This window comes from Phytophthora cinnamomi, assembly GCF_018691715.1.
Source record: "Phytophthora cinnamomi strain GKB4 chromosome Unknown Contig114, whole genome shotgun sequence".
NCBI classification, from domain to species: domain Eukaryota; phylum Oomycota; class Peronosporomycetes; order Peronosporales; family Peronosporaceae; genus Phytophthora; species Phytophthora cinnamomi.
Window position 1 is genome coordinate 204,648 of NW_027151047.1, and position 135,448 is coordinate 340,095.

Consider the following 135,448-nt stretch of genomic DNA (forward strand, 5'->3'; position numbering starts at 1 on the left):
GCGTGATCAGGGCCGCAGTCGAGTCGTCGCCACGCGTTCCGCCAGTCTTCATTGGGGTTGCTGGTACCGCTGAACGTGATCCTTCCGCCATTCTTCTTCTCGTCTTCTTTTTCTTCTTCATCTTCTTCGCTTCTTCTCTTGGTTGCTGCTAGTAAAGTCGATCGACCTGCCGTTGCACGAAACACAGAAGGTCACACCAATCCCGGGTCGCGGCACCAGTTGTCGTGTAGGAACACGCGCTAAATTATATATGGCACACTTTCCCCACCAACAACACCCACCGAGTCACCGAAGACTCAATGGGCTTGTTAGGGTTAGAACCTGAAGGCCCAGGAACTTGCCCTTGCACCGGGTTGATGTTTCCCCTGTGTACCGAGCTTCCGCTAGTCGACCGACGGAAGACTCAGCGTCACTAGCCACGAGCAAAGGCTAGCACGCTCTCACACACAAAATATACCTCGCAGGCCCTCAGAAGGAAGGGTCCCGGTCTTTTACGGCGTGATACGAGGGTGCCGGAGCTATACTCCGGCGGGAATAAATAAATGGAGTGCGCTCTCGCTCCACCAGTTCCTGGCGACGACTCGTCGCTACCTATACACCGGCCACTAACTCTTGGCCCTGCCAGGGATGAACACACGCTACACTAGTAGATGTGCCCACCGACAGTCATAATCCTACCTACCAGGTTTACCTTGAGCTGCAGGTCGTTCACTGCAGGCACCGGTGTCGCCCTTGCGTGGTTGGGAGGAAAAGCTGTTCTGTTATTGTTGCCCGAAGGCTTATCTTGTCTTCTCTTAAGTTTCCTATCGATCAATACAAATATCAAGTATAAACGCGTCCGTTTTGGACCGCCAGTTGTAACTCACGACTCTTCGGCGCTTTCTCTGCGACGTGGCGGCGTTACTGAAACGCCACCGACGACTGGGGACAGGCGCCGATGACTCATAGGTTCGGATATTGCCAGTAGGTTCGCACCGTACTTAGCGAGCTGCAACCGCCCACGCTTGACTTGAGATCTTCGACGAGTCATCGTCACCGGCCTATTTAGGCCAATCAGCGATCGGGGAGTTTAGTCCAATGACTGGCGATGGGTTGTGACTTGCCAGTTAGCGCCGGCGCCTCGAGTCTTCTTCGCCCCTCGTCCCGCCTTTGGGTTTTGGCTTCGGCTTCATTTCCCGATACCACACTCGGCCGTGACGACTTCGACACGTCCAGTCGAGATTGAGCTCGGCGACGCTCGGCTGAGGCGACTTCGACACGTCTTGACGAGTTGGAACTCAGCGACGCGAGGCTCCACCACGCTCCAGCCGACGTGGAACTCGGCGACGCTCGGCCGAGACGACTTCGACACGTCCAGGCAAGATTCGACTGGGTGGGGCTCGGCTCAGCCACGCTCCAGCCGACGTTGAACGCAGCATCGGAGCGAGTCGGCGCCACTTCAACAAGGTTCATGAACTTCCGTTCGTTCATTACGGACTCTCTGTTTCTCAGCGAAATCGACTTCCTCGGCTGGCACTTCGCCTGCATCGGGTACGCCATGCTTTCACTCCATGCTTCTCGACTCAATCTCCACTCAACTCCATTTCGGAATCATGCAATCATATAATCATACAGTCGACGCAGTATCGTTCGTCGTCTCGACTCGGCCTGCTGTCTTCACCGAGTCGGCGGATCATCATTTGGTACAATAGCTTTAGTTCACATCCGACACTTGCACCAATTGCAGACGGATTTCACGTGTCTTCTATTGCAGACAATCGAATGGCAAAGTGCCCCACGAGGTGTCTGACAACAGTTCCCAATTCGGGCTTTTCCCACTCGATGCCCTCATCGCTCTAAGTAATAGGGGCGGACGGTCCCCTGGAGCAACGTCTTGAATGTCGTCGTCTGCATCATCACCGAACCCGGCTGCGAAGTTGCGCTGGGCGGGACGCGATATACACACGTACCCAACCAGCGGCGAGATCTCACCGACTCCACTAAGCAACTCGGCGATCAACTTCGCCTTGCCGAACTTGGCTTTTGCATCACCACCATCACTTCCTCGGTCTTCGCCATTGTCCCCGCCTAACGGGACAGTGCCGATCACTTCCATCGTTATGTCAATGCTCGTCTCATCAGCTGAGTTCGTCCTCGCGAGAGGCAAACCTCCAGCCGTCGCTGTGCTGGCCCAACTTGGCGGCGACCTTCCCTCGACAATCCTGCTCGGTTCTCGAAACTTGGTTTACTTGGCACCAGCGAATTCAAGCACACCCTGCTCCCGGGTCGCGGTACCAGTTGTGATGCTGTAGCACGCACAAAATCGTCAAATGTGGATACTAGCACAAACCACAACAATAGCCGAGCTAGTCGGCTCTTGTTGGCCTGCGCTGAGTTGCCCCAAGCGGTTTGGCCCTTCCGGGACAGAAGTGGCTCGCCTCCACCGAGACCAAGTACCCCAAGCCAGTCAGATCGCGGAAGTCAGCTGAGCTACCTGCCTCCGGGTAAAGAAATCCTGTGCCCTCCACCAAAGGATGGACGGCAGCGCGCGAGCGCTTTTACAGGTCGCCGGGGCAGAAGCAACCCGACTTGAGGAGTAACGGCACCCGGGCTGTCCGGCGTACCGGGTCGCCGACCTGGCGAGACTTGTTAGTTTCGCGCTTGGCGAGAATTGCCCAACCCGGGCCAACTTATATCTTGGCGCTGCCAGTCGAGTACCCTCCAAGCTATGACTCTCGGGTACCGACGGCAGGCATAATCCAACCCGTGCAGGGACTTACCGGAAAGTGTGCACGTGATATGGGCCTAGAAAACTTTGCTCTGGTTGTTCTTAAGTCTTCCGGGCGCCCTGAAAGGGCGCCTTCACTATTCCTAAGGTCCTATACAAATATCAAGTGAAATGGAGTGGTTTCGGATCTCGGCCGACCCTGCACCCTCGCTACAACGACTCGAACTCGGCGTTGCCAGATAAGCTGTCCGGATAACCCGGCGAGCTCCACGGGGAGGTCGGCTGAGTGCTGCTGGGCTCGCCGGGCTCTCGCTTGGTCCTCTTGTGTAGTCTCTGGTCGTGTCCCGCTTCGTCTGGGCGGCCGGCGGCCCTATTTAGCCGAGCTCAATACCTGGAAACTGCCTAGGACTCGGCTGAGCGCCTCCTAGCGCTCCCTGCGCTCGTGCTGCAGTACATCTGTCTGCCCCTTGCGTGGCGCCACCCGTCCTTGGTCTCCGGCGGTCTTGGATCCTCGTCAGTGGGCCGCAGTGCACCCGTGAAGCCTGCGAGCTCGGCGGACTGGCGCAGTGTATCTATCCAGCCGAGTAGTACCGTCGATCCTGCTTTTTGGCTGTCTTGGTACCTTGTTCCACTTGGGTGCTTCGCAAAACTGATGTTTCCTACACCACGCGGCGGAGCGACTACGCGGGGACTGAGATAGGCTCAAGTCTTCAGTGCAGTTGCTGGATTTCGCTCATTTTGGAGCGTGGTGCGCAGGCGTCCCTGGGTGCAGAGCGAGAACCCAGACTACGGACAGGCTCAAACCGAGCCAATATTTTTGGGGCCACTCTAGGTGTGAGGGGCGAGTGAAGACCTATGGAAGCGGCTATCAGCTGGAGCCGCCGGAGGAAGTGAAGAAGCTACAGATACCAGGTCCAAGGTCTCGGAAGAGGTGTACAAGTTACGTGTGGAGTGTCGTGTTTGTATTGAAGAAAACCCGGGGTAGATTGGGTTAGACACGTGCGAGCTGAGACCTGTTGAGTGGGGGGCAGGTTTCGTTTGGAGAGTACTGGAGACATCTGAAGTGGGAACAAGGTTGCTGTGGCTGGCTGACGTCTGGGCCCAAAGCGTAGCCCTAGGAAGAACCGTCAAGGGGATCGCAAGGGAGGTGCACACGCCGCGCCTGACCAAGGACCGGAGCTGGGAAGTTTCATCCGAGCCGTTGTTGGGCTCAACTGAGGTATTCCAGCTGAGACCCCAAGACTCTGAGTCTTCTGTGCTCTAGTCCGACGTTCGGCGGTCTACGTTTATTCAAGGTTCGATCTGGAAAGCCGGGAATTGGCCCGCACCCCGCCACAAGGCTTTGGTAGTTTTGCCTTCCCACCACGTATGTTCGCGGAAAAGACGTCTCTGCCTCAACCGCAGCCACTCGCATCAGCTTTCGGAAGAGCCGGCGATCGCACCAGTACGCTCCCCAGACGAAGACGCTGGGGGTTCGTCTACTGCGGCGGATCTGACTTGACACCCAGAATTCACTACACAGCCCCCAAAGCCTTGATCCGCCCCCTAGCAGGGTTGCTGCCAATTGCCAACAACGGCACTCAGGTCGTTGCCTGGCCGCTGCCAGTCTTGGCTATCGTCCGTTGCGTCAGCGCTGAGCGAATTGTTGCTCCCCACTGTGGTCGCGTGCCCGGTTGGCACCAGCGGTTTGCGAACGGGTCCTCGGGCTCACACGTTGATCCGTAGCTTGTAACCCCACGCGTCTTGAGGAGGGGAGACACCTTGGTGTGCTTCGTCTTCGGTCACGAGCTACACGAGGTATCACCTCAGAGGCAGTCGCGGCGAGTCGTAGTTCAGGTCCAGGTCTGCTTGCGGCGCAGATGCAGCCGAAACACCCTCGTCGGACGTCCGAACGTCGTCCAACGAGTCGTGCTGCAGTCGATTGCGTCGCCGAGGCGGAAGATAGGAAGGTGGTATATACGATCGGGTAATCTGCGACGTCTGCGTCACCACTAAGTCCAATGCGACAGCAGGTCAATAAGCATTCCGTCTACTCTTGCAGCTTCGCCGTATTTTTTAAGCAGGATAATAAAGTTCTTCAGTAGTTATTCAGTAACTGCACTATCGGTGTCATTGCTGATGCTTTGATGATCGATCCTTTTGTAATGGGCACGGTCACGTTTATAACAAACGAGGTCAACGAATCTTCACTCCAACTACGCCGCACACGGCCCCTAGTATCTCACTTTATCTATTGCCATCGACGCAAACGGTAAGGCCAAGCGGACGAACAGTACGTTCCGATACGTGACTCTAGTATGTCTGGTCAGGGTAATGGAGCACGCGGTCTCGGGCAAGGAGGTGCCACGCGCCATCGCAAAATTCTCCGAGATAACATCCAAGGTATTACGGGACCAGCGATACGTCGGCTCGCCCGCCGTGCTGGTATCATAAGAATCTCTGGTCTTGTCTACCACGAGACACGTGCTGTTTTACGAGTATTTCTGGATAATGTCATTCGAGATGCTGTCGTTTACACGGAGTATGGGCATCGTAAGACAGTCACGAGCACGGATGTTCTGTATGCGTTGAGGCGACAGGGGTGCTTTCTATATGGGTTCTAGGCAACGCCCCAGCACCCGACGGCACCGAAGTGCTGAGAAATACAGTTTTACTACTCATAGAAAAAAATGAGAAAATAAAGCCAAAATTGGTAGCTCAATTGATAAATTCACTATGCGATAAAGTCTATGCAACTATGATACGGCTGTTGCGCACATTCATTAACTGAGTTGGTAAATTATATGGGTTTCACTATACATTGTATATTTTCCTCTCTTTCTTCCCCCTTTCATTCATTTTTAGCTGTTACATGAATGAATGAAAATGAACGAAATGTTTTATTCAGCTGTCCAAAATCAGCACAAATGAAATGCTTAACAACTAAATTGCCATTTCGCCAAATCGACCTAATTCTTTCTGAAAAAATGCTACTTCTTAACACCAAGACAGCGGTTTGAAATCAAGTTTAACAATAAGTTTTGTGCGCAGCTCCAGGCTTACTTCCTCATTTCGCGGCCACGATGAAGACGTTCGTGCTGCAAGATGGCCCGAACGCGAGCTGGGACAAGGCGCAAGAAGCACGCGCTAAGAAGAGCACTTTGATTGATCAGGTTCGACGCCACGCATGTCCAGAACTGTAGCGGGAATCGCTAGATACCATTGATCTCAAAGCTGCAGAAGCCAGGATCAAGCGGAAATAGCTCTACAGGCTTTGTGACGATGTCGTCAAGGATGTTATCGATGTTGTTCTCGCGACGATAGATGTTGACGATGGAAATTTCAAATGTAAATGTGCAGATGCCCCCCTTACTCGATTGATTCAGCCGTTTGATTCTGGAGATGACAGCTCGGACAAATTAATGAGTGAGGTAAACTCAGTCGGAATCGATGGCAGGACGGAGCGCACAGTCATGTTCATGGAATCCATTTTGGCTAGTACGAGGAGTTTGTAGTCCAGTTTGAGAATACTGTATAGTGAAGGCCAAATACGCGGCAGGTGGCATCGAAGGGTGGAAGTAATATAAAATAGCAGCTTCCAGAACCAACGAGATGCAGTGTAGGATAGTCATTGTTCAATTTGCCGCGTAACCCACCACAACCCGCCACGGGGCTAGCCACAGCTCTCCGCGGTGGCCGTCGGCGATAATACACTCTTTCCGCTCTGACGAGCGTGGACCCCACACCTGACAAGATCACAACCGGCATGAGCTGCGATGGAAACGTACTTTTACCTGGAAGCTGCTATTTTATATTACTTCCACCCTTCGATGCCACCTGCCGCGTATTTGGCCTTCACTATACAGTATTCTCAAACTGGACTACAAACTCCTCGTACTAGCCAAAATGGATTCCATGAACATGACTGTGCGCTCCGTCCTGCCATCGATTCCGACTGAGTTTACCTCACTCATTAATTTGTCCGAGCTGTCATCTCCAGAATCAAACGGCTGAATCGATCGAGTAAGGAGGACATCTGCACATTGACATTTGAAATTTCGTAACCGAATCTTACAGGAAGAAAGCACATTTGCAAGCTGAGAGCGCATCTTAACGTTAAGAAAACTGCAATTCTTGATTTCGTCAAACCGTTTCATTTGTGAGGTACGGTATTCAAAACGAATGAAATATACGTAATAATGAGACCAGAAGGAAAAGTCCAAAGCTCGGAAAAACTGTCCTAACGAGCTGTGTATGCCCCTGGGCGCGCCCGCCCGGGCGAGCATTTTCCTTCAGTTCTTCAGCTGTTCAAAGCGGGTCACATGAATTGAATTGAATGTGAAATACGTAGTGAAACCAAAAAAATTGAGTTCGGACAAGATCAGGATCACAGTCCTAACGAACTGTGTACACCCCCAAGCGATACCTGGTGCGTGGGTAGGCAGTACATGTACCGGTAATACGTTGCTCATACCGGTACGAGCCTACAGCAACACCAGCTGGTCCCCATCTTCATCGTCTCGAGGTGGACGCAGGCTGTTGCTCGATCGCAGACAGTATCAACCGCCAGTTCTCTTTGTCAGCACAGGTAAATGGCGGTAGACTCGCTAAAACCACTCACCGGCATTTCTATCTCCACGCCTGCAGAGGCAATCGGCGCCAGTTCGGACCCCTTGGTCACGTTTAGTCACTCCTGTAGCCGGCAGTGAGGTGAGAGCGCTAGCTAACAATAGGACGAATCGGTTCTGAGCATACATGTACAATTTGTTTACGATCCTCGCAATCGCAATCACTCCCCTACCTGCGGCCGCCTCACGCCATCCACGATTCCCGACTTTCGCTCATCGCCACGTGATATTTCAGAACGAAAACCGCCGCCTCGGACGCAAGTCGACGCACCCGTCAACACACCCAACCAATTGCAGCCCGATGAGCCGCTACCCACTCGCCCCAAGACCACTGAACGACGGCCTCGTGGGCCTTGTGTTGCCCCGCGCGCCCTCGGGCCGACACCACAGCGACGACGTCGAAATGGCGGTACCCTTTCAAGTCGCTGTAGCCCCGTACAGAGCTGACCCGGGGACCGCAGCAAGTCCTCGCGACGAAATTAGAGCGACGGGTGACGCCACCAACGCCCTCCTCGCGCTAACCGGAGATAGGTTACAACCGTTTCTGTGTGACGAAGCTATGAAGGCCCCGATGTTGCAAGTATCATCCAATGTGACACCATCGAGCTCTGCGAAGACGATGGACATGCACAAGCGCAAACGCTTCGACGACATCAAGTCCCGCCGCCGAGAGCAGTGCAGAGCCAATCAAGCACGGTACCGAGACAAGCAGCGCAACGCACAGGTGCAGCTGGAGAAGAACGTCGGGCAACTGCATCAAGAAGTCAACAACTTGAAACGCAGATATCGAGACCTGTCGTCGCGCGAGAGGAGTAGCCAAAGTCCATGGAGCATTGTGGCCGAGGTCTTCCATCTGCTCGAGAACTGCTTCCGGTCGCCGTGGCAAATGACGAGCCCAAAAGAAATGATGAATCACCCGCAGACTAGATTGATCCTGGCTGTGTTGGAGAGGGCGTTCGCGCACGATGTTGCCATGGGTGATCTGCGCGGCGTGGACGCGCTGATGGAGCAGCTGCGACTGCACTCGCAGTGCTTCGGCGACCCTCAGCTGCAATTGAAGCGCATCGAGTCCGTGTCTGCTGGAGTGATGGCTGCGCTAGTGGAGCTTAGTGTGACCGTGACGGAGTTGACACTAAAGCACATATTCCCGAATCTGGACGGGAAACACGGTGGGGCTAACGGCGGCGGCTTGTACGAGCGGTTTCTGGACCAGCGACTGAAGTGCCACGGTTCGATGACGTTTCTCTTCGATGAAAACAGTGAGCGTGTTGTGCGTCTGGAGACCAAGATTGATCTGCTGAGTCCCTTGCTCCGGGTGGTTGGAAACCTGAAGGACGCTGTGAATGTGCTCGACAAGGCTCGGATTTCGTCGGAGTACGTTATCGGTGACCTCACAGACTGAGAGATAGTGGTAGTGATCGTTTCCTATCTTTATGTTTATAATGATCATCAGCTTCCGCGTTATTTTCATCAACGGTGTGTAGAGTTGTAGCGAGTCCTTTGTCATCTTGTGGCATTCATATTTTCCACAAATAATTTCGCGCGTTTGGATAACCTCGCACTATGACTAGCAGCATGTTCTTTGTTGGAGAAGCGCGTGACATGTTTGAAGCTTTCAAATTGGTCGAAAATGGGTTGGAAGATGCTGGGTTTAACCTAACTTGTAACACAAGGCTTGTATCATTTCGCCATGCCATTCAAGCTGTATGGTTGGCCAAATTTTTGCATCATGGATAGCGCGGTGCACGAGCGACGAACCTGAGGCATAAGCAGATTTCTCTATTGTGCAACTGGTCATCAAGTTACTGGCTTACTTTGAATTGAGTGGGTCATACTCAGTCGTAGTTTACGCTTACAGCGATTATGCCTCATGAGGATTCACTGGCTCGATCCCTCACTCTCTTTCTCTCACAACTCAAACTCACAACTCGAGTCGCCATCGACACGTAACAGGCTCCAGCATCAAGGCAAAAAGTGCTCTTTGCTCGATGGAAAATCTCTACAGAAACCACGCAATTCGATTCCACCGATATGGCGGAGAAAGGTTGGGTGATGATCTCGTTATGAGTGTTCTTCCACGTGCTCCGGAAGCCCGGCATCGTATCGAAAGCGTGACGATCAGCAGATTGTCGAACGATACTTTCCTCAACTCAAACTCGGAAGGTTCGCCGGATGCCAACATGGCCAGCTCCATCCTCTCACCAATAGACTTCATCGTGCTCGACAAAGCAACTATGAAACCGAGTCTTTGTAGCCTAAGTGGAAAGATAGACGTCTATCAGAGAAAGCACGCAAGTCGAACGAAGCTGCGGCAGGCCGACAAGAAGGCGACGTCAGAGCTGAAAGAGATCCGACGCCGTGAGCAATGCAGAACCAACCAAGCTCGATACCGCAATAGACAGCGCACTCGCCAACTACAACTCGAGCAGTGCGTGCAGCAACTACAAGAAGAAATCGATCGCTTGAAGCAAGGGATCGAGTGCTCCCAAGCGGGTGGTAGGCCCAAGTGCAGTCCTTGGTCTGTCGTGGCTGAGGTGTCCCGCCTACTTGATGAAAACTTTTTCTCCCCATGGCGAATGGTTCACGGGGCAGATATGGAGAACTACGCAACGTTCCGACAAGACTATGTCTCGTCGGGTGAGGCCGTGGGAGACTTTCCTCGATTGGAGGATCTGGTGCTCCAGGTTTGGCACTGGTCATCGCACTTTGGGGACCCGAAGCTCCAACTGGAGCGAATCGAATCGACGGCTTCTGACGTCATCACTGCCGCCGCGACGCTCAGCGTGACCGTGACAGAGCTCACACTGCGTAACGCGTTCCCGAACCTGTCACAGCCTACAGACCGAGGTAGCCACGATACTTTTTCAGCAGTTGGTGTCCAGCTTCTTGGTCAGAGGCTGCATCTCAGCTGCTTGATGAAGTTGCTATTGGACGAGGAGACTGGCCGCATTGTGCGGTTGGAAAACACCGTCGATTTTGTCGACCCTCTGCTACGAGTGCTAGGCAATCCAGAGGACGTCGCTATTGCCCTGCACGGTCCAGGAATTACGGTGGCTGCTTCGGTGAATGGCCCCCAATGCCCGTAGCAACGGCAATAGATTTCGTTTGAGAGCTGTTTGGCTGCACAACGCGAAGGCCTACCGAAGGATGTACATGTAAAACGACGATTTGTCCTCGAGTCTACGCGCTTTCGTACCTTTTGCTCCTTCCTTGACCAACCGTCAACAGTTTACGGTACGTGGACGCATCAGTGACGTGGAACAGATGAGCGCACACGACCAAGCGGTCGTAATCGACTCGCCTGACAAGCTGTTTTGTGGCTCACTAGAAGAAAACGGGGAGATGAGGTTGGGCGAAGTGCGGTACAGCACGCTGCAGCGTATTCCAAGGCTGACGAGGTGGGCCACAGCCCGACGAGATATATACCCTACTGCGCAGGCGCTATCCCCTCGTCTACTTTGTCTGCGTGGCCGTGTTTAGTCACGTTCAGGCAGAGAGAGCCTGCGCAACTAATTCCTGATGTGATCTGCCTCAGCGCCATGTGTTCGCCCCACTTGATTGTGGTTTGCGATGGAAGGGCATCGTCTCGTAATCGTCCCGTACTGCAGGCTGCCTCTCCATCGACTCCACGAGGCCAGGAAAGGAGCCCCACCCACTACTGAATCCGCACTCGCCATGGCAGGTCTACTCGGAACCCCAACCGTCAGCTTCAGCGAAAACGTGCTCCCCCGTCTCCACCTCGGGGAACGCGAAGCTAGTTTTCGCAAAACCTCGTTCCCGATGATCCATGCGGCGCGCATGACTGATGCACCCATGAAAACTGCCCTCCCCCCTAATACAGCGAGATATGAAAACAACAACGTGGTTAATAACGCGGTCGGCAAGGAGGGGGCACCCAAATACTACAACTCTGCGATCCGTCGACAGCAGTGCCGCGTGAACCAGGCGCGCTACCGCAACAAGCAACGGGAAGCGCAGGTGCAGCTGGAGAAGAATGTAGAGCAACTGCACCACGAAGTCAACAACTTGAAACGCAGATATCGAGACCTGTCGTCGCGCGAGAGGAGCAGCCAGAGCCCATGGAGCATCGTGGCCGAGGTCTTCCATCTGCTCGAGAACTGCTTCCGATCGCCGTGGCAAATGACGAGCCCAAAAGAAATGATGAATCACCCGCAGACTAGATTGATCCTGGCTGTGTTGGAGAGGGCGTTCGCGCACGATGTTGCCATGGGTGATCTGCGCGGCGTGGACGCGCTGATGGAGCAGCTGCGACTGCACTCGCAGTGCTTCGGCGACCCTCAGCTGCAATTGAAGCGCATCGAGTCCGTGTCTGCTGGAGCGATGACCGCCCACGCGAAGCTGAGTGTGACCGTGACAGAGCTCACACTGAAACACATCTTCCCGCACCTCATGAATGATGCTATCAGCGACACGAAGGAGCAGGGAAAGTTGCTGCGCGATCGTCTTCTGGGCCAGCGTCTCCAGCTTAGCTGCGCGATGAACTTTCTCTTCGACGACTTGACCTGCCGCGTCGTTCGTTTAGAGACCTGGATCGACTTAGCGACGGCGCTCTTCCGAGTATTTGGGAATCTAGAGGACGTATCACTTGCACTTGAGCACGCAAGGATCACTTCCGAATGCACCATTGATGCTTGAATACTCCAGTTCCTACTACTACTCAGTACACTATCGTATTCTTTCAAAGAAGCAACGAATTTGACAAGATGGTGATCTGATATGGGGAGTTTACTTATTTGTCTGCAGCTACATTCGTATGCGTGTACTAGAAAGATCTAGTTTATTGTCATCAAGGCCCTCGAGGGAGTCCAAGTTGCGGATTTGGTCGGCTTCGCTTCCAGTGATTGACCCATAGCTCTCGTCCTGCAGGTCGGGATCGCTTTGCTCACGCAACGCTCCGACCAATCGGTTAAAACTCGCCTTGAAACTCATTCCATTGGCCATGAAGTGGAATAGCTCGCTTCGCACGAGTGAGTAGCGCTTGTCCAGTCCTGGTTCCAGGTCGTTCAGCACCACAGGGAAGATAGGTCGGCACTTGTCTTCTGCAAACGCCAGCTGATCGCGCACCAGCTCGTTGCCTATGGTCTGTCTCGACACGAGCACCACGAAGCACGAGCAGCGCAGAATCGACTCTTGAGCTACTTGGATGCGATTGTAGAAATCCTGACCACTGACACTTCGATCACTGTAGCAGGCAACACCTGCGTCTGCAAGTTGAGACGCAAGCTGTTCCACAAAGGCCGGGTGTTTGTCTCCGTGTGAGAGGAATACAAATCGGCGCTCTTGAAGGTTATATGGACTGACAGGAGAACTACTTGTGGTTGGGTCCCATTGACCCTCCGGAACTTGAGAAAGCCGAGCAACACCCAAGGTTTGGAGCATCGTCCCTCGACTACTCGATCCAGTTCCCCCGTCGGCGTTGTCATTGTTGAGGTCGCGAGTGCTAGCAACGTTCTTCTGCCTTGAAAAATAGCGATGTTTCTCCACCTCGTCACGGACACCGTCCAGCAGCAGATAGAACTGAGACCGATACCTGCTCTCATCGTACTCGAACTCAACACGACCTTCATCGTTGCGAATATCCACGATCGCCGGCTCGAACGGAATAATCTGCCGAGTGTACAGATACACCTGCAAGTTCTCGTCCACGATGGCCCCCTCCGTCGACACAGCCAAGATGGGTGTTCCCACCTGCTTGGCCAGCGCCAGTTCCTTCAGACACCACTCCGACGACGCGTAGTCCTCCGTCAGAATACATAGCACCACGGACGCGTTCGTGATGCCTCGAGCGATCTCCTCACGCCACACAGCACCTCCGCCGATACCGCTCGGGTCCATCAGGTCGAGCCACGTCGTCACATTGGCCTCCTCGAGTGTCTGGCGCAGCTTGCGAGCGAACTCGAGGTGCGAGTGCGTGTAGCTGATCATCACGTCTCGCTGGCCGGCTGCGCGCTTGAGCTCGAACAACAACCGTGTCGACGCCGTGCAGTCCAGCGGACGCAGACCTTCATTGTTCATGCGCATGAGGTCACCTCCGGACGACAGAGCAGCCAGAGCTGATGTTTCGTTCTCTTGTCGGACAGCCAGGTGCAGCGCCGTGTCGCCCGTAGTGGGTAGTTGGTATCTGATGTCGCCTCCAGCAGCCGTGAGCTCACTGAAGAGCTCGGGAGAGGCATCTAACGCAGACGCAGCACACATGAGCGGCGTCATGAACTCGCCATCCGCCAGGTTGGGGTCCGCGTTGGCAGCGAGCAGTGCTCGAACCACGTCGAGCTTGTTGAGCTTGGCCGCCCAGTGCAGCGGCGACCGACCTCGGACGTCCTGGAAGTTTGGGTCGGCCCCTCCCTTCAGCAACGCGTCCACAGCCTCCTTGGATCCACTGATGGCAGCCCAATGCAAAGGTGTACGTCGATTGAGTCCGATGTAGCCCATTTCGCCCAAGCAATCCACGTCTGTCTTGCGTGATAGATACTTACGCACCGCGGGGACGTCATTGCGAGCCGCTGCCAAATGGAACGGTGTTAGGGCAACGTCTCCTCCCCATTCTTCGAGCTCTTGTGCGACAGCGTAGTTCCCACGGAGATAAGCCAGTTGTAAAGGTGTCATCGTGTTCATGAATCCTGGATCGGGGATCACGAGCGGGTCAGCGCCGTGGACAAGTAATTCTCTTGCAATTTCTGCGTGCTCTGCTAGAAAAAGCGGAGGCACGCGGTTGGATCGAGAAGATGAGCAAGCTAGAGTCCCGGGTGGAGTGCCTCGCTCAAGTAGCCAACGAACAGTTTCAATTTGACCCGTAGAAACGGCACAGTGTAGCGGGGTGATTAATGTTGTACCGAATATCGAGACATCTGCGTCTTCCACGCTGTTACTCGGTCGCTTGACAAAGATCCTTGCGAAGTACCAGAAAAGACTTCCGGTCGAAAAGTGCACCCTGTTATACTTGTCCAGAGTCGTCATATCAAAGCCGTATTCCTCCAGCAGCTCCAGCGCTTTGATGTTACCGTGGTAAGCTGCTACGTGCACAGGATTCCTGCGAGACTTTGCGAAAAACTTCAATCGAATCTTAGGAGCCGCGTACACTTTGCGTGGAAACCCATGCTCGCTGTTCGTCAGTCCTCTGTCTCTGGCGTGGTCGAGAATCTCTCGCATTTCTTGTAGATCACCCCGGCGAGTAGCGTAGTAGAGGCGCGTTCGAATGACGGTGATGATCTTGTCTGAGTTGGGATTTCCGTTCAAGTCGATTCTGTGTTTGCGAACATCTCCGGTTTGGTCGCTCTCCGTGAAAGCGCCTAGCTGCATTTTGATGTGCTCACGATAGCGAGCGAAATAGTAGAGCACCACAAACAATCCGACGTAGCACACGGCGCCTCCAAGCGTGAATAGATGCATTTCGTAGCTGTCACACGCATAAATTGCGCCGGTGAACAGCACGCGAAGGAAGTATACAACCAAGGCTGCGTCGTACACGAGAGCCATCACCGCCAAAATCTCACACAACTGGAAAACAAGTCGGCGCCTGATCTTGGGCACACTGGAGTGATTGCGTTCTCCCTCCTCGAGGTCTGCACCTGTCCGCAGTTCGAGCTCATCGCGCTTGAACGGCTCAAACGTCCGCAGCCCAGACCCCGGCAGCAGCAGTAGCACAGCAACTGGCAGCATGTGATAAATCAGGCCCGAGAAGACCACCACCATCCTGCAGTGGCCGTAGTTGTCCGGGTTCCTCTCTTTAAAATCAGCGAGCCACAGTGTGATCTTGACGTTGTACACTGTCACCCCCCAGGCCAGTGCGATGCTCAGCAGCAAGCCCGAAAACATTAGGCGTCGAGCGAAGAAGGAGTTGTTGAGGAACCGGGGCCAGAGCCAGAATCGAGGCACCCGAGAGATTTTGCCGCGTAGTTCGCGGATGTTGGCGTAGTGTCGATGTCGAATCCCCCAAAACGTCGACGGCGGGGAACGAGCCGACGAGTTGAGGTTGGTCTGGGAGGCCGAACTGGAAGCTGGAGATCTGGCGGTTGCATGGCTGGCGGAAGTCAGCAGCGGGCTCCGCAGTGTGCGTTGGGAGTCGAAGTCTTCGCGGGGAGCCCCGTGGCCGATGGGGGGCCGTCTCCTTTGGTTGGTGAACTCGACGACGTCCGAGTTGGCGGTGGCGATGTCATCGGGCATTTCTCGAAGAGACGGGTGAGCAAGGACGCGGCCAGGGGCTGCCTGTTCACAGGTGCGGAGGCTTGAGCTGAGGACGACGGCCACCATAGGGAGGCAGGCATCCGGTTCGGCTTGCACAATTCAGCAACGGTGATTACTGTGAAGCGGAGACACTGAGGATTATGCACTGGTGTTGGCTCGGCTTTGTTGGCCACAAGGCACGCGCAGTACAGTAACCAGCCATACAGTACGGTAGCTTGCGCGGTGGCAGCGCTCTCTGCTTTGCACTCCTTAGTTTTTCTGATGACGATTGGGGCCGCAGCTACATGTGTGCTTTGGCTCCTTGGTTCGGTACAGTATAACGTGGCTGCCTCAACGATTTCGAATTGTGCGAGCGCCCTGAAGTTGATCTGAGCTGAGCTGGTGGGCTGTAAACTACGCCTGTGGATGTGTGAAGAGCTTCCAACGTGGACTGCATATTCAATTCCAACCGCACAATCACCGTAACTCCATAAACCTGCCACATGGTGGTGGGCTTGGTAATCGTGACGAAGCTAGCTACACGTACGTCCAACTAGGTTGTCAGCAACCACGCTATCTGGCCTGGATGACGCGCATCGCCGGTCACCATCAACATTGCCTTGTCTGCTACACCAAATTGAGAGATTTTCCCAGCTCAACCGCTAAATTCAAAACGAGAAAAATGATTTGCTGTCCTTTTATCGCTTTTCGAAGGCTGAACCCGTGACAATAGAGGTTCCAAGTAGTTAGGAATACACACTATACGTGTATATAGCGGTTATTAGGTGTCATTAACACCAAATCATAGAGGTTTTCCCGCAATTTGATCCAGAAATGGTACTGTGCATGTAAGTGCCGCGTAATGCCTCAGGGTTACGCCCAAGTGCTCGCTTGGTAGCTGTGGCCATCACACAACGACATTTTCCAGCTCGATGGCAAGTCAATTCGCATTCCTCCCCAGTACCCCGCGGGATCGTTTCGAACGCGCCCACGCACGACTGAGCGACGGTGTAATCGGCCACGTCCTCCCGCGCCGTCCTGTAGAAAGTCGATACTTCAGTAGCGATGAATCCCCAAACTACCCACCCAAACAAGACGAAGGCCTCTCTTATGGGGAAGGTAGGCCGGTCACCGAGCTCGTTGGAGACTCGTACATGTCCGCGCCCGACCAACCTTCAAACTCCACAGTGTTGGCGGCTACCAAAGCGGCGCTATGGGAGCTAAAATCCGAGTATGGAGCAAGTCGTCGAAGCTACCAACACATCAAGGACAAGAACACGCGCGTCGAGATAAGGAAGGTCATCCGACGCGAACAGTGCCGCACCAACCAGGCGCGCTACCGCAACAGACAACGCGTTCATCAAAACCAGCTCCAGCAAAAGGTGCAGCACTTGCGAGAAGAGCTGCAGAGTCTTCGGCTCAAGCGGCAGCGATTGCGCTTCAGCGAGAAGACCAACCGCAGTCCGTGGGCTATCGCGAGCGAAGTCTTCCGCCTGCTCGAGTGCAGCTTCCGGTCGCCGTGGCACATGACGAGTGTCGACGAGATGATGAAGGACGCCGAGACGCGGCAGAGCCTGAGTGTGCTGCAGAAGTCGTTCACACACGACGTGGCCATGGGCAACTTGAGCGGCATGGACGCGCTGCTGGATCAACTTCGCCGATACTCGCTGTACTTCGGCGAGCCGCATATTCAGTTGAAGCGCGTGGAATCCGTGGTTCCTGGCGTGCTGATGGCCTCAGCTCGACTGAGTGTGACGGTGTCGGAGTTCACACTTCGCTGTGTCTTCCCGCATCTGGAGAAGCCTGTAAGTAGTCATGACGATGATGAGTACCGAGCGGTGCGTGAGAAGCTGCTTGGTCAGCGCTTGGACTGCAACTGCGAGCTGGTCTTCCTGATGGACGAAGAGAGTGGTCGTGTGGAGCGCCTGGAGACGAGCGTTAACTTGATGAAGTCGTTGTTTGACGTGCTGAAAAGGGTGGAAGGCGTGGTGGACGTGCTTGGGCAGGCGCAGCTCACCCCGGAGTGTGTTGTTGGACGGGCGGGTGCTGATGTGAAGTAAGTTTCATCAATTGTACACGCATTTTGATTCAAAAGTGTTGAAATCCTACGATATTGCATCCCAATCAATAATGTCGTAACTTGCTACAACTGCAGGTCATTCCGCGACGTAATATATATCGAGGTGGACTCATCGCTGCGTCCCTTATGATGTTTGGCTTTGATAGGACCACTAAATTCACTTGTCCAAAGTTCACTTGAATGGAGGTGTCAATGCCGTGAAGGTAAGCTGTGTTGGTACTAATGGGTAAAATTTGATGAGGGATGCGACTGTATCTGCCTGCGGCGCGGAGCTGCATAAGCAACACACAACAGGGTGAACCAACCAAACATTCATCTCAGGTAGCATCAACACGTTTGAGATTACCGCACCTCCCTCTTTGCTTGGAGAGAGAGAATTTTCACGCTGAGGCCACAACGAAAATCCTAAGTCCGATGGCAAGACAATTCCGGCTCCTCCTCAACACCCCGATCGACCACTTTGAGCGCGTCCACGCGGAGTTGAGCGATGATGTGATCAGCCACGTTCTTCCACGCAGACCAACACAAAGTTGCGACTTCAGTCCTCCTGCCAATCTACTCACAGTTGACGAAGACTTCAACTGCAGAGAAGGCAGGCCGCTCGAGACGCCATCCCAAAACGATACGTTGGTAATCGCTGGCGTAAAACCCTCGAACAGATCGGGAAACACCGAAAATTCATTTCGTGAACCCTCGACGACATCTGAAGTGTCAACAACTGAAGCAGTAAGGCCAGAGCCTAGAGTCGAGTATCTAACCAGTCGTCGCGACCTTCGTCACATAAAGAACAAGACTCAACGCATGGAGATGAAAAAGACCATCCGACGCGAACAGTGCCGCACCAACCAGGCGCGCTACCGCAACAGACAACGCGTTCATCAAAACCAGCTCCAGCAAAAGGTGCAGCACTTGCGAGAAGAGCTGCAGAGTCTTCGGCTCAAGCGGCAGCGATTGCGCTTCAGTGAGAAGACCAACCGCAGTCCGTGGGCTATCGCGAGCGAAGTCTTCCGCCTGCTCGAGTGCAGCTTCCGGTCGCCGTGGCACATGACGAGTGTCGACGAGATGATGAAGGACGCCGAGACACGGCAGAGCCTGAGAGTGCTGCAGAAGTCGTTCACGCACGACGTGGCCATGGGCAACTTGAGCGGCATGGACGCGCTGCTGGATCAACTTCGCCGATACTCGCTGTACTTCGGCGAGCCGCATATTCAGTTGAAGCGCGTGGAATCCGTGGTTCCTGGCGTGCTGATGGCCTCAGCTCGACTGAGTGTGACGGTGTCGGAGTTCACACTTCGCTTTGTCTTCCCGCATCTGGAGAAGCCTGCAAGTAGTCATGACGATGATGAGTACCGAGCGGTGCGTGAGAAGCTGCTTGGTCAGCGCTTGGACTGCAACTGCGAGCTGGTCTTCCTGATGGACGAAGAGAGTGGTCGTGTGGAGCGCCTGGAGACGAGCGTTAACTTGATGAAGTCATTGTTTGACGTGCTGAAAAGCGTGGAAGGCGTGGTGGATGTGATGGAGCAGGCGTTCCTAACTCCGGAGTGTTTGGTTGGTGACCTGGTCATTACGAGCGCGGAGGCGAGGTAGACAGTAGACGGCTTCCTGGACACTATGGTACTTGCATTTTGGTTAATAAGTTTTGAATAGAGGACTTTACATCCTAATACTTGAAAAGTCTAGTTGGTTCTCCTCGATTCCGTCGATGGAGCCGAAAATGTGGATGTCTTCTGTTTCGCTGCCTGCGGTTGATTCAGTTTGTTGGGCCACGTTGCAGTGCTGGCGGAGAGCTCGAACCAACTGATTGCAACTAGCCTTGAAGCTCATTCCGTTGGCCATGAAGTGGAACAGCTCGCTGCGCACCAAAGTGTATCGCTTGTCTAGTCCAGGCTCCAGGTCGTTCAGCACCACAGGGAAGATAGGTCGGCACTTGTCTTCTGCAAACGCCAGCTGATCTCGCACCAGCTCGTTGCCCATGGTCTGTCGCGACACGAGCACCACGAAGCACGAGCAGCGCAGAATCGTCTCTTGTGCCACTTGGATTCGCGTGTAGAAATCCTGGCCGCTGATGTTTTGGTCGCTATAGCACGCGATTCCTGCCTCTGTTAGCTGTACCGAAAGTTGCTGAACGAACGCGGCGTGCTTGTCTCCGTGTGAGAGGAAAACAAATTCTCGTTCCTGCCAGTCGTTTGACTGAGATGAAGTAGAAGGCCTCCAGGAACCCGTACGTTGCGAGATGTGTGTCCCGCTGAAAGTCTGCAGCATAGTACCTCGGTTGCTCCGCTCTGCAGCTCCGTCTTCCGCAACTAGTTTCGAATTATGACTGCTGGCCACGTTCTTCTGCCTTGAAAAATAGCGGTGTTTCTCCACCTCGTCGCGGACACCGTCCAGCAGCAGATAGAACTGAGACCGATACCTGCTCTCATCGTACTCGTACTCAACACGACCTTCATCGTGGCGAATATCCACGATCGCCGGCTCGAACGGAATAATCTGCCGAGTGTACAGATACACCTGCAAGTTCTCGTCCACGATGGCCCCCTCCGTCGGCACAGCCAAGATGGGCGTCCCCACCTGCTTGGCCAGCGCCAGTTCCTTCAGACACCACTCCGACGACGCGTAATTCCTCCAGCAGCTCCAGCGCTTTGATGTTACCGTGGTAAGCTGCTACGTGCACAGGATTCCTGCGAGACTTTGCGAAAAACTTCAATCGAATCTTAGGAGCCGCGTACACTTTGCGTGGAAACCCACTTTGGCTGGTGAATCCGAGGACGTCCGAGGTGGCGGTGGCGATTTCTTCGGGTATTTCTCGAAGAGATGGGTGAACAGGGGCACGACCAAGGGCTGCTGGTTCACAGGTGCGGAAGCTTGAGCTGAGGGGAGGCAGGTATCCGATCCGGAATCACCGTTGCTGGATTGATTTCAGCAAACGGTGATTACTGCGAAGCAGAGACATTGCGGATTATGCACTGTTGTTGGCCGCAAGGCACGTGCAGTAACCGGCCATTGCGGCTATACTGTTACAGAGCTTAGTTTTTCTGATGAAGATTTGGGCCGCAGCTACAGTGTGCTTGATTCGACTCATTATATCGTGGATGTTTCAACCATTTCGAACGGTGCGAGTGCCCTGAAGTTGATCTGGGCTGGGTTGGTGGGCTTTAAATTACGCTTGTGGATGTGTGAAGAGCTTCCAACGTGGAGCTGCGACCTGCATAGCGTATTCAATTCCAACCCCATAATCACCGTAACTACATAAGCCTGCATAAGCCTGCACAAAGGTGGGGCCTGGTAACCGTGACGAAGCCAGCTACAACCAGGCTGTTAGCAACCACGCTATCTGGCCTGGATGACGCGCATCGCCGGTCACCATCAACATTGCCTTGTCTGCTACACCAAATTGAGAGATTTTCCCAGCTCAACCGCTAAATTCAAAACGAGAAAAATGATTTGCTGTCCTTTTATCGCTTTTCGAAGGCTGAACCCGTGACAATAGAGGTTCCAAGTAGTTAGGAATACACACTATACGTGTATATAGCGGTTATTAGGTGTCATTAACACCAAATCATAGAGGTTTTCCCGCAATTTGATCCAGAAATGGTACTGTGCATGTAAGTGCCGCGTAATGCCTCAGGGTTACGCCCAAGTGCTCGCTTGGTAGCTGTGGCCATCACACAACGACATTTTCCAGCTCGATGGCAAGTCAATTCGCATTCCTCCCCAGTACCCCGCGGGATCGTTTCGAACGCGCCCACGCACGACTGAGCGACGGTGTAATCGGCCACGTCCTCCCGCGCCGTCCTGTAGAAAGTCGATACTTCAGTAGCGATAAATCGCCGAACTACCCACCCAAACAAGACGAAGGCCTCTCTTATGGGGAAGGTAGGCCAGTCACCGAGCTCGTTGGAGACTCGTACATGTCCGCGCCCGACCAACCTTCAAACTCCACAGTGTTGGCGGCTACCAAAGCGGCGCTATGGGAGCTAAAATCCGAGTATGGAGCAAGTCGTCGAAGCTACCAACACATCAAGGACAAGAACACGCGCGTCGAGATAAGGAAGGTCATCCGACGCGAACAGTGCCGCACCAACCAGGCGCGCTACCGCAACAGACAACGCGTTCATCAAAACCAGCTCCAGCAAAAGGTGCAGCACTTGCGAGAAGAGCTGCAGAGTCTTCGGCTCAAGCGGCAGCGATTGCGCTTCAGCGAGAAGACCAACCGCAGTCCGTGGGCTATCGCGAGCGAAGTCTTCCGCCTGCTCGAGTGCAGCTTCCGGTCGCCGTGGCACATGACGAGTGTCGACGAGATGATGAAGGACGCCGAGACGCGGCAGAGCCTGAGTGTGCTGCAGAAGTCGTTCACACACGACGTGGCCATGGGCAACTTGAGCGGCATGGACGCGCTGCTGGATCAACTTCGCCGATACTCGCTGTACTTCGGCGAGCCGCATATTCAGTTGAAGCGCGTGGAATCCGTGGTTCCTGGCGTGCTGATGGCCTCAGCTCGACTGAGTGTGACGGTGTCGGAGTTCACACTTCGCTTTGTCTTCCCGCATCTGGAGAAGCCTGCAAGTAGTCATGACGATGATGAGTACCGAGCGGTGCGTGAGAAGCTGCTTGGTCAGCGCTTGGACTGCAACTGCGAGCTGGTCTTCCTGATGGACGAAGAGAGTGGTCGTGTGGAGCGCCTGGAGACGAGCGTTAACTTGATGAAGTCATTGTTTGACGTGCTGAAAAGCGTGGAAGGCGTGGTGGATGTGATGGAGCAGGCGTTCCTAACTCCGGAGTGTTTGGTTGGTGACCTGGTCATTACGAGCGCGGAGGCGAGGTAGACAGTAGACGGCTTCCTGGACACTATGGTACTTGCATTTTGGTTAATAAGTTTTGAATAGAGGACTTTACATCCTAATACTTGAAAAGTCTAGTTGGTTCTCCTCGATTCCGTCGATGGAGCCGAAAATGTGGATGTCTTCTGTTTCGCTGCCTGCGGTTGATTCAGTTTGTTGGGCCACGTTGCAGTGCTGGCGGAGAGCTCGAACCAACTGATTGCAACTAGCCTTGAAGCTCATTCCGTTGGCCATGAAGTGGAACAGCTCGCTGCGCACCAAAGTGTATCGCTTGTCTAGTCCAGGCTCCAGGTCGTTCAGCACCACAGGGAAGATAGGTCGGCACTTGTCTTCTGCAAACGCCAGCTGATCTCGCACCAGCTCGTTGCCCATGGTCTGTCGCGACACGAGCACCACGAAGCACGAGCAGCGCAGAATCGTCTCTTGTGCCACTTGGATTCGCGTGTAGAAATCCTGGCCGCTGATGTTTTGGTCGCTATAGCACGCGATTCCTGCCTCTGTTAGCTGTACCGAAAGTTGCTGAACGAACGCGGCGTGCTTGTCTCCGTGTGAGAGGAAAACAAATTCTCGTTCCTGCCAGTCGTTTGACTGAGATGAAGTAGAAGGCCTCCAGGAACCCGTACGTTGCGAGATGTGTGTCCCGCTGAAAGTCTGCAGCATAGTACCTCGGTTGCTCCGCTCTGCAGCTCCGTCTTCCGCAACTAGTTTCGAATTATGACTGCTGGCCACGTTCTTCTGCCTTGAAAAATAGCGGTGTTTCTCCACCTCGTCACGGACACCGTCCAGCAGCAGATAGAACTGAGACCGATACCTGCTCTCATCGTACTCGTACTCAACACGACCTTCATCGTGGCGAATATCCACGATCGCCGGCTCGAACGGAATAATCTGCCGAGTGTACAGATACACCTGCAAGTTCTCGTCCACGATGGCCCCCTCCGTCGGCACAGCCAAGATGGGCGTCCCCACCTGCTTGGCCAGCGCCAGTTCCTTCAGACACCACTCCGACGACGCGTAGTCCTCCGTCAGAATACACAGCACCACGGACGCGTTCGCGATACCCCGAGCGATCTCCTCGCGCCACACAGCACCTCCGCCGATACCGCTCGGGTCCATCAGGTCGAGCCACGTCGTCACATTGGCCTCCTCGAGTGTCTGGCGCAGCTTGCGAGCGAACTCGAGGTGCGAGTGCGTGTAGCTGATCATCATGTCTCGCTGGCCGGCTGCGCGCTTGAGCTCGAACAACAACCGTGTCGACGCCGTGCAGTCCAGCGGACGCAGACCTTCATTGTTCATGCGCATGAGGTCACCTCCGGACGACAGAGCAGCCAGAGCTGATGCTTCGTTCTCTTGTCGGACAGCCAGGTGCAGCGCCGTGTCGCCCGTTGTGGGTAGTTGGTATCTGATGTCGCCTCCAGCAGCCGTGAGCTCACTGAAGAGCTCGGGAGAGGCATCTAACGCAGACGCAGCACACATGAGCGGCGTCATGAACTCGCCATCCGCCAGGTTGGGGTCCGCGTTGGCAGCGAGCAGTGCTCGAACCACGTCGAGCTTGTTGAGCTTGGCCGCCCAGTGCAGCGGCGACCGACCTCGGACGTCCTGGAAGTTTGGGTCGGCCCCTCCCTTCAGCAACGCGTCCACAGCCTCCTTGGATCCACTGATGGCAGCCCAATGCAAAGGTGTACGTCGATTGAGTCCGATGTAGCCCATTTCGCCCAAGCAATCCACGTCTGTCTTGCGTGATAGATACTTACGCACCGCGGGGACGTCATTGCGAGCCGCTGCCAAATGGAACGGTGTTAGGGCAACGTCTCCTCCCCATTCTTCGAGCTCTTGTGCGACAGCGTAGTTCCCACGGAGATAAGCCAGTTGTAAAGGTGTCATCGTGTTCATGAATCCTGGATCGGGGATCACGAGCGGGTCAGCGCCGTGGACAAGTAATTCTCTTGCAATTTCTGCGTGCTCTGCTAGAAAAAGCGGAGGCACGCGGTTGGATCGAGAAGATGAGCAAGCTAGAGTCCCGGGTGGAGTGCCTCGCTCAAGTAGCCAACGAACAGTTTCAATTTGACCCGTAGAAACGGCACAGTGTAGCGGGGTGATTAATGTTGTACCGAATATCGAGACATCTGCGTCTTCCACGCTGTTACTCGGTCGCTTGACAAAGATCCTTGCGAAGTACCAGAAAAGACTTCCGGTCGAAAAGTGCACCCTGTTATACTTGTCCAGAGTCGTCATATCAAAGCCGTATTCCTCCAGCAGCTCCAGCGCTTTGATGTTACCGTGGTAAGCTGCTACGTGCACAGGATTCCTGCGAGACTTTGCGAAAAACTTCAATCGAATCTTAGGAGCCGCGTACACTTTGCGTGGAAACCCACTTTGGCTGGTGAATCCGAGGACGTCCGAGGTGGCGGTGGCGATTTCTTCGGGTATTTCTCGAAGAGATGGGTGAACAGGGGCACGACCAAGGGCTGCTGGTTCACAGGTGCGGAAGCTTGAGCTGAGGGGAGGCAGGTATCCGATCCGGAATCACCGTTGCTGGATTGATTTCAGCAAACGGTGATTACTGCGAAGCAGAGACATTGCGGATTATGCACTGTTGTTGGCCGCAAGGCACGTGCAGTAACCGGCCATTGCGGCTATACTGTTACAGAGCTTAGTTTTTCTGATGAAGATTTGGGCCGCAGCTACAGTGTGCTTGATTCGACTCATTATATCGTGGATGTTTCAACCATTTCGAACGGTGCGAGTGCCCTGAAGTTGATCTGGGCTGGGTTGGTGGGCTTTAAATTACGCTTGTGGATGTGTGAAGAGCTTCCAACGTGGAGCTGCGACCTGCATAGCGTATTCAATTCCAACCCCATAATCACCGTAACTACATAAGCCTGCATAAGCCTGCACAAAGGTGGGGCTTGGTAACCGTGACGAAGCCAGCTACAACCAGGCTGTTAGCAACCACGCTATCTGGCCTGGATGACGCGCATCGCCGATCACCATCAACATTGCCGTCTCTGCTGCAAATTGAAACTAAAAGCTGTACAGTGTTTTGCCTCAATAGCGCAGTCGTACTTTGTATACAATTTCTCAAGTAAATGGGGTGACAGAGGTTTTACTAGTCGACTACGAGTGGGAGTAGGTCGCAATGATGCCGCGCAAGCGCTCAACTTCAGGCGCTGCAGCCTCTAAGTCGACCGCACCCGACTCGCCGTGAGCTCTCTTCCAGCGAATCCCGTAGCGAGATTGCACGTGGCGTAGCCAAGACCAGGTAAAGCTTGGTAGTGACGACGGCGGAATTTCTAGAAGCCTGGCGATTTTGCGAGCCCGCATGATGATCATCTCGCCAGTAAGCGACACTTGGATGTCCTCGCACATGAGGACGTACTCAACAACGCAATGGTCCAGTTCGCATTGGAAGCGCGGGCGAATTTTCTTGCGCGCCAAGCAGTCGACCGGAAGGCTCCTTAGCATAGTCTCCGACTTCAATACACGAGCAATGACGTGGGGCGACGGCTGCTTCGGTAGGGAGAGTTTGGTTTTGGCCACCACAGCGAGCTCAACGTTGGTAATGGCAGGCAGCTGGCGGCGGAGGTCACAAATCTGCAGCTCCTGCTGCTTCGTGAGGCGTTGGCGCTTCTGGAAAGGCTTCGGAAGAGACGGCATTGCAGACTCGATGCTTGTAGACTTGGTTAGGCTTGGCTAATGAAAGAATGAGGAGCGAGTCGCTCCGGTCGCTCCGACCGACCAAGGTGATCTTGGCGCGCAATGACATGAGTGTGACGCTTTTTGTTTTGACGTTTTCCCCTATGTCCTCGGTTGTGGTAATTTGATTGGCGGAACCATACTGTCGATGGCGTGATTGGCTGAATCTTGCTGTTCGTGAAAAACAGGGTGATTATATATAGTCTGCGAGGTTATTAGATGTGATGGCTGCGCTATTGAGGCAAAACACTGTATTCCATGGCTGAGCCAGGGAATTGTGTTTTCCACTTCAGAATTGTGCTTCCGGTATACCGGTGCATACCGGTACATTGGGGGTGACTACACCGCAGACCAACCGATGGACGCGTGGCGTTTTCCCTCACTTTGTCTTCAGACCAACAAGCAAGCAACGAAGAAGGGGGTTACTTTACCCAGCTACGCCATGATTACCCGCGGGACCACCGACCAAGCCACCCCCAGCTCCCCGTCATCCAGGGCCGTGACGGCTCAATCGGATAGCGAGCTCCCTGCGGCTGCTGCTGGCGTCGCTCCTCCTGACGTAGTGGACGTCACGGGTGCGGACGAGCCGTGGACAACGGCGCCTGCGAGGCGCACGTCCGAGCCCGCACCGCTACGCACGAGCAAGCGGGCGACATCGAAGCCGGCTTCTGGTGAAGTTGTGGTCGACGCCCGCACGGGCAAGAAGAAGGTGTCGAAGCGCGCCACGGTGGCATCGACTGCGGGGACACCAAGGAAGCCCACGGGTGACAGCGGCCGCGACTCCGACTCCGACCTGGAGGACAAGCCGCCGGCTCCACCTGCGAAGAGGCCGAAGAAGACGGTGACCTCGGCGAAGACCAAGCAAGCCAAGGCGGTGGCGGTCGCGAAGCGTCCGGCGGCTACGTCGAGGTCCGGCGGCGGGTTCGACCTACACGAGTTCATGGCATCGTTTTCGCCCGGTACCGCAGTCGAAGAGAGCGCCGCGACAGAGGACCCAGCGGCTCAGGCCAGTGCAACCACGCAGGGAGTCGTAGGCCAGGACGGCCATGCTGCTCCCGCTCAAGTGCAAGCCCTGCAAGCCGAGATCGAACGGCTCCGTGCGCTGGTAGCCCGGCAGGGCGTTGGCCAGTTACCAGTGGTCCCCGCCCCAGCCATGCATGCAAGTCCGGCGGCTCCCACTGCCCCGAACAGCAAGGGCGAGATGCCGCCAGCGGAGGTGTGCTACCTCACGACGGCAAGCTTCCCGGACGGGGCGAAGAAGGCCAAGGGCGACTACAATCCTCCGCAAGCCACCTGCTGGCCGCGAGTCGTATGTTCCGTGCCTTTGGCACGGAGACAGGTAAGCCCCTGTCTGCGATGTCGTTTGTGTTGTGGTTGCAGAGCTCGAGTCGACCAAGTTCCGAGCGACGCCGGCAGTCCTGATGGCGATCTTCAGCGGACGCCTCGGGTCGCGCGGCCTCACGATCATGCACTTCAAGGAATCGTCGGAGATGACGACGCTGGAGGACGGCTCCACGAACGCGAACTTCTCAAGCGACTTCAGCCCGTCGGACTCGCTACCTCCTACGTCGATCAAGTGCGCGAGCTACGAGGACGCTCTGGATGCTCTCCATGGTCTGGCCTCCCTCGGACAGGAGGTGTGGTATGACCACATGCGCAAGCTCACGTCAAGACTTCGCAACTTCGTGGCCAAGAACAAGTCGGCTGATCCTGAGAACATGCCTGCGCGGAAATCGGCGCGCGAGCGGGAAATTCCGCGAGACCGTCTGTTTTCCTAATCGCTCAGCCCCGCCCGACGCCAAAACACCGTGTCTACCGGGGAGTCAGGAGGACTGTACCGGCACCGGCACCGGCATCGCCCAGACGGGTATTTTGACCTTACGGTCCGGGTTGGCCATACAGCCACCCACACCTCAGACTATACAGTCCGAGTTGACCATACAGTCACCCACGGCCATACAGCCAGTACCGGCCATACAGTCGGTACATTCAATTAAGCATATGCGTAGAGCGTCAGCTCTGACTACATTGCAAGATGTTTCGTGTGTATCACTTCATGAAAGCGAGCTGAACTCTGCTACAGATTCAGTATCACGGACGGTCACGTCGCTGGGATCGGTGTACCAGTCTTCGAGCCGCGGCGTCAAGTTCCCCACCGAAGACGAAGACCGGTTGCGTACTGGAACTGCACCACAACCAAGCCACGTGCGCCCGGTCTTTAGCGTCAAGGCCGCAGCAGTGATGTACTTGAACGCTCGTGAAAGAAGCAATCTATTGCGCGTTACTCGCAGAGCCACTCTGGCTCAGGCTATGGCGAAATTGGGCGTTACGCTGCCTCCGGACAACTACCCGCTGTCGCGACCCGGAGTGGCAGGGCCCGAGTTTCTTCTTGATACTCCGCTGCGGAAGGCACTATCGGAGTATGCACGACGGTCGAGCGCCTCCCTTCCAACTTTTGTCGAAATGGTGCGCGGGCAGACGGTTAACGACTACCGACCAAACAACAGCTTGGTGCCAGCTGTGCTGAACGAAGTGTGCAGGGGCTACGAACATTTGGAAGAGCTCCAGAATATCGTTCATGGTGGTGTTGAAGTCCGGTTAAGTAAGACGCCTCCGCGGCAGGTACAACGTCCACCAAACCACGGGTCGGCGAGAGACCGTCTCAATGTGCTCCGCAAGAACATCCGCAAGGAGGAGGACGCAGGGCGATGCCTGGTGCTCGATCGGGACCTCCTCAAGCAATGGCCCGAGATAATCATCAGCCCCTTCGGAGTGGTCGACAATGGTGGCGAGGACACCAATATTACAGGTCGAACGATTCACGATCTGTCGTACCCCGAAGGCACCTCCATCAACGACTGTACGGACCAGGACAGCATCGTTAAGCCGGAGTATACACATTGCGACGCGGTGGCAACCGAGATCCTGAAGTCCAAGCGCGCCCACCCGAATGCTCGTGTCTGTGCGATGGCTGGTGACGTAGCCTCTGCTTTTCGAAACATCAGCATCCACAGCAACAGCGTGTATCTTTTCGCCGGGCACATCGAAGAGGACGATGTCATCGTGATCGAGCTCGCAGCGCCATTTGGCTTGACCGGGACCCCGGGTTTTTACGAAATTGCCGGTGGTGCCGTCGCTTACGTGCACGGTTCTCACACCACTGACACGTTCCCGGATGGTTTCTTCAATTATCACTGGGTTGATGATCACATCAATGTGGCTGCGGACATTGGAACATCCTGTGATGACGCGAATCGGTCGCTAAGGTATGCCATGGTAGCGGTCCTGGGTGCTGACGCTATTAACTCTAAGAAGTTCACCGATTGGAACACACGACAACGCGTATTAGACCTCGTATTCGACTCTGTGGCCGAAACGGTGTCTATGCCACCAGAGAAGATACTCAAGGCACGGAAAATTGTGGCGGACGCTTTCTCCGCTTCGTCGCTCTCAAGGCCTATCGGTCGCTGATGGGTAGTCTTCGGCATGCGGCAACATGCATCCGTGCTGCTCGGCCGTTTCTCCAGCGCCTGCGCCAGCGCGAAAGTCATCTACATCGTTTTTAGCGTGTCCCGGTTACACCTGACATGCGACAGGATTTGCTATGGTGGTGGCGTGTGCTCCACACACCCCAGTTGAACGGTGTGTCGCTGGAATATTTCAACTCTCTCCCGGCACCGGATATTGAAGTTGAAATGGACGCGTTAGATTACGGGCTCTGCGCGTTGGACAGCGAACGTGAGCTGATCGCAGCATTCAAGGATGGAGCGCCGAACGGGTTCGATATCAACTTCCGCGAATTACTTTCTTGCGCTTTAGCGGTCCACGCGTGGGGACGCCGTTGGGGCTGCGGGGTTCCTCGCAACGGACGCCCTTGCCACATCCTGTTTCGTATCGACAACACCTCTGCCGTCGCTTGGAAAAACAAGCTCGCCTCGCGAAACCCACGCGCCCAAGTGATTATCCGGCTCTTAAGCTGGTGGGAAACTTCGTTCCAGCTCCGGTTTTCAGCATCTCACGTGGCTGGGACCGACAACGAACGCGCAGACGCTGGCTCCCGCATCGCCGCTAACCCATCGTATGCAGCCAAATTTTCATCACTAACTCCCGGCTGGTCGCAGGTATCACCGACGGTGGATATTCATGGTCTGACCGACATTTGGCTGCGTATCGCCGAGCGCATTCCGTTGCCGACTCCACGTTCGATCAATACAGGCGAGCGCTGACCAAGTGGACGACCTGGACGTCCCACCATGGTATAGCCCCCTCACTTGCGGGCATGCCTCTCGCTGTCCAAGTACAGCACATCTCGGATTTTGTTCTTCACGGCTTCCAGTACGGCTTCGGGTCCGGGGGGCCCATTCGCAGCGACTCGATAATGGCGTTCCTCCTCGGTGTTCGACACTTCTTTGCGGCATCCGGTCGTGACTTCCCAATTTCACACCCGCACATCCGTATGCTGCTCAAAGGAATCAGCCGCCTCGACTCACCACCGCGCCGAAAAGCACCAGTGTCGATCGGGCTTCTTGAAGCGTGCTTCCGGAGCCTCGCGATGACTGAACCATTTGAGCAAGCCATATGGGGGTCATGTGCTTGGCGTTTTTCTTCCTCCTGAGGCGATCGGAAATCGTAGCAATTGCCGGAGGTTCCTTCAAGTGGTTTGCCGTTCGAGCTCAAGACATCGCAGTTCTAGACGTGGAAGGTCGGCCGACATTGACGCCTTCGAAGGCACAATCGGTGTGTATACGCTTGATCGGTTCCAAGACCAATCAAGGCGGCTCCTCCACAACACGCATGCTGTCGCATTCTGGGCACCCATTCCTGTGTCCCGTGTTTGGTGTCCTGATCCTGCTCCGAGTCCGTCAAAACCTGCCCACCGACATACCGGCCGCAGTGTACCTGGACCGCAGCGGAAAGCCGGCCTGCATTGCAACGGCCGACGTGGCAGAAGCTATCAAGCGAGCGGCTACGAGCACAGGTCAAGATTCGCGATGTTTCAGCTCGCATTCTCTTCGGTCCGGCGGGGCAACTCACATGTACCGATCTGGCACGGACGCCCTCACAATCCAGTTTCACGGCCGTTGGGTCTCCGATGCGTTCAAGACCTACACTAGGCTCTGCAAGGAGTCGGTGGTTTCCCTGGCAGCAAGCATGGTAGCAGGCCCACGGGGCGATTCGACGTTGCATTTAGTGGGGCTGACTGCACGACCATTTGGGGGCACAGCTCTCCTCGTCCCTTATCGGACTAAGCGGATAGTCATTGCATAAGCTCCCATTAATGAAACGTCGTTGAACCCCCAATGTAGTGGAAACGAGAACCGCTATATTCAAAGGCCGTTTATACAAAAAGGGTTAAGGAAAGGATCATATTGAAAACAAGTAAGAAATCCCAACCATAGTGAAACCTGTTGAAGCATGACTAAACATGTTTGGCTTGTATGACGGGTGTCATGCGAATCCGCTATAAATCCTATGGGTCAAGGTGAACTACTATACCTGGTGCCAAACGTACATCTTTCGGTCGTTAAAGCCAGCATAAGATCGACCCAGCGTCGACCAGAGAATCGTAGGACCAACCAGCACCATGGAGCTGAGTCTCCGGGTTGTTCATGGCTCTCACATGCCACTTAGCTGGAGCGCTCCTGCTAGATTTGAATGTAGTTTCACCCCCTCCGACAGAAAACATGGGCTGTACATTTTCCGTTTGAAAACTCTCAAATTGATCCAGAAATGGTACTGTGCATGTGAGTGCCGCTACTGCCTCAGGGTTACGCCCAAGTGCTCGCTTGGTAGCTGTGGCCATCACACAACAACATTTTCCAGCTCGATGGCAAGTCAATTCGCATTCCTCCCCAGTACCCCGCGGGATCGTTTCGAACGCGCCCACGCACGACTGAGCGACGGTGTAATCGGCCACGTCCTCCCGCGCCGTCCTGTAGAAAGTCGATACTTCAGTAGCGATAAATCGCCGAACTACCCACCCAAACAAGACGAAGGCCTCTCTTATGGGGAAGGTAGGCCAGTCACCGAGCTCGTTGGAGACTCGTACATGTCCGCGCCCGACCAACCTTCAAACTCCACAGTGTTGGCGGCTACCAAAGCGGCGCTATGGGAGCTAAAATCCGAGTATGGAGCAAGTCGTCGAAGCTACCAACACATCAAGGACAAGAACACGCGCGTCGAGATAAGGAAGGTCATCCGACGCGAACAGTGCCGCACCAACCAGGCGCGCTACCGCAACAGACAACGCGTTCATCAAAACCAGCTCCAGCAAAAGGTGCAGCACTTGCGAGAAGAGCTGCAGAGTCTTCAGCTCAAGCGGCAGCGATTGCGCTTCAGCGAGAAGACCAACCGCAGTCCGTGGGCTATCGCGAGCGAAGTCTTCCGCCTGCTCGAGTGCAGCTTCCGGTCGCCGTGGCACATGACGAGTGTCGACGAGATGATGAAGGACGCCGAGACGCGGCAGAGCCTGAGTGTGCTGCAGAAGTCGTTCACACACGACGTGGCCATGGGCAACTTGAGCGGCATGGACGCGCTGCTGGATCAACTTCGCCGATACTCGCTGTACTTCGGCGAGCCGCATATTCAGCTGAAGCGCGTGGAATCCGTGGTTCCTGGTGTGCTGACTGTCACACAAACCGATGCGAAGACCCGAAGCTTGAGGGCGCAGTGGCGGGCGCCCGTCGAACACTTGAGAGGAAGATTGGAAGTTGAAAAGTGATTGATTGTATCGTTAGGGTTTGGCGTCGGCTCATTGTCGCCGCACAACCAGTAGTTCTTGGCGACCTGGACACGCAAACAAGTATCCAGGTCCCATCCTAAAGTCTATCAATCTCAGATCATAATTCTATCCTGATCTACCAACGAGAATCTACTAATCCAAAACGTAGCTTGATCCAAATATGCGACTCGCGTCCCATAATCAAAAGTTCGGCTCGAAAACTTGATTCTTGCACATCTCAAGGAGTTTTAGCCAATGAGGTCGCATGAAACTATAATCATGATTATTCTTGATATTGACCAGTAGGATAGCATGTAACGAATATAAACCATGCAATGTTTTATTACGCTGTACAGCGTAAACAGGAAGGTATGCATGAGCAATTGACGTGGGAGTCCTCTGCCATCTCATTGGCAGACGGACGTCCATGTCACATGACCTCCGTTCCAAGAAGCCCCCGCTATTTCGAAGCTGGCTTTCTCTTCTTCTTGGTTTCCCAGTACTTGTCAATGAGACCTGGAATCTGATTCAGGTTCTCTACTGGTTCCCACGTTGCTTCTTCGCGTGATTCACCAAGCCACCAAATCCGGTATTGGAGTTCCTTCTTCTTGTTACGATGACCAATGACTTCGCGCTCAAGTTGACCTTCCGTACCGTCATTTAAAATCACTTTGTTCACACTTTGGCTCCGTAATTCGTCACTGCGATATGGCTTGAGCAACGAGGTGTGAAATACGGGATGCAACTTGAGACCCTTCGATAACTTCAGCTCGTATGAGTCACGATCAATTTGTTTCACAACCGGGTAAGGTCCAATAAGCCGCGGTGCGAGCTTCTTTGACTGTGCGAAGCCTTTATGACGAATGTCCAAGTTTCGTCCATCTAGGAGTACCAAATCTCCAGGTTTGAAGTCTTGAGCAAGCCTGTTCTTGTCGTAGTAAGACTTCATACGAGTTTGTGCTTCACTCATTGCATCTTGTGCCATCTTCAAAATTGCATCTTGCTTGAGCAGAAATTCTTGCGCCGATTTGTACAACTGCTCAAATTCCGGGTCCCTAGCCACATCATCTGGCATATAGGGCACATAACCCAGATCAGCCTCAAACGGCGACATACCGATTGAGGAATGAACACGTCTATTGTACGCGAATTCAGCGAGATGCAAATATTCATCCCAGTCATTTTGGAATGTGTTCACAACACCCCAAAAATAGTCTACAATAAACCGACTAGTACGTTCGGTCTGACCATCAGTCTGTGGGCGAAAGGCAGACGACAGATTGTGGGTCGTCTCCAAAGTCTTGATCACTTCTTGCCAGAACTTGGACGTAAATTTGGAGTCTGTCTGAAACGATCGATTTCGGCACGCCATGGTCTTTCACATAATTGACCATGAATAGCGCACCAGTCTCTTCTGCTGTCGCATTCGTATTGGTTGCGATGAACTTCGCACGCTTCGTCAACCGGTCCACAATAACCATAATGACATCTTTTCCCGTTTCCGTGCTCGGCAGTGCAATCATAAAGTCCATCGACACATCAACCCATCTACCTCCTGGAATCTCCAAAGGTTGTAGAAGTCCGGGCGGCTTCGTTTGGCGTGCCTTGTTCCGCTGGCAACGTTCACACGTGTTGACATAGCGTTGAATGTATTTCGACATCTTGGGCCAGTAATACTTTTTCTGGACACCCAAGTATGTCTTAAAGTATCCGGGGTGACCTGCCGTGATCACATCGTGGTTTTTACAAATAATACGGTTCTTCACATCTTCATTATCCGAATTACCAGTCGAGCATTTTCATCATCTCTCGTTTGGTAAAATAGCAATCCATTCTTCACAGAGTAGCGTGGTACGTCTTTACCACTAGAAATACTCTGCAACAACTCCTGAACTCTCCGGTCGGTAGAGCACAGTTGTTTGGCCGAGTGCGTCACAGTCGTTTGGATACTAGTACCAATTTCACGGTTTCGAGCAGCTTCGATGAGCTCACTGAGACTAACCTGAGCGGCTTTATGCTCAAAGAGTGGGTTTCGGGACATTGCATCCGACACTTGGTTACTTTCTCCTGGAATCCACTAGAACTGCGGTTGGAATTCAGCTAGCTCGTTAAACCAGCGCGCAACACGACGATTGGTTGTCTTTTGCGTCAGTATAGTCTCGATGCTCTTGTGGTCTGTCTCCACGGTAAATGGGCGATCGAGAAGGTAAACTCTCCACACGCAAAGGGCATGCATGATAGCCAGCAACTCCTGCTCACGAACAGGGTAGTTGAGTTCCGCTGGTGTCATTTTGCGTCCTGTGTATGCAATCAGATGCTCCAACCCTCCCTCGTTTTGAAACAAGACTCCCCCTATGGCAAAATTCGAGGCATCCATACGAATACCAAACGGTTTGTCGAAATCAGGAAGTTGTAATACAGGAGGGGTGGAGAGACGGCGTTTGAGTTCATGGAAGCATTCCAACTGATGCTCAGACAAGTGTAACATTTCCTTTGGGCGTAAATCCTTAGTACTTCCGTGCAGTGGGTCTGCAAATTGTGCGAAGTCGGCGAAACAACGCGAGACGTGGACTGTCGTACCTAAGAAGCTTTCCCTTTGTTTCTTGGAATCGGCCAGTCGCTGATCACTAGCACTTTGTCAGGGTCCATTTGAACACCATGACGACCCACAAAGTCACCGAGACAGGGGATCTCTTCAACGCAGAACTGACACTTCGACAATTTTACGTACAATTGCTGTTCTTGACACCGTTGAAGCGCTCTGTCCAACGCGTCGACATGCACCTGCACGTCCTTGTCTTGCGTAAAAACCTAGATGTAGTCAAAATAGATGCGCATCACATCGCGCAAGTCACTGAACACTCGCTGTAACAGCCTGTTAAATGTGCCCGGACTACCGCTCAAACCCATCAGGGTTACAAGATACTCAAACCGCCCATTGGGCGTCGAAAACGCAGTAAATGGAATATCAGATTCACGAAGTTTAACCTGATAATATCCCCACAAGAGGTCCATGCAGGCGAACCAATAACTACCGCCCATCGCGTCAAATGTGTCCTCCTTTCTCGGCATCAGTATCGCTGGCAAAATGGTGGCACTATTAAGTTGACGATAATCGTGCACAATGCGCCAACCCACGGGTTTCTTGACGCAGAACGTCGGAGCGCTGAATGCAGAGGTGCTAGGTCGAATAATACCGGCCTGCGCCATCTCTTTCGTCCAATCCTGGATCACCGTCCGCTGCTCCGGGCTTTGGCGCCATTATTTCACCGAAATCGGTTGTGTTCCCGGCTGGAGTTGAATTTCGTGTTCAATCCCTTCGCGGATAGGGGGTGTGGTCCTCGGCAGCTCAGTGCGAAACACTGTATCGCGATATTTGAGCAAGACTTCATATGCGGGATTGTTCACCAGTGCCTCCCATCCTTGTTGCTTAAAATGCTCAGCCTTTTCTGAGTCGTGTGGATTGATAACAAACACAGCTTCGATATCCTTCCCTTTGCGGAGTTCGTTCAGATATTGCTTCGTTGTGATCAGTTTCGTTTCACCGAACGCACCCTTGTGACCATGCCGACGGTAGTAATGGAAGATTTCGCGGTTCTGGTTTGCGTTCTTGAAACGACGGCCTCCGATCATACGCGTTCGAGGTCTGTTAGGTACCACCAATTGAAGAGCCTGGGGTTCCTCAGTCCTTGCACGTGAGCGCAATAGTAAACGTTCCCAATCGATGTCTGGGTTATTCTCCCGAAGCCACTTCATTCCGAGGAGCACATCCTTATCCTCCGGGACAGGCATGACCGTAAACGTTTCACACGTCACCGGGAAACCCGGAATCTGCAACATCATTTCGACGGTACGTCTCGGTCTTTGCACTGTTTGGTTGTATCCTAGACGAACTGTCATCATGTCGTCAGGATGCTCCTTGATGTCCAACTGAAGTCGTACAGCTAGATCTTCAGTGACACCGTTGAGGCTGCTTCCATTGTCGATGAATATTGAGATGTCAGTCGCTGCCTCCTCCTGATTGTAGGCGAAAGCTTTCACTTCCAAAATGGCGTAGAATGATCCGCCAACATAGTGATTGCATTCCTTGGTGGACTTGCATTGCGGCTTGATATGACCGACTTGTCCACAATTATGACAAGTGGCTGACTTTCGCCAATCCTGTTTTGGTCCACTCTTCGGTGACAGCTTTCGCTCCGGCGGCTTGCTTGTATTGTTAACCGTTGGTTTCACAGATGATGACGCTTTCGAAGAAGGCTGGTGATTCGCCGTGGTCTTTGCCGAGAGTCCTCCATAGTGAGCAAACTCGAAATTCGTTGCAATCTCAATTACTTCGTGCAAGAATCTTGGACTTCATCTTTTCGCTGTCTCCGGCCGAAGTCCGTTCTAAAAGTAGAACCGCTTCTCCATCTCCGAAATCTCCAACTCGGATTGAGACATCAGATCCTGAAACGGTGACACATATTCATGGATGGTCCTGTGTTGTTTCAGCTGAAACAATCGCTCACGTAGATTGTATTCAAAGTCTTTGGGACGAAAGCGTTTACGTAGCTTCACCTTAAACAATTGCCATGTTTTGGGAACTCCTGCCGCTTCACAATCTGACGAAAAAGCGCGATACCAGTTTAGCAAAGATTTACCTAAATTGCTGGACATCATGGTCACAAAATCGGACGTATCGGCCTCCATCAATCCGCGATTGTTAGCGTAATATTCCTCCATGGCAAAGATCCATAGTTCCAAATCTTCACCGAATTTCCCTTCATACATGGGAGGATCCTTCTTCCGCCGTTCACCTTGCGATGCGAGCAAGTGTTCAAAACGGTTATTGGCTTGCTGCATTTGCATCTGAAATTACGTTTGCATCTGCGTCTGATACATTTGCTGTTGTTGCGTAGCCAGATCATTAACTGTTGCATTGACATTGCGTCAGGTGCAAGGTTTGCCGTTCCGGCGGGTGGGACTTCGTGGTGAACTTCCTGCGGCGTTGCCGCCTCCGTTTGAGCCATCCGTGGCACTTGGCGTTGCCGCGGGTTAGGCGATTCACTCTCAGCTGCCCTACTCCTTGTCATAGTCATTAGGGGTAGGACAGATGGACTTTTCGGTGAGTGATCCGTAAAATACGGCGAAATAGAACGGAAAAGGAATTAAAAGCTCAAAACGTGTTTTACAACTTAGTGTTGCTGCTGTTTCTGGCGAATAAGGCTGTTAAGCTTCGCAGCAAGGTTGTCTTGGTACTCCAAAAGGTTCAGAAACGCCAGGGTAAGTTGACGATCAACCTGGGATTCGATGCTCTCGTCCTTGATCCAGAAAGTCTCTTTCGAAACTTGCCCAAAACCCGCTTAGCCGTTTTGACCTGGCGGAGGAGATCCACCTGAAGTTTAGCGAAACTCTCCGCCTCGGCTGGCGAGAAGAAAACGCTGGTGTCAATCGCCGTAACAGGTGGAGGGGCAGGAGTGGACGTCGATGATACTTTGACGTCACTCGCTTTCTAATGCTCGCTCTTACTGCTTTGGTTGTGACCCTTCTTGTAGCGGGCCATAGACCGACTCCAAAGATCGAAAAAGAGGCAAGGGACTACCACCGGGTAACCAAGGACTGTTATACTTCTACAAAGTTCCGCTTTCGCAGACACAATGCAGGCGCCCTGGTGCTAAACCGGCTTCAAGTGAAAGCCCAGCACACAGCGCAGGTTAGGTACAATCCGATCTAGGCGAAGGCAAAGCCCCTACGTGGTATTTCCACCGGCCACACGGAGTGATAATGTACCCACTTCTTCGAAGTGTGCTCCTCAAAAGCTGCACGTTCGCAACCTAGAGCTTCCCCACGATGTGGCTGGCTCCAATAGTCACAGGTAAAACTCTGTCGTGTAGGAATTCACGATTTTACGAGTCCTCGTCCCTCAGCCTCGACAAATGGGACGAGTCCTACCAACAACACACGCTTCCCTCGAAAGGTCGGCGAAGATTGTTGGGATTAAACCTGAAGACCAGGTCCGATCCCTTACACCGGGCTGAAAATATGCCTTGTGTTGAAGTATCGGTCAGGAAGGTAGAGCCCACACACAGGCACCGCCAGCCATGAGCAACGGCTGGGGTGCGTAAATATAAACGCTTTCGCGCTAAACCCACTGTGGTCCCTCAGAAAGGAAGGGTACCGGGCCGGTCAAGGCCTTTAACAGGGCCGCCGAGGTGAAACCTCGGCCAAAGAGTCGAACACACTGGGGGGTCACGCCACGCACCCAGGTCAACGTACAAACGTACAGGGAGGACTCTCTACCTCCCAACACTCGGCCACTATCCACTCTTGGCCTTACCAGGGCGAACTCTCGGTCAATGTACCTTAAGCTCACCGGCAGACATACCCCGCGTCGGCCGAGCGTATCCTGACCCTACAGCGAAGCTAGCTAGACTTACCGTAGACGGACTTGACCCTGATGGCTTGGGGGGAATATTCTGCTCTGATTTAATAGTTAGAGGCGGTGAGGCCTCGACTATAACTAATCTCTAATGTCTATACAAATATCTAATATGGACCGAGCCTTCGGTCTAATCCTACAACCGGACGAGCCTTCGTCTTAAGTCCGGATTCCTAATAGGAGGCAAAAAGGGTATCCACTATGACTACCTGGAGGGCTCGGCGGGAATTTATTAGGACCCGCCGTGCCCCACAGTCACTAACTAGCTTTCTGTCACTCTGGCGCGGTAAATGCGAGTAGCCAATAGGAGACCTCGGTCTTCTCCTCTCAAAGCCTCGATGCCGTTAGACCTCGGTCCGGTGACTCCACTCCGCAGTCAAAACCCAATCTCACAACGGCCCCCACCTCGACGCGAACCTGCCAGGTGGTGAGCGTCGTGGTGCACGTCATTGCTGCCAGCATGTCTGCTCCCCCGAGCCCTCGGCAAGGGCTGCGGGTCTTCACGTCGGAAGCTCTCGGCCGCGCTCTCCGGGTAAGCTATGTAGTGTCTTCGAAGCTTCGCTGGTTTCCTCATGCTAACCCTCCATGTCTTCTTTGCATACCACAGTATGATCCAAATGCCTTCATCGTGCCCTTCCCTCCTGAGTTCACGGCTAGGTTGGTCGAGGCCTCGGCGGGGCCAACTTCCGCCTCTGACTCGCACAGCGGGGCACCCCGAGGTCTCCCGTCATTTCCTGCGCGCGACCTTCCACCGAGAGGTGACGCTGTGTCCAACCCCAGTGCCTCGGCTCGTTCGCCACCAACTCCCGCCTCTGATTCGCACAGCGGGGTGGTAACGAGCTCTGAGGCCGCGGGTTCGGGCCGCGTCAACGGTTCGCCTCCCTGCTCTCCGCGGAGCCCTCGGTTGGACGAGCCTGGCGGCACTTCATCCAACCTGACTCAGTACTGCCGGCTCGAGGAGGGTGAGGTCTCGGAGGCGCCTTCTCGGCGCCCTCCGAACCCTCGTCGTGATGTTCTTGAAGACGCTGTCCGGGACGCCGCCGAGGATATGGTCCGCGATCTGCAGGATCACACCGAGCAGCGTTTCGCAGACCTCGGTCACCTCATGGTCGGCTTGGTGCGTCATCCTCCGCTCCGCCTCGACTCTGATCTCGACCAGCGCCTGGAGGACGCCCAAACTCTCGGCGCGGTGATCCGTGCATTGGCTCCAGATGCACCGTCGCCTGCCCCCGGCTGGGACGCAGAGATGGCTGACCTTCGGGCGGAGGTTCGTTACTACCAAGAACAGCTCACGTACAGTGATGCGCTGCTACGCCGAGAAGTGGACGAGCGTCGCAAGTTCGAGGTCCTCTGCAACCAAGCCTCGTTCGAGCGCAACCAGCTCGCTGAAAAGTTTCGAGTCACTCGGGAGGAGCGAGACTTCCTTTCTCGCAAGATGGACATCGCGGTGAATGCACTCCGGCAGAGCGCTGAGATGTCTGACAACTTGAAGGCTCGATGCTCCAAGTATGAGAGCTCGATCAGGGAACTTCGGGCGGTCATCAAGAAAGACCGAGAGGGGTTTAAGTCGGGGCTAATTTCGTACACGAAGGCAGTGGAGAGGTTCAACACATTCCTCCGCCAGCAAGACGCTCAACGAGCCAGTTTGTGTGGCCTCGACCTCCCCGATGACTCGTCGCTTCCGCCCGTGGTTTCCTCGTTGCTCGGAGAGCTCGACGAGCTGGGCTTGCGATTGTCCGAGGTCGCGGTGGGCTCCAAGCGTCCTCATCCGATCTCCTCGGCCTCGACGAACAGCTACCAAAAGGTCTCCGGACCATCACAGGCGGCTCGCATCAGCATTCCACCTGACTCCTCGGTCGAGCTGTCGGACGACGAGACCATTACTGCCCCGCCAGCCAAGCGTCTGAAGCGTTCAGCCAAGGTCTCGGCGAAGCCGTCGTATCATACCAAGGTCCCGCCGACGCTTGCGGCAACGAAGTCCCAAGTTCAAGTCAGACGTACCTCTCGCCTTGGTAAGCCGTCGGTGGATCAAAGGGCCAAAGTAGCAGCGAAAGCAGCCAAGTCTCGGCCAGATTCTGGTGCCATTCCGCGACCCATGGCTCAGGACTCGTCATCGCCACCGCACGGGTCGTCTCCTCCACGTGGAGGCGGGACTGGCAGCACGAGGACTCGGCCGGCCGACAGGCCTTCAACGGCGAGTAGTGGTTCTCTTTCTCAGTCACCACTGGAAATCTTGGAGGTCGACGCCGACACTTCGGTCCACGCGCCTCCATCGCGCATCCGTCCGATTCTTCGACAAACTCACTGCCCGGCTCGCCAGCTAGGCCTGAGGACGCAGAGGTTCCGACTTCGACTCCGGCCCCACCGGAGTCTCCGGACGACGAGTCGGAAGCTGGCCGAGATCTCGAAGAGAAGGCGCCGGCCCCTGTCGACCGGGATTCTCCATTCAAGGAGTCGGTGGTGATCAAGCCACGTCGGGACGGCCGACCGGTTCGTCCTGCTTCTACCGTGGCCTCACTCCAGTCGAAATCATCGGTCGAGCAGGAAAATGCTCCCGATGACTTCGTCTTGGGCCTCGATGGACCCTCGGAGGCGGAGCCCGAGGTCGTGGACCTTACTGGACGTGATGCTGGAGATGGGTTTCGGTTTGGGAAGCCGTCCGAGAATTTCTGGAGGGAGAGTCTGTCAAAGAGGTGTCCCCAGCAGCAGAAGCCGGGCAAGGCGAAGAAGCCTGCTGCTCCTCCCTCAAAAGCTCCTTCCAAGAAATGTCGGCAGCGCAAGACATCGCCGCCACCGAATCTCCGGCGTGAACGTGGCGAGCCTACGAAAAGCCGGCAAACTACTTCTAAAGATGCCACGACTGGGCCAGCTCGGAGGACCGACACCTTGGCTTCGTCCAAGAAAACCTCTGGTCGCTCCACGAAAACCTCGCCGGACGACGCGTTGGATCTTCTCGAGCCTCCTTTCACGGCCCCGAGTGCTCGAGCCTGCTGGCAGAGAATATTGGAAGTTCGGGTGCCTCGGCCTGCTGACAGTGAAGTCGCGGTGGAATACTCGGCCGAGGGCATTGCTGCCTTCGCGGATTGGGAAAGGTCGGCCCATACGTACCAGCAATTCTTGGCGAGCCTCCCTGCTGATCCTTGTTTGTTCAGCGCCGCCGAATTCATGCCGGACGAGCGCATCTCGATACGGGCAGATGGTCTCCCGTTGGTGGTCAAGTTCTGGCGACAGTTCAACGGCCGAGCGGTCGGCCCCACCGAGAAGAACGACTTGGGTTTCGCCTTGTACGAGCGCTCGCATTGGATTTCCCCGGCTGCTGTCGAGCAATGGCTCCAGCAACTTGCCGAAGAGCTCGGTGAGGGTTCTCCCGCTTACGTCGAGGCGCTCGAGGCTTGGACAGACTACCATTCCAACCGGAATGGGCGTGCCGATCGTCTCCGCCTCCGGATCCCCTACCGTCTGTGGCCTCGGTGTTACCCAGTTTCGCACGGGCGCATCCACTGCACCCCGGAAGTCATGTTCGAGCCCTCGGTTCCCATTTACTCCGTGGATAATTTGCTGTGGACCCCTATGACTGCGGACTGGTGCACCGAGGTGACGGAGCTGGATGGTCACGAGCCCTGGCGGAACTGTTGGGTGGATGTGCCTGCGGCGCATCCTTACAACACCATCTTCGCCCCCTGCAACCCAGCGGTCCCGGTCTTCGTTCCTCGTGGGATGACCCTACAGCAAGTTGCGTCGGCTATCACTGTCGATCCCTCGCTGGACCCCAAGCTGGTCACCGCGCCGTGGGTTCGCAAGTTCACCCGCTTCCACGCTTCGCCGGATACTAGGGCCCCTGTTGAGGCTGGAGACTCGGCAGCCGAGAGCTCGGAGGCTGAGGAGGGGAAGTCTGCGCGTTCCCGCGGCGGAGTGTCGACAGAGCGGTCGGCCCAAGGCTCGGTTGAAGAGGCTGCGGACGCTCACGACGGTCACGTGGATGAGGCTCAAACTGCCACTCCTCGCTCGGGAGCACGTGCAGTTCCTCCGGCCGATCACTCGAGCGACGAAGACTTCGACGACGAGCGCGCGGTCGGTGGCTCTGCTCCGGAAGCTGGAGGGTCGGAGGCTCGACCCAGAACCGGGGAGCCCCAAGAGGCGCGCCTCACAGTACTGGCTCGGGTCGCTTCTAACTCGGACTCTTGAACCCTCGGTCTCTTGTTTCCGCTTTCATGTTTGCAGCTGTAGTTAGCTCAGGGTCACTCAGTGATTGTAGCGTAAGGGTAGCTAGCTCTCAGGTTTCCGCTAATCGTCTTTTCATCATCTTTGCGTATCTCATCACCTTTCTCCAATCGTAAACTCCACTCGTAAGCTCGTTCCAATTACATGCAAATATACAATCATGTTTTGGTGCAGTAGTCGTTTTCGTCTGCTTGGGTGGGCTGCATCTCCCCACCGGCAGTTCATCATTCGCGACAGGTTGCAGCTAGTCCTCGTCAGCGACTTGGACCATTTGCAACCGTCGGTCGCGGCGTTTCTCGCGCAAGTAGTCATACAGCAGGCCGCCGCAAGACAAGTTGGCGGCTGGCTCCCACGAGGGCTCGTCGTAACCGGCCCACTTCACCAGGAACTCTCTGACCGAGCGCTCGGTGCTGTTCGAGAGTGGGACTCGATCGTCTAAGATCGCCTCCACCTCGTACTCGCCAGCGAGCTGGTCTGGCTCCCAGCTGTCCTCGGGCAGCAGCTCTTCGTCAAAGTCAAGTCTCGATCCCTCGGTGACCTCTGGGGTCAGCCGAGTTCTCGGTCGATCGCCGAATTCGCTCACAGCTTTTAATCGCGACACATGTACCACCGGGTAGAACCGGTATCCACTTCGATCAGGCAGCTCCAACTCATATGCATACTCGTCGACCTTTTTCTTGACACGGAAAGGTCCATGCCAGCGGTGTGCAAGTTTCTTTGTCAGCCCAAGTTTCACGCGCTCCATGTATAACCACACTCGATCTCCAGGTTGGAACAGAGAGTTCGCCACCGACTCTTCGTCGGTTCCATCAGTTCTGCCGACTCCTCGTTCACCGTCGGAAACATCGTCCTGTACTGACCCAGGCATGGCTGCCCTCTCCAGTCCGCTCAACGTGGCGTTATGCTTCTCAGCACGCCGGGCCTTCTCGGTCGCCTGATACTCTTTAGCCATAGCCAGGGCGATCTCTTGTTGTCGGTTGACTTCACGTCGCCACGCTAAGGCGTTGGACTGCCGGCCGAGCCCTCGCTTAAGAGACGAAGACATCGCTCGAAGACTCGATCGAGCGTCCCAACCATGCACGAGATAGAATGGAGTGTCCTTCCTTGTAGCATCATGCGAATTGTTGATAGCGAAGATGAGATTTTCCACAATCTCATCCCAATCTTGCTGGAGCGAGTCCTCCGCATACACTCGCACAGACTGCATTACGGTCTTAACCGAGCGTTCCTGCTGGCCATTTGCTTGTGGACGGTAGCTTAGTGTAGCCCGAGACCTCGATTGCATCATCTCGGTGAATGCTTGGAAGACCTCGCTCATGAAACGAGGATCTCGGTCGTGACGTATCAACGACGGCGCACCGAACCTTCGGTAGACGCATTCCTCGAACGCTTGTGCCACACAGAGGGCTGAAGTGTCGGCCATGGCTTTGCCCATGACAAAACCCGTGAATGCGCACTGAAATAGCAACAGTGCGGTGTTCCCTCGCCGAGACCTCGGCAGAGGTATAACGAAGTCCATCGATACTATTTGCATCGGTAGCTCGGCTAGGATGTTCCCTGGTGAGTACCCACGGAATTGTGGGACGCTTTTACTTGAGCTACAGTCCGGGCACGAGCGCACGTGCCGCTCCACATCAGCGAACAGGCCGATCCAGTAATAGTCCGCCTTAACTCGGTGGTAGGTGCGGACGATACCTTGATGTCCGCCCTCCAGTGAGTCATGGCAGCTCTGTAGGACCTCCTGGACCATCGTTGTCGGCACCACCATCCTAAATGTAGTCTCATCGGTCCGTTCCTTTCCCCACCGACGGTTCACTCCAAGGAAATAAAGCAATCCATCTTCACTCAGTGCAAACTTGTCGTCCATTTTCCAGGCTTCGCGAGCGGCTTTGTAACTCAGATTTGCCTCTTCTCCTTTCAGCACCATCTTTAGGTTCGACCAGCGTAATTCTTCATCTTGGGCGTCGCTTATGCGTCGGCGGCGCTCTTCCTGCACCACCGTGGGGTCGATGTCGTCAGCACTCGGTTCGTGCACCGCTGTTGCATCAAGCCTCGGTTGGGCCTGTTCGTCGTTTAAACCCTCGGTGTTGGCCCCAGTTGGGCCTGACGCGTGTTCTACGCGGCCTGGATCGATCACCGAGACTTCCTTCGCACAGCGGACGTGTTTCCGCCGCTCTTTTGCTTGGCATCTGGTCACCGCAGCTACATATCCCGATTCCCGTACAAAATCGAAAAAAGTTCGACTACGGTTTTGGTCGTGCGGTGTCAGTACTTGAACTGAGTTGACAGAACGTGTAGTCTCTTCCGCCGAGTTTTCCGAAGCGTCCGCCGAGCCTTCGTAGATAACTTCTCGGATTCGATTCAACTCCATCAATTCTTGCTTCCTTTCTTCACTGTCCACTACCACCGAGGCTTTCTTTTCCAATGTTTCGCTCGCGAGCGAATCAGCGGCCGCATTGAATTCACGTATTGCATGCAAGTATTTCACCGAGCGAAGTCTCGCCGTGAGTTCCTTGTGCTTGTTCAGTTGTGCCATTAACGACTCCTTACGACAAGCGATCACCACTAGGGATTGCTGGATTGCGAGTCTCGAGTCTCCCACGATAACTAAGTCCTCGGCCCCATGTTCTAGGGCCGCCGAGACGCCGTTATTCATGCCGGTGTACTCGGCGAGGTTTACCGTCGTGGTCTCGAGAAAAGCACTCGCAGCGATCACTATATTCCATTCCGGGAGTTTCCACAAAATCCAGGCACAACTGCCATAGCCACCGTGTTTTTCGGTTTTGGCTGATCCATCGAACGAGAGTACAAAACCTCGGTGTGCACGGGGTAGTCGCGCATATAGCAACTGGGGGTCCATACGAACAATCGGGGAACCACATGTCGGTGGGGTTACCGGGGCCAGCGAGTCTTCGAGGTCGACGAAACTAGTAATGGTCGACTGCAAGAGTTGCGCAAAACCGCAATCTTTCTCCTTAACTCGCTGCACCACCAAGTGCCACGGCGACAGTAATACCGCAAATTGGGTAGCTCGTCCAAACAGAGTCTTCGACTTGTGGACCCAGTCGAGTGTTGAAAATCGCGTGTAGACATGGATGGTCCGGCCTGCGAGTTGGGTGTAACACACCTTCAACATTTGGAGCAGGGCCAGGACCTCCTTTTCGGCCGGGTGATAATTCATCTCTGCGTCCTTGAGGACTCGGCCGCAGAATCGTACTGGGTGCATTTTGCCACCGTGTTCTTGCATCAGCGCTGTACTGAGCGCCCACTCATTGGCAAAGAGTGTTACGTGGACTGCTCGGTCACGGTCGAAGTGTCGGAGGATCGGTGCCTCACCGACCTTTCGTTGTAACGCAGCAAATCTTCGCTTGGCGGCACTGAGGTCACCCCCGTCTGTGAAATCTTCGTCCTTCAGCTGGTATAGTGTCGCTCCATATACTGCAAAGTCTTGGATGAACCGGCTGTAGTAATTTAGCGCACCGAGGAATGCTTGTACCCCCTTTTTCGACCGAGGAAATGAAAGCTCGGCTACGGCCTTGAGCTTTTTGGGGTCAGCTCTAATACCTTCTCGCGTCACCTCATGCGACAAAAAATCAACCTTGGGCTGCACAAAGATGCTCTTAGTGAAGCTCACACTAATACGGCACTCTTCGAAGCGGGCGAGCAGTCGGTCCAAAGTCTCGAGGCAGTCATCAAACGACTCACCCCCGAAGCAAATATCGTCCACAAATGATCGACGCTCAAACACCGGGACTAGCGAGGACTCGTCGGGTTCTCCAGTTGCGAACATGTCGGCTGCCCGGCTATTAATGAGTTCCGCGACCGAGTCTTCGGCCCGAGTGCTGTCGCAGCTTGCTTCAAACTTCGTGGGTGTTTGGTTTGGGTCAGGTGACGGATCGTCCGACGGTTCAGCCAGGGTCCGTCCGAGGGTTCGACCAAGGTCTCGGTCACTCTCCTCCGCACACCGCATTAACTCTGCGTAGTGTTTCCATCCACCTTTCGGTTGTACAAACCCCCACAGTGCATTATCGAGCATGCGTTGGTAAATCATCGGTGCATTCTTTAGTCCAAAAGGCATCCTGAGCCACTCAAAGTGACCGAGGGCACACACGAAGGCCGAGATTTGGCGAGCCCTCGTTGTCATCATAATCGCCCAAAATCCACTTGCCGCATCCAACGAGCAGTACCACAGATACTTCTCGAGGTCTGTGAGAAGGTCATCGACCAGAGGCATTGCATATTCCATGATTGCGGTGATGGCATTCACCATCTTGTAATCAATGCATAGCCGGATGTCCTCGCCGTTCTTTTTCAACACAATCACGATTGGCGAAGCCCACGGGCTGTTCGAAAACGCTATCAGGCCGCCTTGAGCAGGCCTCGTAGTAGTTCGTACAACTTCCGTAGGTGCCGAAGGGGCACTCGCCGAGCTCTCTGTTTGATGGGCGAGTGTTCGTTCACATCGATATCACACACCACCCCATAAGCGGGTGGAGGCAAAGCATTTCCACTAGAGATCATGATCTTCTCGTGCTTCTTGAGCACTTCCACAACGCGATCCTGGCGTTCCGCACTCACTCCTGGGAGACGCACATTCGGCGCCGAGTAGTCGAGGTCTGTCACCGAGGTCTCCGTTAGGTCGGGAAGGAACGCCACTTCGTGAGCGTAGTCCTCTAAGTTGATTTCATTGGGCATATGCTCCGACGAGGGTTGATCACCCCCGTCATCTGCGCCCTCTTCCGTCGCCAACGCAGTAGCTACAGACAGGTACGTCGCTTCTAGGGTATCCGTCGAGTCTTCCCCCGCCGACTCCTCGGCCGAGTCTTCAGACAGCCCAGGCTTACGCTGGTAATAATTGGATTCCGCCGCCTCTGGGACCTCATCGGTAGACACGCTTAGTTCCGAGCTCACGTCGGAGCCATCGTCGCTGGGCTGGTCGAACGTGACCTCGTTCGTAACTTTCGCCGAGGTCTCGGTACTAGTGTACTCAAGCTCGGCGCGCTGAGTAGGGAGCGCCGCCGGATCATCACCCACTGGCGAGCCGTCGGCGGCAAGTTGCTCCATCTCCTCGCGCCTCGCGAGTTCCCGTTCCCAAAGCTTGGCGCAGCTTAAACGGCATGCCTGGCCCGGCGAGTCATCAGGCGGCCGAGGTTTTATTCCGGCCGGGGTTGGATAACTCGGCCGATCAACCGCCGGTGGTTGCGCGGCTAGCCACTTCTGGTAGAGTTCGTACTCGCGCTGGAGCAAATCCTCGTCGCGAGATTCCTCAAATGCGGCCACCTGCCACTCTCGGTACTTGGTCGACTCCAACTGAGTGTACCCCTCATCATACGGGAGGTCCCCAATTGGGACCCACAGGAGCAGGCGCGTGTGAGCTCGGCAAGACAACAGCCGGTCGCTCACATTTGTCACTCGTACTCGAGAGACCTTGCCCCGTCTAAACGCTTTCACCGTGGGCACCAACGTCTCGGTCCGGCGTATCCACAGCTCGTGGGTCTCCTCCGAGGGTTGGCGCTTCGGTGGTCGATAGTCAACCCACTCGTGACCGGGGATAAGTAAATCCTCGGCGGGTCCGCTGTTGATGTGCGGACCGAGACTTCGTTCATCGAGCATGTTCTTCGTCTTGATGAGCGGAATGCTCACCTCGCCCGGCAATTTGGCAGTCGCGTGGAACATGTCCAGGCGCACTCCAGCCGGAATCATAAAGTCGGTGCCGAGGACTACGTCCACACCGGCGCCATGATCCATAATCCACAATTCAAACTCGTACACTCGTTCCCAGCCGAGCGTCACTTTGACCAAGGCTCGGCGCTCTGTAGCCATCGTTCCTTTGGTAAACCCTTGTATTTCCATACAGCGGCCGTGACCCTGAATTTCACGCAGCCGCAACTTCTTTGCAAATCTCTCCGAGATCACACTCACATTCGCTCCTGTGTCCAAAAGGACTCGGGTGCGCACATCATTTACCGCGCCTCGGGCCAGAGCTCTCATCCGAGCCCTCTGGTCGAATTTCCACGCGGACCACCACTCCAGCCTCTCGCCCGGGAGTAGCTTCAGCACTCCACCGAGCTTTGGGCTGGTGCGTCCTACCGGCACCGCGCTTGAAACCCAAGCCTCTGTGCCACTTCCATCTTCATCTTCATCATTCGCGTCGCTCATTTCACCTCCACCGAGGTTTCCACCTCTCTCCTTTTCATTTTCCATCGGGTTCATACATTCCTTGTCATGGTTCGGCCATTTGCACTTCCCCACGAACGCGTAGACACAGTCTGCGTCGATCGCGGGTTCGGCTAACTGTGGCAGCCCGATTGGGACCAACCCAGTTTCAGTTGGCGGGCTGCCTAGTTTAAATGGCCACCGAAGACTAGGCCTTGGAGCTCGGGGGTGAGGTCCTTCTTCTCAACCTTCGTTCGAAGGAGAGAAGTGAGCGCTTGCAGAGCTTCACATTTTCCGACATCATGCACTTGCTGACATAGCTTGTAGCGACGGTAGCAGTAGTGGGCCGAGTGACCGAGCCCTCCGCATGCAGCGCACGGTCCATATTGACGGGGGCGACCCTCGCGGTTATCACGGCCGAGGTTTCGATTTCCTCGGTCGACGTTTCGACCGAAGTCGCCATTCTTGCGCTGACGGTGGTCGGAGCGGGCATAGGTCCCGTCTGCTGCTGCACGTCTTTCATGATCGTTCGCCGCGGCTACGTGCCCACCTTCATCTTCGAGTTGTAGTCATCACTATAGTCGCCGCCACTTTGATCGTCTTCAGAGTAGAGGCTGTTGCCAGCTTCGCTCTCGCTACTGCTGTACGAGTGTCGGCGTGGTGACGAACGCTCGGTCCGGCCACCCCTAGACCCTCGGACTTGGAGTTCGGTCATCATGTCGGCGAGCGAAGCCTCTGCCAGCGAGATTCGCGGCACATGACGCGAGTCGTCGCGACAGCGGTCAAAGTCTCGGTCCCGACGATCATATCGGTCGCGACGGTAACCGTCACGCGAAGAGTCGGTGCGTCGGTCATCGCGTCGGTAACTGTCCCGCGAAGCCTCGGGGCGTTTGGCATCTCGTCGGCGAGTACTCTCACGGCTTCTCGGTGGGTAAGCCGAGGTCTCACGGGACTGTCCACGCTCTTCCAACTTCAAGATGTCATTAATCATGTCTTCCAACTCGTGAATGTCCTTCACTCGAACGTGGCAGAGCCGCCGCTCGAGGCCTCGGTCCCCACACGACTCGAGGAATCGGTGCACATGGTCTTTCGCATCGAGACCACCCTTCTCGAACTGGAGGCCAGCGTTGCGAGCGTAGCCATTCAGTCGATTTAGGTAGTCGCAAATGTGCTCGGCACCATCCCTCTTCGCCGAGTAGTACCGAGCCTTAGCAGAATGCTTGAATTGCGAGCAGTAGTACTTAATGAAGGCGTCGCTGAGCAACTTCCACTGACGTTTGGTTTTCCTCGGAAGTTGACGGTACCAGTGAAGGGCACCATCCCGAAGGCTTAACTCAAACGCCATGCACCACTCGTTGGGCGGTGTGTGAGTGCCTTTCATCTCGTATACGAAAGCTCGGTGCCACTGCATCGAGTTTTCACTCTTGTTGCGGGCTCCGGAAAAATGTTTGATCTGAGCGAGGGGTCGGTGGGTCGCGAGCTCAAGTCTCGGCGTCGAGCTCAAGCGCTCCATCTCGCTCAACTCCCGGACCTGGCGGACCAATTCGTCACTAGGACTGTCGCGGCCGTCAACGTGGTCCAGGTAATCATCCTCGTCATCATCCTCGTCAGAGGAGGCCGATCGAGGGGTGAACCGTCGGTCTATTTTCCCGCGTTGTGTACTGCGAGTGGGCTTCGACCCCTCGGTGCGCGAAATGCGTTCCGCGCGGCTCGTCGACCGGGGAGTCACCATGTGCGAATCTTGGAAGTACGGCGTACCCTCGGTCCGGACCGAAAACACACCATCAGTAGTCTGCCGTCTGGTCGAGCTCTCTGGTTTCTTCTGAGGTGTCTGTGGGAGTGGGACTTAAGAAATAAAACGGAAAAGGAATTAAAAGCTCAAAACGTGTTTTACAACTTAGTGTTGCTGCTGTTTCTGGCGAATAAGGCTGTTAAGCTTCGCAGCAAGGTTGTCTTGGTACTCCAAAAGGTTCAGAAACGCCAGGGTAAGTTGACGATCAACCTGGGATTCGATGCTCTCGTCCTTGATCCAGAAAGTCTCTTTCGAAACTTGCCCAAAACCCGCTTAGCCGTTTTGACCTGGCGGAGGAGATCCACCTGAAGTTTAGCGAAACTCTCCGCCTCGGCTGGCGAGAAGAAAACGCTGGTGTCAATCGCCGTAACAGGTGGAGGGGCAGGAGTGGACGTCGATGATACTTTGACGTCACTCGCTTTCTAATGCTCGCTCTTACTGCTTTGGTTGTGACCCTTCTTGTAGCGGGCCATAGACCGACTCCAAAGATCGAAAAAGAGGCAAGGGACTACCACCGGGTAACCAAGGACCGTTATACTTCTACAAAGTTCCGCTTTCGCAGACACAATGCAGGCGCCCTGGTGCTAAACCGGCTTCAAGTGAAAGCCCAGCACACAGCGCAGGTTAGGTACAATCCGATCTAGGCGAAGGCAAAGCCCCTACGTGGTATTTCCACCGGCCACACGGAGTGATAATGTACCCACTTCTTCGAAGTGTGCTCCTCAAAAGCTGCACGTTCGCAACCTAGAGCTTCCCCACGATGTGGCTGGCTCCAATAGTCACAGGTAAAACTCTGTCGTGTAGGAATTCACGATTTTACGAGTCCTCGTCCCTCAGCCTCGACAAATGGGACGAGTCCTACCAACAACACACGCTTCCCTCGAAAGGTCGGCGAAGATTGTTGGGATTAAACCTGAAGACCAGGTCCGATCCCTTACACCGGGCTGAAAATATGCCTTGTGTTGAAGTATCGGTCAGGAAGGTAGAGCCCACACACAGGCACCGCCAGCCATGAGCAACGGCTGGGGTGCGTAAATATAAACGCTTTCGCGCTAAACCCACTGTGGTCCCTCAGAAAGGAAGGGTACCGGGCCGGTCAAGGCCTTTAACAGGGGCGCCGAGGTGAAACCTCGGCCAAAGAGTCGAACACACTGGGGGGTCACGCCACGCATCCAGGTCAACGTACAAACGTACAGGGAGGACTCTCTACCTCCCAACACTCGGCCACTATCCACTCTTGGCCTTACCAGGGCGAACTCTCGGTCAATGTACCTTAAGCTCACCGGCAGACATACCCCGCGTCGGCCGAGCGTATCCTGACCCTACAGCGAAGCTAGCTAGACTTACCGTAGACGGACTTGACCCTGATGGCTTGGGGGGGATATTCTGCTCTGATTTAATAGTTAGAGGCGGTGAGGCCTCGACTATAACTAATCCCTAATGTCTATACAAATATCTAATATGGACCGAGCCTTCGGTCTAATCCTACAACCGGACGAGCCTTCGTCTTAAGTCCGGATTCCTAATAGGAGGCAAAAAGGGTATCCACTATGACTACCTGGAGGGCTCGGCGGGAATTTATTAGGACCCGCCGTGCCCCACAGTCACTAACTAGCTTTCTGTCACTCTGGCGCGGTAAATGTGAGTAGCCAATAGGAGACCTCGGTCTTCTCCTCTCAAAGCCTCGATGCCGTTAGACCTCGGTCCGGTGACTCCACTCCGCAGTCAAAACCCAATCTCACAACTCGCTTCCCACGATGTGGCCACCAGTAAACCTTTCTTGAACTTGGACCGAAGCTTGCCACGGCAAGTGCTACTATGTCACACAAACCGATGCGAAGACCCGAAGCTTGAGGGCGTTTTTGTTGGCGCCCGTCGAACACTTGAGAGGAAGATTGGAAGTTGAAAAGTGATTGATTGAATCGTTAGTTTTTGGCGTCGGCTCATTGTCGCCGCACAACCAGTAGTTCTTGGCGACCTGGACACGCAAACAAGTATCCAGGTCCCATCCTAAAGTCTATCAATCTCAGATCATAATTCTATCCTGATCTACCAACGAGAATCTACTAATCCAAAACGTAGCTTGATCCAATATGCGACTCTCGTCCCATAATCAAAAGTTCGGCTCGAAAACTTGATTCTTGCACATCTCAAGGAGTTTTAGCCAATGAGGTCGCATGAAAGTATAATCATGATTATTCTTGATATTGACCAGTAGGATAGCATGTAACGAATATAAACCATGCAATGTTTTATTACGCTGTACAGCGTAAACAGGAAGGTATGCATTAGCAATTGACGTGGGAGTCCTCTGCCATCTCATTGGCAGACGGACGTCCACGTCACACTGATGGCCTCAGCTCGACTGAGTGCGACGGTGTCGGAGTTCACACTTCGCTTTGTCTTCCCACATCTGGAGAAGCCTACTAGTAGCCATGACAATGATGAGTACCGAGCGGTGCGTGAGAAGCTGCTTGGTCAGCGCTTGGACTGCAACTGCGAACTGGTCTTCCTGATGGACGAAGAGAGTGGTCGTGTGGAGCGCCTGGAGACGAGCGTTAACTTGGTGAAGTCGTTGTTTGACGTGCTGAAAAGCGTGGAAGGCGTGGTGGACGAGATAGGGCAGGCGCAGCTCACCCCGGAGTGTGTTGTTGGACGGGCGGGTGCTGATGTGAAGTAAGTTTCATCAATTGTACACGCATTTTGATTCAAAAGTGTTGAAATCCTACGAAATTGCATCCCAATCAATAATGTCGTAACTTGCTATAACTGCAGGTCATTCCGCGACGTAATATATATCGAGGTGGACTCATCGCTGCGTCCCTTATGACGCTTGGCTTTGATAGGACCACTAAATTCACTTGTCCAAAGTTCACTTGAATGGAGGTGTCAATGCTGCGAAGGTAAGCTGTGTTGGTACTAAGACAATGGGTAAAATTTGACGAGGAGATGCGACTATATCTGCCTGCGGCACCAAAGTCACTGGGCTTCGTCAGCAGCATACAACAGGATGAGCCAACCAAACACTCATCTAGTCGCTGACAACGACCACGCTATCTCCCGGGGTGTCCAGATCAGACCTCGGAAAATACAGTATAGTATTGAATTGCAAAGTTTCAAGTTCCATAATAATAACTTTAATAATTTCATGTTCAGTAATACATTTTATTGTAATTATTTTTCTAGTGCAAAATGCATTATACTTATGTTTTGTATGGAAATCCAATTTACTGATTTTATTGTCTCAGTAATAATTGTACTGGAGACCTTGGGGTCCAATAATACATATTTCTGTACAAAAACTACAGTAATTGCAATTCAATAATATTTTTTTCCGAGGTCTGGTCCAGATGACGAACATTGAAGGTACATGTAGCATCAACACTCTGAGATTACCACACGTTGTTCTTTGCTTGGAGAGAGAGAATTTTCACGCTGAGGCCACAACGAAAATCCTAAGTCCGATGGCAAGTCAATTCCGGCTCCTCCCCAACACCCCGATCGACCACTTTGAGCGCGTCCACGCGGAGTTGAGCGATGATGTGATCAGCCACGTTCTTCCACGCAGACCAACACAAAGTTGCGACTTCAGTCCTCCTGCCAATCTACTCACAATTGACGAAGACTTCAACGGCAGGGAAGGCAGGCCGCTCGAGACGCCATCCCAAAACGATACGCTAGTCATCGCCGGCGTAAAATCTTCGAACAGATCTGCAAACACCGAAAATTCATTTCGTGAACCCTCGACAATCTCTGAAGCGTCAGTAACTACCGAAGCAGCAAGGCCTAGAGTCGAGTATCTAACCAGTTGTCGCGACCTTCGTCACATAAAGAACAAGACTCAACGCATGGAGATGAAAAAGACCATCCGACGCGAACAGTGCCGCACCAACCAGGCGCGCTACCGCAACAGACAACGCGTTCATCAAAACCAGCTCCAGCAAAAGGTGCAGCACTTGCGAGAAGAGCTGCAGAGTCTTCGGCTCAAGCGGCAGCGATTGCGCTTCAGTGAGAAGACCAACCGCAGTCCGTGGGCTATCGCGAGCGAAGTCTTCCGCCTGCTCGAGTGCAGCTTCCGGTCGCCGTGGCACATGACGAGTGTCGACGAGATGATGAAGGACACCGAGACACGGCAGAGCCTGAGAGTGCTGCAGAAGTCGTTCACGCACGACGTGGCCATGGGCAACTTGAGCGGCATGGACGCGCTGCTGGATCAACTTCGCCGATACCCGCTGTACTTCGGCGAGCCACAAATTCAGTTGAAGCGCGTGGAATCCGTGGTTCCTGGCGTGCTGATGGCCTCAGCTCGACTGAGTGTGACGGTGTCGGAGTTCACACTTCGCTGTGTCTTCCCGCATCTGGAGAAGCCTACTAGTACTCATGACGATGATGAGTACCGAGTGGTGCGTGAGAAGCTGCTTGGTCAGCGCTTGGACTGCAACTGCGAACTGGTCTTCCTGATGGACGAAGAGAGTGGTCGTGTGGAGCGCCTGGAGACGAGCGTTAACTTGGTGAAGTCGTTGTTTGACGTGCTGAAAAGCGTGGAAGGCGTGGTGGACGAGATAGGGCAGGCGCAGCTCACCCCGGAGTGTGTTGTTGGACGGGCGGGTGCTGATGTGAAGTAAGTTTCATCAATTGTACACGCATTTTGATTCAAAAGTGTTGAAATCCTACGAAATTGCATCCCAATCAATAATGTCGTAACTTGCTATAACTGCAGGTCATTCCGCGACGTAATATATATCGAGGTGGACTCATCGCTGCGTCCCTTATGACGCTTGGCTTTGATAGGACCACTAAATTCACTTGTCCAAAGTTCACTTGAATGGAGGTGTCAATGCTGCGAAGGTAAGCTGTGTTGGTACTAAGACAATGGGTAAAATTTGACGAGGAGATGCGACTATATCTGCCTGCGGCACCAAAGTCACTGGGCTTCGTCAGCAGCATACAACAGGATGAGCCAACCAAACACTCATCTAGTCGCTGACAACGACCACGCTATCTCCCGGGGTGTCCAGATCAGACCTCGGAAAATACAGTATAGTATTGAATTGCAAAGTTTCAAGTTCCATAATAATAACTTTAATAATTTCATGTTCAGTAATACATTTTATTGTAATTATTTTTCTAGTGCAAAATGCATTATACTTATGTTTTGTATGGAAATCCAATTTACTGATTTTATTGTCTCAGTAATAATTGTACTGGAGACCTTGGGGTCCAATAATACATATTTCTGTACAAAAACTACAGTAATTGCAATTCAATAATATTTTTTTCCGAGGTCTGGTCCAGATGACGAACATTGAAGGTACATGTAGCATCAACACTCTGAGATTACCACACGTTGTTCTTTGCTTGGAGAGAGAGAATTTTCACGCTGAGGCCACAACGAAAATCCTAAGTCCGATGGCAAGTCAATTCCGGCTCCTCCCCAACACCCCGATCGACCACTTTGAGCGCGTCCACGCGGAGTTGAGCGATGATGTGATCAGCCACGTTCTTCCACGCAGACCAACACAAAGTTGCGACTTCAGTCCTCCTGCCAATCTACTCACAATTGACGAAGACTTCAACGGCAGGGAAGGCAGGCCGCTCGAGACGCCATCCCAAAACGATACGCTAGTCATCGCCGGCGTAAAATCTTCGAACAGATCTGCAAACACCGAAAATTCATTTCGTGAACCCTCGACAATCTCTGAAGCGTCAGTAACTACCGAAGCAGCAAGGCCTAGAGTCGAGTATCTAACCAGTTGTCGCGACCTTCGTCACATAAAGAACAAGACTCAACGCATGGAGATGAAAAAGACCATCCGACGCGAACAGTGCCGCACCAACCAGGCGCGCTACCGCAACAGACAACGCGTTCATCAAAACCAGCTCCAGCAAAAGGTGCAGCACTTGCGAGAAGAGCTGCAGAGTCTTCGGCTCAAGCGGCAGCGATTGCGCTTCAGTGAGAAGACCAACCGCAGTCCGTGGGCTATCGCGAGCGAAGTCTTCCGCCTGCTCGAGTGCAGCTTCCGGTCGCCGTGGCACATGACGAGTGTCGACGAGATGATGAAGGACACCGAGACACGGCAGAGCCTGAGAGTGCTGCAGAAGTCGTTCACGCACGACGTGGCCATGGGCAACTTGAGCGGCATGGACGCGCTGCTGGATCAACTTCGCCGATACCCGCTGTACTTCGGCGAGCCACAAATTCAGTTGAAGCGCGTGGAATCCGTGGTTCCTGGCGTGCTGATGGCCTCAGCTCGACTGAGTGTGACGGTGTCGGAGTTCACACTTCGCTGTGTCTTCCCGCATCTGGAGAAGCCTACTAGTACTCATGACGATGATGAGTACCGAGTGGTGCGTGAGAAGCTGCTTGGTCAGCGCTTGGACTGCAACTGCGAACTGGTCTTCCTGATGGACGAAGAGAGTGGTCGTGTGGAGCGCCTGGAGACGAGCGTTAACTTGGTGAAGTCGTTGTTTGACGTGCTGAAAAGCGTGGAAGGCGTGGTGGATGTGATGGAGCAGGCGTTCCTAACTCCGGAGTGTTTGGTTGGTGACCTGGTCATTACGAGCGCGGAGGCGAGGTAGACAGTAGACGGCTTCCTGGACACTATGGTACTTGCATTTTGGTTAATAAGTTTTGAATAGAGGACTTTACATCCTAATACTTGAAAAGTCTAGTTGGTTCTCCTCGATTCCGTCGATGGAGCCGAAAATGTGGATGTCTTCTGTTTCGCTGCCTGCGGTTGATTCAGCTTGTTGGGCCACGTTGCAGTGCTGGCGGAGAGCTCGAACCAACTGATTGCAACTAGCCTTGAAGCTCATTCCGTTGGCCATGAAGTGGAACAGCTCGCTGCGCACCAAAGTGTATCGCTTGTCTAGTCCAGGCTCCAGGTCGTTCAGCACCACGGGGAAGATAGGTCGGCCTTTATCCTCTGCAAACGCCAGCTGATCTCGCACCAGCTCGTTGCCCATGGTCTGTCGCGACACGAGCACCACGAAGCACGAGCAGCGCAGAATCGTCTCTTGTGCCACTTGGATTCGCGTGTAGAAATCCTGGCCGCTGATGTTTTGGTCGCTATAGCACGCGATTCCTGCCTCTGACAGCTGTACCGAAAGTTGCTGAACGAACGCGGCGTGCCTGTCTCCATGTGAGAGGAACACAAATTTTCGTTCCTGCCAGTCGTTTGACTGAGATGAAGTAGAAGGCCTCCAGGAACCCGTACGTTGCGAGAGGTGTGTCCCGCTGAAAGTCTGCAGCATAGTACCTCGGTTGCTCCGCTCTGCAGCTCCGTCTTCCGCAACTAGTTTCGAATTATGACTGCTGGCCATGTTCTTCTGCCTTGAAAAATAGCGGTGTTTCTCCACCTCGTCACGGACGCCGTCCAGCAGCAGGTAGAACTGAGACCGATACCTGCTCTCATCGTACTCGTACTCAACACGACCTTCATCGCGGCGAATATCCACGATCGCCGGCTCGAACGGAATAATCTGCCGAGTGTACAGATACACCTGCAAGTTCTCGTCCACGATGGCCCCCTCCGTCGACACAGCCAAGATGGGCGTCCCCACCTGCTTGGCCAGCGCCAGTTCCTTCAGACACCACTCCGACGACGCGTAGTCCTCCGTCAGAATACACAGCACCACGGACGCGTTCGTGATGCCTCGAGCGATCTCTTCGCGCCACACAGCACCTCCGCCGATACCGCTCGGGTCCATCAGGTCGAGCCACGTCGTCACATTGGCCTCCTCGAGTGTCTGGCGCAGCTTGCGAGCGAACTCGAGGTGCGAGTGCGTGTAGCTGATCATCACGTCTCGCTGGCCGGCTGCGCGCTTGAGCTCGAACAACAACCGTGTCGACGCCGTGCAGTCCAGCGGACGCAGACCTTCATTGTTCATGCGCATGAGGTCACCTCCGGACGACAGAGCAGCCAGAGCTGATGCTTCGTTCTCTTGTCGGACAGCCAGGTGCAGCGCCGTGTCGCCCGTAGTGGGTAGTTGGTATCTGATGTCGCCTCCAGCAGCCGTGAGCTCGCTGAAGAGCTCAGGAGAGGCATCCAACGCAGACGCAGCACACATGAGCGGCGTCATGAACTCGCCATCCGCCAGGTTGGGGTCCGCGTTGGCAGCGAGCAGTGCTCGAACCACGTCGAGCTTGTTGAGCTTGGCCGCCCAGTGCAGCGGCGACCGACCTCGGACGTCCTGGAAGTTTGGGTCGGCCCCTCCCTTCAGCAACGCGTCCACAGCCTCCTTGGATCCACTGATGGCAGCCCAATGCAAGGGTGTACGTCGATTGAGTCCGATGTAGCCCATTTCGCCCAAGCAATCCACGTCTGTCTTGCGGGTGATGAACTTGCGTACAGCCTTGACGTTGTTGCGTGCGGCAGCGAGATGGAATGGCGTGAGGGCGACATCGCTCCCCCACTCTTCGAGTTCCTGTGCCACGGCGTAGTTGCCTCGGACGTACGCGAGTTGCAACGGCGTCATCGTGTTCATGAATCCTGGATCGGGGATCACGAGCGGGTCGGCGCCATGCAGCAGCAGTTCTCTAGCAATCTCCGCGTGTTCGGCGAGAAAGAGTGGCGGTATGCGATTGGACCTGAAAGAAGCCTTGGCAAGTGTCCCGGGTGGAGCGCCGCGTTTTAGTAACCAGCGTACCGCTATCAATTGCCCCGTTGCTACAGCGCAGTGCAGGGGCGTGATGAGGTTCGTGTGGAAGATCGAATCGGCCGTCTCCGCATCAGTACCTTCAGGACGCTTCACGATTAGTTGGATGAAGTGCCAGAAGAATCCGCCAGTCGAAATCACCACTCGCTGGACTTTGTCGAGCGCTATCAAGTCAAACCCGTACTCTTCCAAGAGCTCCAGCGCGCGGATGTTCCCAAAACCTGCCGCAACATGCACCGGGTTCTCAGTCGACCTGGCGAAAAACTTCCACTTAATCTTCGGGGCCACGTAAAACTTGGTCGGGAATCCGATCTCCTCGCTCATGAGTCCCCTCTCCTTCGCGTACTCAAGAATCTCACGCATTTCATGCAGATCTCCTCGTCGAGTGGCGTAGTACAGTCGTGTTCGCACGACGTCGATCATTTTCTTGGTCGTGTCCAGCCTCTTGACCGAGCGAAGGTCGACATGCTTCCGTAAGTCTCCGGTCTGGTCGTTCTCCGCGAAGGCGCCGAGCTGCATCTTGATGTGCTCCCGGTAGCGCGTGAAGTAGTAGAGCACGCTGAAGAGTCCGGCGTAGCAGAACGCAGCTCCGATCGTGAAGATCTGCGCTGCGAAACTTCCGCAAGAACTGAGCGCGCCCACGAACAGCACGTAGAGGAAGTAGAGCACCAACCCGACGTCGAACAGCAGCATGAACACAGCCAGCACCTCGCAGAGCTGGAACACGAAGCGGCGTCGAATGGTCGCCACCCCGGCGGAGCTCTGATCGTCCTCGTCGTCTCCTGGACCTTCGTCGCTGTTGTTCCGGCCTTTCGCCGCTGGGTCCTCGCGCTTGAACGGCTCGAACGCGCGCAGCCCGGAGCCGGGCAGCGTCAGAATGATGGCGGCCGGCAGCGTCTCGTAGATGAGGTACGAGAACTTGGCGACCGAGCGGCAGTTCTCGTACTCGTCCGAGTCCATGCCCTGGTGGTCGTCCAGCCACGAGCCGACGAACGCCTCGTAGAAGAAGTAGCCCGCCAAGAGCCCCGCACTGAGCAGCATGCCCGAGCGGATGAGCCGCCGCGCGAAGAACGAGTTGTGCAGGAAGCGCACCCAGAGCCAGTGGCGCGGCACGTCGGCCAGCTTGCCGTGCAGCGCCTCGACGTTGGCCTGGTGCCGCCGCTTCATCTCGCACCAAATGGGTCGGTCCGTCGGCGACTGCGTGCGCTGGTACGTCGAGTGCGACGTCACACTGGAATTGTCGACGCTCGGGTCGACGGCCAGCGGCGTCCGGCGAACGCGGCGAGAGGTGACGGGCTCGCTCTCGGGATCACGAGCGGCGCCGTGGCCGCCGCCATGGAGTCGGCGACTGCCGTCGGGGGTGACGGCCGACTCGGTCTCGGGGCTTTCGCCTCCGACCATGGGCCAGGCAGCGTTGGGCGACTAGCGTGAGTTGAGGGATTTTAGTGCCGGACGCAATGGCGGACAAGAGTGCAAGTGACTCAAACCACACCCGCTGGGATGGAGAGGAGCCAGACAGATGGAGAAACCCCCAGACCAAAGGCGGAGTGCGCGCGTTCTTAAACCGAGGCGCGCGGGCAGTGGCGAGAGCTGTGGAGAGCGTGAGGACAAGTCCTTGAAACGAGGATTGGCGACGGGATTACGACGAGGATTTGACGGATTGTGCGGATTGTGCCCGGACGCCCGCCAGTTGATGATGAACTGGTATGAGACGGCCGAGTTGGCGTCGCTGCGGGCAGGTGCAGCTACATGTCCGGGGAACCATGTCTGCTGCTCTTGAGTCATTTGTGATCCGACACCTCGACCAGATAGCAGGTACAAGCACCCCGTGGTAATGGCAGCCTGCCGGTAGTAGAACTGCCGCAGAAGGCACGAACGACGACACCTCTGTGCACTATACACCCCGGTTGAACTGGGGGGAATGGCGTCTCCGACTCCACACCAGCGGCATTGGAAGACTTTTGTGGCCGGCAGAGAGAGGGAAGTCGCGATGCTGAGTGTCGGACAATCCCAGGTGAAGCGGGAGTAAGCCTCGACCAGTTTACCTTATCACTCAAACTTGACAGTCTCAGTTGGTCCCTCACAGGCATCTTCTCTGTTCGAATCTGAAACGCAACATTTGTAAGCTTAGCCCTATTTAATCCTATAGTGCTGGTTCATACTCGTCATCGTCCGGCATTCACGTTTTCACAGCGTCCGCGGTCGCTATTTGAAGCTCGATCGTGATATTCAGAGGTGAAGGAGCTGCGCTATTGAGCCAGTGCGTCAGGACTCATTGTCGAACCCGAGCCACCAGCAATTCCGATCACCAGTCTCCAGGGTGGTTGCGCGCGACAGTACTGGCGAGTGCAAAGCAAAATGGAAGGTGTTTGCGTAGATACAGGTAGTTTTCGACATCAAAGCAGAGCGGGAGGTGTTTGTGTTGATAGCTTCGGTCATCATCATTTTGGTTTCGTTTCGGTAGTAATCGGAGCTCGCAATCGATCAACTCATAATCGTTCGAGTCTCACAACCACCCTCACCCGTGGTCACTTAAATATCTACTCGCCAGATCGAAACCCAAACTATCTTACTCTGACGATGCTCAAAGGTGAAAGCTCAACATCCGAGGCAACTTCTGCTACAGCCAGTAATCTCCACTTCAACTTCGGAGGCCACGGAGGCTGTTACGACCCAGATGAGCACGGTAGCGCCATGTACAGTCTTCGATCACCGCACACTAATCAGTCCCTCTCGTCACAGCCATCTTATCTTCGCGTGAACTCTCCAAAGAATCAGCGATACTGGCCAGCGATGCTGAAGAGAGGCCATCGACTCAACGAAAAGGCACTCAAAGGAAAGTTATCGGAGATTCCTCGCCACTGGCTTTGGGTTCGATTTCTCAACAACTCCTTTTTCGCGCGACGCCTGATGCGCTCGGGGATGCTACTCGCGGCTGGTCTTGCGTTTGGCGTGCTGTCTTACGCTGTGGTTGTTAAAGCGAAGCTTGAAAACTACAAATCTGAAAATCCCGACGCGTACGATACGTGTGAAGCACTGGTGACGTTCTCCGCTGTCATTTATAAGACACTGCCAGCAGCTATCGTGCTATCATTACCGGGATCGGGCCTGCGTGCCTTTGAACCATTCAAGCGCAAAAGTCCAAGTACTGCGTCGATTAGTATGCGAAGTACGAGAGAAAACGATGGCCTGGACAGCCGGGAGACACAGGAGAGCCTCCCTGGCATGACAAAAGTCAGGCGCTGTTTTATCTTTCAGCTGTGCGAAGTCTTGGCGGTGTGCATGCTTCTCTTTGACTTCGCCTTGGTCACGTATTTTCTTCGATTGCTGTTTATTGGCGCGATCGACTCGTGTGGTGACATTTCGACGCAGGCATTCGCTCTCGGTGGTGCTTTCTGCTACGCTGGGCTCTTTGTAGTGCTTTATTACTTCGCACGGTATCGCGAGCATATCAAAATGCAGTTGGGCGCATTTCAAGAAGCAGATCAAACGGGCGACGTTCGCAAGCATGGGCACGTTGGCTCGAATCGCACGCTCAATTCTACGGGGAAAATTCTCTCTGTGGTCCGAACCAGACTCTACTACGCCACACGTCGAGGCGATCTGGAGGAAATGCGCGAAATTCTAGCTTTCGTGAAAGCGAGAGGGCTGATGAACAGTGACGATGGATTTCCACTTAAAGCGTACACGGCTCCCAAGATCAGGTGGAAATTTTTCGCAAAATCGCGTGCGAACCCGGTGCATGTTGCAGCTTCGCTTGGGAATATTCGAGCGCTGGAGCTACTGGACGAGTACGGATTCTCCTTCGATGAGCTGGACAAAGTCCAGCGAGTGGTGATTTCAACTGGGGGGTTCTTTTGGCACTTTGCTCAGATCATAGTGAGCCGTCCCAAAGGCAGTGACGAAGACACAGCGACGTCCGTTTTCCATACATCGTTGATGACACCTCTACATTGTGCCGTGGCAACAGGTCAACTCGCAACTGTCCGGTGGTTGTTGCAACGAGGTGTTGCTGCCGGTACCCTCGCTCGAGCATCATTCCGTTCGAACCGTGTGCCTCCACTCTTTCTCGCCGAACACGCGGAGATTGCTAGAGAACTGCTGCTGCATGGCGCCGACCCGCTCGTGATCCCCGATCCAGGATTCATGAACACAATGACGCCGTTGCAACTCGCGTACGTCCGAGGCAACTACGCCGTGGCACAGGAACTCGAAGAGTGGGGGAGCGATGTCGCCCTCACGCCGTTCCATCTCGCCGCCGCACGCAACAACGTCAAGGCTGTACGCAAGTTCATCACCCGTAAGACGGACGTGGATTGCTTGGGCGAAATGGGCTACATCGGACTCAATCGACGTACACCCTTGCATTGGGCTGCCATCAGTGGATCCAAGGAGGCTGTGGACGCGTTGCTGAAGGGAGGGGCCGACCCAAACTTCCAGGACGTCCGAGGTCGGTCGCCGCTGCACTGGGCGGCCAAGCTCAACAAGCTCGACGTGGTTCGAGCACTGCTCGCTGCCAACGCGGACCCCAACCTGGCGGATGGCGAGTTCATGACACCACTCATGTGTGCTGCGTCTGCGTTAGATGCCTCTCCCGAGCTCTTCAGCGAGCTCACGGCTGCTGGAGGCGACATCAGATACCAACTACCCACTACGGGCGACACGGCACTGCACCTGGCTGTCCGACAAGAGAACGAAGCATCAGCTCTGGCTGCTCTGTCGTCCGGAGGTGACCTCATGCGCATGAACAATGAAGGTCTGCGTCCGCTGGACTGCACGGCGTCGACACGGTTGTTGTTCGAGCTCAAGCGCGCAGCCGGCCAGCGAGACGTGATGATCAGCTACACGCACTCGCACCTCGAGTTCGCTCGCAAGCTGCGCCAGACACTCGAGGAGGCCAATGTGACGACGTGGCTCGACCTGATGGACCCGAGCGGTATCGGCGGAGGTGCTGTGTGGCGTGAGGAGATCGCTCGAGGCATCACGAACGCGTCCGTGGTGCTGTGTATTCTGACGGAGGACTACGCGTCGTCGGAGTGGTGTCTGAAGGAACTGGCGCTGGCCAAGCAGGTGGGGACGCCCATCTTGGCTGTGTCGACGGAGGGGGCCATCGTGGACGAGAACTTGCAGGTGTATCTGTACACTCGGCAGATTATTCCGTTCGAGCCGGCGATCGTGGATATTCGCCACGATGAAGGTCGTGTTGAGTACGAGTACGATGAGAGCAGGTATCGGTCTCAGTTCTACCTGCTGCTTGACGGCGTCCGTGACGAGGTGGAGAAACACCGCTATTTTTCAAGGCAGAAGAATGTTGCTAGCGTGCGCAACGCCGACATTGACGCGGGAACTGGTTTGAGTAGTCGAGGGACTATGCTCCAAACGTTGGGTATTGCGCGGCTTTCTCAAGTTCCAGAAGGTAGATCGGGCCCAACCACAGCTGCGTGTTGTTCTCCTACCAGTCCAGGTAGCCTTCAAGAGCGCCGATTTGTATTCCTGTCGCACGGAGACAAGCACCCGGCCTTTGTGGAGCAGCTTGCGTCTCAACTTGTACACGCAGGCGTTGCTTGCTACAGCGACCGAAGTGTCAGTGGCCAGGATTTCTACACGCGAATCCAAGTAGCTCAAGAGACGATTCTGCGCTGCTCGTGCTTCGTGGTGCTCGTGTCGCGACAGACCATGGGCAACGAGCTGGTGCGAGATCAGCTGGCGTTTGCAGAGGATAAAGGCCGACCTATCTTTCCCGTGGTGCTGAACGACCTGGAGCCTGGACTAGACAAGCGATACACTTTGGTGCGCAGCGAGCTGTTCCACTTCATGGCCAACGGAATGAGTTTCAGGACGAGTTTTAACCAATTGGCTCGAGCTCTCCGCCAGCACTGCAACGCGGATACATTTACTACAGGCAGTGAAACAGAAGAAATCCGCAACTTAGGCTCCATCGACGGGATCGAGGAGAACAAACTGGCAAGGACGTGTATTAGGATGTAACGCCCTTTATTCGCAAATTATTAACCAAAATGCAAGTATAATATACAGTATAATATAACGCCCTTTATTTGCAAATTATTAACCAAAATGCAAGTATAATATACAGTATAATATACTTGCATTTTGGTTAATAATTTGCGAATAAAGGGCGTTACATCCTAATACACGTCCTTGCCAGTTTGTTCTCCTCGATCCCGTCGATGGAGCCTAAGTTGCGGATTTCTTCTGTTTCACTGCCTGTAGTAAATGTATCCGCGTTATCATACATGTAGAATGCAGCAAACTGTTTACTGTCTACTTTGCCCCAGCGTTCGCATCGATTAGGTTACCGACCAAACACTCCGGGGTTAGGAGCGCCTGCTCCATCACATCCACCACGCCTTCTACGCTTTTCAGCACGTCAAACAACGACTTCACCAAGTTAATGCTCGTCTCCAGGCGCTCCACACGACCACTCTCTTCGTCCATCAGGAAGACCAGCTCGCAGCTGCAGTCCAAGCGCTGACCAAGCAGCTTCTCACGCACCGCTCGGTACTCGTCTTCGTCACGGCTACTAGTAGGCTTCTCCAGATGCGGGAAGACACAGCGAAGTGTGAACTCCGACACCGTCACACTCAGTCGAGCTGAGGCCATCAGCACACCAGGAACCACGGATTCCACGCGCTTCAACCGAATTTGCGGCTCGCCGAAGTACAGCGAGTATCGGCGGAGTTGATCCAGCAGCGCGTCCATGCCGCTCAAGCTGCCCATGGCCACGTCGTGCGTGAACGACTTCTGCAGCACACTCAGGCTCTGCCGTGTCTCGGCGTCCTTCATCATCTCGTCGACACTCGTCATGTGCCACGGCGACCGGAAGCTGCACTCGAGCAGGCGGAAGACTTCGCTCGCGATAGCCCACGGACTGCGGTTGGTCTTCTCACTGAAGCGCAATCGCTGCCGCTTGAGCCGAAGACCCTGCAGCTCTTCTCGCAAGTGCTGCACCTGTTGCTGGAGCTGGTTTTGATGAATGCGCTGTCTGTTGCGGTAGCGCGCCTGGTTGGCGCGGCACTGTTGGCGTCGGATGACATTCCTTATCTCGACGCGCGTGTTCTCGTCCTTGATGTGTTGAAAGTTTCGACGACTTACTCCATACTTGGATGTTAGCTCCCATAGCGCCGCTTTTGCGGCTGCTGAGACTACAGGTACTGTCGAACGTCCGCGTGGTGAAATGACATTGCGCACAGGTACGTCTGCAGTTCTCGCTGCTTCGGTGACGCTCTGGGATAGCGTCTCGAGTGGTCCACCTCCGTCACATAGGATATGTTGGTTGGGAAGGTTTCCCAAGTAGCGATTTTCTGCTGGCCGACGAGGGAGAACGTGACCGATAACACCGTCGCTCAGTCTCGCCTGGGTGCACTCGAAGCGATTAAAGATGCTAGGGAGGAACGCGAATTGACTTGACATTGGACTGGGACTTTTTGTTGCGAGTCAATCTCCTAGAAATAAAGAGTGAGATAACCTTAGGCAAGCATTACGCGGCACTCAGCAACTGAGTGCTTACCTCAGTTGAGTCAGTACACATACCGTAATACTTACCGGCTGGGCTGGCTAACTTGGCGATGTTGATGGTGAACACGGTAGTCATGCGTAGAAACAATCGCCCATTCCTGTGAAATCATACAGAGGGTGGGCGACATCACTATATAGACGGCGCCTCTGACCAACTAAGGCGAGCGGTTGCGAGGTCGCGTAGCCGCAGCAAACGGTATTGCGCGCGATATTTGCGGAGGCGGGGTCAGCGCCGAGCATTCCAGCAAGCCGCGCACTGTACTGGGACGAACGTGCAATCTATAAATCGAGAGCGAAGCGAACAGGGGGGGGGGGGGGTACCGACCAACTGGTCCGCTTATGAAACACGTCATCCCTCCCAGTCACTATAGTTCAGCCAAGTCAAAAGGATTTGTAGCATTTGTTGTGTGATCCGACAGCATGTTTGTGTGTTTTTACGGTTCTGTCGTAGACGTGCTTGGTGTTTATGGGTCGTGGTGATTATGGTATGGTGCCTTGAGGCTGGTAAAGACCCAGCTCAGCGACTTGATTGCAGCGTTGAAAATTTACACGTGGACTTCACTGCACGCACGCGGTTCACGGTGTGGATAGCACCGCCCGATCTCCGCTCTTAAAATTCGAAGTACTGCAATCTGCAAGTGATGGTTTGTGTCATCTGTCTCAGTGCCAGGCTGTCCAACGTGAGGCCAACGGATTGACCAGTGTGAACTGATTTATTCGAGCGCGTCACCACCACTGCAACCTCGACCACCATGCTGACTAAAACTCGCTCAACACACCAACTCCGGCCTCTCTAGCATCCATGCACGAATACAGAGAGCATGTCATCAGTACAACTAGTAGATTTCATACCAAGAATAGCGGGTATGCACGACACTACAGCAGAACGCATTTTCATGCTCGATTCCAGAGATGCTGAAAAATAAATATAGTGGCCAATATCAGTTTACGGGAGAAATGCAATTCATTTTCGCGTTTTCTTGAAAAAATACAATAACTTATCTGACCCAACCACACATATCCGTATTTATTACTCACCGACCGCCAACTTTCAATGCGCCTCTCACTGAGAGACTGTAGAACCCGGTACGCTCGATGATGTACTAGATACTGATATTCAAGTGATATTGAAGGGTGTGCGTAATGCCCTTCGTCCATTGAGCTGGATAAGTTCAATAATTTATTTGCCTGATCATAACAATCCAATTATTTATTATTGGTGATGGCCTTACCGAAGATAATTGCTTATTTTATGTCTCGATGAACAATTGAATTTTCGGCATCCCTGCTCGATTTAGCGATGGTATTCCTGGTCTGCTCGTCTTCATCGCCTTCTTGTCTGCGTTGCAGTCTTGTCCTGTCCTAGCGCCTATTGTACTCTTGAGCCCCCGACAAAGGCGAATTCGGTGAAAGATGAACAACCTGGCGCCGTCCGTAACGCCTCGCCCGGCGAAGCCCGTGGGAGGAGCTGCACGCGGTGGCCGGACCTACCTGCTGAATGCCTCCCCCATGAAGTTGGTAGGCGCGGAGGCGAAAGCTCAAGCAATTGTTCGGCCGGCTGAAGCCTCGTCGCCGATTCCGCCGACGATGCGTAAGAAGCCACTGATCGCGAGTGGAGACATCCGCAACCTCGGGAGCAATTTCCAGCTAGCCACAGCTCGAGAGGCGCTGTCACTCACGCACTTGGGCGACGTGTTCGCGGCTCACGGAATCGTCATCACCCGAGCAGACGCTCAAGCACTTCGTCACGAGTTTGAGGAGAACAACGACCGCGGACTTCGTTACGTCGATTTCGTCGAGGAACTTGAGCGCTCGCTGCGGGGTCCGTCGACAGGAACTCCAGACACAGGCTACCCGAACGAAAGCAACGGTCTGGTGGCCACCGCCGCGAATCGGGCGCTCGTGAAGAAACCTCGACTCGCGGAACATTTATCGAGACTGAGTATGCGGCACACGCAATTGGTAGGCGAGATACGATCACTCCTTGGGGCTAATTTGCGAGTGTCATGGACTGCCGTTCGTGATGCCTGCCGAGCTGCTGAAACTGGTGCTGGGGGTACTGGAAAACTACCCAAGGTTACATTTGCGCGTGTGCTTACTGGGCTTCAGATCCCCCCGCTATCGGCCGCAGCTTTGGAGGAGCTTTCGCAAGATGGCACCAACATCGACTACCACGAGTTCCTCGCTCAATTCGGCAATAGCTTCCAGCACGGGGACACCAACAACGTTAGCAATTCGCTGGTCTATGATCGTCCAGCCGGCAAACCGATCGCTGAGGTGGCTATTGGCACCGGTGCCAACAACATTACGGCTACGAACAAGACGCTGCAGTCTCCCGGGGTGACGATCGCACTGGGAGGGCGTTCATCTACCAGGAAGAGCAGCACAAACGGAGGTAAATTCTCCGAAACGGGGAAAGACCCCATTCTGCTGGAACAACTCCGCATCGTCGTTGGCGATAAGCTCAAGACTCGGGAGAACGAAATCCTGCGTGCGTTTACAGCTCTCGATCCCGCCGATTTGGGCTCCGTTCCTGCATTGGTCTTCACGCAGGCGCTGCGTGATCTCAGTTTGGTAGATTCCGAGGAAGAGGTTGCTACAGTGCTTTACGCAGCTTCAGATGCACCTTCTGGGGGCAGTGGCAACACCGTCGACTACCGCAAGTTTGTCGCTAGCTTTGGCGAAATGGCGAATCCGCGCGGAGCAGCAGCGATGAAGCGCAGCCTGCAAGAGAACAGCTCGCTCGTGTTCGCCGGGAACAAAGAAGTCAAAGGAGCTTACAAGAACCGCGTGGCTTTGTCGTCTCCAGGGAATGAGCTCAAAGAGGCCTTCTCACGTCTCCCGGACGCAAGCTGGAGAGCGATCCACGTCGAGCTCGAACTTAGTGACCCGCGTAAGGGTGGACTTGTGCCGGCCGCGGAGCTGCTCAGAGTACTGAGCAAACACCTTGGACCCTTACCATCTCGTCACTTTGGTTCGCTCTTTCGTGCTTGCGGGTCTCACACGCACCAGCTCATGGACTACCGGTCACTCGTTAAGAGTTACAGACCACGAGTAGCAGACACGGACAGCTTCTTTGCGCCTCCATTGCAAGGTGAAGGCGCCAAAGGTGCTATTGCTGTGGGTCGACAGCACAGTCAGCAAGCTACAGCACCCACCGAGTCGTTAGTGCTAGTGTGGAGTGTTCGGGTGGCAAGAGCTCGTCTGGGAGCGGTCGAATGGCGAGCATTGCAAGATCGTCTCGCTGCGTGTGACCCGCGTCGTCAAGGCCGCGTGTCGACTCCAGCCTTTGCTCTCGCAGTGCGTGAGGCGTTGTCTCTCACGGAAGCTCAAACTGCATTCCTCTGCTACTTCTACGAAGACCGCAGTGTTGCCACCGATGCACCTTTGATCCGGTACATGTCCTTCCTGAACGACTACGAGGACCCAGGACTGGAGGCGAATGACCCGAGCGACCCGGAGGATGCCGCCCCCCGAGTTAGTGGCAAACCGCCTGCTATGATGTCAGGAGGGCCTTCCCTAGGAGACACGGAGGTAGAACTAGGCACCGAGCTAGAGCTTCTGCGCCAATTCTTCCGAGCACATGTCGGTGAACTGGAAAGGATGCTGGTCGCGGAGGACTCTGAACGACGAGGGTTTGTGAGTCTACCTGTGTTCATGCGGATATGCTCCAAATTATGCGCTGATGCCGGTAGCAGGTGGCGCGAGACTCGAGGCACTGCGAAGTTTTTCGCGAGGTACATTGCACGAGGAGGACAATTATACTATCGCGGATTCCTGCTGGATATGGACGGTAAGGCTGGACTCCAAGCTCAAGCGCTTGTGCTCCAAGAAGATGATGACGAGGACCGAGGGGACGCTGAAGACCAAGACAACTTCAATATGAATGCAATCTCAAGCGGCCAGCCGCTAGATGTACACCAAGCGCGTGCAGCAATACGTCACCTCATGACGGCATCGCGTTCGCAGCAAAGTGCTGTCTACCGACTTTTAGCAAACATGGATCCAAGTGGGTCGGGACTGCTCGCATACCCAGAGCTGCGACGCGCACTCGAGCGACTGGAAATCGCCTTGCGAGATGACACCACAGCGCATGAATTATTGAGTTTTTATGAGGAGGAGGATAGTCGAGGTGAGCGAACAACAGGCCAAGTCAAGTATCTGCAATTGCTACATGCGCTCGGCGGACGAGACCCAGACAAAGCCGGCAAGGATTCATCCATGAGTGACCTGTCAAGTCACTGTTCATACTACAGTGCGGTGGGTATCAGCCCCCGAGCTGTGCGTCACTCTCAAGCTGGAATTGTAGCTGCACGACAACTTACAAGTCGCGCGGGCCACGTTCTGGCAGCTCAGGCGGTAAATCATGCCGTCGAAAACCCGCGTGCTGCACTCAACGCTGGCGTGGGGGCTACTGGAGGTTCTGCTGCGGTCGAGCTGAAGCTTCAGAAGGCACTTCAAGCTCAGGGCAAAACAGCGTGGAAGCAACTCACTCGTAAACTACAAGCTCTAGACACAGAGCACCGAGGCAGTGTGACGCCTTCATCTTTACGGAAAGTGCTTGGTGAACTGGGCATCGAGCTCGATCAAGAAGAGATTGTCCGTCTACAACTCAAGTACGACGCTGAGCAAAACGGACGACTGAACTACCACGCCATGCTGCGTCAGCTCACGAGTGCTTTGAGCGATCTCGGGTTAAATGGTAATGGTGCTGGGACTGGTGATCATCTACCAAGTCTAACGCTGACTTCGCCTGTGAAGAACAACAAAGTGAGCGGGGGTGGCGACGCCCCGGAAGATCTGCGAGCTGGCGTCCAGGCCAAGTGGAAGGAAGTGTACGCATCACTGAAGACACTCGACAAGACCAATTCAGGGCGTGTGAGCGCAGCTCATTTTCGTCAGCTGTTGGATTGGTACGCTCTCCCCCTGACAGATTCGAGCTTCCTAGCTGTACTTCGTTCGTTCGACGGGGACGACGGACTCGTAGACTACAATCGCTTCATGCGCGCGTGCTTTCGAGGTTAACTGCTAACTTACAACTAGGCTTTCAATTCATAAATATTTTATCAGGGTTGTTTGCGCCTGGGGCTTTGTGCTGCTGCTGGCACGGTTGTGTTGTTGTTATTGACAGCTCGGCGATTACCAATACACAATACGCCCCCATTCATGAAGCGACTTTCTTGCCTCTCAGCACGCCGCTGCTCACGGAAGTGTGCCGCGACAATTTCGATGTCAGACTGATGCTGCACCTTAAGCTTCGGCGACTGAGGTCGTTTCTGTTGGTCCTGCTGCTGCTGCTGCATTTGCAGAAGCTTTCGTGCATCGTAGGTCTGGCGTAGAATAGTGTCTGCTTGACGTAGAGTATCCTTCTCCTGTCGCTTGATAGACCTCCGCATGATGGTGGCATCGTGCTTCTCCTCATCAATTTCCTCTTCTTGTCGCTCACTGATGTGTTTACCGTCTTTCGCCCCACTCGCGTCTTCGATTTCCTCGTCAAGGTCGAATGGGCCACGCTGTACTTGGCCTTCAGGAGCAAATTGTTCTAGTCGCGCAACCTGGGGCACGGAGTAACCAAGCGGTGGCAATTTGAACCATTCGCGTTGTAAACCACGACGGCCCACCTCTCGCGCTAGGTTTACGAGTGTTTGCAGCGCTGGGGATACAGTTTTCAGAGCGACTTCGGCTGGCTGATTGCCTCCCATGACTGTGCGCGCGATAGTTAACACCGAGGACGGTGGAGTCAAAGCCAATCCACCTCGGTCTTCTAGGCATTGCAGCAGCTCCACAATATGAAGAATTCCTTGCTGGACATACACGAACGCTTTGAGCTGCGCATTCACCCGTTCTCGGGCTTGGTTCTTTTCAAGCTGCTGGGCATGGAGAACACCTTCGAGTCGGTCGCGCAGTCGCTGACGACGTTCTGCTACGTCAGTGGGGCCAGATACGCGAAGTCGAGAGACCATGGCACTATATGCTTGTTGCTCACTAGCCAGTCGAGCTCCTTCAGCGCGCAGTTCGTTCTCGATCTCTCGTAACCGCGCGGTGCTCTCTCGATACGATTGGTATCTCTCCAGCACCACGTTCAGATCCACTTCTCCTGTTTCGCGTAGCACGCGCGCGTATTGACCTTCATACACAGCAAAAAGCGTCTCGCGTTTGTTTGCATCGGCGTCAACCACCAATATGTTGTAGCTGTCACGGCGGTGAATACGCCCTGAAGGAGCTCGCTGCCTCGATATGGCTGCTGTGGCGCTCGTAAGCGACCTAGTGGAGACTTTTGTTACAGTGGCTCGAGAACCAATAAACCGGATTAATTCGTCGCGGCGGCGATCTGCATCCTGTCGGCGCTGGGTTATCACCAGTCGAGAGGCCAATTCGTCGCGGTAAGACTCGAGAACAGGAAGTGCGTTCCGCTTAAAAGCGGCTTGTTTGCCATGTAATTCACGAAGTTGCTGTCGTATCTGGCGGTTCTTGTCCGATTCGAGCTTGACACGACTCCGACATAGCGATCGTTCTCTGTGTGCTGCTCTTCGGCGCTCGGCGAGTAGATCAGCGTTTGCATCCAGATATCTGACCTGCTGCAACAACCGCTCATGCATGTATCTCAACCTCTTCTTGTACGCGTCCTGGTGGGCGATCTCCTCTTTCAAACTAGAAGCGAGGTCGTTAGGAGATGTCTGTGCCTTTGGAGTTTTTGTAGTGCCCTCGCCGGGTGGTGCTAGTCCAAAATTCGCTATCGTCGTTGGTGGTACTGCCAAAGCTGTGTCAAAAGCCTGGAGATGTCGGTGCGCTAGCTCCAGCTCCTCTTGTCGTCTTGTGATGGTGACTTGCAGTTCGTGCAATCGGCGCTGTGCATCGAGAGTCACGTGTCGCTGCTCGTCGATCTCTTCGCGTACTACGCGCTGCACGATGGAGTTGTGACGAGACGCAATTGGTGTTCCCGGTTGTCTCCAGAGCTGCATCGCTGCTGAACATGGTCTCGGTCTCGGACTTGTGCTCCCTGAAGTTGACGGCGGTCTAGGAAATCGACTGGACTGAGGACGCCGCAGTTGGATCGAGTGTTGGTGCGTGATCAGCATTGGAATTTGAACTCGGGGCGAACTCTCTGGTACTGTTGCTGCTGCGAGGACCAGTCTCCGGTTCGCCGATGGAAATGCACCAGCGGATTTTGGTCGTCTGCTTCCTGCTGCTGGCGGGACCAATGACGACATCGGCGAGCCATCGCCTCGCCTCGTCATTTATTGGAGCCCGACAGCACGTGTGCTGTCAATAAATGCGAGCAGGAAGTTGCGCCGATCGAGTACAGGGACGAAACCACCATTCTAATAGCGGCGCCTCCATTTCGATGCAGGTCTACAATCCAAGGAGCACCGTGGCCTGCCCGACTCGGGCCCCGAGGCGTGACACTGCAATTCGTGAAGGAGGCCAAGCACAGTCGTGTCTCTGGAGCTTCAATGCAACGCCACTACGTAGACCCCTTGGGGACCCCCAAGGTAAAATACTGTCAGCTTACAGTCGACGGCCACCGCACACCCAACACTTCACGCCGCGGGAAATGGATCACCGCACACTGTGTGTGTAACAGCCATTCCCCTGAACTGCTTGCCAGGCTCTGATCTCCAATAGTCTGCCGCCATTCATTCTGCAATTCGCTGGCTAAAGACCCACTATGTCGTGGTATCAAACTCTTGAATCCCATGGTGCTCAAGTCCGTCATCCGCTCGGCGCTACTTGGGCTCACATTCCAGGCAACCGATGCTGTGCAATACTCTTTGGGGTGCGGCAACGCAGCCAACATCACCAGCGGTACGTACACCACCACCGTCAACGGAACGGAGCGCGAGTACATCTTGCGCGTGCCGGAGGGCTATGACCCGACGGTGCCATATCCGGTCATCATTACCTACCACTGGTACGGTGGCACCACGTACAACGTCACACAGGACTCGTCCACTCACGGCAACGGCAGCTACTACGGGCTGCTGAGCTACGCCAACGAATCCGCCATCTTCGTGGCGCCTGAGGGGCTGAACTATGGCTGGTGGAACACCAACGACGATGACATGACGTCCACAGACTCCATCGTGCAGACCATCGACGAGCTGTGCGTGGATCAGGAGCAGCGCTTCGTCGTGGGCTTCAGCTTCGGTGGCTCGATGACGAATGCAATCGCGAAGTCAGGCCGCGGGACGACGTTCAAGGCTGCCGCCGTTCTATCTGGCACGGACTACACGACGGCCATCGGCGAGCCTGTCCCCATCGGCTTCTTCGTCTCACACGGGGTGAGCGACCCGGCCAATCCGATCTCCAAGGGCCGATCCGTGCGCGATGTGTTCGTCGAGGTCAACGGCTGCACGGGCCAGACGGCGCCGGATCCTGCGGGTGGCTCGGGCTCGTACATCAAAACGTCGTACGCGAACTGCTCCAAGCCCGTGACGTTCATCGCGTTCGACGGCGTGCACCAGTACAGCCCCGTCGACTCGGGCGCCTCGTCCTCGTGGCTGCCAGGCGAGTTGTGGCGCTTCTTCTTCCGGTCTGAGCGCAGCTATTAGACAGATCAAACCATTAAAACGGCAACTTGTATAATAGCGCGCGTCGTGCTATGCTCGACATGACAACGAGCAGGTTGAAGCTGGCCCGCCTCGTCTCTGCGAGGCTAAAGTTCAGTACCACACCAAATTGAGGTGCCGCACACACGCCGACGTGCCCCCTCATGGCGTCCGTCGTGCAGTCTTCAAGATATCCGTTACGGCGCAGGCGATCGCTCGGTCTCCGCTGGTCACTACCATGGGCGCGAGCAGCAGCTCCGAGCGGCCGATGAGCCAGATCGACTTCGATTCGTACACGGGCAAGCGCTACACCGTGGAGGTGCCCGACACGCGCGATGCCACGCACGGCCCCGCCTACGAGATGCCGGATCGGGAGCACGTCAACGAGGACGAGATGACGCTGTACCACAACTTCCTGCGTGGCTGCGACATCGAGAACGGCACGCGACCACTGTACGGCCGGCGTGCAGTGGACCCGCAGACGGGCAAGGCCGGCGCCTTCGAGTGGCTCACGTACAACGAGGTGAAGACGCGCATGGAGCGCGTGGCCAGCGGACTGAAGACCGTCGCAGCGCTCGAGCGCCAGGACGTGGTCGGCGTCTTCTCCAAGAATCAGTTGGAGTGGTGTCTGGTCGCCCACGCGTGCGACCGCATGAGCTACGTGCTCGTGCCGCTGTATGACACGCTGGGGCCCGACGCGGTGCCCTTCATCGTCAACCACACCGAGCTGCGCGTGCTCTTCTGCGGCCAGAAGCAGTTCGACGTGGTCATGGACTGCATCAAGGACTGCCCCACGCTCAAGATCATCGTGCAGCTCGAGCCTGTCACGGAGCAGCAAATCCTGCAGGCGGCGGCCAAGAACGTGGAGCTGCGCAGCCTCGACGAGCTCGAGCTGATCGGTGAAGCGGATCCGAAACGGGCAGACCCGCCCAAGCCGACGGACGTGTCGACGCTGTGCTATACTTCCGGAACCACGGGTGACCCCAAGGGCGTGATCCTGCTGCAGCGGAACTACGCGTACGTCGTGCGGCAGATGTGCAAGCGGATCCACATCCTCCCCTCGGACGTGCACTGCTCGTACCTGCCGCTGGCCCACGTCTTCGAGCGCGCTGTGCTGGGTGTCCTTCAGGCTCACGGAGCGTCTGCGGGTTTTTACCAGGGCGACCTGCTCACGCTCATGGAGGATCTAGTGGAGCTGCAGCCCACAGTCTTTGTGTCGGTGCCTCGACTTTTTAACCGCGTGTACGACAAGATCACGCAGGGCGTTGCTGCTGCTGGCGGGCTGAAGAAGATTCTTTTCGATCGGGCACTTGCCGCTAAACTTGCTGGCCTGCCTGAAGGACACAAGACGCACGCGCTGTGGGACGCTCTAGTGTTCTCAAAGGTCCGTCTGGCGCTTGGCGGCCGTGTGCGCCTTATTTTCTCGGGCTCAGCTCCCTTGAGCGCCGAAGTGAAGGAGTTTATGAAGGTTGTCTTCTGCTGCGATGTTGCGGAGGGCTATGGGCTCAGCGAGACCGCTGCAGCAGTGACGGTGGGCTCCGTCGACATGCCGATGGGGTCTCACGTCGGCTGTCCGCTGATTTACGGCCAGGTGCAGCTCGAAGACGTGCCTGAAATGGGCTACACGAGTCGCGACAAGCCTCGACCCCGAGGAGAGATCCTCGTTAGAGGGCCCATGATATTCTCCGGATATTACAAGGAGCCCGAAAAGACTCGCGAGGCTATCGACGAGCGCGGGTGGTTCCACACAGGCGACATCGGCTGCTGGAACGCCGACGGCACGCTCAGCATCATCGACCGCAAGAAGAACATCTTCAAGCTGGCGCAGGGCGAGTACGTCGCCGCCGAGAAAATCGAGAATATCTACGCGAAGAGCAAGTACGTGGCTCAGATTTTCGCCTACGGAGACTCACTGCAGAGCTGTCTGGTGGGAATTGTGGTGCCAGACCCGGAGACGGCCGAAGCTTGGGCTCGTGAAAAGGGGTTGTCGGGCGCTGACGCCTCCACCGCGAAGGTGGTGAACCACCCTGAGTTCCAGAATGTCGTCCTGGCGGACATGGCTCGAGTGGCTAAGGAGGCCCAACTGCGCGGCTTCGAGTTCGTTAAGAGCGTCTACTTCCACCCGGAGCCGTTCTCATTGGAGCAGGGCCTCATCACCCCCACATTTAAGCTGAAGCGACCGCAGCTGAAGGCGCACTTCCAGCAGCAAATCAACAAGCTGTATGAGGGCCTCAAGTGAGCAGCCCCTGCATAAGCGAATGTAGCGCCAGGAGTAAGGGCTGGCGTCTGCCTAATTCATTCTCTCAACAGTATCTTCCATTCAGCAGCCACCTCCTCGATTACTCCGCTGGCGTCAACAGAAGAAGCTATCTCTGCTTGCCATTCTTTCATGACACCACCGCTGCAGTGCACGCCGTCAATGACGCCCTGCAGCTCCAAGTCTTGTCACCCTGCGTCGGGCGAGGCAAATCCGTGAATGAGCGAGCAGTGAGGAGACAAGCGTCATTCGTTTGCAGGTTGAAGTGCTTGGCCAATCGACTAACGCAGGCGCGTAAGCTTTCGCGCTGATGTCGCCGCGCGCCTACGCGGCTCTGTCATCGATGCAACTGTATCTGCGAAGCAGACCCGTGCGTGTCTCGAGTGGATTTGTCTGCCAGGACCAGAATCGCCACCTGACTGCAACGTGAAGCAGCACAAGGAGCACAAGCTGCACAAGCAGCGCCCCATTCTTCAATTCATCAGCCAGACCAGAGCTCCAGACTCCACACACAGCACACACATCCGCCATGGGCGCCGCACAAAGCTCCGGGTCGCTGGCCGACGTGGACTTCGAGTCGTACACGGGCAAGCGCTACACCGTCGAGGTGCCCGACACGCGCGACGCCACGCACGGCCCCGCGTACACCGTCCCGGACGACGAGCCCGTGGACGAGGCCGAGATGACGCTGTACCACAACTTCCTCGTCGGCTGCGGCTTCGAGGGCGGCAACCGGCCGTGCTACGGCCAGCGCCGCGTGGACCCGGCCACGGGCCAGGCCGGCGCCTTCGAGTGGCTCACGTACAACGAGGTGCGCGCCCGCTCGAACGCCGTGGCCAGCGGCATGGCCGCCGCCTTCGGCCTGCAGCGGCAGGATAAGGTGGGCATCTTCTGCCGCAACCAGGTCGAGTGGTGCCTGGTGAACCACGCCTGCGACCGCATGAGCTACGTGGTGGTGCCGCTCTACGACACGCTCGGGCCGGACGCCGTGCCCTTCGTGATCAACCACACGGCGCTGCGCGTGCTCTTCTGCGGCGCCAAGCAGTTCCAGGTCGTCATGAACTGCGCGGCCAGGTGTCCGTCCGTCCAGACGATCGTCATGGTGGACGCGGTCACCGACGAACAGCGGCAGCTCGCGGCGGCCAACGACATTGAGCTGGTCCCGTTCGAGCTCATCGAGCAGCGCGGCCAGAAGCAGCCGCGCGCGGCGGACCCGCCGCTCCCCACGGACGTGTCAACGCTGTGCTACACGTCGGGGACCGTGGGGGACCCCAAGGGCGTCGTGCTGCTGCAGCGCAACTTCACGTACGCGACGCGCCAGGCCAGCAACAGACTCAAGATCTACCCGACGGACGTGCACATCTCGTACCTGCCGCTCGTGCACGTGCTGGAGCGCGTGGTGCTGGCCTTGATGTGCCTGAACGGCGCGTCCGCCGGATTCTACCAGGGCGACTTGCGGCTGCTCATGGACGACATCGCGGTGCTGCGGCCCACGGTGTTCGTGACGGTGCCGCGCCTTGTGGGGCGAGTGTACGACAAGGTCACGCAGGGCGCGGAGGCCGCGGGCGGCATCAAGAAGCTCATCTTCGACCAGGCGCTGGCGTCCAAGCTGGCGGGCGTCGAGCAGGGCTACAAGACGCACGCGCTGTGGGACCGCCTGGTGTTCAACAAGCTGCGCATGGCGCTCGGCGGCAACGTGCGCCTCATCTTCTCGGGCTCGGCGCCCATGAGCGCGGACATCAAGAAGTTCATGCAGGCCGTCTTCTGCTGCGACGTCGTGGAGGGCTACGGGCTCAGCGAGTCGGCGGCCGCTGTCTGCGTGGGCGCCGTCGACATGCCCACCGAGTCGCACGTGGGCACGCCCGTCATGTACAGCCAGGTGCAGCTCGAGGACGTGCCCGAGATGGGCTACACGAGCCGCGACAAGCCCCGCCCGCGAGGCGAGATCCTCGTCAAGGGCCCCGAGATGTTCACCGAGTACTACGAGAACCCGGAGATGACGCACGAGGCCATCGACGAGCGCGGATGGTTCCACACAGGCGACATTGGCTGCTGGAACGCCGACGGCACGCTCAGCATCATCGACCGCAAGAAGAACATCTTCAAGCTGGCGCAGGGCGAGTACGTCGCCGCCGAGAAGATCGAGAACGCCTACTCCAAGTGCAAGTACATTGCACAGCTCTTCGTGTACGGCGACTCGCTGCAGAGCTGTCTGGTGGGCGTGGTGGTGCCCGATGTGGAGGTGTTGAAGGTGTGGGCCCAGGAGCACGGACTCAGCGGCGACGACGCCAGCAAGGCCAAGGTGCTCGCCAACCCCGAGTACCAGAAGGACGTGCGCGACGACATGGAGCGCGTGGCCAAGGAGGCGCAACTGCGCGGCTTTGAGCGCGTCCGCAACGTGCACTTCCACCCGAAGCCGTTCTCGTCGGACGACGGCCTGGTGACGCCGACGTTCAAGCTGAAGCGGCCGCAGTTGAAGGCGTACTTCCAGCCGCAGATCGATGAGCTCTACCGGGAGCTTTAGACTGCGGTTGCAATGATAACACGGTTGCATAGAATTTTTACTGAGGCGCAAGCACCACTCCCAGGCACGAATTACAATAAGGAACGATACCCAGATTGGCATGACTTGACCTGGCCGGCTGGTTACCGTTGGTGCTTGTCAACGCCACCGGCGGCGGGCAGACATCGTTTCGGCGAAGTAGACGTCGATCTGCGTGAGCTTGCGCCCTACATGACATGGCTTAATCCTTCTCGCGCCTTGGCGCTGTGTACTTTCAAGCGAAGGCGTGGCTCATCCGATCTAAATGGCAACATCTAACACCTTTTTGAGATCACCGCAGTGACAGCCGACAGATAACCTGGGTTTGTTGTCATCGTGGTGATCGCGCTCGCAGCGCCGATATGCATGGCGGGGGAGCGTACGGCTGTCAGTGGCTTAGAAGCATCCGACGCTTGTTTATCCGTCCTCCCACTGGGCAGTTCCTGATACGATGAGAGGGAATACAGCGCACTGCAATGCAGGACTCTCCTCGCGTGTCATTCCTCAATTGGCAACGTGGGAAGCATAGCATAGCGCAGCAGAGCACCGGACTGGATTGAATATCAGATACCTTCGTGAAGCATGGGCTCCGCTCAAAGCGCCGATACGTCCATCGTCGACGTCGACTTCGAGTCGTACACGGGCAAGCGATACACCGTCGAGGTACCCGGCACCCGCGACGAAACTCATGGACCAGCGTACACCGTGCCCGAGACGGAGCCGATCAACGAAGCCAAGATGACGCTGTACCACAACTTCCTCATCGGCTGCGGCTTCGAAGGCGGCAACCGGCCGTGCTACGGCCGACGCACCGTCGACCCGGAGACGGGCAAGGCTGGAGCTTACGAGTGGTTCACCTACAACCAAGTGAAGACCCGCATGGACGACCTGGCCAGCGGCATGGTGACCAGCTGCGGCCTCGCGCGCCAGGACAAGGTCGGCATCTTCCTCAAGAATCAGATCGAGTGGGCTCTCATCGGCCACGCTTGCGACCGCATGAGCTACGTGGTGGTGCCGCTGTACGACACGCTGGGCCCGGACGCGGTGCCCTATGTGATCAACCAGACGGAGCTGAGAGTGCTCTTCTGCGGCAAGAAGCAGTTCGACGTCATCATGGACTGCGCGGCCAAGTGCCCGTCGCTGAAGATCATGGTGCTGCTGGAGCCGCTCTCCGACGAGCAGATGGAGCGTGCAGCAGCGCACAACATCGAGATCAAGTACTTCGACGAGATTGAGGCCAAGGGCAAAGAGGAGCCTTGTCCGGTAGACCCCGCGCTACCCTCGGACGTGTCGACGCTGTGCTATACGTCCGGAACGGTGGGCGACCCCAAGGGCGTCGTGCTGCTGCACCGCAACTACGCGTACGTCGTGGTGGAGGCCTGTAGTCGTCTGAAGATCTACCCGGAGGACATCCACATCTCGTACCTGCCGCTCGTTCACGTTCTGGAGCGCATCGTGCTAGCACTAATGCACCACAGCGGTGCAGCTGCAGGTTTCTTCCAGGGCGACGTGCGCACGCTCATGGACGACATCGCGGTACTCAAACCGAGCATCTTCGTGACGGTGCCTCGCTTGGTCAACCGTGTCCACGACAAAATCGTTCAAGGTGCCGAGGCTGCCGGGGGCATCAAAAAGAGCATCTTTGAGCATGCTCTGTCAGCCAAGTTGGCTGGGGTGGAAGCAGACGAAAGCAAGACGCACGCGCTTTGGGATGCGGTCCTCTTCAACAAGCTTCGCCAAGTTCTCGGCGGTAAAATCCGCATCATCTTCTCGGGCTCGGCGCCGCTGAGCCCAGAAGTCAAGAAGTTCATGAAAGCCGTCTTCTGTTGTGAAATCGTGGAAGGCTACGGCATGAGTGAGTCTGCCGCCGCCGTGTGCATTGGAGGCATTGAGATGAGTACCGAGTCACACGTTGGCCCTCCGGTGCTCTTCACGCAGGTCCAGCTAGAAGATGTCCCCGGAATGGGTTACACAAGCCACGACAAGCCCCGCCCGCGAGGCGAGATCCTCGTCAAGGGTCCTCAGATGTTCACCGAGTACTATAAGAACCCAGAAATGACACGCGAGACCATCGACGAACGCGGGTGGGTGCACACAGGCGACATCGGCTGCTGGAACGCCGACGGCACGCTCAGCATCATCGACCGCAAGAAGAACATCTTCAAGCTGGCGCAGGGCGAGTACGTCGCCGCCGAGAAGATCGAGAACGCCTACTCCAAGTGCAAGTACATTGCACAGCTCTTCGTGTACGGCGACTCGCTGCAGAGCTGTCTGGTGGGCGTGGTGGTGCCCGATGTGGAGGTGTTGAAGGTGTGGGCCCAGGAGCACGGACTCAGCGGCGACGACGCCAGCAAGGCCAAGGTGCTCGCCAACCCCGAGTACCAGAAGGACGTGCGCGACGACATGGAGCGCGTGGCCAAGGAGGCGCAACTGCGCGGCTTTGAGCGCGTCCGCAACGTGCACTTCCACCCGAAGCCGTTCTCGTCGGACGACGGCCTGGTGACGCCGACGTTCAAGCTGAAGCGGCCGCAGTTGAAGGCGTACTTCCAGCCGCAGATTGACGAACTCTACAGAGAACTGTAGGCGGTCATTCGTGGTGAAACCAAAGCAACGGTGTACTTAAACTTGACAGGCTTCTGATAGCGCCGAAATTATAGGCGATTCCAGGTTTGGATTATTGATCCACGATGCACATCTCGATGGGAAGCCGACCCAGAATCCCCCTTGGAAGTACCAACCATTCCAATCGTTGCTGCTGCCTCGGTGACCGTTGCCATGGGCCACAGCCTATCGCTCAGTCCTATTGTGTAGCTTCCTAGTCCAATTGCTAAAGTATCAATGGTCCTGGGTGCTTCCACGTTATGCCAGAGGCTTGTTGAGCTAACATCTCCCTTCACCGTTATGCATTTGATGCGCGGGCAGTGTTTTCTAATGGGAATTCGATTTTCCGAAGAGAACCTCTACATTTGTAGTTTTACAGTACCGTCCCAGATGAGTACTAGTAGAACGCAGCTAAAAGGGCGAAAATACCAGACGGCGCCGGATCCTGCGGGTTGCTCGGGCTCGTACATCAAAACGTCGTACACGAACTGCACCAAGCCTGTGGCGTTTATCGCGTTTGACGGCGTGCACGTGCAGTCCTGTTGGCTCGGGTGCCTCGACGGCGTGGGCATCGGAGTGCACCTGCCTGACAACCGAATAAATGCTATGCGAGGTGATGCGTGAAACGTAACCAAGTGCCATGTATGTCGACTTCAGTAGATGCATTTTACCTTTACAGTTCCCTGCCCTTGCCTCCAGCAAGACGAACGATGTACAGGTCGCCTTGCCGCATTGCTTTTCACATTATGAGTCATGCATGCTGAACAGCTTACAGGCGCAACGAGTACCCGCTCGATGAATGGTAGTAGCCACCGTTGCTTCCCTTCGTTGAGTTGGCCGTGGTGGTAGTGGAGCTGGTCGTGACGCCTCCGCTACTCACAGTCTTGACAGTCGTAGTCGTAGTTGTAGTAGTAGTCGCTCCACCCTGGCTGTTGCCCACCAACATGGACAATACATCCGACTTTTCATTTTCAGCGCGCTTGCGCATGCGGCGGCGCTGGTTTTTCGTAAGTTTCACCTCGCCCATAGCCGGCGTACCTCCAACAGGGCCCACGCGCTTAGGCAGCTGCCGCTGCGGTGACTGGTTGTTCGGCTGGGAGTTCTCGTCGCTAACTTCGGCATCTCGTGCACCGTTCGTCTTCTTGCCATCATCTTCCTGGTCGTCAGCCTCTTCTTGGTAACGTGTACTACGGCGCTGCTGGAATTCCTCCTCGTTGCGCAGCAGTTCCTGGATTTTGTCTTCCATGACTGTGCGCACCTTTTGGACTTCCTCCCTGAGTCCCTTGAGCGTGATCAAGTTGTCACCACGACGAATGTCGATCATGACGTCGGGGAACTGCTTCTGCAGCGCCCGGATATTGGCTCCGCTCTTGCCGATAAGAGAGCCGATCATGGAGCTCGCAAAGGCAGTAGAAACGGTTGTAGGCAGAGAAATCGTCTCAACAACGAAAATCTCAAGCAGGTGTTCAATCTTCTCCACGAGGCGCTCGCGCTCGTCGTGGTCATCACCATAAATGACAACCTGTAGTTCACCCTTCTCCGTCCCGTCGATGACGTGGAATTGGATTCCCTTTGCAGCATCCTTCTTCGCGGAAAGGGCCACATCCAACTTGTCCTTGGTCACATCAACAACTGAAGACAAGTTCTTGTGGTGGGTGAGCACCTCTTCGACCTTCTCGGTAGCGAGCTTGATAGCTGCGTCGTCCCTCGAGCTAATCGTTAGCACACGGTCCTCGTGGCGCGAGCCCGAGGGCGATGGGGCACTCAAATCCAACCGCGCGTTGCTGTCGGTGCTAATTTTCTTGATGGTCTCACCATTGCGGCCAACCAGTATGGGCACAAGCCAGCCGGCCACAGGCACCTCCACATGCTGCTTCTTCCACACCTCGACATCCTTCTTCAGCAGCGTTGTAATTTCCTTGGCATGCTTCTTAGTGTCCGCAAAAACCTTCAGACTTGTCTTGGAGGGCAGTGAAAACACGACACTGTAGTTGGCGCGGAGGGCAGGCAGAAGCTCGTACATGCGGGTCGCGATAGAGGGAGGAAGATCATCCAGAGTCTGGAAACAGTCCGTGTAGTAAAACTGCAGCACTTTCTCGACCTCAGCCTTAGCTTCGTACACCTTCGAAGCATTGATACCTTCGATGCGAATGATACCCTCTTCAGCTCCACCTACAGCTGCGGGCGAACGTTTTACGCGTAACTCGCATCCGGTTTGCTTGCAAATCCGCAACGCGTTCTCGTTCAGCTTAGCAGCCTCGCCCTTAACCTCTAGAGCGCTAGCGAATGCAATAGAGGGGAGTGGAATAGTCTCCACGAAGTGCGAGTCCGGTGAAACTAGCATCTCCAAGAATCTTTTGATCTTGCCAATTCCCATAGCCGGTCCACGAATCTTAGCCACCTTGCCGTCATCCTGGAAAGATACTCGCATGCCCTCACCGCCTTCGGCCTCGAGCTCTTGCAGGCGCATCGCAATACTTTCGTGCTTCTCCAAAAGGGTGTTGAAGTTAGTTGGTGCCGATCCGGTGACACCACGCGGTAGTCCATTAGAATTTTGCTGCTCCTGCTGAGACACGTGAACACTTTCGATCACATGGATTTCCTGCAAGGTCTTCAGCACATCGTCAACACAGGCCTGAAGGGCTTCGGGGGACGCTGCCTTGACGCGAACCTGACCTCGGTTCGGGAATGCATCCAAGGTAGCCTCAGGGTGTGCAAGACGCATCGTCTTGATGCGCTCGCCCTTCTTACCGATCAAGCAGCCCGTCGCAAATGCATCAAGCTGCAACAGCTGACGATTCTGCGTCTGCAACAGTTCATCGACCGCAGCCTGAACACTTTTTAGTTGCTCCTCCGTACCGATAATTTCCAGCTCGGAGGGCTGACCACCCGTTCCTCGCAGTACACGAACTTTGGCCCCACTCTTGGTTTCAAGCTCTGACACGGTCTCACCCTTCTTTCCGATCACAGTCGGGATCTCATCATTATCGAGAGGCAGGTATCGAACGTGATGCGCTTCATCCAATTCCTCCAGTTGCTCCTTCGCTTTTTGAATCGCTTCCAGTGTACCAGTAAGCGAGATCTTGATTTGATCTGATTCGCTTTCGCTACTCCTAGCAGCGCCCTCGCGCGGAGGAGGAGGCAAGTGTAGCTTGCAGCCGCTGTTGGTTTCAATTTCAGACAGCTTTTCACGCTTGGACGCCATGAGCACAGCGATCAAGTAACGCGAAGTGACAAACACCGAGCGCTGGTTGGTATCGACGATCTCAGTGATCTTAGCCTTGGCGTTGTTGATTGCTGCCTCGTCGTCGCCAAATACGCACACATATGAGTCTTGAATATCGATGCGGACGTTGCTGTCCTTGCCTTCGTTCTCGATTTCCTTGATTTTGCTTCCCTTCTTGCCGATAATGAGGCTGAGCAAGTGGTTATCCGAGACCTCGAGGACCCAGTGGTGCTGCTCGAACTCTTTCAGACGCTCGCGGATCGCGTCCTCCATTGCATCAATCTGCTTCTTGTTGCCCAACACATGAATGCGTCGCTCCTTCTTAAACACCTTGATACGGGCCTCCGATGCGTCCATACGCAGCAGACGAAGCTGCTTGGCCTTGTTGGCCATGAGGAATTCCGCGAAGAACTCGAACTTGTACTTGGCGAACTCCGGTCCCTTGAACAGCTTCGAGTCCTCGGGCGTGAAGGTCTTTTCGCGTTGAGACTGCTCGCTAATAAGGTCGCGCACGAACTTCTCGGCGCTAGCGACGCTGTCCTTGGTGCCGACCAGCCTCACGTTGTTGGTCACCTTGTCAATGTCCACGAGGGCGCCCGTGTCTTCCATGAGCTGGTTGATAGTCTCGCCCTTCTTGCCAATGAGCTTGGGCACAATCTCAGACGGCAGCTGGATGTCCACCTTGCCGTCCGTCAGGTCGTTGATCTGCTTCTCCAGCTGCTTGGCCTTGGCGGGCGACGCCATGACCGTCAAGATGCCCTCGGCCTTGCTGATGTCGATCTTGAGCTTCAGCGACTTCTCCAGTTCGTGCAGGTGCTTGGCTTGCTGGAACATGAGCACCTTTACCGTGTCCGGGTGCAGCCCGATGGAGTGGTTGGTGGCCAGCGTGATGTCCTCAATCGCGTCCTTGGCGGCGCGCGCCTGCTCGGGCGCGCTGGTGATCTTGACGACGTTCTGCTTGTTGTCCACCTCCAGAATGGCGCAGCATTCCTTCTCCAGCTGGTGCACGTGCGCGAACTGCTTGCCGATGACGGCGCCCATGCGGTCTGCGGGCACCGAGATCTCGAGCGTGACGAAGTCGGCTACGGGCTGCTTGATGTGCGCGGCCAGCTTGAGCTTGCGGATGCCCTGCTGCAGCTGCTGCAGCGTGGCGTCGAACTCCTTGTGCTGCTCGAAGCGCTCCTGCCGCTCCTTGCGCGCGCCGTCCACCATGGCCTGGAACTCGTCGCACGCCTCCTGCTGCGCCAGCTTGTCCTTGAGAGTCTGCAGCTCGCGCAGCAGCACGCGCTCGTCACCCGCGGACATGGACGTGGTGTTGCGGTGCCACTCCTTGCTCTCCATCTCCTCTTTGAGGCGCTCCGCCGACATGTTGGGGCGGCGCGGCGGGTTCTTGAAGGCCACGCGCAGCTTCTCGTCCAGCTGCTTGCCGGCCGCCGCGTTGGCCGCCTTGGCGGCGGTCACGCTCTCCAGGCGCTGCTGCATCTGCTGCAGCATCTCGGCGTCGCTGGGCGTGGACATGGCGGGCGGGAGGGGGCGAGGGGAGGGCGGGCAAACGAGAGGGACGCCACTTGCGGGCTACGGGATCTTTTGGCGAATGACCAGGATCTGGCGCTTGCGCGTCAAGCAGAGCGGCCGTTTCGGCGGCTCACTTGCGCTTTGTATAGGGGAAGGTGGTGTGAGCGTACACCATTTGGGGTGCAAGTGGTGTGCATTGAGGAGTGATGGTCAGAGGGCAAGTTGAAGTTGTTGCAGTTGCTCTTTCGAGCTTTTAACGGAAAGGGGTGCGTTTGTCCTGCAGCTTGCGGCTGAGCAGCGTCTTCTTGAGCGCGCTGGAGGCTGTTTCTCGCCGGATCTTGAGCACGGCGCCGATGGTGACTGGAGCTGTTGTCGGCGGCGCAATTGCCGTTGGAGCGGCGGTTGTGCGGACCATGGACGTGGACCGAACAGCGCGAGTCGCATTTGGCATGAGGATCGTGGCAGCTTGCTTCTTGGCGGCTGAAGCGGCTTGCCCTCCGCTGCTTCGTGAGCCTTTGCTGCCTCTTCGGCTCGACTTCGGCTTGCGAACGGACGTCACTTGCGCCGGAGGAGGTGACGGCGAGCTGTTCGAGTAGATGACCGGGTGTACGGCAGTTGGTGCGGCAACGTGGTGGTTCGGTTGCTGCTGGCTGTATTCGGTCATTTCGTGGTGATATGGCGTGGGCGGTATCATGTCCAGCGATTCCAGGGCGTCTTTGCCGTATCGTTTCGTCATGATCTCCAGCTCCGTATCCCATGATGTCAAGGACCTAGCACAGTGACGAGCGTAATCCTGCATATCGAGCGAAGAGAAGGGAAGTGTGAGGTCGCTGCCACACTGCGTTTGCTGTAGTGCCAAGCGGTTCATAAAGCCCTCGAGCGACCGATCGCGGTTGCTACTTCTCGGGGCCATCTTGGAGTCATCGCCACCCCCGACGGCGGTACGCATCTGCTGAAGCACGCGTATGATGGCTGACGTATTGCAACCCTTGGCAGCACTACGAGTCGAACAAGAGGAAGGAAGAGCCGCAAGAGCAAGGAATTTTGCACCGGGCTTTACAGTGTCTTGAAGCAGTACAGTGAGCTTGGAGCTGTGATAGCGCACAAACGCCACCTCCTTTAGCCGAACTTCAGCAAGTGTTGTCACTAATGCTGTCGCTCCATTTTGCACGGTAACCCGCTGCTTGGCATCTTCTCGGTGATCTGACCACGGTAGTGGGGGCTTGACTGCAACTTTTGCGCCGTTGTCTGCCCCCAATGCCAGTTCGACAATTTGCAGCTTCGATTTGATCGGAGCTGTGCCAGCGAGCAAGCTTTCGTAGGTTAAGCAGACCGTCACTACTGTGTGTGTGAGGAGTGGAGTCAACAAAGGCACAGAATCGTTCACGATGATCGGCAGCGAAGCGCTTACTGTGAGGTGTTCACGTCCTCCTGCGATAACCATCAGCGCTTCCTCCGCGTTCTGAACTTCAAGCACCACAATTTGGCGTGCTGCCGAAGCGTTCGCCTCTGTCGGCGGAGCAGTCATAGCTTCAAGGCCGAGCAAATCATAGACGGTCTCGTTGAAGACTGCTAAATAGCTGATGGTAAACTTTGCGCGGTAGAACCGTGTATCACCACCGTTCGATCCTACAGCCGCGAACAATTCGCGAAGCAGCAACTCCGACACTGTTTGTTGTACGGTAGACCCTGCAATCCGAAGCGGTGGGGAGCCAACAAAGGTTGTGACGCATGCGTTGCATCCGTCTAGCACAGACTGAAGAAGTGGTGTCACGGATTCATGACGATCCCATTCACGAGCTCGGTCCGAGAAAACAGCATCGCATTTGACTCCCAGCACCTCACTTCCAACATCAGAGGTACCCTCAGGATTGCTTTCGCGTAGGAAAAGCTCGCCGTTGCTGTAATTTGCACGCAGCAACATTTTCTCGGAATTACTCTCGTCGCCAATAACAGCTTCTGGCGATGGCTCGACATTTTGTAGCTGGCATATAATCAATGCATCGCGCCTAGCGCGCCAAAGCTGTTCGTGGAGGTGTCGACGTGCAAGTTCAGCGCTGTGTAATGCGAGGCGTAGTGGTGCGTGCTCAATATGAGCGGCTTTTGCATACCGAGACGATCGTTCGACGAGGGTCATCACAGGCACTCGCAGTCTCTCGAGAAATCGGCGGAAATCTCCTTGAATGGCCACAAGAGGTGCTCGAGTCTGTACTAGTATCGCGCGCATGCCACGCAGGGAAGTGATGGCATCACGGGCTAGTCCATTCACCTGTCGGCGGTACACAGCGTGGCGTTGAATAGCTGCTTGCTGAATTTGCAAGTGCTCGCGAGCACTAGCACCATAGGTTTGAAAAACTTTCGACTCGGCAGCTTTAGCGGCCACCGCTCCTTTTAGCTGATTAGCCTGGTGTTGAAGTGCATCTCGCTCGTCTCTCAACGTCTCCAGCTCTCGCTCCCGAAGCTCAGCTCGCTGGCGAGCAGCCTGCAATTGTTCACGCAGTGCAGCATTTTCTCGCTCGCGATGCTCACTTTGTGCCTGCGCCTCAGTCCACTTCTCCATAATCGCTTTGAAGTGGGTGCCGCGTTTGCCCATTTCAGCAGTCAAGTGTTCAACATTGTCGCGGAGCAATTTCATCTCCTGTGTCAGCAATTGTCGCTCCTGTCGGAGTTCCTTAGCCGCTGCTTCACTTTGTTCCAGTGCTTCACGATCCTCTCTTACTCGCGTACGCAACGCGGTTAGCTCATCGTGCTGCATCGAAATACAAGCGTTCAGTTCCATCACTTGCATCGCACGTTGGTGAGCTTCTGCGAGCGCCTTCTCTTTGGCTTTCTTAGCGTCGAGCAGTTCTTTCCAGCAGAACTCGCCAGCTTCTGCGTCGTCAAGAGCTCCAGGCGCAATATGAGACTTCGCAAAGACACCGTTGCTCATGGTGGCAAGACCATCGTTGCTTTTGGTATCGCTTTGAGCAGCTTCGCTTGCTTTTCGCTCGCTATCTGCAGCCGCAGCACATAACCCCAGTACCTCTTTCTGCAGTTGATCAAGCTCCATAAGCAGCGAGTGGTTGCGCTTTTCCACCTCTCCTCGCTTGGTGCGCTCTTCTTGAACCTTTTCCGTCATGTCCACCAGTAGATAGGCCAGCGAATCCGTACCGACCTCAGAGGGCGGGGGCACTTCTGTCGGAACCTCGCGAGCCTCCTCCTCTTCACCTCCGTCCTCTTGTTCTCGTTGTTCATGCTGGTCAATTTCTTCCTCGTTCGTTGCTACGTGATGGTCATCGTCATCGTCATGAAACTCGTTTATTAGATTCATCTCCAGAGCCTTCACTCCTTGACTCCGATAACTGCAGGAGTAGACCACGCGACGAAGGCGGATAATGTCCAGGTGCGAATGTGCACGATTGGGGGCTGAAAATGCAGCGGCACTGACAGCGTTGTAAGTACTGACCGAGGTGGTTTCCGCACTTCGCTGACTTTTTATAGGAAAAAAAACAAGTTGAAGTTGCCAAGTATAGCACTGGTGTTTAGACAGCAACAACGAACGCTGCATCATACAAAGGCAAGAAGATGCAGGAGTCGCGTTCGATGGAGCGACAGCTGAAGCTGGGTGTCAAAGGCCGGCTGAGCAACCAGGAGATGGAGCAGCTTCGCAACCAGGTGAGATCGTGCATCGAAATGGCTGCACGATTGGCGCCAGAAGCTGACTGTCCTGACAGCTCGCACAAGCAGCAGCATACGCTCATGTACCAGACCAACGCGCGGCTCGAGCTACCAAGGTCCAAGCGGCCTCAAAACCCATGACAAAACTCTACCGTCGTGTGGAACCTCCTCGAGATACTACTAGCAACAACCAAGCGCGCCCGATTCGAAAGACTCTAGCCAGCATCCAGTATGAGCAGCAGTTCACAGTAAAGACGTACGATTCACTCAAGCCGCGTCCAACTCGTGGCATCGGCTCTGAAGCAAGAACTGTTCTACAGGATGAGTACGTCACCAAGCCCCGGGAGGTGAGTTGCATCCCACGAAATCTGTCAACGAATAAGCCTACCCAAAACCCAGAAAGCGACAACCAGGTCACAAGTGGTAAACGTCGTGGGCCTTCCACCATTCCTCAAGTGTTTATCATGTAGCTACGAGCCGCCCTCTCTCATCTCTTCTCTCCGTTCAATGACTAGTTAAGGCACACTCTTGATTTCGGTGGGTTGTTGGTTACTTTCACGTTAATTCCACACGATGAACAAATCTCGGCACGCCATCAGCGACGAATACTTACGACGGCACGTAGCGCCAGCGCGCCCGAGCGTCCAGGTCGTCCTTCTGAGCATGTTGGCGCAGCATCTCCTTCTTCTCGCGCTGTCGCTCCTTTTTGCGGCGGCTCTCACGCTGCCGCTTGGTCAGCCCATCAACCAGCACTTCGGCAGGAGCTGCCGCCTGCGCGCGACGCGACTGCCGCTTGGCAGCGCTGGAAGCGCCCACCACCTGCCACCCGTCGTCGTCGTCCGACAGGCTCGAGTCCGAATCTGACAGCTCCTCCTGCACCCCAACGCTCTCGGCCGTCTTAACGGCCTTTTCCTCTTCATCTGCGTCGCTGTCTTCGCTCTCCTCGCTCTTGGCCGGCTTGAGCTTGATGAACTCGGCCGGCACGCGGTACTCCACCTCCCCGTCGTCGTACTTCAAGTGATACGTGTTGCCCTTGCGTTGCTCCAGCACCGTGGCCGGGAACCACTGGTCTCCGCCTCCGAACCGGGCCAGCACCTGCTGATCCACCGCGAATCTGGGGGCATCGGCGGGCGGCAGCGACGCCTTGATCTTGCGTGCGAGGCGACTGCCGCCGAGGCTCTTGGGCTTGAACTTGCGCGTGGCTAGCACCTGCGCGGCCGAGAGCCCGTCGTCCGAGTCGCTGTCACTTGCGTTATCTGCATTGGCAACTGCAGCTGCTGCGGCGGTCTCTGTGGGCGGCGCGGAGGGCTGCGACGGAGGCGGAGAAGGCGCCGGCGAGTCGGCGGCCGCGGATTTCTTGGCTGACTTCTTCTTGCTGCGCTTTTTAGCGCGCTTGGCGGAGGATTGAGAGGCAGGTGCTGGTGCAGTCGTCTGCAGCCATCTGTATACGAAGAGCGAGGCCGCCAAGAGTAGCAGCGTCAGCACCAAGCGAGCCAGGAACGACAGCTCCGGCATTTTCGATTCTTTCTTTGATGCTTCAGCAGCGTGGTATTTATTAGTTTTTAGCTCCCACTAACTTTCCTTATACACTCATATACTTTCAGGTCGATAAAACCCAACGACTTTTGGGTGGGTCTTAACATTTGGCATGACATGGCACTTGCACTCCGTGTGATGGCAAGGACTACAAAGAGAACGTGGCTGGTTAGCAGGAGCTAGCGCACGCTCACCACTCAACTTACAACTACTAGGACCACAGGCAGGAGACAATTCTTGCCATGCTTAAGCTGCATCAATACACTCAGCTCTAACTTCATAAAACAAAAACAACAATCACCACAGTAACAGGTGACATTTCGCTATAGCAAAACCGCAGCCTAGTTTGCTACCGACAGGTTGACAGCACCACGCAGGTAAACCACACCACAAGGGAGGAGACAATAATCTTCGAGAAGGTGAAGAGCAACGGCGTGGCCGTGAAGAAACGCGTACCAGTCTTCCGTGATGGTACCTGGAAGGACAGACTGGAGTGGCTGTTAAGACGATAGAAAAACTACGTCCCATGGGGTACCAGAGCACAGAGAAGGGCGAGTTCGCCTTAGTTGAGGATCTACAGGTGCCTCTCTTTGGCGACGACCTCCTAATGTTCAATAACGTGGTTGCTGAGGAGCAACTTGATCACGACGATGTAGCCATCTATGCTTTACGACAACTGACGATGGCTCATTGCCCACCCGGAACTCGGACGATGATCATCGACGAGCTGACGGACCAACAGAAAACACAGGACATGCCCGCTAGAGAACACAACCGAGCATTCAGAAAGCTGGACACATACGTCATCTTTATCGACGAGAGTGAATTCAGACCAAATGTCGACTGTAACCGCCTGTACCGGATTACAAGCAGAATTCCGATCGAGTGGCAAGTTAAGATATCGCGCTCCCGGGATCTCGCTGGTGTGGTGAAGCGCCTCTCAACGAAACAGGTAAGATGCTCAGATCGCACAACCACGGACTTGGCTCAGCTCGAAACAGCTCAGCTCAGCTCCGCTCAGCTCTTCCTCAGCACCGTTCAGCTTGGTCAGCTCAGCGCCACTTCTGCAAAGCTCAGCTCTTCTCAGCTCAACTCGGCTTCGTTCAGCCCAGTACGAGGTGGGCGAGGGGTGTGTTCTCCTCACTTATGTGATCCCTTGTGCGATCCTTCCTAGGGCTACGCTGTGGGCCACACCAGCTACCCCGGATTCCGAATATCTCCAAGTGTTCCCAGACGAAACTTGTACCTCGCTTGGCAAGTCTCAGTTCGCACGTGTCTTCGCTCGAGTCACCCCTCTTGAATATGCAGGCACAACGCCACAAACAAAAACAGTCCACTTCTCTTCACAGGCCCTTGGACTCTGGTCCTTAACAGCCTCCTCCTTGCTCAGCGACTTCGGCTTCGAGTCGCTTCCAGTCACGACACTTCCTCCTGCGGCTCAGACTGTAAGCCGCGTAACATGTCTTCTCTCTCTCTCTCTCTCTCTCTCTCCCAGACCTAAGGTTGCCCCCGAGAGTTGACTCGGCATTATCCTGTCTTGATCCAGGGCTCTCGCTCTGCGCCCTGTGACTTCCGCGCACCACGCGTTGATGTAGGCGAAACAGCGATGCTAGGAACCACTATCCCAGATCAATCGCGATACACGGATCCACAAGCAGCCCTGGAAACCACTATCCCAGGTGCTGCTCTGCCTGAAACCTCAGCGGGAATCATCTTCCGCCCGAAAACATGAAATATAACTCTTGGTATACAAGCACCTCAACGCATAGCAATATGAAATACCCCCACCGCTGCCACTCTGTAGGAATAGCAACTGAGTTGGTATGTGGAGCTGAATTTGGCCGGATGATCTCCTTGGACTCTGCGGAAGTATTTGAAAACGAACTCTGAATGAATTTAACACATGCACAAACTAAGACTCATCAAGTGAGGACGTATTTCCCTCTGGGTACACCTTGAACAATGGTGAGATGTATGAGGCGAGGCGGGTGAACGCCTTTCTCGTCCAGGTGTATAGCGATGCCCTAGACACTCCGCGAGTCGTAGACTCGGGAGGGACTAGCGTACGGTAACCCGAAATGCGCGATAGAAAACCGCGTAAATCGGTTGGTGTGTGACCTTATGCAATCCCTATAGGCGTCGTCTACCTTCGGCGGACCGAGTTTGCTAACCGAACATCGATTGCTATCAATTCGGGATCAATATACAGAAATGCAGAGAGCTTCCAGGCGCTACACGTCAGGAGAGTCCTGAATGGGGAGTTAGATCACGAGCAAAGACCTTCTCCAAAAATAGATAACCTAAATCAATACAGAGTTCGTACACACAATATCAGTAATTGGGTTGCACCTTGAACACAGGTCAATTCAGGATGCCCCACGCGCATCACTCCCGAAAAGTCGACAGAACTATACAGATACCGTCCTACCACACGCAATCTACAATCGGGTCCTAGGGGGCGATGCTACAACCTCCTAAAACAGGAATATGAAATGCGAGTGCACACCCGGGGGTGCACCGCAACTGGTCAAATGAAACAGGTGTACCAGCCCGAGTGGACCGATAGCTTTTGGGGTACCTGACTTGGGTTGGATATGCAGTGAGAGTTCCACGCGAGTCTGCTGCGCGCGATCTTCAGCGTCCGTCGGTTACCGCTCGCGCCCCTGGGCCTTCCGTTAGGCAATCTGTCCAGGGCGGGGGATTAGTTTTGCCACAGCGCCGTCGCTTCTTGACGAGATGCGTCCAAAGGTTAGGTCGCACAGGAACCGCTTGTGCTCTTGAACGCAAAACGAACTCTGTTTGATCCTATCTCTCTTTCCTATCTCTTTTCTTGGGCTATCATCTTCATTACCTTGAGGGACTCTGGATTCTTCAGCGGTCTCCTCTGCTCGTGTCTCTTCGTAATTCCCCACACCTTTTCAGGATCTCTTGAGTTTAGTATGCCTGGGCGTGAGTTGGTAGCGCACACACATCACTTGATGTCGGAGGGACTTGGGGCCTGACGTCAGGATCTGCTGCACCGTCGACACTTCGGGTGCGGTCCGGCTAGCTCTCCATAGTGAACTTAAGTCATGCTTGGAACTGGCACTTGGGTGTCATCCTGGCCGCTGTCTTCGCGGACCAGGCACGTTCCTGGGGCTGATGTCATTGGCAGTAATTTGGACTTCCTCCATTCGGGTTTGCAATTGTCAATTCGGGTTGGCCTTGGGCTCTTCATCCTGTACTTCGTCCATTCAGGCAGAGCGTCTTCGATTCGGGTGGAACATTCTCCATTCAGGTGGCCAATCGCCAATTCAGGTTGCGGGTGTCTCCACGAGCTCGGGCGCTGCACGTGGTCTCGCTGCTTGAGGTCTTTAACTTCATTGTAGCTCGCTCGGGGTCTTCTTCAGCTCTGCAACCTGGATGGTGTCTCCCTTCGGCGTGTGTTTACTTCTCTTGGGTGTTGGTGGATGGGTGTCTTCTTGTCTTGGGCTGTGGTTGATGTCGGTGGATGCTCCGGCCCCATCAAGGCGGGTGGCACCTCGGGATACGTTCGCCGAGGGCTCTTGACCCCTTCTGTCGGGATACCCACGGTCAAACAAAGCCGGCGGTCAGACTGGGCGCTGCAAGCGCCTCCGAACCTGTGGGGTTATACGTTGCCGGGCATCCAAATCTCTACAAACTCCAGAGCGGGACACACTCGGGTGTCCCACGCGTGCGCCATCCTGGGCGCACCTTCCATCCTCCACAATCACACGTTCCTTTCAGATCGGCCGGGGACAGCTGCGCCTGGGCCACCTGGAAAATTTCCAGTTGCCTCGTGTCATGTAATTCGTCATATGCTGACTTGGGCGACTCTTCGTGCTGGGCAGATCATTGTATCCACCACGGCCGAGGTCAGGCCAGCCACGTAGAGGTCCACGGTGATGCCAATTGGTCACTGCGGGTGAGGCACTTACACCCACAAAGGGGGTGCCTAAGTGTGGTTCTGCGGATTTGAAGTGACTGACTGAAACTGTCAAGTCGACTTCTCCCGGATCCCTCTGGGCCAACTCGCCCAGACCTTGGACGGCGCCCAGATCTCAGACTCTCGACTGAGACTCCATAGACTCGGCGGAGATTCCTTGGCCACAGCGAAAGCTGGGCCCAGGATCTGGACTCTCAGCTCAGACCCCATCCTTCCAGCTCGAATCGGGACTCTCAGCTCAGACTCCACGATCACAGCGAAAGCTGGGCTCAGACTCCGGGATCTCAGCTCAGACTCCATATTCACAGCGAGGGCTGGGCTCAGACGATGGACTCTCGGGTCAGACCCCGGATGGTCAATGTCAAGCACCCCGGGTCTTGAGTGCATGCTGGCTTTGCCCAGAGTCTAAGCGGAATACGCCCAGGCCGCATACCTAGCCAGGCCATTTTACCAGGGGCGAGCCAGTCCACTTGAAGTCCGGCGTAGTCAATCTTGGATCGGGCCGAGCGGGTTCGGGTAGCTGGCTGGCGGGTTCGGAATTTTCATGCTAACGTCGCCACACTGAACTTATGCGGAAGTTTGAACTCATCGGGTGAGTAGAACAAGAAGGTGAAGCCTTTCGAAGCAGGCGGTGACGGCAAAAAAAACGCAATTTGGTCACGGGGAAATGGTAGCGGAAATCAACTACAACAGGAACGAGAGGGCAACACACGTCCGGGAAGAGGCCCGAAGTGTGGTCAGCAGCAGCAACAGCAGGGACTAACTGCACGATTTGTTTGACGAACAACCACAGGAAGGAGCAGTGCTGTCGCGATCCGTCCTCGCCGGCGTACCGCCCGCGATGCGGGAATCAGCAACAGCAGGGAGGGCAGAGTCGTGACCAGTTTACCGCAAATGTCAACAATGATGGAGATAATGCAGAAGCGGCACGAGGGCGAGATAAACTCTCTGCGGTTCTACCAAGCGGTGAGTACAATGCGATCACGTATGTGGAGGAAGTTGACAGCGACAAGAGTACCAACCGCGATGCGAGTGCAGACATATCTGCTGTGACGAGAGATTCGGAGCACCTCGACACAACTGCGACGAGGGGAGGGGGGGCACTGCTAGCCAAACCCCGAACTACAACCGATATCTTCAAACGCTCACCTCATGTGCGTCTAGCAAATTGCGATCAGGTCACTCACGCTTGCATGCGTTTGTACAACGTTTGTACTGATCTGCCGAACTCTTGCTCCCGAAAAAATATTAAGGTGATGCGCCGTGAGCCACGTGCTTAGAATGAACTCCACACACAGATCGCAGTCGATGGAGGCACGCACGTCGCGCTAATGGACGAGATCACGCGAGTTGTGGTGATGGAGCACATTGGAGTCCTCAATTTAAATCGTCCAGCGCATAACCTTGCGCGCCGGAACGCTGAAAGCAACTAAAAGCGAGGCTGGTTATTGCACGGATATATAGGCTCTGCTGTTTATCTAATTATTATCTATTGCAGTATTCGCTTGGACGCAGTCAACAGCAGTCTTCGCTTAGACACAGGCAACTGCGGACATCGCTAGATCACTGTTGGTCTACTAGCTTCGTCCTCTCATTCACCAGGATACCTAGGGCCTCCTCCAGGATAGTTTTCTCGCAGCTTTCGCCTCTCTCACCAATCGTCCTTAACGTAGAAAGCGCTTTGCTGACGTCGGCTATCTGACGGCGAATATCCGCGAACATATTTGAAATTTGCGACCGCCGTTGCAATTGACTGCTAGTGCATTCTCGTTCAGCATCCGGCCGACGATCAGCGACTCACGTACTAAATGAAGACGTCATTAGAGACCTTTCGGGGTCTTTTCGTTTATGGCTTAGCGTTTACGGGACCATACGCTATCCTCTAAACGATAATCAGGCATTTTTGCTTTCGAAGCGATTTGGTTTATCGTTTAGCGGATCCACAACGATCATCATCGCCTGAAGGGTTGCAGACTGAGATTCCATTCCAGACACGAATGAACCCAGAGATCGCACCGCTTTCGGATGCTATCGGCCTCCTCCGCGAGCTTGATGACATCGAGGACGTCGCGATCGCAGCATGGCTCGCAGGAACTTACTTTACCGTCGAGTATCCTCTCGTGCCCAATGTTCGCGTTGATTTGACGTCATATCCAGATCGAGACGCTCTCAATGACTATCGCTTCACTTGTACACAACTGTTCGAGCTATCTAGTGCGATGCTGATTCCTCATGTATTATTCTCGGGCGCTGGGGATCGCATCCTAGGGACAGAGGCGTTGGCAATGCTTTGCTACCGCCTCTCTTATCCTGGAAAGTTGTCGAGAATTCGCAAGCAGTTTGGGCGATCGGATGCATCGTGTAGCCGCATTATCACAGACCTTTGTACTTTTTGCTCACCTGCCTCATACATCGGCTAGTTTCTAACGAACGCTTTGACAGATTGCTTTCTTGATGAACAATGGGGCAGCATCGTATTCTTTCACGACGCTGTGTACACAGCACACCACGTAGAATACGTCCAAGCAGTCTCGAATAAAAACTGATGGGCTTGTTGATGCAGTGTCAATGTTCATTGATGGCACAAAGGCTTTTATTTGCCGGCCGGGCAAGCGCAAGGGGGGTTTCGAAGTGTGTATGGCATACTAAATGACATAGCAATAGGAGACTGCGAGAATCTCCAGAAAGCGTGCTACAATGGGCACAAGCGGCGTCATTGTTTAAACTTCCAAGGCGTTTGTACGCCGGACGGTAAGCGTCAGTAATGCCTAGAAAATTGCTGTTGTATTATTATGCTAATGTGTTTGTGTAAGCTTAGGTTTATGCATGTCGTTCTTTGGACCACTAGAGGGCACGCGTCATGACTCCACAATGCTCAAGGAGAGTGGCCTGCTAGTCTATCTAATGGATAATCCTGCTCTACAGAGTATCACTGCAGTAATGTATGGTGATCCAGCCTATGGCGTTAGTGACCGACTGACGAGTCCTGTCCGTGGCGTGGATTTGAGCAGAAATGAAAGAGACTTCAACGTGATCATGAGCAAAGTTCGTGTTTCGATCGAGTGGTTGTTTGGCATTGTAAAGCGTAAGTGGGGGTTTCTGGATTGGAATAACAAGCACAAAATTCTTCTCACTCCAGTTGGTCGGATGGTGAGGGTTGCCGTATTGCTGACTAATGCGGCTACATGTATTGACGGTGGAAATCAAATCAGTGCGTATTTTGGCTGCAATCCGCCTGCTCTACGCGAGTACTTCACTCTACCGCGCCGAGTTTGGCAGCCTAACACATGATGTCACTCTTTTTTGCGTCGTAAGAGCAACGCGATCAGTTCTTTGTGATCTCTTTCGCGTTGCTTCCTTTCATGCTCCAGTTCCAAGTGACGCTGCTTCGTCCGCTCAGCTTCCATTTCAAGCTGCTTGTTAAGCTCTTCAATGCGTGCCGCGGCCGCTTTCTCCGCTATGTTTTCGTGTAGTTTGACAAGATCAGCTAAGGCATTGCTTCATTGCTTGTTGAGTTCTGCAAAAATATCTGCCAGAGCTGCGTCTTGCTTCTGTTTGCGCTTGCTTCGTTGCGGTTCTGTATCTTCTCTGCTGGTATTCAAAGCATCGTCTGCACTTCGTTTGCCGAGCCGAGAGACAGCAGCCATCCGAACGACCTCGCCAGACGAAACCTTCGCACGCTCCTTCATTGCCTTCTCGCCTTTTCCTTTGCTGCTTCGTCAGCGTGATCCGAGACTTTCGTCGCCAATTCCGTCATGAGTTGCACATAGTTGTTATCTCTCTCATTGACACCAGATTTACCGTTTGACTTCTTATCCCATGTGTTGTGCTTCTCAAGTATTGCTTCGAAGCGTGTCTTGGCAGTCGTGCCTTTGATTGCGCGCATATTGAAATTCACACTCTTATTCAGCTTGTCCGCGAGGATGTCCCAGCACTTGCCCACTTCCCCATGCTTAGCATTGAACGGCTCGTCCGCATTTACTTGTATGGCGAGCATGTAGTCCTCGTCGGGCCCAAACCGACGACGCAGTTTTTTTGGTTCGCGCTTGACACTAGCGTTCTCAGCACCTTGCCCCATGGACAAGTTATGTGTCGGCTGAGCCAACACTCTTTCCAAATCGTTTCCTGCATTGCTACAAGCACTGGATCCTTCGCTGGCAGATTGACCTTCACCAAAATCCCCTCCGTAGTCTGGTAGTTGTTCTTCGCTGTCTGAACAATGATTTTCGCCACCGCTGCCATAGTCGCCGCTCTTCTCGCTGTCATTGCTGGACTCACTCGTCGTCCTCGAAGAGTGAGATCGACGGAAGTCAACCACCTGGGGCTGGGGAATTTGCGCACTTTGAGGAGCGACGCGCTGAAGGAAGTTCGGATGCGGGAGCCACATGCGATCTTTAAGAGTCTTGCAAGAGGGGGGATGACACGCATAGTGACCTCTCATTTGTTATCGATGGTGCCTGTATTAAAAAAGAGATCTCATCGCTGTAGTCCGGTCCTGAATCTGAAATCAAATCTTGGATAGAGCGGGCCCAAAGCCATTTTTTTCCAAGACAATTTGGGAACGAAAGGTCGCTCGGCAGAAGCGGCGCGGAAATAGCCCATTTGTGTGCATCGATCCCGTAAAACTAAAACATAATTGGCTCCGAAAGGTCTCTATTGACGCTAATGCCTCATTACTATTTCGCTTTGAAGGTGTGATGTTAGTCAGTTTCATGGAGCCACCCCGCGTGCTCGTGTTCGGGTCCACGGTGTCAAGCTCATCCCGAGCGAGCACCGATAATGCTTTCTTCAGAGCTGTAAGAATCAGAGCTCGGATGAGAAAGCTGTAGTGACCTGCGTGTTAACTGCAGAGAAACAGGAGGAATAGTCCCTACAGAAACTGGAGATGGACAAGTCTGGTACGTCTGAGCTGTAAGCAGTCTGCTCGCGAAAGATCCTGATGGTAGTGGCTGGCTCCCAAACACTGTGAACGACGTGAACTCACTCGGAAGAAACGGTGACACAATCGGCTGCGGGGGGGGGCTGGGGCGGCTTGTGAGAACGGAGGGCATGCAGCAGAGTCGCCGCTGACAGGGATGTCGTGTTCATTGGTCGAGTTGGATCACTTCAACGAATGGTTTCAAGGGCCAGACCTCTTTCAAGGGCGCTGCGGCCTTCCCCTACAGAGCGCACTCACATAAAAATTCGATGCACTGCGCCGTGCTGTGCCCGGTTAAGAATGGACCTTAATGTTAATCGGGTGGAATAATCATCAACATTCACTTTTCATCCGATACCCAAAGCATATTAGCTCTCCGTGTGGACATCATCACTGCGCGGACATCGTCATTTCCTCTTAAAGCCGCCGTCCTGTGGATAATCTGGATCTGGTTCGCGATAGGTATGAGGTCGCCGATATTGGGATGTAAGGAAGCTAATCCGTCGCTATGAAGGAATGGTAATGACAGGTGGTAGACGCCGTTTAATTATGTGGCAGTACTTCGATGCAGTTGATGGAACGAAGGATTTGACGTGCAAGAAATGCAACCAATCGATCCCCAACGCCGAAGTGGCGACGCTGGATCGTCATATTTTGAAATTAATGCGTGCAACGGTCTCAGAATGAGAAGAAGCGTTTACCAAAACCGCACCCCAGGAACGCCAGCTTGCGAGATGTCGTGCGAGTGTCGAAGCAAGCCTGTCTATCAGTGAGAAAAACAGGGAGTCTGTCACCAGCCCCCCCCCCCCCATGACACAAGACGCGTTTCACAAACGGGTTTCCAACAACACTTACAGTTCTGGAGCTCCGTTTCGCACGGTGGGACTACCGGATTTCGTGGCAGCGATGTTGGAGGGCCGCCCACGATTGACCTTGCCTTCGCGTGGTCTGGTTTCTGGTCACCTGCTGGATGATGTATATGAGGGGAAATGGGAATATTGATCGAAGTGCTTAACGACCAACCATTCGTTGCAATGGCCCGTACGACCGCGCGCCACCAGAAGAAATTCAATTTTATCCTAGTCGCGCCAAATATGACTCCAACGAACAATCGCATCGACGGGATCGGACACACAGTCCGGAGAGTAGATCGCGGAGCTTACTCTGGATATAGGGCACAATGATGACTCTGCAGCCGGAAAACCTGGTTTTGTAACGGGTGCTTCGACATACAAAAACTCGTAAAGTTCGGAGTGATGTCGGCGGACAACTCGCTATCATTGGCGTCACCAGCCTTTACGATACAAACGAAAGGTGGATCTATTCGGCTATTGTGCGACTTCCGGGGGCTTAATGTGCTGCGGTAGCGCAAATTTTTCCCACTGCCTGTCATTCTAGATATACTCCGTGAGTTCCAACGCTGCATTTCCGTCTTCGATGTATCGAGGGGCTATTACGTGCGCGTTGGCAACGGTGATTGTGTTTCCCAGGGGCAAGTTTGTTTTGCAATCGCCTGCGCATGGGTGCGTCCACAGCTCTGGCTGAATTCCACGCGGCGATGAATGATACCTTGGGTGACTTGGAGTTTTGCACGGGTGTATTTGGACGACATTATCGCCATGTAGGTGTCCTTCGAGGAGCACCTCTGACACCTCCGTGTGGTATTTCAGTGGCTGCGTGTATGCGGTCTCACGGTCCATCCTCGCGAGTCGAAACTATACATGGACTGCGTGTCCAACCTGGGGTGCCGAATCTGTACCGGCGGGATTCAGTCCCTGCAGGACAAAGTATCTGCGATTACTTCCATCGTTGCACCGCATACACGTCGCCAACTACGCCGATTTATTGGTATGGTGAATTACTATCGTAATATGTGGCCACACCGCGCACACTTGATCGCGCTACTGGCAGCATTGATGTCGCTCAATGATAAATACCAATGGACCGACCTTCAGCAGAAAGCATTTGAGCAAATGGAGACGGTAATGACGCATGCGGTGGAACTTGTTTTCTCAACTACGGTGAGCCGTTCCGCATCTACACCGATGCTTCGGGCTATCAACTCGGTGCAGTCATTACACAGCATGGCCGACCACAAGACTTCTGGAGCAAGAAGTGCACCAAGTCGCAGCGCAAATACCCCCAACAATCTCCTCAAACTGCTTAGTATACTGCTGCTGCTACGTGGGTATTTGACGATGCTTCTAGAGCAAAGAGCTCCATACACACATGAGTCACTTGAACCTAACCTACGGGACGTTCAACAACATCCAAATGATTCGCTGGCGCCTCGAAATCGAGGGGTTCGAGTCACGCAAAGGCAAGAACAACGTCGTGGTGGATGCGTTACCTGGTCCCGCGCGCTCCGAACTGTGGAAGAATAAAGTTGCTGCCCAAGTGAGTGCGGCCAATAATGAAGAGTCAGTGCTGTTCTCATTGAGTCTCCGTCAGCTTGTTCAAGCCCAAGCGAATGCATCGAACCTCGGCGGAATGCATAAATAGATTATCGGAGTGAAGTTGCGAGTGGAACCAGGGAGCAACTGTATTATAGTGCTGACTCGCTTGCAGAAACCCGTGCTGCGAGCCTACCATGAATGGCTGGTGCACCCGGGGGGGGGCACTGCCATGTATCAGACTATGAAGCCTTAGCTCATGTGGAAAAGCATTGGAGCCCACATCATTTTAATATGTCCGCAACTGTCTCGCCTGCACCAAAATCAAACACCTAACCGTCAAGTATGGCAATTTGCCGACTAAGAATGTAGTAATGCGACCATGGTTTGAGGTGCTCATCGATTCGATTGGACCGTATGGGGGAAAAACATTTCGTGCGTTGGCGATGGTCAACACAAACTCTCAGCTCACGGAGATTCAGCCAGTCGACGATTCATCAACTGGCGATGCTGTATTTGTGTCGGACTGCTTCTACCTGCGGCCTCGGCCTGCGGGTCAACTACGACCTGGACACTGAATTCAAGAAATAGTTCTTCCAGTTGCTAGAGTGCTTTGGGATCCATGCCGTGCCAACTACAACATAACTCCAGACATATGGGGCCATTGAACGTCTACACAGAGTCATTGGTGAGGCGTTTTGGACACAGGCCATGACACCAAAGTCGATTGGGCTGCATTTCTCCATATGTTACGTTCGCGCTACGAACGACCTACCACATCATGCTGGGTGCCTCACCAGCCCGAGCTACATTTGGTTGTGACATGCCCTCCCACGCAACAGATTGGGAGGAACAGTATTGGTGCAACGTGGATCAAGTGATCAAGAACAACAGACGTGAAAACGCCAAGCGACGCAACTGGACCTACGCACCAGACGACAAGGTACTCCTGCGAAATTATGCAGGACCCAAAGCCAAAATGGTGCCACTATTCAGTGGTCCTCATAACGTGTGAGCAGTGTGCACGAATGATACGATAGTCCTGGACACGGACAAGTAAATGAAGACTGTCCGCATATATTGTGTTGTGCCCTTCAAGAGCCTGTTCCGCAAACACAGAATTTAGCGGATTGGAGCCATTCTAGCAGATATTTAGGAAACAGCGGATTGCTCAAAACGCTACGTATTCTGCACGTGGATTGCAGCGGAATTTGAGGCCCAATCCGCTAAACTCTATAAGCTCGATTTCAGGCAGATAGAGTTTTCATCCAGCGGATTGAGCGCCTGGTGCCTGTAATATCACATTTTACTCGCACATGAGCACGGTAGGCGAACCACGCGCAGAGAAGTATCGCATTATTCTGCTTAACTGTCGCCGTGGGCGCAAGCCTAACATCTAGAGAGTCGATGTGTCTCTGCCGCTGTTGCAGACTGTATCGTGGGGGTGCAGGTGGTGGTATCGTGCAGTAACCAGAGCCTATAGCAAAACTACACGCCATATCTACCAGTGATTGTCACGAGGTAGTCCCGCCAAATTGCTGTTGCAATATCATCGCGCATCTTCTTCACGACGTTGCCGTCGTGGGCTATTGGCGTAGCGTCACATGCATCGTCGTCCCCGCCATCCTTGTCATTACTGGTCGTCGAGATCTTTTCCCCGTTAATATATAGAGAAATATCAGTCGATGCTCTCCGCAGCTCACGTGAGATATTGACGGCAACAATAGAGATATTTCGCAACTTGCAGTTCCCATTCCCACAGCAAAGGGCGTCTCAGTGAGAATGGTGCAGAATTCAGCGATGGTGCATTTCGCAGCAAAACACTTCCCATAGCACTAACCTTTCCAAACCGAAACTGTTTTTAGTGGTCTCACAGTCACTTTGAGTTCTCTAAGCTTATGGAAGCGGTAGTGCTTACTGCTGTTGCAAGTAGCTGCGTGAGCCTGACACCAGCGCTACTGCTAAAAGCTTGGGATGAACAGAGAGAGCCTCCAGAACGCCCCATCATTCCTACGATTCGCCTTGTATTAAGTGACAAGACCGACAGCAACTGTGTGAAGGATTTTCGGTTCGACAAGGCAGGCATTCTGCAGCTCGTGGAGGGCTTCGCTCTCCCAAAGTTTATAATCACTCAGCACCGCGACAAACTACATCGCACGGAGGCGATTTGTCTGCTGCTCTATCGAACTAGCTACCCGCGAAGGAACTATGACGTTCTGACCAAGTTTGGTTGCTCAGAGGCCGCCATCAGTCGTATCTGCTCACATTTGAGTACGTTGTATATTTATAGAAATGATTCCTTACTGCGAAATATCTCTAATCTCGTAGATTTCAAGTCACTTAACAGCAATTCGAATGTATGAACATTCATTCTTGCGACCCGCGAAAATAGAATAGGACTTCGCCTTGCCAATAACTCTTCACAGTACATGGGGCCGGATTGTCTCGAGTTAGAATACTCCTCCTTTGCATAGTTAAAGATGATATAGGGTCCGTATGAAAACGTACCACAAGACAAACATGACATGTTTTTTCATCGTCATCGGAGGACATCAGCTCCGGATGCGGAGGAGGCATCTTAGCTACCGTTGACGTGCAAACTACAGAAACGTGCAATTTTGGTTGTCGGGGAGTGTGCGTTGGTTTCGACACCTCCGAGGCACAGAAGTCGCAAGATGTGTGCTGTCACTGCCTCCTACGCCGTGTATACGGGTGCCAGCGCACATCAACGAAATGCATCGCACGACGCAGACAGAAAGTTGTGGTATAATGGCCTCCAAGTTGAAGGCAACCCGCAGTATGGCGACGCAGTGTGGGCCCGCCGAAGGTGAAGGGAGGTGACCGCTGTCCAAGGTGCAGATTTCAGGGAAAGGAGCGGCGGCTCAGATCTGAGTCGGGTCGGGTCGACGAATGTCAACGGGTGGATCGGGCGCCTGACTGCGGTGACGCGCTTCCCAGAAATCGCAAACTCAGATCCCAGAATCCCAGGTTAAAACCCCAGGAATTCCAGAACCTGAGTGCGCGATCCCAGAATCACCCGACGCTCGGACTGCGTCGGCAGGGCGTGTGTGTTCCCTCGCTTGTAATCCCTTGGGTGGTTCTTGACAGGAACTACGCTGTGGGCCCAGACGTGGGTCTGCCACACCAGCTGCTGCTTAATCCCAGAAATCTCCAAATCCACTTGAGCGAAGCTTGGCCCTGGCCCAGTAGATCCCAGTCTGCACCTGTCCGCTCGAACCTGAAATACCCCGGGTTTTCCCCTTTAATATACACAAACTTCACTCTCCACACAAACTCTTGTCCACTTCTTCTCATACCCTGGACTCGGGTCATAACAACCTCCACTTTCCCCGCGACTCCGGCTTCTAGTCGATTCAGTCACTCCACTTCCTCCGGGCGGTTCAGACTGGGAACCGCGGACGGGATCTGCACTCGCTCCTTGATCCGAAGGAGCCAGAGAAAGTTGACCCGGGATGGGTCTGCCAGTCCCAGAGCTCTGTGTCTGTACTCTGGGGGCAACCGCACGCCACGCCGACTTGGGCGAAACAAAAAGGGACCCAGGAACCACTATCCTGGGATCCGAGCCACACGGATTTCCCAGCAACGCTCGCGAACCACTATCACGAGGCGCTGCTCTGCCGAAACCTCAGAGCCGGGCACCTCCGACCCGAAATATGAAGCACCACCAGCAATCCAATCGAAGCCAGTCAACCGATGAGTGGGAGCGCACGTCAACCAAGCCAATAACGAAATAAACTCGAAAATAACTTCTTTGACGAACTTGAATTTATTTGGAGTGGGTATTTACACCGGCGCGCGCTTGGTCCTTGTGCCGCTTGAGCCCTTTGCGAATCCGCAGCACTCTCTTACGTCCTTGGGGGCATATCGAACTCTGATTATAATTAACACATGCAAACGGAGACCTACCGACGCCAGGGCGCCGCTCCGCATCAAATAGCTACAGAATGAAGTGACTGACTGCGCATCCTATCCCGGCTCTTCCCATCAATCCCGGGATCGTTCAAAAGTAATCTTCAACCCATCCCGGGATTGGCCGAAAGCCGGGGCAACCGAGGCGTCTCATCCTGGCGAGCGTCTCATCATCCCAGGATTGGTCAAAAGCCAGGACCTGAGTTAGGCGCTAAGCGCTGTCACCCAGATCCGGCGACCTGATAGGCTGGCGGTAGTAGTGAGGTCATCGAATCTTGCCGGGTGCGCCTCACCTAAGTTGTACCCACATTAGCCCTTCGACTGAGAGTGATTGCGCCGACCGTTCCTTCGCCGAGGATACCATTCACACGAAATCTCCACTAAGTTGGAGTGGCCCACATCACGAGACCTGGAACTCGGAAGTCGCTTCCTGGGATCGACCATTGGTACTGGGATCCGCGACAACGACCCAATTCATGTCGCATAGGTGCATGGTGATCTGGGATCGGGCACTCACAGCTGGGATCAGCCATCCGGTACTGGGATCACCACGTAACTCTGGGATCGACCAAGCTGATCTGGAATCCGTTGAAGTGTGTTCATGCCTATGCTGGAATCCGAGATCCGAGCGACCGAGCTAAGCCAACCCTGGGAGCCGAAATTGCTTGCAGACACTTCATCGCACCAAACATGTTCCCAGGATGCCGTGGTTCCATCACAACCTCGCTAGTTTTACCAGAGCACAAGGCGTTCATCACACTATCGTACTCTGGGATCGCCATCAAACTCTGGGATCCAAGGTTGTGAGACCAGACTCCACACACCATGTCGGCTTCCAGAACGTCACCGCATCACAGCAGCATGCCTGTAGCGCTCACGCGCAAGCTCACCATTTCGCTGCTCAGTTCTGGGATCCGGAGACCGGACTGGGAAGTCGCCCTGCCGGTGCACACTTTGTCGCACACTATCGAGCCAGTTTCCAAACGTACTTGTAATGTCTCACATCACTCGATTCTGGGACTGAGGGGGGTCACTGACATTCGTTGATGGGTTGAGACCAAAGAATTTGGACCAACTTCATCACATGTCTCTGGCACCCCGATCCAGCCGACTCAGGATCGGGGTCTTCCCGATCCACGATCCCGATCCACGACCACAGTCCACAAATCATGAATCAGGTTGCATGTCAGAGGTACGACAGACGTAGGGTTAGGCATGGAACCGAAGCTTAGCAAGCCTCAAGGTAGTCAGTCGAGAGCATAGGATAGGATAAGGCTCGGTCCCGAATTTTCTTTGTAGCACGCAACCGGATATCCTCCCTCGCGTCTCGAAGACCTCCAAGCGTCGGCAGTGCCGTAAGGAAAACCCGGCCCCCGAGCGCTCGCTGGTTATGGGTACTCACCCACTCAGACCCGTGCTCAAAAGGAGGAACACGTTAAAGGATACCGTCGAAGCGCGCCACGATAACTGCGCGCCCGGCGAAGAAACGTGCAGTCACGATAAATGCTGCGCACCAACGGCGTTGGGGATATACTGACGCAAACCAAGGGAAGACTACCTCGTCCAGGAAACGCCGGCCACGATAACTACCGCACGCCCCAAGGACGCAACGACAACAAGGAACACTTCTGGCGCTTCAGCTTGATCGTCTGCCCAAGCAGGAGTTCATTGCGACATCATGTTGGAACGCCTCAACAGAGGTCGCGCGATATCACGCTCCGATGAGACTGTAACCGTCTTCTGGGACATGCTCACAGCCAGATTCCTGTTCCCTTTGATTCAAGTTCATCCGACTACTCGCAACAGACCATGACGCGGCTATATTTTTTATATAATTGATGACGATAGTCGCAACTACACGATGAAGCAATTTTTATTGGTCGATAATGAGGATAGTTGAGGTCTCTCACGCTCTGCACACCCTCCACAACTGTAGTGTGTTGGCGTCGGCCGAGAACTTGGGTGCTAAAGACTGTTGAGGTCACCAACCATATGGTTCCTCACAACGACATCAATACGCACTGGTATATCTCCTTAAGTTATAACACACTTTCTTTCTTCATCTGTAGTCGTATATACTTTCACACGGTGACGTTTGGCGGATGGCGCATTAAGAACTGGGAGTTCCGTAAACGCTTCAAGTGGATTGATCAAAACTTCAAAATGCCTCAATCCAGTTGAAAATTGATTCCGCTATTTGCAAACAGAGGTTTTGCGGAACAGGCTCCAAGTCCCAACGTCAGAAGACTGTCAACCAGGGTTGCTAAAATCCCCATAATTTTGCAGGTAAGGGTGGGTTTTTCAAAACTATCATGGGTTGGGTAAATACAACCAAACCCTTGATACCCTATCATGAAATGATATTTGTTAACTATGTTAATGTTTTGTCGAGATATGTTAAGACTAAACTTTTTATACGTTAAGCAGATCCTGTCACAACGAATGAATGTTGCTTAGACCCGTCATTTTATATGAATTTTTAGTTAAATTCATTTCAAAAACTGATACATAGCCCTTTTTCAACGGATGGATGGGGTTTTATGAATATTCCACAAAACCCGACCTTGGACGACTTGGGGTGGGGTGGATAGGTGGAATAAATGGTTTATTCCCAATTCCCAATTCGAACCCCCCATCTCGCAACCATGCTGTCAACAGAGCAATCTGTAACGTGTGAACCTGCGACGCGCGCACCTGTGATGCGCTCCGATATGAGAGGACTACAAAGAGGACATGGCTGGCTAGTAGGAGCTAGCGCACGCTCACCATTCAACTTACAGCTACTAGAATCATATGCAGAAGAAAGTTATTGCCTTGCTTAAAGCTGCATCAATACACCCAGTCCCAATTTATCTAAACAAGTACAAGAAGTACCACAGAAACTGGTGACACGCCCTGCTCCAGCCACGACACGATGGCGCTGGCCAAGGAGAACGAGAATCTCCGAACATAGAGGAAGATCGTGCACTCAACGAGCGGCAAATTTACGAGCCACTTGTAATCAAGAAGGAGTTGATGGGCAGGAAAGCACCGCTTTCCTGCCAACTTCCTCAGCCGCAGCTCACCATGACGGTCATGCACAAGTGATTTCATCTTACCAATCGAGGCAATCACCGGGGGCCACGCACCATAGCGCCACTTTCATATTATCCATCCTATCCAATTCAAACCAGTAGCGCAAATGACGAGCCCTCCTTGAAATAATAGCATAGTTTATTCTGAAGAGTTATTACTATTCATACCTGGTGTTTTTGGAATTTGAAGCACTGTTATCGCAAGGGTTTTAAGTATTCATAGATGGGGCACTAATGCAGTTTTGACAGTACTTAGAACCGTGTGCTTCCGCGGGGTGAGGGAGTTGCTGGCGGCATCTTGCCGCTGATGTGGTGCCGTGACGATCAGCGAGAAAGAACCACGTTGAAGCTGCCGGCTACCGACCAAGCACCACGATTGGATCCCGATCTTGTCAACGAGCGTCGTTGACGAGATCGCCGGAGGCTCGGTGGGCAGCGCGTGGAGCAAGCCGCGTGGGTGCGCGCTCTGCACGGATTGAGACACCTCTTCGGTGTCGCACCCTGGGGCGAGCAGCAGCAGCAAGCAAGCAGCACGGCCAACGGCAACTACGCCGCGCTGACGAATGGCGGGCAGCCACAGGAGCTCTGACTCAGGATCGTCGCGATCTTTCGCTTCAAGGGCGTATCTTTGCCTGGGGGACGCCCGACCGTTCGACACGCCTGTCAACGCCGGCAGCAGCAGCAGGCTGTCAACTTGCCTGCCAGCGGCGCATCGGATGCGATGCGCCGGCGCCGCATTGCAGACGCCAAACGCCTGCATTCGGCCGTCTGCTGCTGGCGCAGGGAGGGGCTTGATGGTGCGAGTCGGGCGTCGCACAAGGCCTGCTTGGCGGGTGGCGCCCGACTGCAGGCAAGCGCGCCAGTTGGATCCCGCGTCCCACGCGGAGTCCTTCGACGTCCGTGGCCGCGGAGGACGCCGCGCGTGCGGCCACCGCGGGCTGGCAGCAGCGCGGGCCAAAGATCCCCGCCAGCGCCGCCGCACGTTCCCCTGGCCGAACTCGCCGCAGCCGTTTCGGCTCGGAAAATGGAACGCCAAGCCTTGTCATGGAGAAGGGCCAAGGGGGAGGAGCAGGAACCCAGCCGAGCGAGGAGAAGAACAGCGCCGCCTGCACCCAAGCTCATTCGCGAATTCGACTCGCCGCCTCGACCCCAGCCAGCCACTGAGCCAGCCATGCACCCCGGCTTCGACCGCCCGGCCTGGCAGCAGCCCGCCTACCCGGAGCGCGCGTCGCCGCCACCACAGTCCCAGACGGGCTGGTTCCCTCTGCAACAGGACTCGCAGCAGCAGCAACAGTCCCCCGTAGCCCACTCGCAGCCGCAGAGTGGCTGGCTGCAGGACGGCGCCAACGGTGTCGAATACTCGGCCGCCTCCAGCCCTACACAGGCCCAGCGCATCGTCTACGCCTCCTCGCCCATGTACTCGTCCGTGCCGGCGCCGACGCCGCCCTACGTGTGGTCGGGTGACGCCCCTACGGTGGCCCGCCCCAGCCAGTTCATCCCCAGCCAGAGCTACCCGCGGCCGCTGGTCATGGCCCCGCCCGAGACGGAGCTGTACGCCCGCGCCCGCGAGCAGGAGCAGCAGAAGGAGACGGTTCTGCGCCGCAACAAGCAGATCGCCATCGGCCGCTGGAACAGCGAGGAGCACCAGTGGTTCCTCAAGGGGCTCGAGATGTTCCAGGGCCCCGCGTGGGGCGAGATCGCGCGGCTCATCGGCACGCGCACGTCCACGCAGGTGCGCACCCACGCGCAGAAGTTCTTCACCAAGCTGGCCAGGCTCAACCAGACCATGCCCTACTTCGAGGTGCAGATCCAGAAGGAGCGCGCGCGCCTCGTGGCGCAGGGCGCGAACGTCACGCCCACGGCCCAGAGCGGCCCTAGCGTCGCGTCACTGTCCGTCACGCTGTCGCCGCGCAAGCGGCTGGCGTCGGCCGGCACCAGCCCCAGGCAGAGCCTCAAGCGCTTCAAGGACGAGGTGGCGGCCACGACGTCCCCGACCTACGCGGCGGCCGTCCAAGCCAGATACCCGCAGACCACGTACGACGCCAAGCCGCCCAAGGTGTACACGGGCATGTACTCGCCCGCAGCGTCCCCCTCGGGAGGACCCGCCCTGAGCAAGGAGTGGACGCAGCAGTGGACGTCCGAGGACGGCCGGCAGTGGCCGCTGGCGTCCCCCACGTCGACCACAGCGTCGCTCCAGCTGACGCAGCTGCAGATGGACGACGGCGGACACCAACCCGCCGCCACCTCCCCCTCCTCCTCCTCAGCAGCAGCAGCAACGTCACCCGACGCCGACTCGCTGCCGTCCATGAACAAGCTGCTGTACCGCAGCGCCGCCTGAAGTTGAAGTGAAGCTGAATGTCCGTCCCGTCGCGTCCGTGAGTGGAGCTGTATACTACCTATCGACCTGCCTATCCTACGTACAATTCTATAAGTCCACACCATAACGAATGAAAATGGAAACACACACACATACACACACATACACGCAATGGCCTGCACAACTGGCACAACCTTCCTCAGCTTTCGTCTACATGTACAATGTAGCCATCTGCCCCAATAACCAGTTGTAATTGGCAGAAATTGGTGCCACGTAATACACGTCGCCTGATCACTCGCACTCCTCGACCTGCGCTCCTCCTGCTGCATCATGGCGCCAACGCGGCGCCGTCCGGCGGCCAGGAAGCCGCCCGCTGCCCGCCGCGAGGCCGCGCGCCACGCCGTGGTGATGGTGCTGGGCGACGTGGGCCGCAGCCCGCGCATGCAGTACCACGCGCTGTCGCTGGCGCGCATGTCGCCGAGCCTGCGCGTGACCCTGCTGGGCTACGCGGGCGAGACGTGCGTGCCCGACGTGGCGCGCCAGCCCAACCTGGAGCTGCTGACCTTCACGCCGCGGCTGCAGCGGCTGCCGCGCAAGCTGTTCCCGCTGCTGGCGCCCGTCAAGGTGCTGCTGCAGCTGCTGCAGCTGCTCTGGCTGCTGCTGGTCTCCGTCGGCAGCCTGGACCTCGTGCTGCTGCAGAACCCGCCGACGTAAGGCCGTCCAGCGGACGTAGGTGTCAGCTTTGTGACTTATGCCCATGTGGACACTTTGTGGACGATGTGCTTGCAGGATCCCGACCTTCGTCGTGGTGTGGCTCTGCTGCCGCCTGAAGGGAGCTAAGTTCGTCATCGACTGGCACAATCTAGGATACAGCTTGTTGGCGCTGTCGCTCGGCGGTGGACACCCGCTCGTCAAGGTGAGCTGCGGGAGAGGGAGTAGTGGCTTTTTTGGCGGGGGAGGACTGACTGGAGGACTGCTGTCTCCTGGTGGACAGATCGCCAAGTGGGTAGAGCGAGTGTTTGGACGCAAGGCGGACGCCAACTTGTGCGTGACGCACGTGATGCAGACATGGCTGAGAGAGACCTGGCAGATAGAGGCCACGGTGCTGCACGACAAGCCCCCACTCTTCTTCAAACCGACGTCGATTGAAACGCAGCATGAGCTCTTCGCGCGTGTCGGCGACCAGCTCGAGCACTGCAACGATGTAAGTTTTGGTGGGAAGGGATTCGTGCCGGTAGTTATGCCAGGCGGAAGTTGACCGTGGGGATTTTCTGTGGTTTTGTTAGTTGGTGACGTGGGGCGGAAATCCGTCTAATCTGGAGGAAACGCTGCTCACGCGCAAAACTCATGGGCCTAATGGCAAGAAGGGCAAGTCTGTGGTGCTACCCCGTGAGAACCGACCTGCAATGATCATTAGCTCCACGAGCTGGACTGCAGACGAGGACTTTGGTATTCTTCTCACGGCACTGGAGCTCTTGGACAAGCGGACGTCCTCGCTCAGCGTGTCCGAGTTTCCGAATCTGCTCGTGGTGGTGACGGGCAAGGGGCCGCAGAAGGAAATGTACCTCGAGAAGATCAGGCAGCTTGCCTTCAAGCGCATCCGTATTGCTACGATGTACGCATGCCATAACTCTGGCATCTTAAACGAGGTGACCGCAGTTCTCACTGTATAATTATTTGCTCAGGTGGCTGGAGGCAAGCGACTACCCGCATGTGTTGGGCAGTGCTGACCTGGGTGTGTGCTTACACACCTCATCGTCCGGCCTGGACCTGCCGATGAAGGTGCTGGACATGTTCGGCTGCGGTCTCCCTGTATGCGCCATCGGCTTCAAGTGTCTGGATGAACTCGTGAAGCACGACAAGTACGTTGTGCGCGAGCTCGAATTATCAAGAGGGAAGGAGAAAAGTGGAATGCTCACCGTGCTCTGCATGCCTACAACAGGAACGGCCTCGTATTCGACTCGTCGGAGCAGCTCTCGACCCAGCTCTTCTCGCTGCTCAGGGGCTACCCAACCGACACGGCTCTGCTCAACCGTCTCCGAGCGTCCTTGAAGACCGTGGAGGTACGCTTCTCGCCGCTCCACCTCGTCCTCCTCTGTCCCCAACCCAACTAACTGTCCTCTCAATCCACCACAGCACTGGCCGGAGAACTGGAACCGCGTGGCCGCGCCGCTCTTCAAGCTCCAGCTGCGTCTCCGCTAGAAACGTCCACCTGGCAGACGAATCCATCCGTAAGAGTCCCGTAAACAAGAAATGTAGCCATCTCACGTCCACCCCCAATTTAGAAAACCCTCTCACATCTCATTTCCGAATCTTCCATACAAAAACCTCCAGGCCTTCCAGCAGCTCCAGAACAGAATAATGGCGACGCCTGGAGGCTTCTCGCTCGGCATCTCCCCGGAGGAGAAGCTGTCGCTGCCCCTCGGTACCCCCCGCACCTGCTCCCGCCCCCTCTGGAGCTTGCCACCGCCGCGCTAACCCTCTCCACTGGCCAGACACGCTCATCCAGAAGGCCAAGAAGCAGCACAAGCCCAAGCCCAAGGCCGCAGACGACCAGAAGCCCAAGAAGCAGCAGAAGCAGCAGCCCAAGAAGGCGCAGAAGACGCAGAAGAAGGCGCCCACCCACAAGCAGCAGAACGTCAAGAAGACGGTGCTCGTGCCCGTCTCCAAGGCCGCCGTACGTGGCCCAGCAGCAGTGCAGACCCAGCACACGGTTCTCACGCTCTCTCTCTCTCTCTCTCTCTCTCTGTGGACAGCGAGCCAAGGCCAACGCGGCCGTGGCGTCGGCCAAGCGCCAGTCGGTGATCAACAAGCGGCGGCCGGGCCTGGTGCTGGCGGCCAAGAAGGGCCGGAAGCCCACGGTGCAGCTGCGGCCGCACAAGACGTCGGCGGCGCGCCAGAAGCAGCAGCAGCTCCGGAAGGGCGGCCAGAAGCCCCAGCACGGCGGCGGCCTCGACGTGTCCAACATCATCAACCACTTCCGCACGCACCCCAAGAAGTTCGACGTGCCCAAGGGCAGCAACCTCCGCATCACCATCAAGTACGTGGCACGGCGCCGGAGGACGTGAGAGGGGGCTGGGCTAACGTTCTGTGTGTGGTTTTGTGCCGTTTGTGGTATTTGCTGCAGCCTCAACAACGTCAAGCCCGTCGTGGGCGGGCAGAAGTAGTTGGACTACCGGGTAGTCCTTGCGTCGTGACGGTGTAGCTCTCCCTTCTCAGCACTGCTTTTTACCTTTTCTTTTGATACTCCATGCCACACTTCCCATTGATTTTTCGTGTCTCGGCTGACAGAACGTTGTTAATGGATCGAGCGTTTGCCAGCATGGCGGTCATTTCTTCGTGTTGTGTGCACTGTCGGTTGATGCGGCCGACTTCATTGAGCTTGGCGCACAATCGGATAGATTGCGCGGTTCTCACAAGTGACTCGACCCACAAGTAGGCATTGGTATTCATCGGTGCAGTTGCACAAGGAGTTGACGCTGGACGTGAACGCCAATGATTCTGGGTACGTGTGTGTACATGCATCCTGGATCTCCATGTGCGATTACGCGGGTCTTCCCACTGCATCAACAGCGTCAAAACTGCTTCACTTTGCCTCTCACTCCTCAATTTTCTCCCGCTCCTACGTTTCACCGGACACCCACCGAGGTCTTTAGAATGGTTATCCCCACTAAGATGACGTACCGCTTCCTCGGTGATTCTGGTCTGCTGGTGTCCAGGCTCGGGCTAGGCTCGTGGATGTTCCACGACGACAAGTACACCGTGGATGCGTGGTACGACATGATGAAGACAGCGTTCGAGCATGGCGTGAATTTCTTTGATAACTCGGAGTCGTACGGCAATGGTCTGGCCGAGACAAACATGGGCGGAGCGATCAAGAGAGGCATCACCGATGGCATTTGGACACGCGAAGACCTTGTGATCACGACAAAGTTGTTCCTCGGGTCCAAGGGCTACTTGGTGTGCGGTCCGAACGAGCAAGGCATCGGTCGCAAGCACATTGTGGAAGGCACGAAGGCCTCGCTGCGCCGCCTTCAGCTGGACTACGTCGATGTCATCTATTGCCACCGCCCGGAGCCCTACACGCCAATCGAGGAAACGGTGAGAGCCATGAACTACGTGATCAAGCAAGGCTGGGCGTTCTACTGGGGAACAAGCCAGTGGCTCCCGTCCGACATCCAGGAAGCGTGCGAAATCGCCGACCGCCTCGGACTGATCCGCCCCATCGTCGAGCAACCGCAGTACAACATCTTCGAGCGCAACAAGGTGGAGTTCGAGTTCGTCGACTTGTACAAGAAGTACAAGTTGGGTCTCACGACGTGGGCCCCCCTCGCATACGGGACATTGTCGGGCAAGTACAGCGCTGGAATCCCGGAAGGCTCTCGATTCTCGGACAAAGCGTTTGCTGCCCGCCAGCTCGTGCCTAGCTTCATTGAGCGCGTGGAGATTGCGGACAAGCTTAAATCCGTCGCTACGGAGTTGGGATGCACTGTGCCACAGCTTGCAACCGCGTGGTGTGCTTCCAATGCGAACGTGTCGACAGTGTTGATCGGTGCTTCGAGCCCAAAGCAACTGCATGAGAACCTGAAGGCGCTGGACATTGTTGACAAAATGACACCCGAGGTCAAGATGAACATTGATGCTGTGTTCGCGTTTTCGCCGATCATTCCGGAGCTTGACGTGCTTGCGAAGATTCGAGGAAGACACCTGTAGGCTATCGGCACGAGGTGTCGTCAAACTAATGAGGTGGGCCAACTATCGGTTCTATAGCATTGTCGTTTCGGTCATGCTAATGAACAGGTTGCAACCGTTCTTGACACGACTTGAGAAGTGAATCAATTGATGAATGCAGTTGACTGAACTGGAACAACTACCACGATGACGTGCAAATAAATTTCCTTTCATCCTGATCACTCCTTGGCTTCCACATTGATTGTTGACGCGGTTACTTAGATTGTGCGCCAGGGTCTCGGCGCACAATCAAACTTGATTGCGGGGCAGGTGTAGTCTGGACCAAGTGGATATTACTTCTCCCCTTCGATCTGAGAACTCACTTTTCGTTTTTCTTCACTTTAAACAAGAACTAACACAGATAACGCGAAATATCGTAATGGGTGACTCCAAAATGACGTACCGCTCCCTTGGAGACTCGGGGTTGCTCGTGTCAAAGCTCTCCCTGGGGGCCTGGATGTTCTACGATACGACCGAGTCAAGGTACACGGCCGACAACTGGTACAAAATGATGACCACCGCCTTCAAGCACGGGGTCAACTTCTTCGACAACGCTGAAAACTATGCTGACGGCCACTCCGAGGAGCTCACGGGTCTTGCTATCAAGAGGGGCATCGAAGATGGCGTGTGGAGTCGTGAGGACTTGGTGATCACCACTAAAATCTTCGCTGGCACCAAGGGTTTCATGGGCGCGGGTCCCAATGACCAAGGTGTGAGCCGGAAGCACATCATCGAGGGTTTGAAGGCATCACTGCGTCGTCTTCAGCTCGATAATGTCGACGTCGTCTTCTGCCATCGCTCGGAGCCATACACGCCAATTGAAGAGACCGTACGTGCCATGAACTTCATCATCCAACAGGGCTGGGCTTACTATTGGGGAACTAGCGAGTGGCTCGCTTCGGACATCCAAGAAGCCTGCGAGATCGCCGACCGTCTCGGATTGATCCGTCCGATCGTTGAGCAGGCTCAGTACAGCATGTTCGACCGCAACAAAGTGGAGTTCGAGTTCGGCGGCCTGTACAAGAAGTACAAGCTGGGTCTCACAACGTGGTCTCCGCTGTCGTTTGGAGTGTTGTCTGGCAAGTACAGCATTGGAAGACCTTCGGACTCGCGTTTTGCCACGCCTGCGTTCAAGGATATGCAGCTGGTTCCCAGCTTTGAGGAGCGCGTACGAATGGCTGACACGATTAAACTGATCGCGACGGAGCTTGGATGCACCCTGCCGCAGCTTGCTCTCGCCTGGTGCGTCTCGAACGAGAACGTGTCGACTGTCATGATTGGTGCGAGTCGCCCAGAGCAACTGGAGGAGAACCTCAAGGCGCTTGACTTTGTCAGCAAGCTCACGCCTGAGGTGAAGGTGAAAATCGACGCAATCGTCCACTTCGTGCCAACCATTCCTCGACAAGACGCATTGGCAACTCTGCGTGGCAGACATCTTTAAAAAGAGAGAGGAAGGGGTTGATGCATGACGAACAAGTGCAGACTGAACAAAATGATGCCTGGGAGCTGAGTTGAATGGACTCGAGCGCCACTTTATACCTGTCTCTATGCCTTTCTTGCTCGCTCCTCCCATGTTCGTCTTATTAAGAGCATAGCAACACGGTTAAGTTGTTGAATTGCGTTGGATGCTGTCTGCATCACTTCGTCCACTTGCTCAGAACATAAAGTGATACTTAACAGTGAGGCAATTGGTAGGGCACCGGTTCTAGAGACCTCCACGAGCACCCTCACAATCTAGAAATTTGGATGAGTGTTCATGATTTTGATTTCCCAATAAAATGTCAAGTATTAGCAGAACAGAGCTACTTCGAGCATTGTGGAAGACAACAACGATGCACATCGACGCAACTCACAGTTCCTGCTTTGGTGTTGTGGCTGGCAGCACGCGATCCAGCCACTCCCGGATGTCTTCAATTTCGTGGGAGGACGAAGAGTGGTCAGTGTTCGGGTACGTGTGGAACGTGACATACTTGACGCTAGCGTCAGCCAGACGCTGCTTCGCTTTCAAAGCCAACTCATAGCTGATACGAGAGTCCGCGTCGCCGTGGCAAATTAGAACAGGGTCTCCTGTCGTCTCAGAGGTAAATCGGAAGTCCTGGTTGTCAACAGTAACAATAGTGTCAGATTTCAGTCCTATTCAACCTCCTGAAAACGATTCCAAACCTTCTCGCGGGGGATGAAAGAAGAGAGAATCATGACGCCTCCGAGCGGCTGCTTTGTCTGAAAGCCCGTGAAGTAGGACACAGCACCGCCCTGACTGAAACCGCCCACAACGATGCGCGAGCGGGGGATACCTGTTTCCACCTGAACGTAAAAAAAAGAAGTAAGATTTATCCTGAGAATGCTATATGCAGCGGCATTTCTACCTCCTGATCGATCATAGCCTGCAGAGCATCACGAGTCTCGTCGAGGCCCACAGCTTGGCCGGCACTTCCGCCAACAGCCGCGACGTCGAACTGAAAACACAGCACCAACACACAAATACTATTAGTACAGGTTCTGTCTAAATTTCTTCCGGGGCAGCTCTTCATACCCAGGCAGGAACTTCTCTGCCATTCATGATCGTTACCGGGCGAAGAGCAGCTAAACAACATCAAGTACAGCAAGTCGTTAGCATTACCGGTAGCCCTCTCTATCCAGCGATTTCGCCACCTACCGGTGGGGAGCACGAACTTGACGTGCGGCATGTCCTTGGCGACTCTGCGGAATGTGCTAGCCCAGCCGTGCGCCGTGTCTCCGAACCCGTGAAGGAAAAACACCACCGCACTAGGGTTCTTGCCGTTGTGGACGATGGTGTTGAGCTTATCGATAACCATGCTGGTGGTAGAGCTGAAGCTGCAGACGCTGACGCTGATGACAAAGAGCAGTTCGAGGAATGAGCACAGGAACCTCATTTTCGAGTGAGCTGTCCAAATGAACGGAGGCCGCACAAGTGATTATGCAATCGATGCTTGTCCCCTAGGATTTAAAACTGTCGAGTCCACCTTCGAACTTGTGCTCGTCTCACGTCGGCCACGTCCTCCCGGTGAACAAATGTTGTCGAAAACCGCTGCATCGACTCCACATAACGTTAATTTGCTCATTGACACCTCTTGTGCGAGTTGTACAATACTCATAACTATCTAGGCTACGTCGTTGTGCCTTTGTGAGGCAAATCAAAATTTTGTACATTCCACCTTGGTGACGACGGTGGCAGTTTTCTCGAATGCATAGACGTTCGCTAGATTGAGTTGCCTTGAGGCTGATATCCAAATTCCTCGATTTTGTTTTAGTTTCGGTTGTTGGACAAATTGATTTGTTTTTTCGTGTCGTGCTTACACCGTGTGCAATTGATTCGGCGGGAGCGAAACTATCGAGGATTCGTGGTCTGCTATTTTGTTTCGCAAGCACCATCTTGCTCCAAACTTTTTTCATAGTTTTTGCATAGGTGCAGCTGGCAGTACGCGAGCCAGCCACGCTCGGATGTCTTTGATCTCCTGCGAAGACGACGTGTGGTCCAAGTTCGTATGAAAAGTCGGGTTCGACTTTCATACTTCCATCTAAAATTGTTTGATTCTCCAATTCATGGGTGTTGATTTGAAGCTAACGATGCATCGTTCCCTTATCATTTACGTGCCAAAAGCTGGTCAACATCGTTGTGCTGTACTAAAGCTCTCTCTTCCCGACGCACGTTCGGTAATTTCGTCGATTTCACCCGCGCAGCTGGTGCTAAACGGATTAACAACGTTGCCTGTGTTTCCACCACATTTTATGGGCTCGATCATCATCACACAATTATCTCACTGAATTGTGAGCTCTTAATTCTCCCATGTAGCGCATCAGCTTTACAGAATGTGCGTATATGAACGCTATGGTGATGCAGCTCACAGCTAACGACGCGGTCGTATCACAATCAATCGGATAATGATCGGTTGACAAGTTAACAGTGACTTTGCTTCACAGCAGTTTATTGCACGAGGTTAATGATGCTCCGGTGCGCTGAATATTATAGCTCCTGCTTTGACGTCGCAGCTGGTAGCACGCGAGTCAACCAGGCTTGAACGTCTTTGATCTCCTGGGGAGACGAGGTGTGCTCCATGTTGGGGTACGTGTGGAACGTGATGTCCTTGACGCCAGCATCCGCCAGACGCTGCTTCGACTTGACGGCCCATTCATAGCGAGCACGTGAGTCTGCATCACCGTGGCAAATGAGCAGAGGCACATTCGCTGTCTCGGGGGCGAACTCGAACTCCTACATGTTTTTAACCAGGGAGCATCATGTTAACTTTCAATTTCGTCGCCATCGAGAAACATAAGGATGAGCACATACCTTCTCACGCGGGATGAAGGACGAAAGCACCATGATGCCGCCGACCGGCTGTTTCGTCTGGAAGCCCGTGAAGTACGACACAGCACCACCCTGGCTGAAGCCGCCCACAACGATACGCGAGCGAGGGATACCCTTCTCAACCTGCAAAATACCCACCAGGTTAGGGGAAATGTTGGAAATGGAGACCAAAATTCTCACCTCCTGGGCGATCATGGACTGAAGCGCATCGCGAGTGTCCTCGATACCCGCAGCATACCCCGCGCCGCCCACGAACGCTTCAATGTCGTACTGAAATTCACCAAAAACATAGCAGCTTGGTGTTAGTGCTTTGCGTCCCTCACCAACAGAGCCAACGACCCCTACCCAGGCAGGGATCTCTCGGCCGTTTGCAATCGTCACCGGTCGAGGAGCAGCTACACGACACAATGCCAACACCGTCAGGATCAAAAGTCGACAAGAATTAACGAACATGAAAGCATCGACGCACCGGTGGGAAGCACAAACTTGACGTGCGGCATGTCCTTGGCGACGCTGCGGAACGATTCAGCCCAGCCGTGCGCCGTGTCTCCGAGTCCGTGCAGGAAAAACACGACCGCGCTGGGGTTCTCGTTGTTGTAGACGACGGTGTTCTGCTTGTCGACGACCATCTTGGAGCTGCAGGCGCTGGACACAATCGCGACGAGGAGCAAATTGAGGAATGCGCAGAGGAGCCGCATCGTCCAGCGAACTGTCGGAGTGAACGGAATCCTTTGCAGCGGCAGCGTGTAAAGCAGATTTCGCGGCGGTGTTTGCGAGCCACGCTACGTAGGGGGATGATGCAAACCTGCGGCGCAGCTCGCAAGTGACGTTAGCCCGTGCTAGAAGTATCAGGATTTGCCCACGGTACAACCAGAGCTCAGCAATGGATACACGAGTGTATTTGTTCAGTCTGCCGCAATGTGGGCGACACGGATGTCTCTTGCTGTGCTTGCCATGCTTAGTTCTGAGTCTCGGGGACCACGCGCTGCAGCCACTTGGTGACGTCATCCAGCTCCTCCATACAGGCGCCGTGCTCCATGTCTGGGTACGTGTGGAACTCGACGTCCTTGACGCCCGCCGCCTCCAGTTTCTCCTTGGACATCTTGCCGTAATCGAAGCGCACTACCGGATCCTGCTCGCCGTGGCACATGAGCAGCGGCACGTCCGCCGTCTCGGGTGCGAACTGGAACGACTGTCTCAAAAAAAAAAAAAAAAAAAAAAAACGTCAGATCCCCAATTCAAAAAAGACAACCTCAACCATCTCGAAAACCCCTCGACGTACGCCGGAGCGAGGCAGGTATCCCGACATGGCGACGATCCCGCCCAGCACCGTCTTGCCCTGGTATCCCGAGAACAGCGACAAGGCCGCGCCCTGACTGAAGCCACCGAGCACGATGCGAGACAGCGGGATGCCCGCCGCCACCTCCTTCTCGATGATACTCAAAACGCGGTCGCGAGAGGCGTCGATGCCGTCGGCGTTGTCTCCGTTCACGCGCGCGAGCGACTTGATGTCGTACTATTCGGTATACACAAGTATACACATGCCTATTAGATTCATTCCTTAATTTTCTCCGACCCCAACAGCCACAAAGTTTTAGCAAGTTAGAGTACTACGCACCCAGGCGGGCATGCGCATGCCCATGTTGAGAGTCACGGGCATGGACGCGGCCGTGGGCAGCACGAACTTGATGTGCGGCAGGCCCTTGGCCAGCATGGCCATGGCGTCGCTCCAGCCGTGGCCCGTGTCTCCCAGTCCGTGCAGGAAAACCACAGCGGCCGAGGGCTTCTCGGGCGACAGCACGATGTTGTTGTCCGCGTCCGTCGTCATGCGGCTCGTGCTCAGGCGGCTCATGCTCAGGCGGGCGAAGGGGCGGCGGGCAGGCGTGAGGCACTGGGCGAGCATTTAACGTTAGGTGGTCAACGATTTCGATGGATCGAATCGAGTATACACCATTATTGTAGGTATACGGTATCGGATCCTGGAGTATACACCATTATTGCTGCAATTAACCTTGATTAAGTGGAGCTACCCCGAAATCAAACCGGTTCACGCTCCGGCGCACTCGAAACGGAGCTCGTCGTAAGCAGTACAACAAGTAAACTTGAGAGAACATAGAGCTAGCCATTCTACCTCGCTATCCGTTCGTGCACACTGATTTTGTTTGCATACTCGCCACGGCACGCCCTTGATCGAAACTATGTAGTGTGAAGTAATAGTAGATCACACGTTCCGTTGTCCTTAGATCATATTTCAGCAGAGCTTTGGAAGCATGGAGAGCCAAAGTTGACAGCGCGACGAGATCTTCAAGTATTATTATTGTGGCTTGCACACATTTTCAGCGAAAACGGCATTTTTCGGCAAATGGGGTTAGATGACCCTATTGGATCCTGCATTGTGAGAACCGACTAACATGTCTATCTGTTAATAATATACAGATATGGATATTATGCAGCACGATAAGGTGGGTGGGTATCCGGCTTCAAGTGCATCTATATCGTCCTTGCGTAAATCGTCGAATTATCAGGATAGTCCGAGGTGGTTGGAGCTCGCAATCGTTTTGCAAATCGATCAATGAATTTACAAGCAAAATGTGAGAACGAAGTGGTTTTCACAATAATGTTTTCCCCTAGTGATTCATCGAGCAAATATTTGTTATGGGCCAACCTTGCTCGAACGCGAACTAAGGGCGAAAAGAACACGAACGCATTCGAACGCGAAGTGCCCCAAGCAACCAACATGTCCTTATGCCTTGATGATAGAGTTGATCCACTCAATACCAGCCGACACGCGAGAATACACAGCAGGGATGCCTTTGTCACCGCAACCAGCTCCCCAGCCCGACAAACCGATGACAATGTCGTCAGCGTCACCGCGGCCGTTTTCCTTGATCAGCGGATCACCAGTATCGCCAATGCAAGAATCTTTGCCAGCATCACCACCAGCACACAACGACGACTTGTCCACGAGGAACTTGTTTTCGCAGGCGTTGTCGCCCCAGACCCTCAAGTCAACGCTCTGCAGCTCGTCGGAGGGTTTGCCGTTCGGGTAGCTGGTATCACCCCAGCCCATAACCTTCGACCACACGCGCGGGAAAATGTCCGAGCCATCCGCCTTAGGGAGCTTGACGGGGGCGAACTTGCTTGGATTCTCAAGTGTCAACACAGCGAAATTGTACGAGAAACTGCTCGAGTTGTATAGTGTGTGGTTCTTGGTCGACACGATCTTGATCCGCTCGCCATCTTTCGCGCCGTTGATGTAGTGCGTGCCCACTGCAGCCCAGTGGGGGATGGACGAGCCCTCCTCGTATGCCGTGCATGACGCAGTGGTAAGCACGTGGGTGGGACTGATGAGAGCACCACCACAGAACGTGTCTCCTTCAGCGGTTGTCCTGAGGCCAACCATGTACGTCTTGGAACCGACCGGGACCTTTCCTCCGCCCAAGATAAGGGATCGTTCAACGTGCTCAGCTTCGACGTTGATCGCACCGAGCGCGATGAGTGCAGTGGCGACGGTGAAGACAACCGTCATGGTTAGCGGAAGATGGCGAAATGGAGTGAGCAGTGCGCGGTAAATTCCGCAATGGTGGATAACCATTGCTTGAGGAGGTGGACGTTAGATAGAGTAAAGAGCGGTTCACAAACGCCCATAGGATTGAACGTTTAAAGCCCTTCCGGAAGTAAACAGGTAGTGCGCATATTGAACTGATTTGAAAACGTGTGGGCGCGTTGACTGCGAATGTACAACAGTGCCAATGACATCAAATTTTGCGTTCTTAGATTACTGTACAGTGTGTACCCGGTTCGCCGTATTGACTCTGCAGCTAACGATAACATTCAAAAACGAGACAGTGCATGCAGATGATGTAACACAAAAGCGTACTGCTGCATAGGCTAGGATCGGGTTCACTGTTCGCATCGCACGCCGACAGTATCGTACTAGTAGGCCGTAAGCATGTGCACTACTACCCGTCTCAAAATTGATGTCCCATTGTTGTAGAACACATGCGCGTTTTGTCAATATTTCGTCTTTTGCAGCGCGGTTTGGCAAATACGACGCGGCGCGTTCTCACGGTTTGAACCGTGTGCTTATTTACTCAGCACGGTTAGTTTTGACAGCAGAGTGACGAAATGAATGGCCACGGAGGTGATTTAAGAGCTGGGACAGGGCGGCAGATCGCAGATGTCCTCAAACCAAGCGTCCAGCTCCGCCCATTCTCCTACTTTCCCAGTCCAATGGAGGTTTCAAGCACGCCGCGAAGGCGGGAGCTCACTTTGATGAGTTCATTGATGCCGTTACAGCAGCGTACTGGGAGCTGCCGCCATCGACAATAATGCCGCGTTCTTAAGCCTGCAGGGGTCGATGGACTTGTGCATTCAGGATACAGGAGGCAACACGTTCAAGCCTCCTCACCGAAGCTTCAGCGGGAGGGAAGACTGCCTCTGAGCCTTCAGTGCTCCCCCAAAACAGCCGTAATTGTGTCGCAGCATTACAGGGAGCAGACTACTCACCATAGTTAAATCAAATACAGTTTGAGGACATCATTTTCGAGACAAAAAAAAGAGTGGGATGGGACATCAATTTTGAGACGGAGTGGTACTAGTACTTCAGAAGTAACGCGTAGAAATTGGACTGTACTAGTGTTTCCATACACATAGCACGAAAAGAAATATCCTCACGATCAATAATATCAAAGATCATCTGGACCCAAGAGAAGGTTACATTAAAATCGAAAGAATCAATCAGAGCGACGTGCTGTCAGTGAAATACAGTCTTTTGCCTGAATAAAGAACACCTGATATATATTCAAAGCCCAAGGTCATCGGACTATACAGGCAAAATGCTGAGCCTCGAAAACAGTAAAAAAACTAAATTATGTTAATTGAGAATGAAGCCTTACTAAGCAGACCGGTGTGTTGCCAACAGTGCTCAATAGTCTCAGCGGGTAACTACCACTGAATTCCTCGAAGCATTCCCACCTTGTAGGGTTTTTCGTGTGGGTATCACAGGCATGGTTGCTGGAGAGAGAATATGCGGAAGTGAATCAATCTTGGCGCCTTCCAAGGTCATTTACGCGTGCAATGCATGGATACCAGCTTTTCGTCGATGTCCTCGGTTTGAGGTCTGTGATTGGCGGAATCGTTGTAGATACCATCTAATTGGCGGAATGACAAGTTCAACCCTTCTTGTAGCAGTGCAAGTGGCTACAACTTCAGTAACATCAGAAACAGAAGGTTATCAGCTTCTACCTGTTCTTTATTCAGGCAAAAGACTGTATTTATCAAAACCGAGCGGAACGGGGGCGTCACTGCCGCAGCGAAGCGTAGGCAGGCCAGATCCAGTAGTGGAGGGAGCATAGCGAGCGGAGCGTTCCAACCAAACTAAATTTACCGCCGCACTTGGCTAGTGTTATTTAAATATTGGATGCAGAGAAGAAATATCACGAATAATGCGCCATTCAGATATTTTGCCGGTAATCGGCTTCAGTTGGTATGGTATTTTCGGGATTCCTATCGTCATCAAGGGCATTCGCCTCGTCACATAAGTCTATCACAGTTCTCATGGGCAGTAACGATAAGTATAAAATTTGTTGTTCACGACGGCTGGAGTGACTTGGAGTCCACGAGAACTGCGAATCTCCAGCCCCCCTCCCCCCATGTTTCCTTTATAACTTGCATTTTTTTAAATGCGTGAGCTCTGCATAATACATGTTAGATGTTGTTCTGACTGGTGGGTCAGAGAATCTCTATTGTGTTAGTAGTTAACTATAGTCCTGGATATTTCTGTAAGCTGGACTTATTTGATGCGTTGCCGGAAGCTAGCATGGGCTAGAATCGCCATTGCAACGTTGACGTAGATGCTTCTTGAGCCTTGAAGGCCGTCTTGGTACTCGTGCTTGGTGCTTGAAACATGATGTTGTTGTGGCTAGACGTGATAATAATTCGTACAACGATCTTTTTGGACACGAAACAGAGAGGCCAAGCATGCGCTTCTCCTTCCGTTGTATGCGACTGTTGTGTTGGCGAGACCTTCAATGAGTGAACTACCTTTGCACTTGGTTAGTGCTCAAAGGCACCTCATTAAAATTTAAATGACGAGGTCACCTCATTTGTCTTTCGTATATTTAACTACATAGAACCTCGCGTAGGCTGAAATACTGTAGATGAACCGTATACAAATCTAGTGCATGCACGGGTAAGTAGCGATACAGACCAACTTACATGTCCACGATCACTGATCCGCTTTTCTTAACATATAAGTGGTCTTCGTTAGTTTACAAACAATTAGCCTCAACAAAAATAGGTAAGCACGCGAAAATGCAGGAATTGCTGGTCAAGAAGGTGACGAAGGACTTGCCTTGCTCGAATTTACTTGAGCGTTCTTTTTTTCCTGTTGCAGCAATTCTGAGGCATGTTATAAAATACTTAGTAGTAAGATGCCGACTTCTCGCAAATATAACAACTTGCAGAGGTGTCCGTATCTTGTACCTAGTTCAGAAGTGCTTCATATGCGGTGTATGATACGCCAAAATACGAACATGTTTTTGTTGTCAAAATGATCTTTTCTGTTTACTAAGTTCAAATGACTACCTGGCGTTCTTTTTCACCTGCCCGACCTCGTGATAAGCACGCACTCACCTCTACAGTGGAAACGCGTACTACCTAGAAGAAAAAAAAAATGGGTAGTACCTTTTTTTCTACAGCTTCGTGTAGTCTGGATCGGCTTACATTTTTTTCGTGTAATATGTAGCTAGACAGACAAACAGCGGAATTTACTCTGCAACAGGAACCAATAACAACCTCTCGGGCGGTTGATCAAGTCCGGATAAACATTCCATCTTTTGGCCTGGCACTGCTGAAATTTGAATCTTCACAAGTGGCGCTTGCGGATTTCGCGCAGGTGGTCAGGCACGGGGTGAGTAGGGACGTAGTTGGCGATGGCGTCGATCTTGGCCTTCACTTCGGGCGTGATTTTGTCCAAGACGTCCAGCGCCGCGAGATTTTCCTCCAGCTGTGACTTGCGACTAGCGCCAACAATCACAGTCGACACGTTTTCGTTCGTAACGCACCAGGCGAGAGCCAATTGAGCGAGAGAGCAGCCTAGCTCCGCAGCGATGGGCTTGAGTTTGTCAGCCTTCTTGACCCTCTCATTGAAGTTCGTCCCCCAAAGACTATTACGCATTTCGTCCGTGTACATGCGGGAGCCCTCGGGGATATCCGCGCTGTATTTGCCGGTCAGAGTACCGAACGCCAGCGGAGACCACGCCGTGACGCCATACTTGTACTTCTTGAAAACGTCAACCAGCTCGAACTCAATTCGATTCCGCTCGAATATGCTATACTGGGACTGCTCCACAATCGGCCGGATCAGCCCCAATCGATCAGCGATCTCACACGCCTCCGTGATCTCGCTTGTCGACCAGTTGCTCGTGCCCCAGTAGAACGCCCAGCCCTTCTCGATGATGTGGTTCATCGCGCGCACCGTCTCTTCGACGGGGGTGAAGGCGTCAGGGTGGTGGCAAAAGATCACATCGACGTACTCGAGCCCCATGCGGCCCAACGAGGCTTGGGTGCCTTCAACCAGGTGCTTGCGGTTGAGACCCTGACTGTTGGGTGTGCCGCTGGTGAAGCCCTTGGTGCCACTGAAGATCTTGGTCGTGACCACGAGGTCCTCTCGGCTCCAGACGCCGTCGTCGATGCCCCTTTTGATGGCTCCCCCCATGAGCTCGTCTGCTCTGCCCAGCGCGTAGTTCTCGGCTGAATCGAAGAGGTTGACGCCGTGCGAGAAGGCCGTCTTCATCATGTCGTACCAGGCGTCGACCGTGTTCTTGTCGTCCTGGAACATCCAGGAGCCGAGCGCGAACTTGGACACGAGCAGGCCCGAGTTGCCGAGGAAGCGGTAGGTCATCTTGGTGGCGGGAGTTGCTGGCGGCATCGTCGTCGGTGCTACGGGATCAATTGAGGAATGCCCGTGTCGACGTCATGACCCCCTCGCCCCAGGTTCAACGTACCGCGTTATGGAACAATCTTGTGGCTCGTCGTCGTAATCCTATGGCAGACATCATCAAAAATCATAAATGCTACGTGGACGTTGCGAACGCTACACTTGGTCATCTAGGGAGTTGGTCAGCACCTCGGCAAATATCGCATCTTTGGTGATAAAGTATAGATCCTCCCGAGACCATGCCAAATCGCACGAGGGACCTATTAACCTACAATAGACTAGGTAATTCGGGATAATCTATGGTTTTTCGTGTGCAAATCAATCGCTCAAGAGAGGCAATGTAACAATTTGAATATCACGCTTTTCACGAACTCCTGCACTTGAGCACTCCCATGCCAACTGTAACGCGCTTACGCTCGCTACCCTTCGATCTTATCCAAGTGTATCGACTCGAGCATGCACTGGTTCGATCGGGAGCGAGATCAACACGTAGAGGCGCGGGTTCTGAGCGAAGTATGAGGGGGCATACTGCTTGCTCGGTGTGGTAATGCACAGACATGGTTTGAATTGGTGCGAATATGAACCCGCTAGCATGCGAGGACACATCTCGGCATCTGTCCAGTCACCAGCGTACCGGTCGAGATCATTAACTGGGGTTCGTCAGTGTGCAGGCAGCACTGGACACACTTACACTGGTATTTTGACTTTGTCTTGTATGTGGGCATGGAAAAGTCTACGTAAATCGGCAGAACACACAGCTACACGCTGAAAAAACCGTGATTTGCTGGGAGATCGATTTAATCACGATATGCTTGCCGACTCGAGAAAGGTGTGTCTCCTCAGAGAACCACCACTTATCCGCGCAGTTAGGGGTATTTCACCATCTACCGGGTATCCCGCTGGGTTTATACCCGGTCCCAGTAAAAGACCCAGTCTTTGACCAGAATATGCCGAACATGGAAAGCGTTCTACTATAATAGCCAGGAGCGAGGGATTGGTAGTAAAATCACAATTAGTACTAGACATCGCTAATACTATAGTACTGCTACTAATAATATTATTAGTACAAATTCCAAGTATAGCCTTTAGTACTAACATGCATTTAGTAAGAAAAGTCACAATCTGATTTGATTTGATTGCGGTTTTGAAGGCTAACTGTTCCCCAAAAAAATCACGATATTAGTACTAAAGAACTACTAAATATCCTACTAAATTCCAGGTTGAAGTTCAAGGCCAATATCCTCAAAGGACGCGCGCAATGGGTAGCAAACGGGTGGTTGCCGAACTACTCGTATTCTCCCGCTCATTTTGTGTTTCCTCCCTGAAGTCGCAACCGGGTCCGATGAGGTGCTCCAAGGCCGCTTGCTGTTTCCCTGATATGACAGAAACGGCGCTGTGTTGCATCTGCGGTCATCCTGTTCATCATATCTGCAGCAATGAACTCTGGGGTGAGGCTGAGCTTTCCAAACCGTACGGCTAGCACTACTAGGGGTCCATGGTTTGCTAGCATGTAACGCAGACACCTCTATGAGTAGCTTTTGCAGACCAGCGGGCGTTCTAACCTTCAGGAATAAAGATCAACCGGACGGTAAGCCCTCCCCAGCAAGCAGTCAAGGGATGGTCGAGTCAGGCTACCGAGGTGGACGAGGCTATTCTCACAGAATCTGACAACCTTACTCAAGCAACAGTGAGTCATGAACCCGGTGTCGGGATTTCGGCTGATATTGGTCATCCATTACAAACCCTCCCAACCTCGGAACGTCCGTTGCTCCTCAACAGCTTGTCAAGAGTCTTTTCGACAAGTTCATGTGTATTGAGCCCTCTCCGCAACGAGCGAACCCGGCGTCAGCTAATTCTTCATCACATTACAACGACGTAGAGTTTGAGCGGATGAGGAAATGCGAGCGGAATCTGTGGTAAGGGCGTTTTAGTAGTTTGATTTTACTGTTAGTAACTATTTTATGAATATCACATTTTCGACGCTCTCAATTAGTAATATGGATATAGTTAGTAGATCAAAATCCTCTCTGGAATTATTAATAGTACTTTAGCACGGATCGATATTATTACCAATCGCTGGTCCAAGGGGCTCAACCAGTTGACTCTTAACTAGTGTAATGAACGCGAGATCACGTTTACTACTACTACTACTACTACTACTACTACTACTACTACTACTACTACTACTACTACTACGTGCACGTTAAAACTTTCTCGTGTATTGTTTTCCATCCTTTGCAGGATAGCCCTCTCATCTACGAGAATTACCTACAGGTGCCTCAGACGGATGTCCTGGAGGTGGTCCACCCACGGCTGCGACGGAACATAGTTGACGATGGCGTCGATCTCGTTCTTCACCTCGGGCGTGATCTTGTCCACGAACGCGAGCGCCTTCAAGTTCTCGTCCAGCTGCGACGTTCGACTCGCCCCAACCAGCACGGTGGCCACATGCTCATTCGTGATGCACCAGGCGAGCGACATCTGCGCCAGCGAGCAGCCCAGCTTCGCCGCAATTGCCTTGAGCTGGTCGGCCTTCTCCACGTTCTTTGTGAAGGTCTCACCGCCGAACATGCTCTTCTTGATGGGCTCCATGGAAAAGCGAGATCCCTCGGGGACATTAGCGCTGTACTTGCCTGTCAGCGTGCCGAACGCGAGCGGAGACCACGCCGTCACACCAAAGTTGTAGCGCTTGTACAGCGTCGTGAGCTCGTACTCGACGCGGTCGCGAGAGAAGATGTTGTACTGAGACTGCTCCACGATGGGGCGGATCAGGTTAAGACGGTCGGCGATCTCGCACGCCTCCGTGATCTCGCTTGTCGACCAGTTGCTCGTGCCCCAGTAGAATGACCAGCCCTTCTCGATGATGTGGTTCATCGCGCGCACAGTCTCTTCAATGGGCGTGCACGGCTCCGGGTGGTGGCAGAAGATCACGTCGACGTACTCGAGCCCCATGCGGCTCAGCGCAGCTTGAGTCCCCTCGACCAAGTGCTTGCGGTTGAGACCTTGGCTGTTAGGCGTACCGTTGCGGAAGCCCTTGGTGCCACTGAAGATTTTGGCAGTGACGACGAGGTCTTCGCGGCTCCAGACACCGTCGGCGATGCCCTTGTTGATCGCACCGCCCATGAGCATATCAGCCTGACCCAGCGCGTAGTTCTCGGCCGAATCGAAGAAGTTGACGCCTTGAGCGAAGGCGGTCTTCATCATTTCGTACCAGGCATCGTCGGTGTGGGTCTGGTCCGGGTACATCCACGAACCGAGAGCGATCTTGGACACAAGGAGGCCCGAATCACCCAGGAAGCGATACGTCATCTTGGTGGTAGGGGTTGCGGGGGCCATGGCAAACGGTAGTGGGAATGCAGTTGCAAACACGTTGGAAGCAGATTTCGAAATGAAAGCCTGCTTGGTGGGCAGTGCAATGATTTGATTATGCAGTACCGCGTTCATCGTCGAGGGTAGCAGCTCCTTTATCGCAGAAGCTGGTGCGCTGCTGGCCCGTATCGCTGTCGCCGTCTCTGAGACGGATCAGTGGGGATGGTTGAAGTGCACAGGATTCACTTCGACTGACAGCATTATCTGAACCACCATAGGGCATTCACGGCGCTCGATTATGAAGAGCATTTACCCTGGTTGATGCATACACCCTAAATGCATAATCTTGGTCGCCTGCTTACTTTCGCTTTCGACGAAGTGTACGTCGTTTCATTCTTCAATTTGCTCAGTACCAAGCAGCACAAGAAGGCTGTGAACACTCAAGATGGCCCCCGCAAACCCTGCCAAGATGACCTACCGCTTCCTGGGTAACTCCGGACTCCTCGTGTCGAAGCTCGCTGTCGGCAGCTGGATGTACCGCGAGGAGTACCAAACGGTGGATGCCTGGTACGAGATGATGAAGACCGCCTTCAACCGCGGGGTCAACTTCTTTGACAATGCCGAGATCTACGGCAACGGCCAGGCTGAACAGAACATGGGCGGCGCGATCAAGAGAGGTATCGCCGATGGCGTTTGGAGCCGCGAAGACCTCGTGGTCACCACCAAGCTTTTCGTCGGCTACAAAGGATTTACGGAGTCCGGTCCGAATGATCAGGGCTTGAGTCGCAAGCACATCATCGAAGGTGCTCGTGCCTCGCTGCGCCGCATGCAGCTGGACTATGTAGATGTCATCTTCTGCCACCGCCCCGAGCCGTACACCCCGATCGAGGAGACCGTGCGGGCCATGAACTACGTGATCAACCAAGGCTGGGCGTTCTACTGGGGTACCAGCGAGTGGCTGGCGTCTGACGTCCGAGAGGCGTGCGAGGTTGCGGATCGTCTGGGCTTGATTCGCCCCATTGTGGAGCAGTCTCAGTACAATATTTTCACGCGCGACAAGGTGG

At 54.5% G+C, this 135,448-nt stretch overlaps 16 protein-coding genes across 18 annotated transcripts; 9 read left to right on the top strand and 7 right to left on the bottom strand.

The window, feature by feature from the left end:
• Nucleotides 1–10,998: 10,998 nt before the first annotated feature.
• On the bottom strand, nt 10,999–61,479 carry IUM83_11438 (Transmembrane protein; the record flags this gene model as incomplete). Its single annotated transcript, XM_067935996.1, has 3 exons — nt 10,999–11,146; nt 14,411–15,309; nt 60,367–61,479. 3 exons carry the CDS (start codon nt 61,477–61,479, stop codon nt 10,999–11,001), a joined length of 2,160 nt encoding a protein of 719 aa, XP_067781761.1.
• Nucleotides 61,480–69,027: 7,548 nt separating this feature from the next.
• On the top strand, nt 69,028–72,953 carry IUM83_11439 (EF-hand calcium-binding domain-containing protein 6; the record flags this gene model as incomplete). The annotated part of the gene is made up of 2 exons (XM_067935997.1): nt 69,028–72,527; nt 72,746–72,953. The coding sequence occupies 2 exons, from the start codon at nt 69,028–69,030 to the stop codon at nt 72,951–72,953; spliced, it is 3,708 nt and encodes a 1,235-aa protein (XP_067781803.1).
• Nucleotides 72,954–75,311: 2,358 nt separating this feature from the next.
• Nucleotides 75,312–76,166, top strand: IUM83_11440 (Feruloyl esterase; the record flags this gene model as incomplete). Its single annotated transcript, XM_067935998.1, has 1 exon — nt 75,312–76,166. The coding sequence occupies one exon, from the start codon at nt 75,312–75,314 to the stop codon at nt 76,164–76,166; it is 855 nt and encodes a 284-aa protein (XP_067781820.1).
• Nucleotides 76,167–76,401: 235 nt separating this feature from the next.
• IUM83_11441 (putative long-chain-fatty-acid-CoA ligase) lies at nt 76,402–78,402 on the top strand (the record flags this gene model as incomplete). Its single annotated transcript, XM_067935999.1, has 1 exon — nt 76,402–78,402. One exon carries the CDS (start codon nt 76,402–76,404, stop codon nt 78,400–78,402), a length of 2,001 nt encoding a protein of 666 aa, XP_067781673.1.
• A 547-nt stretch (nt 78,403–78,949) lies between these two features.
• IUM83_11442 (Long-chain-fatty-acid-CoA ligase) lies at nt 78,950–80,944 on the top strand (the record flags this gene model as incomplete). The annotated part of the gene is made up of 1 exon (XM_067936000.1): nt 78,950–80,944. The coding sequence occupies one exon, from the start codon at nt 78,950–78,952 to the stop codon at nt 80,942–80,944; it is 1,995 nt and encodes a 664-aa protein (XP_067781699.1).
• Nucleotides 80,945–81,544: 600 nt separating this feature from the next.
• Nucleotides 81,545–83,545, top strand: IUM83_11443 (putative long-chain-fatty-acid-CoA ligase; the record flags this gene model as incomplete). The annotated part of the gene is made up of 1 exon (XM_067936001.1): nt 81,545–83,545. One exon carries the CDS (start codon nt 81,545–81,547, stop codon nt 83,543–83,545), a length of 2,001 nt encoding a protein of 666 aa, XP_067781822.1.
• Nucleotides 83,546–84,332: 787 nt separating this feature from the next.
• On the bottom strand, nt 84,333–88,307 carry IUM83_11444 (high density lipoprotein binding protein vigilin; the record flags this gene model as incomplete). 2 transcript variants are annotated; one of them, XM_067936003.1, is made up of 1 exon in its annotated part: nt 84,333–88,307. In XM_067936003.1, the coding sequence occupies one exon, from the start codon at nt 88,305–88,307 to the stop codon at nt 84,333–84,335; it is 3,975 nt and encodes a 1,324-aa protein (XP_067781823.1). The 2 variants fall into 2 exon arrangements, with proteins under 2 accessions (XP_067781823.1, XP_067781824.1); XM_067936002.1 differs by having other exon boundaries at nt 84,333–85,586.
• Nucleotides 88,308–88,557: 250 nt separating this feature from the next.
• On the bottom strand, nt 88,558–91,614 carry IUM83_11445 (the record flags this gene model as incomplete). Of its 2 annotated transcripts, XM_067936005.1 has the most annotated exons (2): nt 88,558–89,074; nt 90,416–91,614. In XM_067936005.1, 2 exons carry the CDS (start codon nt 91,612–91,614, stop codon nt 88,558–88,560), a joined length of 1,716 nt encoding a protein of 571 aa, XP_067781674.1. The 2 variants fall into 2 exon arrangements, with proteins under 2 accessions (XP_067781674.1, XP_067781675.1); XM_067936004.1 differs by lacking the exon at nt 90,416–91,614 and having other exon boundaries at nt 88,558–88,968.
• A 254-nt stretch (nt 91,615–91,868) lies between these two features.
• Nucleotides 91,869–92,431, top strand: IUM83_11446 (uncharacterized protein; the record flags this gene model as incomplete). Its single annotated transcript, XM_067936006.1, has 2 exons — nt 91,869–91,958; nt 92,018–92,431. The coding sequence occupies 2 exons, from the start codon at nt 91,869–91,871 to the stop codon at nt 92,429–92,431; spliced, it is 504 nt and encodes a 167-aa protein (XP_067781721.1).
• A 139-nt stretch (nt 92,432–92,570) lies between these two features.
• Nucleotides 92,571–93,476, bottom strand: IUM83_11447 (uncharacterized protein; the record flags this gene model as incomplete). Its single annotated transcript, XM_067936007.1, has 1 exon — nt 92,571–93,476. One exon carries the CDS (start codon nt 93,474–93,476, stop codon nt 92,571–92,573), a length of 906 nt encoding a protein of 301 aa, XP_067781826.1.
• A 19,453-nt stretch (nt 93,477–112,929) lies between these two features.
• On the top strand, nt 112,930–114,096 carry IUM83_11448 (LHY protein; the record flags this gene model as incomplete). The annotated part of the gene is made up of 1 exon (XM_067936008.1): nt 112,930–114,096. The coding sequence occupies one exon, from the start codon at nt 112,930–112,932 to the stop codon at nt 114,094–114,096; it is 1,167 nt and encodes a 388-aa protein (XP_067781827.1).
• A 309-nt stretch (nt 114,097–114,405) lies between these two features.
• Nucleotides 114,406–116,277, top strand: IUM83_11449 (putative chitobiosyldiphosphodolichol beta-mannosyltransferase; the record flags this gene model as incomplete). Its single annotated transcript, XM_067936009.1, has 7 exons — nt 114,406–114,785; nt 114,865–114,991; nt 115,070–115,279; nt 115,362–115,690; nt 115,761–115,937; nt 116,018–116,138; nt 116,212–116,277. The coding sequence occupies 7 exons, from the start codon at nt 114,406–114,408 to the stop codon at nt 116,275–116,277; spliced, it is 1,410 nt and encodes a 469-aa protein (XP_067781828.1).
• Nucleotides 116,278–116,436: 159 nt separating this feature from the next.
• Nucleotides 116,437–117,242, top strand: IUM83_11450 (putative chitobiosyldiphosphodolichol beta-mannosyltransferase; the record flags this gene model as incomplete). The annotated part of the gene is made up of 4 exons (XM_067936010.1): nt 116,437–116,500; nt 116,571–116,752; nt 116,832–117,115; nt 117,203–117,242. 4 exons carry the CDS (start codon nt 116,437–116,439, stop codon nt 117,240–117,242), a joined length of 570 nt encoding a protein of 189 aa, XP_067781775.1.
• A 3,413-nt stretch (nt 117,243–120,655) lies between these two features.
• On the bottom strand, nt 120,656–121,700 carry IUM83_11451 (Acyl-protein thioesterase 1; the record flags this gene model as incomplete). Its single annotated transcript, XM_067936011.1, has 5 exons — nt 120,656–120,901; nt 120,970–121,110; nt 121,173–121,262; nt 121,340–121,389; nt 121,463–121,700. The coding sequence occupies 5 exons, from the start codon at nt 121,698–121,700 to the stop codon at nt 120,656–120,658; spliced, it is 765 nt and encodes a 254-aa protein (XP_067781676.1).
• A 1,091-nt stretch (nt 121,701–122,791) lies between these two features.
• Nucleotides 122,792–123,762, bottom strand: IUM83_11452 (putative acyl-protein thioesterase; the record flags this gene model as incomplete). The annotated part of the gene is made up of 5 exons (XM_067936012.1): nt 122,792–123,037; nt 123,116–123,256; nt 123,314–123,403; nt 123,479–123,528; nt 123,603–123,762. 5 exons carry the CDS (start codon nt 123,760–123,762, stop codon nt 122,792–122,794), a joined length of 687 nt encoding a protein of 228 aa, XP_067781768.1.
• A 329-nt stretch (nt 123,763–124,091) lies between these two features.
• Nucleotides 124,092–124,985, bottom strand: IUM83_11453 (Acyl-protein thioesterase 1; the record flags this gene model as incomplete). The annotated part of the gene is made up of 3 exons (XM_067936013.1): nt 124,092–124,325; nt 124,416–124,649; nt 124,752–124,985. The coding sequence occupies 3 exons, from the start codon at nt 124,983–124,985 to the stop codon at nt 124,092–124,094; spliced, it is 702 nt and encodes a 233-aa protein (XP_067781774.1).
• Between the last annotated feature and the right edge of the window lie 10,463 nt (nt 124,986–135,448).